This window comes from Triturus cristatus, chromosome 2_1 (genome assembly GCF_964204655.1).
Source record: "Triturus cristatus chromosome 2_1, aTriCri1.1, whole genome shotgun sequence".
Taxonomy (NCBI): domain Eukaryota; kingdom Metazoa; phylum Chordata; class Amphibia; order Caudata; family Salamandridae; genus Triturus; species Triturus cristatus.
In genome coordinates this window covers 399,453,184-399,597,362 of record NC_140581.1, presented here as the reverse complement: position 1 = coordinate 399,597,362, position 144,179 = coordinate 399,453,184, and the positions used below count along the sequence as shown (strand labels likewise).

General features: G+C 43.6%; 1 protein-coding gene across 2 annotated transcripts; it reads left to right on the top strand.

The window, feature by feature from the left end:
- Window positions 1-51,302: 51,302 nt before the first annotated feature.
- On the top strand, window positions 51,303-141,494 carry LRRC70 (leucine rich repeat containing 70). 2 transcript variants are annotated; one of them, XM_085631623.1, is made up of 6 exons: window positions 51,303-51,465; window positions 80,133-80,197; window positions 109,959-110,045; window positions 111,794-113,245; window positions 116,157-116,235; window positions 141,370-141,494. In XM_085631623.1, the coding sequence occupies exons 4-6, from the start codon at window positions 111,811-111,813 to the stop codon at window positions 141,416-141,418; spliced, it is 1,563 nt and encodes a 520-aa protein (XP_085487749.1). In that variant the 5' UTR covers window positions 51,303-51,465; window positions 80,133-80,197; window positions 109,959-110,045; window positions 111,794-111,810; the 3' UTR covers window positions 141,419-141,494. The 2 variants fall into 2 exon arrangements, with proteins under 2 accessions (XP_085487749.1, XP_085487738.1); XM_085631612.1 differs by lacking the exon at window positions 141,370-141,494 and having other exon boundaries at window positions 111,794-116,414.
- Window positions 141,495-144,179: the final 2,685 nt, after the last annotated feature.

The following is a 144,179-nucleotide window of genomic DNA, read 5'->3' as shown; positions in this document are numbered from 1 at the left end:
CGGTGGTGCAATGCCCTTGTAAATATGCCCCTAAGTGTATCCCTCTTGGAATGGGGCATCCCATATCTATGCATGCATTTACATTAGCACACACAGTACACCTTCCTTGGCATTTATCTCTGATGTACCTAGACAAGTACAAAATGATCACAGAGCTGCACCAGCTCTGGACTTAAGAATTACATTATTGGGGAACTTTTCCACAGTGTCCTCCATCATCCTAAGGAACATCAAGCGAGAGGCTTCAGTTCTGGTTATACGTCAGAGACTAAAAGCAGTTCAGGTTCAAGATTGTGATGGGAACTACCAAAATTAATTGCAGAAGTTTAAATCTCTGTAGGTAGAGAAACCCTGGGTCTTTGACCCATGATTTAAAACGTACAAATGATACCAATGTTTCTGTTAAAGAGAAATGTGCAATGGAAGCAAAGAAAAAAACAGAAAGATATGGATAAAACATGAACTGGATCACCCACTTCGTGGGAATCTGGCGGGTGGGTTATAACTTAATAGACCGCAAGGAAGTTAAAAAGCCTGAAAGGTATCAGTATTCTGATGAGGGATGCAGCCCTGGGGAGGAAGTTATGAGGGTAGCCTTCTCTCCCATAGTACTTAAAGATATCAGGGTAATTTAAGCAAGTGAATAGGCAGTGAGACAAGCTCCGACTTGATGTAGAAACCAAGCGGGTTGGGACGAACACTCTAGTCCACATGTTATTCCCTTAAACATTGAACTACAATCTCAATGCCATTTAAAAGCAGAAGCAAAGCATTGTATTAAAGCAATATTAGTCCAATTGCAGTACTAGGGCATAATAGTGCCTTGTCTTTCACTAGTGAATATGTCCCTTTTTCCCGTCTCCAAACCAGACGGCTCGTAAACAATAGTCTTAGAATATAGAAATTTAAACTGCTACATGTGAACATATGCAGTTGCCACAGCCACCTTCTCTGAGGACTGGGAGCATGAAGAGGTCAATACCCTACTTAAGAAACCATCGGCATACCCTAGCAAATTCAACAACTACCGACCAATCTCGTCGCTCCCATTCCTGGCCTAAGTATTGGAAAAAAACATCAACCAACAACTCTCCTCACTTCTCGAACAGAATCTTCTACTGTGCTCCTCACAATCCAGACTCTGTTGCAACCACAGCACAGAGACAACCCTCGTTGTTGCCACCAATGATCCAAGCCCTACTCGACCGAGGAGAGACTGTGGCTCTGATTATTTTAGACCTGTCATCAGCCTTCAACATGTTCTCCCACCACACACTCATCACAAGGCTGCACAACATAGGCATCCAAACAGCCACCCTGAGATTGATCACTTATTTCCTCACCGGAAGAATGCAAAAGGTCTTCCTTCCCCCCTTCACCTACAAACTCAAGGAAATCCTATGTGGAGCACACCATGGATCCTAGCTTAGTCCAACCCTCTTCAGTACTTATATTACACCTCTGGCCTACATCGGCAAAACCCACAGACTCAACCTCATATCCTATGCCGACGACAGATAACTCATGCTCTCCTTCCCTGAAGACATCACAAAGACCAACTTTCACAACTGCATGACAAATATCGCCAACAGGATGAAGGACAACTGCCTGAAGCTCAACACGGACAAGACAGAGGTAATGATTTTCAGAAACAAAAGCTCCCCATGAGACACATCCTGGTGGCCCTTAGAACTTGGATCTACTGCTACCCCCACTGACCATGCTGGGAACCTAGGCATCTTTCTGGACAACAAGCTAACCATGACAACTTAGGTCACCTCCATCTCCTCCTTCTGCTTCTTAACCCTCCACATGATGCATATGATACTCAAATGGCTACTCCAAAGCTCAGGACGCACCATCACCAAGGCCCTCATCTCTAGCCAACTGCACTACGGCAATGCTCTCTATGCAGGGATCACAGCTCACCTCCTCCAGTGACTACAGACCATTCAGTACACCACAGCCAGACTCTTACTGGATCTCCCTAGATGAACCCACATCTCCTCCTACCTCAGGGAACTCCACTGGCTCCCGGTACAGAAAAGATGCCACTTCAAGCGCCTGACCCATGCATACAAGGCCCTACACAAATGATGACCCGCCTACTCGAACCATCGTCTTAACTTCCATGAGCCCACCAGACACCTCTACTTCATGTCCCTTTCTCTAAACCTCACACTCCCCAACAGATGCACCAGATGCAGAGGTCACTCCTTCTCTGGCCTAGTAGTGAAGACATGGAATTAACTACCATTTCATCCATGGACCTCCATCTCTTCCAGAGTTCCAAGAGTTCCTTAAGATCTGGCTATTCGGGTAATCAACTGGACCCTGCCAGCATCTAGATGCCCTCACGGGTGACAAGAAGTGCTCTACAAATCTACTGATTGATTGATTGATTCATGCAGTACCTGGTGCAGAAAAATATATAAAATGACCCTGGATATTTCCAATAGGTTCTTTAGCCAAAGCATAGCTCCTGAAAGAAATTAACCGCCGCCAGTTTCGGCAGAGTGCAATTTTCAATCCGACGTTTCCCCAGATTCCTGGCCTATTTTCAGCACGAATCATGGAAATCTTTCAACCAGATCCCGAGGTACTGTAATACATTGATGATATCTATCTTACTGGTGATGATTTGAGTCGACATCTGAGCAGGGAAGACAGAGTAGTGACCATATTAACATCGCATGATTACAAAATTTATTTCAGAAAATCGAACATTGCCTACCTGATGATGACCTTCTTGGGATATGAGTTATCCAGTGAGGTCAAGGGTTTAGCTCCAGACTTACACCAGAAGTGTGCAACCCTGTAGCCTCCCGACGCATTGAAAAAGCTCCGAACCATAATGGGATTGATTAACTTCGGACATATTTATTTGCCTCACTACACTGAGAGAGTGAAGCCCTTTTATGACCTGATTTCTCCCATATTTTCATCTAAATAGTGGCTAGCCACAAGGTCAAGCATACCTAATGCTCGTGCCCTACAGTGAGCCTCTTCTTTAGGTGTAGTGGATGAAATGTTTCAGTATGATCCCTCTCTTCGTACACAAGATTTCTCCAATACGAACAGGATGTTGCTCAAACTCTAGCTTCATTACAAAGTGATTTTTAACAGGACATCTTTTATACATATGACTGCCCAACCTGCAGGAGGAACAAAATATACTCTGCAGCCTGCATGGCAGTACAAGGTTTAGTGAAGGATGGTGAATTTATCCACAGCTCACCCACAGTAAAATCTTAGGTGATAGTACTGCACAACAAGCAGAATTACATGCCCTGCTACTTGCATTACAAAAGCCTGACAAGTCAAATACTGCACTCAATGTGTCTGACTCAGCCTTCTGTGTGCAGGGTTACAATATAAATTTGCAGCACTGGCGTTTGAATGGATTCAACCATTCAACGATTCAAATGTAAAGCCTATAAAGAATAAACAGCACTGTGGAAAGGTAGCTGTCTTACAAGACAAGCTTCCATTGGTCCATTTGAAGGTCACTTTGGACCATCAGTATGATAGTATTCATGCTAAGGGGAACTATGCAGCTGATCTATCTGCTAAAGTTGCAATGCAGAGTAACAGTATTAGCAAGATCTGAAACGAAGATCAACACAGATGTTTTAACAACCTTAAATGCAACCAAGCAAGCTAGGAAACATCCTGCAGGTTCTCCTCCCAAATATTTCTTGAACCTTTATTCAGATAACATTCCTGTAGTCATGATACCAGGAGTAGGAGACAGAATAATACCAAATAGTCTGTCTAGAGTAGATTTCATCAAGGAAGCCCATGAGGAGCTGGTATCCTCTCAAGCAGGGATTAATGCAGCCATAGCAATGCTGCTGGTGGCCTGGTTTATATAAACAGGCTGGGGATTATGTTTGGCAGTGTGATATCTGTCAGCAGATTTTTAACTCCCCTCATGATCTCAAGGTGTTTAGACAGAATATCAGAAACAAATATTGGGATACAAAAATATCGTATCAAGAATATCATGACATCAAAAAGATTGTTGAAAGGAATATTGAAGGTAAACATATATGGGCACATGCATCAAGATAAGGAATTGCGATTCCTTAATAGCGATTTATATGGAATCGCTATTTAGGAGTTGCGGTTTCTTATGCATGTAGTTTTCGCAAAAATAATAGCGATTCCTGCACAGTTCCTAATAGCAAATCTCAAATGGCGATTCGCTATTAGGGAATGCTTTCCCATTCATTGCTATGGGCCTAGAGGCCCATAGGAATGAATGGGAAAGCATTCGCAATTTGCGATTACCAAATAGATAATCGCACATTGCAAATGCAATTGCAAGGGTGCTAGGGGTCCTAAGGCCCCCTGCTGCACCCCCAAAAAAGGTAAGTATGCACATGTTGTGCACACACATGCCCTAAGGGTATGTGTATGTGCCACATGGCACTTCGGGAAATACAATTTTGTTCATTTTTCCAAGGATTTCCAAATTAACGTCAACTTGAAGATGATGTTAATTTAAGACTTCTTAATGCAAAGTTGTATATTGAAAATGCTTCTTGGATTGCATTTAGGGAATCACAAATTGCGATTCCCTAAATGCATTTGCAAAATAGGTTATTTCAAAAATTGTGATCACCTATTTTGCAAATGCATTTTGGGTTGATGCACCGCCAGTGGCTTTTTACCGGTTGCAAACGGGATGGTTCTGCAAATCAGCCCGTTTACGACCGGTAAAAAGCTTGATGTATGTGCCAGATAGTTTTTTAAGCTGTGTTTCATTATTGTTGTAAAAAAAATACCAATGTAGAAAATGTTATATTTAATATCATTTGTGTAATTTATTGCATTGTGTTTTATTGTATCATTTTTTTTTAGATTAGTGTTTCTAGTAGGGTACACTTTTAGTTATGAAATTGTTGATATTTGTATGTATATATAAATGTACATATATATAGATGTATATATTTATATATATATATATATATATATATACATGTATATATATGTATAAAAAAGTCACACTCAGTGTTCTCCTTTTTCAACCATCTTTATTAGATAGACACCCCTGTCACGCCAACGCGTTTCGACCTCACAGGGTCTTTCTCACAGTAGGTGAGTCCTTCTTCCCTTGTTGTTTTTATACCACCTCCCATCCCCAGGTCATGATGCAGCATGATGGGAGTTGTAGTGCATCACATTATTTTACATTCAAAGTGAAAAAGCAAAAAGATTTTGCTTTTGCGATATTTACATAATAGGATTTATGTCCATTCATTTGTTTTGTATGTAATCATATACTCATAAGGGCTAGTTAGTTTGCCATTACTCAATTACGCAATAGATCTTTAAATTTATCATACCTCATAAACGGTTTAGTATTCATGTTCGTACATTTGTGTAAGCAGTCTAGGTCAACCCATATGAACCTTTCATGGATAGCCCATTGTATTGTACATTAGCGGGCGTTACAATGCATACAATATATGTATTTTTATATACTTGTATACATCACACTCTTCAAAAGGGGTGATCAATTGATATCTACATAGCATTTTCCAATTAAATGTCTAGTATAAATTATTGCATTCAAAGTTACTGGTTTAGTAACATACTCTTTCAGTTTCTCAGGACAAACCAATATATAAATTGTATGTATAGTGATTAAGATGTACAAAATGCTCCTCGTCATTGTTCAGTCCCAAAGGTTTCGTTGTTTTTAGTCATATGATGTATCAAGACTCTAGTTGTTGTAATTTTTTTGTTCTATTTCCTTCCCGCTCATTTGGTGAGATCATATCCAATCCAAAGAATTTAATTGCCTTCCAGTTGGCATTCTGGCAATGTATCATGTGGTTGGCTATCACATAGATGGTATCCTTATGTTTCACGGCTCGTATATGTTCTAAAATTAGCTTTTTCAACATCCATGTTGTGTTTCCAATATATTGCAGCCCACAGTCACATTCAATTACATTTACGACATATGTTGTTCGGCAATTGATGTGATGTCTGATATGGATCATTTTACCTTACCTGTCGATTATGTGTTTTTTGTTCATACCTATATTGCAAGCTTCACAATTATTACACTTGGAAAAACCAGTCTATGCTTTCACTAACCAATTCTTTGTTTCACTTTCTTGTAAATGGCTATGTACATGTAGATCCTTCAGCGATTTCGTTTTTCCATATGTTACAGATGGTTTAGTTCCCATTAGTTTTCCAATATCTGGGTCTTTTGAAATTTTATGCCAAAGTTTATTTATTGCTTTGACTATTTTCTTACTCTCTTTGCTGTAGGTTATTATCAGTCTTGGGGCTTCTATTTGTAAGGTTTCCTGTGATTGATCTTGTTTTTTCTTTTTGGTCATTAAAGTATCTGATCTTGATTTTATTTTCGCTTTTTTCAAACACTTAGTTATATCTGATTGTTTTTATCCTCGCTTCATTAACCGCAGTATTGTTTCTTCAACTTTTTCCTTTGCATCCTCATCTTTTGAGCAGTTACGTTTAATTCTTATCATCTCTCCATATGGAATGCTTCTTATTAGTGATGGAGGATAAAAGCTCTCTCCGTGTATATGTAATTGAATGTGACTGTGGCCTGCAATATATTGGAAGCACAACATGCATGTTGAAAAAGCAAATTTTAGAACATATACAAGCCGTGAAACATAAGGGATACCAACTACGCGAAGGCCAAACACATGATAAAGTGCCAGAATACCAGCTGGAAGGCAATGAAATTCTTTGGATTGAACATGATCCCACCAAATGAGTGGGAAGGAAATAAGGACTAAAACTAAAGAATTATGACAAATAGAGTCTTGATACATCAAAAGACTAAAAACAAAGATACCTTTGGGACTGAACAATGATGAGGAGCTTTTTGTACATCTTTAATCATTATACATACAATTTATATTATGGTTTGTCTTGAAAAACTGAAAGAGTATGGTACTAAACCAGTAATTTATACTAGACATTTAATTGGAAATGCTATGTAGATATCAATTGATCACCCCTTTTGGAGAGTGTGATATATAAAAGTATACAAAATTACATATATTGTATGCATTGTATCGCCCGCTAATGTACAATACAACGGGCTATCCATGAAAGGTTTGTGTGGGTTGACCAAGACTGCTTGCACAAATTTATGAACATGGGTACTAAACCTTTTATGACGTATGATAAATTTGAAGATCTATTGTATAATTGAGTAAGGGCAAACTAATTAGCCGGTATGAATATATGATTAGATACAAAACAAATGAATGGACATAAATCCTATCATGTAAATATCTCAAAAGGAAAATCTTTTTACTTTTTCACTTTGAATGTAAAATAATGTGATACACTACAACTCCCATCAAGCTGCATAATGAGGTGGGGATTGGAGATGGTAGAAAAACCACAAGGGTAGAAGGGCTCACCTACTGTGAGAAAGACCCTGTGAGGTCAAAACGCCTTGGTGTGACAGGGGTTTTTACCTAATAAAGGTGGTTGAAAAAGGAGAACACTGAGTGCAATGTTCTTTGTACATAAAACGGTTGATGGCTCTACAGCTTCAGCCCATCATCTGCACCCGCAGGAGAGCACGCTGGGGTAGAACCTATCCTGTTAGAAATATATATATATATATATATATATAGATGAACGCCGAAACGCGTCTGCTGTTTATAAATAAAGCCATAAATGATCCTGCGAGTGCTCCAATGCGTGTTCAAGTTGCTGTGCAGCGTTGAGTTCTTTCCGGCCGACGAAAAAGTCGCAAGTTATTCAAACTTGGGGTAGCCAGTTATCTATCTGACACCTACTGAGAAAACATCTGGTAAAATCTGGCGGCTGTGGCGAAGGACATGGGGCCATTGGAGTGGCGATACAATAAATTGGACATGAGTCTAACGGTACATCAGAGCCACCCCATTGGCCCGGTATCAACCAATGGCAGAAGTGGACACAGTATAACTGTTCAATCACGCACTGTGTACCATGGACAAGCTTCGCAGCATTGAGAAGGCGATGAACGCCGAAATGCATCTGCTGTTTAGAAATAAAGCCAGAAATGATCCTGCGAGTGCTCCAATGCGTGTTCAAGTTGCTGTGCAGCAAACGTGAGGTCCCACCCTCACCATAAGGAGTAAGCACCCGCCCTGTGTTCGGAGTTTGAGGTGGGAGTGGTGTTGGTGAGTTATTAGTCGAACTCCCAAACCGCCGCCGATGAGTTCTTTCCGGCCGACGAAAAAGTCGCAAGTTATTCAAACTTGGGGTAGCCAGTTATCTATCTGACACCTGCTGGGAAAACATCATGTAAAATCCGGCGGCTGTGGCGAAGGACATGGGGCCATTGGAGTGGCGATACAATGAATTGGACATGAGTCTAACGGAACATCAGAGCCACCCCATTGGCCCGGTATCAACCAATGGCAGAAGTGGACACAGTATAACTGTTCAATCACGCACTGTGTACCATGGACAAGCTTCACAGCATTGAGAAGGCGATGCACGCCGAAACGCGTCTGCTGTTTATAAATAAAGCCAGGAATGTTCCTGCGATTGCTCCAATGCGTGTTCAAGTTGCTGTGCAGCAAACGTGAGGTCCCACCCTCACCATAAGGAGTAAGCACCCGCCCTGTGTTCAGAGTTTGAGGTGGGAGTGGTGTTGGTGAGTTATTAGTCGAACTCCCGAACCGCCGCAGATGAGTTCTTTTTGGCCGACGAAAAAGTCGCTAGTTATTCAAACTTGGGGTAGCCAGTTAGCTATCTGACACCTACTGGGAAAACATCATGTAAAATCCGGAGGCTATGGCAAAGGACAAGGGGCCATTGGAGTGGCAATACAATGAATTGGACATGAGTCTAATGGAACATCAGAGCCACCCCATTGGCCCGGTATCAACCAATGGCAGAAGTGGACACAGTATAACTGTTCAATCACGCACTGTGTACCATGGACAAGCTTCACAGCATTGAGAAGGCAATGAACGCCGAACCGCGTCTGCTGTTAATAAATAAAGCCAGAAATGATCCTGCGAGTGCTCCAATGCGTGTTCAAGTTGCTGTGCAGCAATCGTGAGGTCCCACCCTCACCATAAGGAGTAAGCACCCGCCCTGTGTTCGGAGTTTGAGGTGGGAGTGGTGTTGGTGAGTTATTAGTCGAACTCCCGAACCGCCGCCGATGAGTTCTTTTCGGCCGACAAAAAAGTCGCAAGTTATTCAAACTTGGGGTAGCCAGTTATCTATGTGACACCTACTGGAAAAACATCATGTAAAATCCGGCGGCTGTGGCAAAGGACAAGGGGCCATTGGAGTGGCGATACAATGAATTGGACATGAGTCTAATGGAACATCAGAGCCACCCCATTGGCCCGGTATCAACCAATGGCAGAAGTGGACACAGTATAACTGTTCAATCACGCACTGTGTACCATGGACAAGCTTCACAGCATTGAGAAGGCGATGAACGCCGAAACGCGTCTGCTGTTAATAAATAAAGCCAGAAATGATCCTGCGAGTGCTCCAATGCGTGTTCAAGTTGCTGTGCAGCAAACGTGAGGTCCCACCCTCACAATAAGGAGTAAGCACCCGCCCTGTGTTCGGAGTTTGAGGTGGGAGTGGTGTTGGTGAGTTATTAGTTGAACTCCCGAACCGCCGCCGATAGTTCTTTCCGGCCGACGAAAAAGTCGCAAGTTATTCAAACTTGGGGTAGCCAGTTATCTATGTGACACCTACTGGGAAAACATCATGTAAAATCCGGCGGCTGTGGCGAAGGACATGGGGCCATTGGAGTGGCGATACAATGAATTGGACATGAGTCTAACGGAACATCAGAGCCACCCCATTGGCCCGCTATCAACCAATGGCAGAAGTGGACACAGTATAACTGTTCAATCACGCACTGTGTACCATGGACAAGCTTCACAGCATTGAGAAGGCGATGCACGCCGAAACGCGTCTGCTGTTTATAAATAAAGCCAGGAATGTTCCTGCGATTGCTCCAATGCGTGTTCAAGTTGCTGTGCAGCAAACGTGAGGTCCCACCCTCACCATAAGGAGTAAGCACCCGCCCTGTGTTCAGAGTTTGAGGTGGGAGTGGTGTTGGTGAGTTATTAGTCGAACTCCCGAACCGCCGCAGATGAGTTCTTTTTGGCCGACGAAAAAGTCGCTAGTTATTCAAACTTGGGGTAGCCAGTTAGCTATCTGACACCTACTGGGAAAACATCATGTAAAATCCGGAGGCTATGGCAAAGGACAAGGGGCCATTGGAGTGGCAATACAATGAATTGGACATGAGTCTAATGGAACATCAGAGCCACCCCATTGGCCCGGTATCAACCAATGGCAGAAGTGGACACAGTATAACTGTTCAATCACGCACTGTGTACCATGGACAAGCTTCACAGCATTGAGAAGGCAATGAACGCCGAACCGCGTCTGCTGTTAATAAATAAAGCCAGAAATGATCCTGCGAGTGGTCCAATGCGTGTTCAAGTTGCTGTGCAGCAATCGTGAGGTCCCACCCTCACCATAAGGAGTAAGCACCCGCCCTGTGTTCGGAGTTTGAGGTGGGAGTGGTGTTGGTGAGTTATTAGTCGAACTCCCGAACCGCCGCCGATGAGTTCTTTTCGGCCGACAAAAAAGTCGCAAGTTATTCAAACTTGGGGTAGCCAGTTATCTATCTGACACCTACTGGAAAAACATCATGTAAAATCCGGCGGCTGTGGCAAAGGACAAGGGGCCATTGGAGTGGCGATACAATGAATTGGACATGAGTCTAATGGAACATCAGAGCCACCCCATTGGCCCGGTATCAACCAATGGCAGAAGTGGACACAGTATAACTGTTCAATCACGCACTGTGTACCATGGACAAGCTTCACAGCATTGAGAAGGCGATGAACGCCGAAACGCGTCTGCTGTTAATAAATAAAGCCAGAAATGATCCTGCGAGTGCTCCAATGCGTGTTCAAGTTGCTGTGCAGCAAACGTGAGGTCCCACCCTCACAATAAGGAGTAAGCACCCGCCCTGTGTTCGGAGTTTGAGGTGGGAGTGGTGTTGGTGAGTTATTAGTTGAACTCCCGAACCGCCGCCGATAGTTCTTTCCGGCCGACGAAAAAGTCGCAAGTTATTCAAACTTGGGGTAGCCAGTTATCTATCTGACACCTACTGGGAAAACATCATGTAAAATCCGGCGGCTGTGGCGAAGGACATGGGGCCATTGGAGTGGCGATACAATGAATTGGACATGAGTCTAACGGAACATCAGAGCCACCCCATTGGCCCGCTATCAACCAATGGCAGAAGTGGACACAGTATAACTGTTCAATCACGCACTGTGTACCATGGACAAGCTTCACAGCATTGAGAAGGCGATAAACACCGAAACGCGTCTGCTGTTTATAAATAAAGCCAGAAATGATCCTGCGAGTACTCCAATGCGTGTTCAAGTTGCTGTGCAGCAATCGTGAGGTCCCACCCTCACCATAAGGAGTAAGCACCCGCCCTGTGTTCGGAGTTTGAGGTGGGAGTGGTGTTGGTGAGTTATTAGTAGAACTCCCGAACCGCCGCCGATGAGTTCTTTCCGGCTGACGAAAAAGTCGCAAGTTATTCAAAATTGGGGTAACCAGTTATCTATCTGACACCTACTGGGAAAACATCATGTAAAATCCGGCGGCTGTGGCGAAGGACATGGGGCCATTGGAGTGGAGTTTGAGGTGGGAGTGGTGTTGGTGTGATATATATATATATATATATGGAGAGGCACCATCGTCATCTGGCAGCGAAATGGAAACCAGACGCGAGGCTGCAGGTCGGCACTGTTTGAACCTGCTTAGCACGACGCTCCATATGCAAATCTAACTCGCTGGAATGAAAAACGACCTACTAAGGCAACAATATGCAGAAAAAATATGCAAATGGACATTTGAAATTATCACTGACTCTCGCATCAAGGACTAAATGTCCCATCATGCATTACAACAACAGGCACTGTGCACACGCCCACTGGGGGCGGTGTGAGAAGCTAATAAAATCAGATGTGAAACACATGATGCGAGTCCCAGAGGTATAATTTGCAGCCCCAGAGGAAGACGTGTTTTACCTTGAAACGCGTTGGGCAAACTAAAAATTGTGAATCAGGAAGGCAAGTTGCATGGTATACGAGCGCCGTCGAGTGATCTCCCGAAGCTCAAGGGCCATTGTTTGAAATATTGTTACACGGCAGCCTGGCCGTGGGGAGAGGCACCATCGTCATCTGGCAGCGAAATGGAAACCAGACGCGAGGCTGCAGGTCGGCACTGTTTGAACCTGCTTAGCACGACGCTCCATATGCAAATCTAACTCGCTGGAATGAAAAACGACCTACTAAGGCAACAATATACAGAAAAAATATGCAAATGGACATTTGAAATTATCACTGACTCTCGCATCAAGGACTAAATGTCCCATCATGCATTACAACAACAGGCACTGTGCACACGCCCACTGGGGGCGGTGTGAGAAGCTAATAAAATCAGATGTGAAACACATGATGCGAGTCCCAGAGGTATAATTTGCAGCCCCAGAGGAAGAGGTGTTTTACCTTGAAACGCGTTGGGCAAACTAAAAATTGTGAATCAGGAAGGCAAGTTGCATGGTATACGAGCACCGTCGAGTGATCTCCCGAAGCTCAAGGGCCATTGTTTGAAATATTGTTACACGGCAGCCTGGCCGTGGGGAGAGGCACCATCGTCATCTGGCAGCGAAATGGAAACCAGACGCGAGGCTGCAGGTCGGCACTGTTTGAACCTGCTTAGCACGACGCTCCATATGCAAATCTAACTCGCTGGAATGAAAAACGACCTACTAAGGCAACAATATACAGAAAAAATATGCAAATGGACATTTGAAATTATCACTGACTCTCGCATCAAGGACTAAATGTCCCATCATGCATTACAACAACAGGCACTGTGCACACGCCCACTGGGGGCGGTGTGAGAAGCTAATAAAATCAGATGTGAAACACATGATGCGAGTCCCAGAGGTATAATTTGCAGCCCCAGAGGAAGACGTGTTTTACCTTGAAACGCGTTGGGCAAACTAAAAATTGTGAATCAGGAAGGCAAGTTGCATGGTATACGAGCGCCGTCGAGTGATCTCCCGAAGCTCAAGGGCCATTGTTTGAAATATTGTTACACGGCAGCCTGGCCATGGGGAGAGGCACCATCGTCATCTGGCAGCGAAATGGAAACCAGACGCGAGGCTGCAGGTCGGCACTGTTTGAACCTGCTTAGCACGACGCTCCATATGCAAATCTAACTCGCTGGAATGAAAAACGACCTACTAAGGCAACAATATACAGAAAAAATATGCAAATGGACATTTGAAATTATCACTGACTCTCGCATCAAGGACTAAATGTCCCATCATGCATTACAACAACAGGCACTGTGCACACGCCCACTGGGGGCGGTGTGAGAAGCTAATAAAATCAGATGTGAAACACATGATGCGAGTCCCAGAGGTATAATTTGCAGCCCCAGAGGAAGAGGTGTTTTACCTTGAAACGCGTTGGGCAAACTAAAAATTGTGAATCAGGAAGGCAAGTTGCATGGTATACGAGCGCCGTCGAGTGATCTCCCGAAGCTCAAGGGCCATTGTTTGAAATATTGTTACACGGCAGCCTGGCCGTGGGGAGAGGCACCATCGTCATCTGGCAGCGAAATGGAAACCAGACGCGAGGCTGCAGGTCGGCACTGTTTGAACCTGCTTAGCACGACGCTCCATATGCAAATCTAACTCGCTGGAATGAAAAACGACCTACTAAGGCAACAATATACAGAAAAAATATGCAAATGGACATTTGAAATTATCACTGACTCTCGCATCAAGGACTAAATGTCCCATCATGCATTACAACAACAGGCACTGTGCACACGCCCAATGGGGGCGGTGTGAGAAGCTAATAAAATCAGATGTGAAACACATGATGCGAGTCCCAGAGGTATAATTTGCAGCCCCAGAGGAAGAGGTGTTTTACCTTGAAACGCGTTGGGCAAACTAAAAATTGTGAATCAGGAAGGCAAGTTGCATGGTATACGAGCGCCGTCGAGTGATCTCCCGAAGCTCAAGGGCCATTGTTTGAAATATTGTTACACGGCAGCCTGGCCGTGGGGAGAGGCACCATCGTCATCTGGCAGCGAAATGGAAACCAGACGCGAGGCTGCAGGTCGGCACTGTTTGAACCTGCTTAGCACGACGCTCCATATGCAAATCTAACTCGCTGGAATGAAAAACGACCTACTAAGGCAACAATATACAGAAAAAATATGCAAATGGACATTTGAAATTATCACTGACTCTCGCATCAAGGACTAAATGTCCCATCATGCATTACAACAACAGGCACTGTGCACACGCCCACTGGGGGCGGTGTGAGAAGCTAATAAAATCAGATGTGAAACACATGATGCGAGTCCCAGAGGTATAATTTGCAGCCCCAGAGGAAGAGGTGTTTTACCTTGAAACGCGTTGGGCAAACTAAAAATTGTGAATCAGGAAGGCAAGTTGCATGGTATACGAGCGCCGTCGAGTGATCTCCCGAAGCTCAAGGGCCATTGTTTGAAATATTGTTACACGGCAGCCTGGCCGTGGGGAGAGGCACCATCGTCATCTGGCAGCGAAATGGAAACCAGACGCGAGGCTGCAGGTCGGCACTGTTTGAACCTGCTTAGCACGACGCTCCATATGCAAATCTAACTCGCTGGAATGAAAAACGACCTACTAAGGCAACAATATACAGAAAAAATATGCAAATGGACATTTGAAATTATCACTGACTCTCGCATCAAGGACTAAATGTCCCATCATGCATTACAACAACAGGCACTGTGCACACGCCCACTGGGGGGGGTGTGAGAAGCTAATAAAATCAGATGTGAAACACATGATGCGAGTCCCAGAGGTATAATTTGCAGCCCCAGAGGAAGAGGTGTTTTACCTTGAAACGCGTTGGGCAAACTAAAAATTGTGAATCAGGAAGGCAAGTTGCATGGTATACGAGCGCCGTCGAGTGATCTCCCGAAGCTCAAGGGCCATTGTTTGAAATATTGTTACACTGCAGCCTGGCCGTGGGGAGAGGCACCATCGTCATCTGGCAGCGAAATGGAAACCAGACGCGAGGCTGCAGGTCGGCACTGTTTGAACCTGCTTAGCACGACGCTCCATATGCAAATCTAACTCGCTGGAATGAAAAACGACCTACTAAGGCAACAATATACAGAAAAAATATGCAAATGGACATTTGAAATTATCACTGACTCTCGCATCAAGGACTAAATGTCCCATCATGCATTACAACAACAGGCACTGTGCACACGCCCACTGGGGGCGGTGTGAGAAGCTAATAAAATCAGATGTGAAACACATGATGCGAGTCCCAGAGGTATAATTTGCAGCCCCAGAGGAAGAGGTGTTTTACCTTGAAACGCGTTGGGCAAACTAAAAATTGTGAATCAGGAAGGCAAGTTGCATGGTATACGAGCGCCGTCGAGTGATCTCCCGAAGCTCAAGGGCCATTGTTTGAAATATTGTTACACGGCAGCCTGGCCGTGGGGAGAGGCACCATCGTCATCTGGCAGCGAAATGGAAACCAGACGCGAGGCTGCAGGTCGGCACTGTTTGAACCTGCTTAGCACGACGCTCCATATGCAAATCTAACTCGCTGGAATGAAAAACGACCTACTAAGGCAACAATATACAGAAAAAATATGCAAATGGACATTTGAAATTATCACTGACTCTCGCATCAAGGACTAAATGTCCCATCATGCATTACAACAACAGGCACTGTGCACACGCCCACTGGGGGCGGTGTGAGAAGCTAATAAAATCAGATGTGAAACACATGATGCGAGTCCCAGAGGTATAATTTGCAGCCCCAGAGGAAGAGGTGTTTTACCTTGAAACGCGTTGGGCAAACTAAAAATTGTGAATCAGGAAGGCAAGTTGCATGGTATACGAGCGCCGTCGAGTGATCTCCCGAAGCTCAAGGGCCATTGTTTGAAATATATATATATATATATATATATATTCACAGAAAAAACCATAGGTTTCAGGCACGTTATAGTTAGGAATTAGCATTTAAAAAACCTCAGAAATTCACTGAAAAAACCATAGGTTTCAGGGGTGTTATAGTTAGCTGGACTTTTCACTTGTACAAAACCATTGAAATTCCCCCGTTATAGTTAGTTCAGCTAACTATAACTCGCGCGCCCGCAATGCACTGCTGATGACGTCACATATTACATCACTCATGACATGGTCAGTGACATCACTCATGCCATCACTGATGACATCTCAAATGACATCACTGATGACATCACTGATGACATCATCCAGTGAATGTGTGTTTTTCTGAAAATTAAATATGTTTTATATATGTATATCTCAAGGTCGATGGAAGAATAAATGGGTATATAAGTGTCTAAATGGATGATTTGTTTTTGAAAAATTGATTGTGTAACTGACTGATTAAGTGTATCATAGTGAATACATGGCTTAGTGAGTAATGTTTAAATATGTAAATATCTGTATCAGTCTCTCACTTTGTGTATAAGTGGCTGCATGGGTTGGTGAGTAGCTACATGGGTGTCTATATAGGTTATTAGTTGGTTTTTTGAGTATCAGTCTGAGTGTCTGCATGGTTCGGTGGGGGGTATTACGTAGTGCATAGGTGCATAGGTGCATGAATGAGTGACTCACTGTTTGTATGTGTTGAACACAGCATGTGTGCAGGACTGTATGGGTGGATGAGTGTGTGTATGGGTGTGTTAGTGAGTGAATGACTGTCTCAATAGTGTCTTTATGAGTAACTACATATGTTTTAAACTAGTATATGTGACTATTGGTGTATATATGTGAGTATATGTGAGAGTGAGAGATTGAAAGAGTTCCTGTATGAATAAGTATGTGTTTCTATAAGTGATTGTTTAAAAGACTAAGTATGTGTAAGTTTCCGTAGAAGTAAGTATGGTGGTGTGTGTATAACTGTATATGCAAGTAAATGTATGTTTGATTCTTTATTAGCATGAGTGACTATGTGTGTGAGTAACTCTATGGATGAGTGGCATTGTGTAACAGGATGTATAGGTGTATGAGTACATATGATGAGTGAGTACATGTATGAGTGACTGTATAGGACTGTTGGTGAATGAGTGGATGTGTATGTGGATCTTAGAATTACTGAAGAGGTTGTTGTAACTGGTATTGGTATGTCCATTGTTTTGAAAAATTTAGTCTCTATTTTTGAATGTGTGTATCAAAGGTTATATTAGGGTGAGAGGAGGTCTGCCACTCTATCACAAGGATGATGTCATCAGTGATGTCATCAGTGATGTCATTTGAGATGTCATCAGTGATGTCATGAGTGATGTCACTGACCATGTCATGAGTGATGTAATATGTGACGTCATCAGCAGTGCATTGCGGGCGCGCGAGTTATAGTTAGCTGAACTAACTATAACGGGGGAATTTCAATGGTTTTGTACAAGTGAAAAGTCCAGCTAACTATAACACCCCTGAAACCTATGGTTTTTTCAGTGAATTTCTGAGGTTTTTTAAATGCTAATTCCTAACTATAACGTGCCTGAAACCTATGGTTTTTTCTGTGAATTTCAAAGGTTTTTTAAATGCTAATTTCTAACTATGCCTACAGAGATAGGACATGTGAAGAAAGAAGAAAAAATGCACAGAAAGAAACAAAAGAAGTGCAGAAAGAAGCAACAGAAGTCCTCAAATACGAAGATAAGTGCAGGAAGAAGGATAACGTGCAGAAAGAACAAAAAGAAGAGCAGAAAGAAGCCTTGTTGCAAAATTATCCTGTACCCTCAACTTTTTCAGACGGATACTGGTGGTAACTGAGTCTGACTAACCAGTCCTAGAGCCAGTGCTATGTTAAAAGACACTTAGAATACAGTGAAAACACCTACATACACTAGGGAACATTATGCGTTGGGGTCCCCCTGTGATTAGCATGACCTCCTCTGTAAGCCCCTAGTGTATAATAGGGCATGGGGATTAAAACTACCTCTTAAAACAGGCCACAGGGCGTTTTTGCACACGTTAACTCAGGCCCCGTCCCCTCCCTTCACCACTGTGTAAACACGCCCTGTGTCCATTTTTAGTTGGGAGATTAAGTTCATTTGAATCCTGAGGGTCCCTAGGGTCCAACTAGCCCACTAGGTACCTCCAGTAAGTGCCACAGAGCTGCGTTGCAGAGAGGTGTAAAAAGTGGCACGGCCTGGACCACCTCTCTGCAATGCAGCTCAGTGACGCTTACTGGAAGCACTTGGTGGGCTAGTTAGCCCCCAGGGGCCCTCAGTATTGAAGGGAAATTATATCCCCAATTTAAAACGTGCCATAGTGCGTGTTTGCACACGTCACCTCAGGCCCCGTCCCCTCCCTTCACCACTGTGTAAACGCGCCCTGTGGCTGTTCTAAGTTGAGAGATTAAGTCCCCCTGAATCCTAAGGGTCCCTAGGGTCAAACTAGACCACTAGGTACCTCCAGTAAGCGCCACAGAGCTGCGTTGCAGAGAGGTGTAAAAAGGGGCTTGGCCTCAGAACACCTGGCTGCAGCGCAGCTCCCTGGCGCATACTGGAGATGCCTGTTGGGGGCGCGTTTGCAGAGTGCTGCACGGAGGGGGCATGGCCTCCGGCACGATGCCAGTCTTTTATTTATTTTAGTTTTTTAAGAAGGGGGGCTGTTTGGTTCCCCTTCTTATTCTAATTTATTGGCCCTGATGACCCCATCCCCCAGGGCCAGTCTCCTAATTATATTTTTTTGACCCCAATCCCCAGGGCCGGCCACTGTTTTTTATTATTTTAAAAAAATATATATTTATAGACACACCTAGGACATGCTGGACAAACCGTACGTACCTATCACCATGACGATTTGCGTGATATTCATTAAAAGGCGACTATGCATGCAATGAATCCACGTGGAATGTATTTACACCACTAGTGAAGCTCTGACATGTCTGATGCCCTACCGTGCCTAATCCTGGTAGACACCCTTGTCGTTTATTTATACAAACATGGGTAGCTATTGACGGGCACATTTAATACACATGCACACCAAGCCATTCAAAGGGGATTCGACAAAAATTCGACCAAAACTATGCAAGAAACCCCCCTCACGGTTAATAAAACACACATCCACTGCCGGATGTGTAATACTTTTTATTTTACTCTCTGGAAAGGGGACGAACATCACTTGAGAGTCACAGCGTGCTCCTGACAGAGCCCAATGCTGTGTTACACCCACCATTGCCTGCCGAGTGCCACACACCTCTGTGTTGTATTCCACTAGCTAGTGCATATGCTATGACACTCTCTAGCCCATGTGCACTGTAACACCACCCCGTGAATATGTCATGCCACACTTGTCTTCGCACGGGTTATATTGCCCCATCTAACGTGCCTTTCTCGATGCCTATGTTATAACGCACAGTGCTATGCCATACATATTACAATCTGGGATCCATATCTTTGTCACAGTGCATATGCAACGTTACACTCCCCGGCACATATTTTATATTACAACTTTAGAGACTAGTTAGGTTACACAACACTGCCCTGTGCATATTACACTCCAAGGCGCATATCGCATAGCACGCGCTAGTGCCTGTGCTATCTCACGCTCTCCAATGAATCTGTCATTGCGCACAATGTATTGCATATTATATTTCACGCCCGGTTCATCTTATATCACACTTTTTGGTGCATAGTTTATACCATACACTATATCTAGTTTTCATTTTCAATCGTGCTCTCAGGACTATGTTCTATATAACACTGTGTTCACCCACCCTTTTCACGGGCATTACATTTTGCGATAGGGGGTGGAGGGTCAGGGGGTGTTTCTGCCAAGTGAGCCCGGAGTCACAGTCACAAACGTCCTCTTCTTCCTGAATAAAAGTGAGATTATGCTGCATACTTGTTCATATTTTAAGTAGTTCGCACAGACACAATGTTTTAAAAACAATAAAGTTCCTAATACCCGCCTTCTCTGAACAGTTAGCTTGCTGCCCCATCCCCTTCCTCCCTATCCTCTGTTGTGTGAATCCATGGACTAGCCTCCTCCCTCCTGCCATGCATGGTCTGATGTGCTGCCACTGCCCTCAATTTAGTATGATGTACCAGTCCACTCCTCCTGCCCTCCATTGCCCAATTCTATGCCCCATCATTGACCTCCTGCTTAAACTCTGTGCTTAGCTTGCTGCCCCTATTCTCCTTCCCCCTGCCCTCCGATGTCTTTGTGCATGCCCCTGCTCCATCCTTTTTGCCCACCATGTCCCATGGACCTGCCACTCCTATCTACTCTGAGTGTTCTGTTGATCTGCCACTCCCCTCCCACCTGCCTAGCATTGTCAGATGACTGTAACCTGTCCCTGCCACCTCCACCCTGCCTGTCCACATGCCATGCCCCTATCCTCTTCCTCCTGTCCTACATGGTCCATTGTACTGCCACACCCTTCTGCCCTCCCTGGTCTGTTGTGCTGCAACTGCTCCTCCTGCCTGCCCCGTGTGGTCTGTTGTGAGGTCCCTTCCCCTGAACTTTCTTGTCTGTGCACAGGTCCTGACCCTCCCTTCTATCCTCCATCGTCCTTTGTGCATGCCCCTCCACCCTCCTTCTTGCCCATCATAGCCATTGTGCTGCCACTAACCCTCCCACTTGCCATGCATGGTCTTCTGTGCTGCCATGGCCCCTCCCACCTTCCCTGTGTGGTCAGTTAGCTGCCCCTGACCCCCTCCCACCTTCCCTCCATGGTCTGTGTGTATGCCATCACAGTCTCACTGTTGCTCTTCATGGTGTGTCTTGCTTCTAGTGCCCATCCTGCCTGACCTCCATGGCTATCTTGCTGCTCCTGCCCTGCCCCCTTGCCCCCAGCCCTACTCCCTCCCTCCTGGCTTGTCTGTTCCATTGTAATGCCCCTGATCCGTCCCTCCTGCCCTTTATGGTCTGTTATGCTGCAGCTTTCTCTCCTGTCTGTCTATTATGGTCAGCTAGCTACCATTGCCTCTTGCCTCTCTGTTCTCTGTTGTCCATGTGCATGGTACTGTCCCCTCCCTCTTGCTTTCTATGGATTGTTGTGCTGCACTCCCGTCCTGCATGCCCTGTGTGGTGTATTGTGCTGCTGCAAACCCTGATGCCTGCCCTGCAGGGTCAGTTTGGTGCACCTCTCCATGTCCCTCCTGTCCTCTGTTATCCAAGTCCATGTCCCTATCCCATTTCCTTCCATGATCCAATGTACCATACTTGCGAACATTTTGAACTTGGTAAGAGGGAGATTTTGAAAAAAACTGGGGTATTGATTTTCCCCTTTGAGTTACATTGAAAAAGAGGATATTGTAGACAGGAGACAGATCAAATAAAGCCCATTTGAGCTGAAAAACATTGGACGTTTCCTGGCTGAATCGGGTCTGTTGGCATGTATGGTTGTACTACCATTGCCTCTTCCTTCTGCCCACAATGGTCTATTACATTGCCACAGCCTTGAAGGAGGGTAGATTTTGTATCACAGGGGGCCCCTGACCCGTTCTGTCCACACCTGAAGTATGAGACCCTTGTCCTTGCCCTGCCAGCTGCATTTGTAGGCCGTATTAAATTGACCAGCGGGTCCTGTGTTGCTATATAATTATCCTGAGACATCCTTACCACTCAGCCAGCATAAAACCCCTGTGTAGGCCCTTCTGTTCAATATGTAGGCCTCTTTGTTAAATTGACCATAGCTCTGCAATTTTAGTGTATAGCAGTCTGAAGGCAGGTCTGCGAGGCCTTCTGATCCAAACTAGTAGCCTCCACCCTACCCGAGTGCTCCGTGCTCGGTATCAAAGTTCAACATCCCCCTGAAGCTGTCGACATACAGTAGGCTGCATCCTGGACTGGTACTTGCTTCCTGGGCAGGTTTCCCGCTTTTAAGGAAGTGGCAACCGCAGAGCGTCAAGTTAGGAGAACTGAGGAGATTTTATACATGAATATATTGAATTCCCGTACAATACCCATTATTTTCTGCTTGCTCTATGGAACTTACGATAAGCAATTGGCCTGAGAGACTGACCTTTTCACCCAGTCCATTGTCAGCATTAAGTGGGTAAATGACGAAATGTCTGGTAAAATCTGCAGACGAAGCTTTTGGGTAGCATACGTAGGTAGATGTAGCGTGCAAAGGAGCCCACAAAATGATATAAAAAGGGAGCACCCACAGATATCGACGGACTACCTCGCCGTCTGTATGTAGGTTAACAGGCAGTGCAGGTTTTCCCCAAGAGCTGGGAGCTCTTGTCTTCCTTTGCTTAAAATGTCTTGCTCTGCTTTGCTTGAAGTATCTTATTCTATTTTACCTATATGAAATGTCATGTTATGTTTAACCATTGTTCTCTTTACTTTTGCATTTAAAAGATTTTGTATTGTAATTGCAGGAATGCTTGCTCTAAGAGTAAACGTGAGTGTTCCTAGGTAACATTTTCCTTGGTGTAACTTGTTTCTCATGATGCATTTAAAGATGTGTTTTCTCTCTCTCTCTGTCAGTACATTAATTGAGATACAGAGAATATTATGACAGCTGTATGATTATCTGGATTCTGTATTTTGTACTTTATGTCTCTATTCTGCGGTTTCTTTGAAGTTGCATCTTCTCATTAAACTGCCATTGTATTCTGCCTCCAATTCCATGTCTCATATGTCTGTTTTCTTCATTTTTGGAGCAAGCGTTCCTAGGCACCCCGGCTCAAATTAAGGTGCCCCTTTTGTCCCTGACTCACTCTCCTGCTCAGTTCTGTGGTGGCTCCCGGGGATCTGGGGACCGCCCCTAGCTTCCTTGACCCGTAATAGATCTTCCCTCCAACAGCCTCTCTTGCAAGTCCTGTATTGTTGGTTTGTTGCCCCTGCCCCCCTTTCCACTGCCCTCCATAGTCTGTTGTGCTTCCACGGCCCTTCCTGCCTGCTCAGTGTGGTTAAATTGTTGCCTTTGCACCCTCCTACCTGCCTTCAATTTTCAGAGTCCGTGCCCCTGGCCTCTGCCTCTCAACAGTATCCTAATGAACAACTAGATTGCTAACATTCTATATTTATTACAAAAGTGTGGAACGCCTGACATCATCTTGATGTAATCAAAACTGTAATACCTAGAGCATTTCCTTTAGAAATTACATATATGAGAGGGTCTTATTGGCATCAAAATTATGGTTAGTGCTCTAAAAGACTAAAATAAGGACATATTTTCTGAGTTTTCAAATAGCGACAAAGCACTTTTAAATTATTTGTTATCTTTATGTTTTTTTATCCAGTTGACCACTTGATTAAATGTTGCACTTAGGGGAGAGGATGTGGTGTTACTTCCAGAACTGCAGACTTTGCAACTGGGGAACCAGGTTGAAGTTTCTGCTTCAGCTCGACATTCTGTGATTCTGGTCAAATCACTTAGTCTCCCCATGTCTACAACCAAAATGAATTTGTTCTTGTGTGATGTAACCAATGCTCATGTAAAGCACTCCAATACCTGACAAGTCTGCACTATATAACACTGCAAAAACACAAAATAATAAGTGTTTTGCACACTTCTGTCATTGGGCTATATTTGGGCTACATCTGGGTGATTTTGGGCTACATTTGGGCTCTTTTGTCTCCGGTGGCCATCTTGGGAGATTTATTTGTTATGAAGTTTCCTAATTTCCTCATGTACTGCAGTCTCCTCAGTAGGAAATGCTTTCAGTTTTTTACTTTGATTCCATCATGAAGGTATTCAGATATGTCACACATTTGCCATAAATTCTGAATGTTAGCACTCTAGTTGCTCATTAGATCACTGTAGTAAAACTACTGCACCATGGAAGTCTGCTCCTGGTATTAAAAGTGCATGTTTCAGTCTGCATGTCAGAATTTTTTAATGAAATAGAAGAGGATTTGAGAAGTCACTCAAAATGTGCCCTCATTTTCTTTCTTCAGCATTAATCATAATTTCTATGGCAAAATGAACCTCCTCATTGTGTTCCTTTTTAAATTAAATGTTTTAAGTGTTACCAGTTTATTCCAATCAAGATGGCTTCAGGTGTGCCATACTTTTGTCATAATGAAGACAGTAAGCGCTCTAGTTGTTTTTAAGAACATTCTGGGACATTCTGTCATTGGGCTATACTTGGGCTACATCTGGGTGATATTTGGGCTACATTTGGGCTCTTTTGTCTCTGGTGGCCATCTTGGGAGACTTATTTGTTATGAAGTTTCCTAATTTCCTCATTTACTGCAGTCTCCTCAGTAGGAAATACTTTCAGTTTTTTACTTTGATTCCATCAAGAAGGCATTCAGATGTCACACATTTGCCATAAATTCAGAATGTTAGCACTCTTTTTGCTCATTAGATCACTGTTGTAATGCTACTGCTCACCAGGGAAAACTGCTGCTGGTATTGAAAGTGCATGTTTCAGTCTGCATGTCAGAATTTTTTAATGAAATAGAAGAGGATTTGAGAAGTCACTCAAAATGTGCCCTAATTTTTCTTTCTGCAGCACTAATCATACTTTTTATGGAAAAATGAACTCCCTCATTTTGTTCCTTTTTAAATTAAATGTTTTAAGAGTTACCACTTTAATCCAAGCAAGATGGCTTCAGGTGTGCCATACGTTTATCATAAGTAGGACTGTTAGCGCTCTAGTAGTTCTTTGGAACACTCTGGGAAGCTGCAGTAGAACACAAAGGAATCAACTGACAGTCTCTGCCCTTGTTGGATGTACATGTTTTACTGAGAATGTCATACTTCATTCTCACATGACTGAGAAAGATAATGTGAATTTACAGAAAATAAGCTCTCAGTTTAGCCTATAGATCACCTTCCAAACCTCTGTGGTAAAAGCATGAGAAAATATTTTTCTCTCAATCATGATATCCCGGCAGAAGGCTTTTTCACATGGTGAAATCACCTTAGAACATACCACAATTCCTAAAATGAGTATGGTACCATCAACAAATGATTTATAATGTAACTAAAGTCTTAAAACCTTCTATTAACTGCAATGCTTTTTAATGAGGTGCTATCATGTATATTGGTCCCAAGATGGCTGCCAACACTTCTTGGATGAAGTGCTGACAGCCAATCAGATCTCAGGATGAGATGTGTGGTTAGGCTCCGCCCACATATATATATGCTTTTAAATGCTATTTTCTCAGGAAATACTGAACAGATTTACACCAGACCTGCAAAAGGCACTTCCTTGACCTTATGGCTACCTCTCTGCCAAATTTCAAGTAATTCTGTTCAGCCGTTCGGGCTGTAGCTGTGTCTAAAGGTCCTATGGAAAAATGCATGGGGAAAACGCGTTTTGGGACCCCCCTTTTTTCTCGGCCCCTGCTTGACGAATCCCCCCGAGACTTTCAGGGTAGGAGCGGAGCGTAGCGCCCCACCTATTTTGAAAATTCCGCGAGGATTCGTCGACCGGCGCCAAAGTTATTCCAAATAGAATGTTGCGGATTTCCTATGGAAACAGGGTCCTAACTATAACTACCTACTGGCGACCGCCAGTAGGTAATATGTATATATATATATATATATATAAATAAATGTTACACTTTTTTTAGCAGCAGTATAGCAGGAGATTGGGTTTTTAGGGGATAAGTGGGGGAGATTTTTAAAATACACATATTTTAAAATAAAAATATTGTTAACAATTTTGAAGAAATGCAAATTCATAAATTAGATTTTGAATATTCTTTATATTTAGCAAAAATGTATTTTTATGAAAATATATAGTGGTAGTATAAGAAATGTTTTTAAAAGAGAGCAAAATATTGCAAAATTTTGCAAAACAAATTGATTTTTAAATATGTTTATTTACAAATCTGTAATTGTATTATTTTTGTAAAATTTTTTCACAATTGCAGTAATTTGTTATTTTTTTTTGATTTTTTAAATTTTCTTTCAAAAACATATTTCAAATATGTAAAAATATAAAATGTTTCTGAATAATTTTTGATTTGATGATTGTTAAGTTTGAAATCATAGTTTATTTGTTATTTCATAGTTTATAGTTTTGGAAACGTTGAAAAATAATTTCCAAAATATTTTACTTATTAATATTAATTAAAAAAAATCAAGGTTAATATTTAAGTTTGTATATTTTGGTTTGCAGTGCAGGTTATTTTGTTTTTCAATTTAATTAAATTTAGGGCCCAATTAATATGAGGGTCGGAAAACCTCCAACTGTAGGTCGGAGGCTTTCCGAGCCTCATTGCGGTTTCAGTTTTGACCGCCACATTACAGTGCAGTTGGTCAAAACTGAACCCGGCCGGTCATTACGGCTGTATTCCGATGGGCTCAAGGAGCACGTCGGGCAATAGGAGACCAGAACGTAATCACTATGGATGGCGTTTCCGCTGTAGGGATCACGATGTAGGTTTCCGACAAGCTTTCCATGTCGGGCTTTCTGACATGGAAAGCTTGTCAGAAAGCGACATTGGGGGCCCTTGGCTGGGCCCCCTTTATCCTGCAGCCTCCGATTGGGGGCCAAGGGGACACCTATGGTGCCACCCTGGTAATCCCTGCACCGCGTGGCAGGCACCCTGGGGTGCATCCTATGCAATGTAGGGATGAACAGATTCTCCCATTTCTCTATGGGAGCTTGTACTACAGCCATGTTACGGCTGCAGCACAATCTCCCATAGGGACATGGGAGTAGGCGACCGCACCATGTGTGGCTGCATCGTAACAAGGTATGGGGTACTGCCGACCTATGGTCGGGCGGTTACCACACCAATACCGTGTCAGGCAGATGCAAGTCCATCAATCATCGTAATAAGGCCCTTTATATTAAAGTAAACAAATGTGTATGAGTATGGAGCATTGATTTTTATATTAAAGTGAATGATGTAAAGTTCAAATTTGCAGCATCCAACACCTTTTTCAAATATCCTTAGTTGAAGTTGGATTATTAAATGTTCCCTTTCAGTGTTCATCAACTTCCTTTATGGTTATATTGGAGTAGGAATAGTAAATGACACCCTTTTAGTTTCTAGTGCATTCAACTTATATGGTTGGATTGAAGTTGAAATAGTACATTTCACCCCTTTAGTGTCCAACACCTTCAAATGACATATATTGGAGTCGTAAATGTACATTTCACCCTTTCAGTGCCCAAAACCTTCTCAAAATGTGATAGATTAGAGTGGGAATGGTACATGTCACCCCTTTAGTGTCCAACACCTTCCCTCAGTATGGTTGAGCTGGAGTGGGAATAGTAAATTTCACCCCTTTAGAGTCAAATGCCTTCCCTAAATTGGTTTAGATTAGAGTGGGGATAGTAAATGTGTCCAACACTTTTCTACATTATGGTTGGATTGGAGTGGTAATAGTTAATGCCAATGTGTCCAGTAAATGTCACCCTTTTATTTTCTAGCACATTCACCCAATATGGTTGGATTGGAATGGGAATAGTAAATACCACCCCTTTAGTGTCCAACGTCTTCCTAAAATTGGTTTAAATTGGAGTGGGAATAGCAAATGTCACACCTTTAATGTCCAACATCTTCTTCAAAATGGCATAGATTGAAGTGGCCAACACCTTCCCCCAATGTGGTTGTGGTTGGATTGGCATGGGAATACTAAATGTTACCCCTTTAGTGTCCAAAGCCTTCCTCAAATTAGTGTAGATTGGAGTGGGAATAGCAAATGTCACCCATTTGGTGTCCAACACCTTCTCCCAGTATGGTTGGATTAGAGTGGGAGTAGTAAATGTCACCCCTTTAATTTCCAAATGCCTTCGCCAAATTGGTTTAGAATGAAGTGGGAATACTGAATGTCACCCCTTTACTGTCCAACACCTTCCCCAAATTGGTTTACATTGTAGTGTTAATTGTATATGACACCCCTTTAGTGTTTAACAAGATTTTTTTTTCATAAATGATTTATGTTAAAGTGTCACAAGCATTTATTTTATTTTTATTGGTATATAATAGGAATACTTTGTGTTATTTTATTAGTACTGTTGTTCATCAGTAATATAAAAGAAAATAGTTGTATGTTTGTAAATATTATTAATATTACATTGTTTTGTATAATGAAGAAATGTCTCACAGTTTTCTCGTTTTACTTCTGTTTTCAAAGTGTATATATTGTCTATTTTTGTATTAATTATATATATTTATCCCGAAAAACAAACATTTTTATAAAGGAAAGAAAATAAAACATTTCTTTTTATTTTTTATACATAAATAACATGTAAATTATACTTGAATAGTACTGAGTGTTGCCTATTTTCAAATGTTTATTTTCCATTTTGTTTTGTTTTTGAACATTTGTAATGTGATTTATACACATATTTTGTACATCATTTTAACATATGTTCTTATGTCTGTATTAAATAATTGTATATATTTTATACTAATATTTAATTTATACCTAATAAATTTTTTACATTTAATCACATTGTTTTTACATGTTTAATATATGTTTTTAAAAAAATCCATACAGATTTTTACATTAAACTGTAGTATCATACATCCCTTTGATTTGTTTGCAAAGTTTAGGACCAATTTGGCTAACAGATTGCTCCATTCTTAGTTGTTAATAGATTTGCTCTTTTGTAATGTTTCTATACATTTGTACAGTGTAGGTTGGGTTCTGCATAATGTGGATTGGAGGGCATTGTGCCATCTATCCACTGTGTTATTTGTTTTGGCTTCCTGTGCTTGACCCTCCCACTCTTATCACTAATCACTTTATAGTCTACACCCTACAAAGTGCTCCCACGTCTCCGTTGGTCATAGCACACCCCGTCCCGCAGCAGGGTGGGAAGAACCTGATGATGAAGCATGCCACCAAGGGACATTTTGGTGGGTGAAGGTTATTTTAAGAAAACATATTGTTTTTCTTGAATACTATAAAGTTCCCTGGAAAGATAGCTAATTTTTCTTTGAGTAACTGTGGACTCTTTTTGCTTATTTTTATAAGAAAGGAGATTGAGTCCACAGAAAAGCCTCACCTCTCTCTTCCCCTTTCGGTTTGATTATTGTTTTAGAGGGTAGCCAATAAGTCAAAGACAAGCTGTCTAACACAAACCACTTTGCAGCCGTCACTTATGAAGTGAAGGTTATCACTACTGCCGTTGGGTGAGTTCCCAAAGTTGAGGACCTAGTTCTGAAAAAAATCCATAACAACCAAGCTTTTGAACCTTCCTAAAGGCCACCTGTCACTGTTCTTGGGTATGAGACAACAAAACTGGTACTCTGCCTGGATCAAGAAGAAACACTCAACTGTCTATCGATCACGTTAAAAAGCACTATGTATCCAGTCCTCTGCAGCCGGCCACCACAGACATGAAGAAAGATTCAGAGTAGTGCCTCCCAGACTCCCCCTACTCCGAATACTCTACCCCAGCTGGAGATTTTTGAGCTAAACACTCTACACAGAACATTAAGTGCAACAAACACAGCTGATGCTGCCAATATGACACTGCCTTCTATCTATCACAATTCGATGGATTACTATGAGATTCAGCCACATGATATGTCATTTGAACTGTTACCCTTTTGAGAGCCTTGAGAGACCAATTATTGTGATAAAATCTGAGGGTAGTGGAACATGGAATGCAGAACATTGTGGATTGGGTTCTAAGTGGGCGGCTAGTTGAAGGCAGAGGTGAGTTGGCTAATGTGACTGCTATAAGTAATTACTTTACTTATTAAAGAGGGTTCCCTCTTATCATGTGATGACCCCTTCTTTTCCACAATGGCGATGAGGATGGGATGGACTGGCACCGACAATTAAGAGAGGTCTGCGGAATCTGTGAAGGCGACTATTGTAGAGGAATTTGTGGCTGCTGTGTAACTGTTGAGCTGCTGTGGTAGTTGCCAATGTCAGAGGAGGATTTTAAGCCTGCTGTCATTCAGTGTTATCCTGCCTTGAACTGGTGCATTCCAGAGGTGAAGTTGGGCAGAGTCGACCACTGATTTGGAGGTGTCCACCATCCGAGGTGTAGTAGAGTGTGATGTCACTGTGCGTCTTGCATGCGGTGGCCATATTGATTGGATGATCTTCATGTAATGTTTTTGTACTAGCTGTGGAGTGACGACATAACGTAAAGCACGCATTTTGGCAGCCATCTTATTGGTGCGGTTGCGGTCATTGATGCAGGAGTTCCCACGCTAGTGTATGGTAGATGATGTCACAGCATTGATACTTGCACATTGGTAGCCATTTTGAGGAGTGTCAGCGGCATTGCGGTACAGCACTCTGTGGGAATCGGGTTAGTGCCTTGCAGCTATTGGTTCTGGGGCCGGCACACCTTGTGCTTGTTTTTCTTCACAGTGACAGGCACATCTTGTGGGATGCATTCAGCATCTTTACCTGGTTCAGTGTTGTGCAAGGAGAGGTTCTGGTGACAGGCACTTGTGCTTGTTTTTCCTCACAGTGACAGGCACACCTTGTGAGGTGCATTCAGCATCTTTACCAGGTACTGTGAGAAGTGCCATGGTTTAGCGCATTCAGTGCTAAATGTCTGCCCTAAGGTGTAATGCCTATTGCCGCTCGGTGATTGGCACACCACTTATTTACTCTTATTGTTGTGTAATGGTCACTTAAATTGACAGGACTTCCCTGAATTGTTAAGCCAGTTACTGTTCAGTGATTTTTGTTTATTATATCGTATGGACACCTATCAGTTAACTTATTCATCTGGTATTGTGTTTGTTGAGGAATAGTGGTTATTTAGTTTATATTGTGTGTCCATCTGGATTATAGTGTGTGTCCATCCTAGTGAATAGTCTAGAAAGTGTATGGTAGTATGGCGAGCATTCAGCCTCCACCATTTTTCATAGCAGAACCGGGAGAACCACCAATACCTTGAGATTTATGGGTTGATCGATTTGAAGCTTATGTGGAGGTACTAGAGGAAGGTGAATGCTGGGAGGAAAGACATTTGTTTTTGTTGAAGCATAGATTAGGTGCTGGAGGGTTGAGAGATTTAAAAATATACTTTTATTAGAAAATGAGGGGAGTATGGGAGTGTATCTGTATGCAATCAAACAGATACAAGAAAGATTTGGCAGGAAAATGTATCTAGTTATTGAGCGGTTTAAGTTTTATTCAAGGGCACAAAAAGAAGATGAAACCATTGACCAGTTTGTGTCTGCACTAAGGAGATAAGCAGTGACATGTGATTTTGATCACATGATATATGACCAAGTACTAAAGGACCAAATTCTCATGAACACCAAATCAAAAAAATTCAAGACAAAGTATGGTCTTGTGGAGAGATATCCTTGAAAGCAGGCAGTGAGGCAGCTAGATGTATTGAGGTATCAGACAAATGCATTCAAACGGTGAGGATTTAAAGCAGTGGTGGTAGGCAAGTGGTGCATTAATGTTGGAAGGGATGCTAAATTCAAGAGTAAAAGTGTGGAGGTGAAGCTAAGTGATAGGGGTGAAGAATAAAACAGGTGATGTAAATGAAGAGTTTGTTATGTTTTAGATGTAGCTCTAGTAGTCATTTAGCTATTTTCAAGTTGTGTCTGGCATGGAAAAAGATGTGTAGTACGTGCAAGAAGAATGGTCATTTCAGCAGGGCATGTAAGAACATGGGATAAAAGGAAATCAGATTCTGGAGGATGTGTTGGAAGAGGAGGGTAGTGTACGAGGTGTAGTGTTGAGTGTGCAAGATGATCACGCGGACAGAGACAGTAGGATTACAAGTTTACGCATTGGTGGGGTTCAAATTAAAAACATGGTGGACTCATGTGCATGGTACAGCAAAATGGCCAAAATTATTTTCGGAAAAATATGGCCTGGAAGGGTATTGTGTGATTAAGATGTTAATCAAGGTAGTTAGTCTGGACATACGATTCAAATGGAAGGATCTTTGTGGTCTGACATAGAGTTGGTGATAGAAAATGTTATGGTAAGGTGTATGTTGAAAAGAAGGGAGCCGCCATTCTTGGTTGGCCACACATTAAGGAACTAGGCATGAAGATTGCTGTGAGTGTTAATCCTCCCGCTTATGTGGTACATAGGGAGAATGAGGAGGGAGGAAAGAAAAATGGCACAGAGTGCAGTTATAGGAACTTCAAGGGGATTTATCCTGATTTTTTTGGGAACAATTGGGCAAAATGTGAGGATTCAAACATCAAATCATTCTTCGTGAGGATCCTATGCCCTTTAGGAAGAAACATAGGAATGTGCCAGTGAACTACCGGGATAAATTGAAAGGTATGTTGCAGGACCAATGTGTGAAGGGAATAATGGAACTGGTAGAAAGCACGGATTCGGTTTCTCCAGTTGTGATTTCTCTTAAGGCCAGTGGAGAGCTACGATTATGTGTAGACTTAAGATGATTAAATAAGGCAATATCGGATGACAATTTTCCTTTGCCAAATTTACAAAAATTGACTTTGTCAGTAGGGAATGTGGCTTGGTTTTCGAAAATAGAAGTTCAAAGTGCATACTATCAAATTGAATTGGATGAGGAATCAAAACATTGTACAACATTCATAACTCTTCAGGGTATGTTCCGATGCTGTAGAATGCCATTTGGACTAGCTAGTGCATAGGTGGTGTTCCAGAAAGAAATTACAAGTATTCTTAAAAGAATACAAGGATCCAAGGATTTCCAAGACAACATTTTAAACTTTGGTCAAGATAAAGATACACATGATAAATCTCTAAATGCCGTTTTGTTGGCCCTCAGGGGAAATGGGTTTACAGTCAAACATGAGAAGTGTGTGTTCTGGAACCAGGAAGTGGAGTATCTTGTCATGTGATATCCAAAGAAGGAATTTGACCAAAAATCAGCCATGTGGGAGTTAGCCTGGCGGCAACGGAGCCCAGAAATAAGGAACAATTATCGTCATTTTTGATTGGTCTGAGGAGCAGGTTACATGTTTCAATGCAGTGAAAGAGGACATTTCTGTGACTCCCTGTTTGAAATTATTTGTGTGGGAGGCAGATTGTGTGCTATCCATGGATGCAATTGGATATGGCATTGGGGCTGTTGTTTCACAAAAGAGTAAGAATGTTGCGTGGATTGTGGCATATGCCTCTCGCACTCTTACGCAGACTGAGCGGAATTACTTAGTCATAAAAAAAGAGTTACTGGCAGCAATAAGGGTAGCTGAGTGGTTCTGCATGTATGTGTGGGGAAGGAAATTTAAAATTTGCATGTATCACATTAATATTCATATTAATATTTTGTATTCCAAGGGGGGAAGCAATCTGACACCAAGATTGGAAAGACTGGTGTCAAAATTGCAAATGCTCTATCATGAAATTGAGTCTATTCCAGGTAAAAGTAATACCATTTGCGGATGGGTTTTCTAGATTACTAAGAAGTCGGATAGCTAAGCCCAGGACAGAAGAAGATGAATGCAAAGTGGCATTTACATATGAGGATGCCATGTCTGGTGAAATTCAAATGAGTGAGGGTGAGCAACAATTAACAGAACGTTTGTGGCTACAGGAAATGGTTAAAGATGTTATGTGAAAGCCATTGAGAGGTATGTACTGGGCGGATGGTCGAAGGGAAGGGCAGCTACAAGGAGAGTGTGGTGCATTTTGGAAAATAAAGGATGAGTTATTTTTATCCAATGGGATAGTTTTGAGAGGGACAGGATTGAGCCATCGGATGGAGTACAAGGACATATTGTAGGTATTGGACATAAGGGACATGGTTGTATGTCAAGTACTAAGAGGAGAATCAAGGAAAGCCTTTGGTGGCTAGGGATAGATGCCATGGTGGACCATTGGGTCAGGAATGGTAAAGCTTGCAGTACTAGTGATAAGGTGACTAAACCCTTGAATATAAGTTTGACAATGGTAATATTACCATAAGGTCCATAGTAGAAAACAGTTATTGCTTTCATGCGTCCCTTCTCCACACTATCAGCTATGGAAAGTTATGCTATTGTGTTAATTGATCATTACTCTAAGTGGCCAGATTTGAGAATGGTGAGTAGTGTGACAATGGATGCAGTAATTAAATTCTTAAGGGATGTATTTTCAAGGGAAGGTGTTCCAGAAGTACTAGTTTCTGATATCGGCGCAAAATTGACGTCTGAAAGATGTAAAGATTCTTTATATAAATTACCATTAAGCATGTGAATATATCATTGTATCACGCAGAAGGAAATAGTCACTTGGAGCAGTTTAATAGGGTCGTCAAGCAGGCCATCCAAAAAGGCACTAAAGGGAAGATCGTTAGTGTGCAGATGACACCGCATTTGGTGACGGGTGAGATATCATTTGAATCATTAAGGCGAAGAAAACCTTCCACCTATTTGGTACACTGGTGGTCGAGGAGAAGGAATGAAGAGATGAGGTTTGTAAAGCAAGATAATATTATGAGGGTGAGGCTACAGGAGTTCCAGGAACGTACCGTACGTGAACCTAGTCATAACAATGGTTGGCCTGTGGTTAAGGTGGGTCAATTAGTAAGAGTAAAGAACCCCAGAAGTATGGTGAAGGGGGCAGCTAGTTGGCCTGATCAATGAAGATGAGGAAAGTGTTAGGAAGTGCAGTGGAGTTGAAGGATGGTAAGAGATGGAATTTCTGCCATTTGCATGTTTATGCAATGCAGAGGATGATATTATCACATCAAGCGGAAATTGATAAGGTGTATCAGATGAATGTAGTGGTTATGTTCTGGGAAAGGAAGTTGTTGTGGATATTAGAAGTAGAGGAGGTAATGTTGCGGTAGTAGCCATGGTGAGAGTAATGGTGTTGTACGACGAGGATAAAAAATTAGGAAACCACCTGCTCGTTTTGATGATTATCAGTTAAAGTGATAGTGAGTGGACTTGCTGTTATGTTCAAGACAAAACTTTATTTTGGTAATTTGTATTTTGCAGCGTTTCATCATATAGATTTTACTTATTTATATTTATGTATTAAGTATTTTTGTGGTGTGGTTTTGTGGGGGGAAGATGTGTGGTATTGTGATAGAATATGGGGATTGTGGAATATGGAATGTAGAACATGATGGATTGGATTCTAGGGTAGGTGGTTGGTTGAAGGCAGAGGCGAGTTGTTTAATGTAATTGCCGCATGCTGGCGCCAGTCTGTGTGAGTTATTACTTTACTAATTAAAATAGGCTTCCCTCTTACCGTGTGATGACCACTTTTTTCCATATTACCCTTTTGAGAGCCTCAAGACACCAATTACATTGTAAATGATTTTGGATATTTCACTGGAGATTTTTCAACTCCTTCTACAGTCACTCAGCTTTAGAGGCTGTTGCGTCCTTGCCAGTGGTTTCATGACAACTATTTGATTCCACTGTGGTCTTATGCCTTTATCACATTGGGAACTTTTCTTCTCATTATGTAGTTGTCTACAATATTCGTCATTCTACTACTACAGTATGGACATTTCAACCCTGCCAGAACAATTGCATCACCTGTGGTTTGTGAACTACAGCCACAGTCTTCATCCCACAGAGCCCCAAGAGGTCTCTATGCTGCAAACATTACAGCTTCTCTTGTGACTGAGGGCATAACTTGAGAAAAGCTGCCATATCAGTTTATGGGACCAACTGAGATTACAATTGCCTTATATGATAAAAGTTTCAATGAATGGCGTTATACTACCTGGTTCTATTTAAGATGATTGTGACATTAAGACTGTTAAAAAATTTATGGCTGATTTATAGGCATATGCTACTTTCAATAATAACGATCCTTATTTGAACTCATCACATTACCAAGAAATGTATTGTTATCATCACTATGTATATTATTTCATACAAAAGACTAGTTATCATATAATGATTCATAATTGCACACAGTGGGAACACTGTGAGGCTCAACCTCCTGATAGTCATTCTAATTTCTTGAAGAAATTCCCTTACTTTCAAAGTCCTGATAGATCACATCCTCCAGCCTTCTATTTCACACAGAAGCCACAGCAGCTTCTGAAAAGTCTATTAACAAACTGATCTACTCTATAGAGCTTAGTCAAAACTTGGCTATTCAAGGATATAAGTATCAGAAAGCAAATGTTTATGAAAAAATCATTTGGTGAACCAAATTCTGGCAGATCCGAGGCAAATAAGCCTTATTTAGACCCTGTATAATATCAAAGGAAATGATCCTTCTAAACAAAACTATCATGCAAACTACTTGTTTGAGGTTTGAAACTATGAGGACTTAACCCCTTCCATGCGGCGAATTCGCGGGAACTGTCCGATGCATAAGTTCTCATATGCGTCAGATGGCTCGCACGAGTCCGACGTCATTGCAGAAGAAATCCCTCTGGTGCAGTCACCAGAGGGATTTCTTTTACTCCCCTAAAGCCTCGGGAGCTGGGGAAGAGCTTCCCCAGCCCCCGAGGCCCTCCCCCGTGTTTCTATGAAATGACGATCAGCGTGCACTTTGCGCTGACGTCATTTCACACAAAACCGAAACTGAAATGAGCCTTTAGGCTCATTTCAGTTTCACTTTCTACCTGCTCAGTGGGCTATCTCAGCCCCCTGAGCACGGAGAAAGACGGGAGTGGTATCATTAGAAAGGGGAGAATCTCCTGTTTCCAATGGTACCTCTCCCCAGTGGATCCCTGCTTGGGTATTGCCCTAGGAGGCCGATCCCCAAGCATGGCTCTACCCACTAGACACCAGGCAGGGGGAGAGGCCCCTTGGGCAAGGGCCTTTGCTCCCCCCAACAAATGTGGCCACATCCAATCTTTCTTCCCCCCCTGGGGGGCAGAAAGCCCACTAAATGCCAGGGATTTTTTTCAGGCACCTGTTTATAGGGTGGGGGCTGCCCAAAAGGGGCATTCCAATGCCCCCACCCCACCACAATGACAGCCTTTCTGCCCCCCCGGGGGCAGATAGGGGAAGTAGCCCCCAATCTGCTCCCCCGGGGGGGCAGAACGCCCACTAGATGCCAGGGATTTTTTATGGGAAATTTTAATTAGGGAGGGGGCTGCCCAAAATGGGCATGCCAATGCCCCCCACCCCGCCACAATTACAGCTTTTCTGCCCCCCCTGGGGGCAGATGAGGGCAGCAGCCCCCAATCTGCCCCCGGGGGGGCAGAAAGCCAACTAAACACCAGGGATTTTTTTAGGCACTTGTTATTAGGGTGGGGGATGCCCAAAACGGGCATTCCAATGCCCCACCCCCTCTGCCACAATAACAGCCCACTAGCTGCTAGGGATTTTTTATGGTAAATTTTAATTAAGGTGGTGGCTGCCCAAAATGGGCATGCCAATGCCCCCACCCCACCACAATTACAGCCTTCTGCCCCCCCATGGGGGGAAGATGGGGCAGTAGCCACAATCAGCCCCCGGGGGCAGATAGCCCACAAGATGGCAGGTATTGTCTTTTGGGCAATTTAATTAGGGTGGGGACCGCCCAAAACAGGCATGCCAATGCCCCAACCCCCACCACAATTACAGCCTATATGCCCCCCGGGAGGCAGAAAGCCCACTAGAACCCAGGGATTTTTGGGGGGCAATTTTAATTAGGGTGGGGTTGCCCAAAATGGGCATGCCAATGCCCCCACTCCCAAAACTATTACAGTCTTTCTGCCCCCCTGGGGAGCAGATGGGGGCAGTAGTCCCCAATCTGCCCCAGGGGGTCAGAAAGCACACTATAAACCAGGGAGTTGTTTGGGGCAATTTTAATTAGGGTGGAGGCTGCCCAAAACAGGCATGCCAATGCCCCCACCACACGCAACAATTACAGTCTGTCTGCCCCCCGTGGGGAGCAGATGGAGGCAGCAACCCCTAAAGCCCACTAGAGGCCAGGGATGTTTTTGACCTATTTGAATCATGGGTGGTGGCTGCCCAAAATGAGCAGGCTAATGCCCCCACACCCCATCCACACAAATTCCAGTCCTTCTGCCCACCTGGGGGGCATATGGGGGAAGTAGCCCCCTATCTGCCACCCCCGCTAGAAAACAGGGATTTTTTTTTATTCGTGAAGTGGTGGGGGCTGCCCAAAATAGGCATGACAATACCCCCACCCCCCAGAGAAAGATGGGGGTAGTGGCCCCTGATCTTCCCCCCAGGGGGCAGAGAGGCCACAAGGCACCAGCATTTATGCTTTTTTTTGCGTGGGGGTGATGCTGCCCAGAATGGGCATACCAATGCCCCCACCCCCCCCAAAAAATAGCCACATTCTTTCTGCCCCCCTTTGGGGCATAGCGGGGCAACCCCCCCGATTCCCCCCAGGGAGGCAGAGAGCCCACTAGGCACCAACTTTTTTTTAGCATTGTGCCTACCTGTAAAATTTGGGCCCTAGCGTATCTGGCACATAAGGAAACCTAGCAAACCTGTACATTTCTGAAAACTAGACACCAAGGGGAATCCAGGATGGGGTGCCAGTCAAGTCATCCCATCCGGGATTCCCCTGGGTGTCTATTTTTCAAAAATGTACAGGTTTGCTAGGTTTCCCGATGTGCTGGCAGAGTAAGGGTTCAAAATCTAAAGCTAGGCACTTTGCAAAAAAGGGTAGGTTTTCACTGTGGAAATGTGGTGTGTCTACATTGCGTTTTGGGCCGTTTCCTGTCGCGGGCCCTAAGCCTACCCACACAAGTGAGGTACCATTTTTCTTGTAAGACTTTGGGGAACGCGGGGTGGATCTACGCAGATTCCAGAACTTTCCACCACAGACATGTGAGGAAAATGTGTTTTTTTGGACAAATTTTGAGGCTTGCAAGGGATTCTGGGTAACAGAACCTGGTGAAAGCCATTCAAGTCTCCCCAGCCTGGATTCCCCTGGGAGTCCAGTTTTCAAAAATGTGTAGGTTTGCTTGGTTTCCTAGATGCTGGCAGAGTTAGGGTTCAAAATCTAGAGCTAGGCACTTTGCAAAAAAAAGGGCCCGTTTTCACAGGGAAAATGTGGTGTGTCCACGTTGCGTTTTGGGCCGTTTCCTGTCGCGGGCACTAGGCCTACCCACACAAGTGAGGTACCATTTTTCTTGGAAGACTTTTGGGACAGCGGGGTGGGGGAATTTGTGGATCCGCACAGATTCCAGAACTTTCCACCACAGAAATGTGAGGAAAATGTCGTTTTTTAACACATTTTTAGGTTTGCAAGGTATTCTGGGTAATAGAACCTGGTGAAAGCCAGTCAAGTCGACCCATCCTGGATTCCCCTGGGTGTCTAGCTTTTAAAAATGTATAGGTTGGCTAGGTTTCCCTAGGTGCCGGCAGAGCTAGGGTTCAAAATCTACAGCTAGGCACTTTACAAAAAAAGGGTCAGGTTTCACTGTGAAAATAAAGTGTTTCCACGTTGCATTTTGAGATGTTTCCTGTCATGGACACTAGGCCTACCCAAACAATTGAGGGACCATTTTTATCGGGACACTTAGGGTAACACAGAATTGTAGAGCAACTGTTATTACCTATTGACTTTCGATGCATTTCTGCCTTCCAAATGAAAGACAATGTGTAAAAAAGAAGTCATTTTGAAAAATGATTCTCATGCTAGTATGGGTACTCACAATTTCGGAAATCTGCAAATGTCTACTGTTTCTAAACTCTATATTTTGTTCCAGTTTCAGAAATACATAGGTGTCTTTCATACTGATTTTTCCATGTATATATTTGCCCAAATTAATTTCTATATACCCGGTATCTAATAAAAAACTATTGCAAGATGCTGCTCAGTTATTGGCTCTGGGTTTGTTGGGCTCTTGGTGAACCTACAAGTCCTATATATCTACACAACCAGAAAGGTCCAGCAGATGTAACGGTATATTGCTTTTAAATAGCTGTCATAATTAGAAGAAGTTACAGGTAAAAATGTTGACACAAATGGCTATTTTCTTCAACTAATTTTCAATTTTTCCTATATTCAATGGTTAGTTTCTCTAAAGAAACTTTGAAGGATCTACAGAAATGACCCCATGATGAATTTAAAATGTTGTCTACTTTTCTAAAATGTATAGCTTTCCAGGATCCATTATTGCTTTCATACCCATTTCTACCATTAACTGGAAAGAGGTTGAAAGCACCAAAAATAGCAAAAATATGCTATGTCCCAGAAAAATGCCAAAACTGTGTAAAAGATTTTGGTTTTCTGACAAAAGTCTGCTTGTCCCTGAAAGCTAGGACGATGGCTGTTTCAGCACTACAACCCCCTTTTTGATACCATTTGCAGGAACAAAACAGACGCTTTCATCTGTAGTCCTTTTTTACAATTTTTCCCAAAAAAACAAGATTTTGCTGTATTTTGGCTAATTTCTGGGTCCCCTCCAGAGGAATCCACAAACCCTGGGTACCTTTAGAATCCCCATGATGTTGGAAAAAAAAGGACGAAAATTTGGTGTGGATCCCTTATGTGGTCAAAAAGTTACAGGGGCCTAAGCGCAAACTACCCCAAATAGCCAAAAAAAAAGGCTTAGCACAGGGGGGGAAAAGGCCTAGCAGTGAAGGGGTTAAAGAATCCTTCTACTCCAAAAGTCAATTTGCATATGTTCAATAATTGTCAATTCCAAATGACTATGTCTGAATCAGACATAAATAACATGATACAGAATGGAACTTAAAATTCAACTCAATTTTCTATTGAACGTTTTAGCCTAATGGCCTTATAATTCTATTACATGCATGCATTGTTTCCTTTCCAACACTCCTGGGCCGAAAATCAATCATCCTGATAAACGTTAGAATAGACAAACACCTGTAGTTGTTACCACATAATGCAGGTAAGCAGTGCCAAAGATAGTTGGAGCACCCCATTCTTTCAGCTGTGAAAGAACACTTTTCCTCAAATAACAAGAACATGGATTCTTCCAACTTTCTTCTCGAACCACGTCCTAAAAGAAAAAATATTCCTTGCCACAGGAATATCTGCCATCAATAACGAATTAAACAAATATTCAGATAAAGAAGCTGTAGAAAGACAAAACAGAATGCTCAAGCTTTCTAAAAGTGTACTATTTAAATCATATTTTGTCCTCAGCCTTAGACCTCCTGAAAGGAAATCTAAATTTATTACAACGCGGGCAGGCTCAGTTAGGAGCAATTATACAACTACATTAGGCATTACACACAATTAGCTCAGCTTTCATGCCTTGGCAACTTCTCAATGAGACAACCCCATTCTAACCATATAATTTGACACTCAGTCAAAAAACAATGGCCTCGAAAGAATCTACATACACACTATTAAGTATGGAACAAGTTGAAGATACACCATTTACAGTCAGCAACACTCCACCTATTACCTGGTTAATAGATGGCATTATTTTGTTGCCCATTAGACCGTTTCATTTTGACATCTGCCAAAAGTATAAATCTATTGGCTGGTATGAAACTATGCACAATTCACAATTGTTCCATTCATGGAAATTTCCTTTTTCCCACATTTGTGTAAATGAGAATGAGCTTGATGGCCCTGTGTATATCAGTACATTAAATTGCAGAAATCCTCTTGGACACTTCCATCTATGTGACACCATATCATTGCATAGAATGTGTAACACTTTGATGCCAGGGTTAACTTATCTGTTTCTCCCATTGCATCCATTCCAACTTCTGAATAACAGCTCCCATTTATGTCTCATAAATGTTACTTGGTATGGGTTGGAACCTGGCCAGTCATACCTGATAATGGTTTCTGAAACAATAGTGTTGTGGAAAGAACTTGTATCCTCAGCCTCGGAATATCATTAGGGAAATCCCTTGGCCTAGTATAAGCATGAAATCTATGCTTTGTAGCGAATTGAACAAATTATTGTCTGTTATTCTGCAAAAAAGAAGTCCCTTTGACTTCAGCATTTAAATTTTAAAATGTGCAGGTAGCTAGAACCGCTTCTGAAATTCAGAGGCTATTAGATACACAATACCCGACACATTATGCAGATATTGTACAAATTATATTAAATTCATCTGTAACAAGTTGCATTAGATGCATCCTCCTCAACGTGCGCCATCCTACACAAACACGCCATGGAAATCTGGAACCTACTTGACTCTCTCTCACCCGACATCGCCTTCTTCATGGAGACCTGGACCAACGCCTCCTTCGCCCCCGACATCAAAACCGCCATCCTGAACGGATACAAGATCCAGAGTAAGGACCGCCCCAACTACCCGGGAGATGGCCTCGCCATCGCCCACAAGAGCATCCTCCGCCTCACCACCTCCAGTGAAACCTTCCCCTCTGCCGAACACCTGCACTTCCAGATCCAGACCAGCCCCAACGCCACACTCCGAGGAACCCTCTTCTATAGACCCCCGGCCCCGGGACACACTTCGCCATCACCATCACCGACTTCATCGCACCCCACGCCATTGCCTCAATGAACACCATACTCATTGGAGACCTGAACTTCCACCTCAACAACCCCACCTACCCCAACTCCACCATCCTTTGTGACAACCTCACCAACATCAAACTTAAACAACTCATCACCACACCAACCCACAGAGCAGGACACACTCTCGACCCCATCTTCACTGCTGGATACAGCATCCACTTCAGTCACACAATGCATATCACCATGGCCTGACCACCACTGCGTACACTTTGACGTCGACAAACCCAAGGCACCCAAACTACCCCCACTCCCACCTCGAAGGAACTGCAGCATGGTTACCAACGAGCAACTCAACTCCACCCTCACCCGAGACAACCACACCTGGACATCCGACGCCAACGTCGCAGCCAGAGAGCTCCACACCTGGATCTCCAACAGCGCAGATGAGCTTGCCCCACTACGCAACCCGACAAACAGCACCCCTGGAAAGCCGCTAGCTTCACCACCGATCTCCAAAAAGCTAGATGCACCTGCACACGCCTAGAAAAGAACTGGAGAAACACCAAAACAACTGAAAACTACACCACCTACAAGGACGCCATGGCGGACTACCACAACCAAGTCAGACCCACCAAGAGGAACTTCATCCACAACAAAATTCTCCCCAAATCCACTAACTCCAAGGAACTCTTCAGTTTCATTCAGGAATTCACCAACCCATGCAGTGAAGCCACAGACATCACCCCAACCCAAGACCTCTGCGACAAGCTTGGAACCTATTTCCACCTCAAGATCTAAAACCTCAATGACAACTTCATCGACCACCCACCAGACACCACAGCCAACCCTCCTGCTCCCCAGACACACCAGCCAGCCCAACATCCTGGCCTGGACACCAGTCACGGCCGAAGACGCCACCTCAACAATGAAAGGCATCCACTCAGGGGCCTCCACCGATCCCAGCCCTACTCACATCTACCACAGAGCCGCGGCCGCCATCGCATCCGAAATACAACGCACCATCAACACCACCTTCAAAACAGGTACCTTCTCAGATGACTGAAAGCTCACAGAAGTCAGGCTCCTGCTCAAGCCAACAGCTGACCCCACCGACCTCAAGAACTACCAGCCCATCTCGCTCCTTCCCTTCGCGGCTAAAGTGGCAGAGAAAAAAGTCAACAGGGAACTGACACGATTCAAGGAAGACAACGCCATCCTCGACCCGTCCCAATCCTGATTCTGGAGCAACCAGAGCACCAAGACTGCCCTACTCGCTGCCACAGACGACATCCGCACCCTCCTGGACCAAGGCCACTCTACAGCCCTCATCCCACTCGAACTGTCAGCGGCCTTTGACACCATCTCCCACCGCACACTAGTCGCCAGACTACACGACGCCGGCATACAAGGATCGGCCCAGGAAAGGATCCTATCATTCCCCACCAGAAGAAGCTGTTGCAGGGATTCTGCTCATGCACAGAACTATGCGCAGGAAACCAGGACCTCAGTGAATTGCGGTGTACCAAAAACTCACCTCAGTACCCAGAACCCCAATCCGACTAGCATCAGTTTCCCATTTGTTATCCGTATTCACTCGGAGCTCCCAATGTATAGACAACCCAGAACAAGCGACTTAGAGTACTCTCAGGAATGGTGGGAATCAGAAATACCTTTTCGTTATTATTCTCATATCAGTCCACAACAAGAGTAGTCAGAGACACGGTAAAGTTTAAAAGGTTTATTTTATAAACTACGTGTCCTAAGATGCAGTACTTTGGCTAACATAAGCAGACAAATGATTAAAATTAAAACCATCAGCATTGTTACAATACCATAGAAGATGAAGGGAGAAATCATATTACAAATGACAGTGGAATACAACCACCCTCCCTTCGCTAGTGAGCTAGTATTATTATACTAATAGAAGGTCTCTAGGTTTGAATGGGGAACCCCATACCGTAAAGATCAGCTTAGGTGAACCACATCACAGGATCAGCATTGCTCTGCACCTGGAAAAGTTCTTCTCCAGAATGTGTGTCTAACGCATGCAAACTGCTAAATTAAAGGCTCTCGACTTTCAGATATTTGCAGCTGTGTGCGTGTTATGGCTAGAGAGTGGGCCGATCAACCTGAACTCTTAAACATACATTGCTTGGTGGCTCAGACCGTCTCTGCACACAATGTTCAGACCAGGGTCGCAGTGCACGTCTAGGTATGTGAACAACAGACAGTTCCCATGTGAAGAAAAGGCAAGCAAGCAGTTTTCAAATAATAACATGTATCTGCAGTGTCGCGTGCAAAAGCAGCAAGAAGTGGCAAGATGGCTTTTCTAGCATCTAACGCGCTTATGCTAACATAGCAATGTATGTATCTAAAACGCTGCCTCCACTACACCCCCCCCTTGGTCGGACCACAAACTATTAGGAATATAATCAAGGAACGCAGAGTTCAAGTTCGACAGAGCAGAACCAAGTGCATGTATTGGAAATCCAAATAAAGGGGAGTGAACATTCAAATAACAACCGTAAAAAAAAAGAAAAATGAAGGGAAAAAAAGGAAAATGAAAAGTCGGAACATTTTGCAAAGGCTCAGCGAGCCCAAAAATGTCGAAGCAAAAAAAAAAAAATGTGAGTGGGTCTTACAAGGGAAGTCGCCCACATCCAAGTTAATCCATTAACGTGTAAGCACAGTAAGTAGCGACAGCTTCCAAGTGAAAGTCATTGGAACGATCTCCATCCAGTCTAACAAGGTGAACGTACATACATGTACCTCGGCCACTGGAGCCTCTAGCACAGGACAACTGGCGTGTTCTTCAAGATAACTTCTTGCCAAGAAGTCATACGCTGCCGTACCGATGTCCCAATTCCCTAGGACTCCATGTGCCTCTCCTCAGGCCATAATCCTGACACCAGAACAGTCCAACTCATGTGCCACTAAGGGACTCATCAGTCGATCATAATCCGGGGCAGGAGACACTGAGTTTGACAAGCACAAATCCAGAGCCCATTCGAAAGGACAATCTAGGCAATGAAAAACAGGTTGTACGCAAGTAAAATAGGAAAACCGGAAGGAGAAGCCATAGGCTATGCTCAGGGTTACCAGTGGTAATGTTCCATAATATTCAAGCATCCGGTTACGAAGATGAAGCAGCCGGGACAGGCTGTCATGTGACACAAATTGTGCAGCCATTGCACAGTAAGCAGATCAACAACAGCACACCAGCCGTGAGGGCGAGAATCAACGGGAGCCCGCCAAAGACGCTGGATAAGATAGAATGAAAAAATGCCGGTATCACACCAAAAATAGTTTGGAAGGAGGTCACGAGGCCTGAGCCCACAACTTTGAAAAAATGTACCAAGCCAGTTGTTGACGAGGCATTAAATATAGTCTGAATGAGGGCACCAAAATGTAGTGGGAGATCAGTATTTGAAAGCGCATGCACCTCGGTGCGGGTGTTTGCTACGTGAAGGACAAATGTTTCACGGGACGAAGTCAGAGCGACTTCTTTTTGAGACAATAGAGCCCTTATTCTGCTCATCTTGTTGAACTCTGCTTTCAAGGTTGAAATTGAAGGCCAGATGGATACATCCAGCCGCCCATGCGGGGTGGGAAAAGGACATTTTTACAGCAGACTACTCTCTGTGATACAGTCACAATGTAGGGAATTCCCACTAGCATCCCGCAGCAAGCCTCGTTATTTAAAAGCAAATAACTACCGTTAGCTAACAACGTGAAAGAGGGTGTAATAGCTGGCACTGGAATCCCTTTCAGGATGCATGCTAAATTAGGCGCTTGGACATTGCACGCGCCATGGAATTGGATGTGCCTACAGACTACAGAGTGATCAGGTGTGGAAGTGCATTCCTCACCCTTCAAATAAACTTCTATACCTTCTTTCATGCACCTGAATGTAAATGGGAGTGACCAAACTTCATGCAGGAAAGCAGTATCCAATAGTTCATAGCTGCCTAGGGCATAATGTTTCATGCACAAACTGAATTTAAACAAAGGAAATGGCAATGTGATTAACCCATGGATAAGCTACACAGCTGAGTTCAATTCAGCCACAGAGAAAGGCAAAGGTTCTAACTTTTCAATACGCAGTAATGAATATGTTGCATCTTTCATGGACATGAATTGTTGTTTCGCAGTTAGATTAAAGGGAAGGAACTAAGATAAAGTATTCATGTAGTCCCAGGGGACTTTCCCAGCCTTTAACGTTTGCAAAGTCCATGCAAACTGCATGATAGAACGTAATTGATTTTGACCATGATACACAACAGGCACGTCATCCTGCACAATATCAACAACAGATGAAACAAAATTATCTAATGTGTAAATCCTGGAAGAAAGGGTGTTCATGCTATTATCGATAACAGCCAGAACTTTTTCCAAATTGGCCTGGTCAATGGCTCTCAATCTGGAAGCCGCTTCAATTTGAGATAATTTCCAAACTTCGTTATAAACAGCATACACCCACCGTTTGGACCTGCCACCTACAGGACCCATAACAAAATCATTCAAATCTATATTGTCATTTAATTTAGATAAATGAAGTTTAACAGATGCCAAGGTGGAATGTTGCAGCCAAGATTGGCATAACTTCCCTACAGAGTAGGTAGTAACAGAAGGAGAAGATTCAAAGCGGGGGTCTACGCGAACCTGCGTATACCCAGGTTGTAGACCCAGAAAACAATGTTGACAGAAATCTGAGCTTGTCTGCCAAGTTAACCATCCTTCAGAATGTAACTTGGAAATATTGAAGGATGTATAAGTAATGTATGACTGCAACGCATCAAGGGACAGACCTGTATGATTATCCCAATTTGGATAAGCAACCAGATCTGGAATAGAGGGGGAATTCAGTTTTTTAGAAGTAGCCAATCCAAAGCAGGTGGTCTGAAAAATAGTCGAATTCAAAAATAATATATGGTTTGGGATAAGGCAGGCACGATGCACAGCTTCAGTTCCTTGTACCTGTCATGGTTTAGAACCTCAAACAGATTTAAGATCAATAGTAGCTTTCCACAGATCATAACCCTTGACAGCCAAATCATCCATAAACGATATAGAATACAATAATTTAGTGTGTGTCAGCCTAACCTTTGATGAAACTTCTGCTGCCACTTTAAAATAAAAGGCGGCAGGGTTTGAAATACTGAAATCAGTAAAATAGGCAAATTTGTTCACTAATGTGCTGGAGCTGCCTAGCATTGGCGTCGGACAATGTTCCCCTTTGCGTACAATTTACACAATTTCGAAACGTATTGGCCTTATGTTGGAAATGCTTGCCATAATGTTGATAGCAAAACAGTTCCCCATAATTAGCAGTGTCTAAATACAAATCTTCAGCATCAAAAGCGGCATAATATTTCAAATCAGAAGATAATGCTTCTATGGCCTGAACGTCCCAATCATCAGAGCGGATGTTTTGTTTCACTACATCACCCATAGAAACACGAAGAACATTCGGAACATTAATAACCTCAGTGGGTCCACGAATTTGAAATTTATCAGTATCCCACACAATCCCATCTACCACAGGCCAGGCAGTAATATTCACAAAAGTCTGGCCCCTCTTCATGATGTGTGATGAGGAGTGGGGGAGCCAAGGTTCCATTAATTAGTCTAATTGTAGATCTTTCCTTCAGGTAGTGTCCATTCACAAGACGAAAAAATACCACTACAAATCCAATGGACATAAACAAAAAAATACATATGAGCAACAGCCAAATGTAAGTCCAAGGGGGAATTAAAAAATGTCTTTTAAACCAAATAGCAAAAATAGAAACTTTTGATGGAGCTCTGGAAGTCATAGAGTTAGTGTCAAAGGAGAAACGTGACTGGTTAACTGCGGTAGATTGTAAAACAGGCAATGACACTTCTGTGGGATAAGCATACTCAGTATCTTCAGGCTGACCACCAGCCGATGGTGGCAACAAAGGATCAGCAACTGTATGCATCTTGATGGCAATATCAAGCATGGTGGTAGAAGCCGGAGCCAAAACAGAATTTCTCAGCATCGCAGGGCAAGAAACTGCTGGAGTCATACTAAGAAGAATCGTCCATTCGCTGTAGTTTGACATTGACAATGGAGATGTACCTGTTATCCTTGCGACCAGGAAGTGGAGGTAAAATGACTGTTCTTGTACCCTGCACGCCAAGCACTGGAACCGGTGCACAATAAGAGGGGCCAAACTCCTTCTTGTTCTCCACCTTCTCACGGACCAGGTCTCCAACTTGAGGTAGCCAGCCGACTACCGGAATCTGAAGCGCAGCATCCGATGTGGAGGGCAAGTGTTCTTTTGCGAGACTGTCTCTTGTAGATTCTGTAATACAGCACAGTGATCATCTACGTCAAACGGTGCGGATGACGCCGCCATGTCTAGACCATCAAGGTCAAACATTTTTATGCCAAAGAGCATCATGTATGGGGTCCGCCGACCCAGAGACCTCCTAGGGAGATTATTAAGTGCACATTGAACGTTATACAGATGGGTTAACCAGTTCCGGCCAGTGCCTAAAACCCTGGCTGTCAAGGATTGCTTTAAGTCACGGTTCATTCGCTCCACTACACTATTACCCTCAGGTCGGTATGGAGACGAAAATTTGACTTGGACCCCCAAGGATTTAATGGCTTCTTTGTACGCCTTAGAGGCAAATGCGGGGCCTTGATCAGAATGAACTAACCATGACGGGACTAATAACAACCCCGGCCTGGCCAGCTGGCTGACCGGCAACAGCAGGTGCCCCCACCTGCATGTTGCGCGAGACGTATTGCACTAAAGCCCTATACACAGTAATCAGGGCTGTAGGGAAGACACGCAACTCATCCACCGCAACATTCAAATACCGAGGATGAGGCGTAAATCCGGCCAACACTTGCCAAGAGGCCCCTGGAATTGACAAAGAGCCCATTCTAACCGGTGTAACCGCATGGGGAAGGGCGCCATTAAACCAAATGCGATGCTGCCAAGCTGAAATAGGAATTTCTTGCGTCCTATATGGCGTATAGATTGCTGGGAGCTACAGCTACCTGTGATCAGTTCATGCCATGGATAGCTTCACTTCCCTCATTATTCTACAACAAGCTTAGGGGCGCAAGTCAAGATTAGAGCACATATCATGTCTTTCTTCTACTACACCAAAGTGTTTCCCAAATAGGAAACTCAGCACTTTTCAAACCAAGTACTATCTAATCGTTTAGCATGCTATGAATCCACTAATCCACTAATGTGTACAGGTGCCTCGATTTAGCATGGTGCGATCAGTGCAGTGGCATGGATGCCAAGGTTGAAGGGGCACCAGGATGTTAGAGCAGCCTTCGGAGATCTTAGTGTGCACTGCATTTTTCAGGGGATCATAACAACAGCGCACCAACTCTGGTGATTAATGCACTTGATGGAGAGATCTGTGATTTGTCTGGTGATACGTTTGACTCAGGTCAAAGTAGCATAGAGGGTTATTGTTCCTGCTGCATAACATGTAGCTTGCACAACAGAGATTTTTATTTTTTGAACATAACTTGGTGGGTTACTGCTTTTGTTATATTATTTGTTACTTGCACTTCAGAAATTACCATCCTTATAATATAGCAAAGTGAGCAATTACTTGGCATCAAAGTGCGGCTATACTGCAAGCTATAGGTTAAGAAACGTTTTGCTTTTTTCTCACTCTTTGGTCATTCTAAGTTTGCTAAGAAAGGATTCTCTTGTGTAGCAATGCATTTTTATTAGTGTAAACAACTCCGACCACTGTCTTATGTTTTATATCCTGAATTTGTGGGGCAGATTTACTAATACTTTGCATTGGATTTGCAACACATCTGGTGGGGTTTGGGGATTTACTTCCAATATAAATCCTGGGTATGTGTTGGAAGGTAGCCTTCAGGAAAGTGAAGTAGTACTAGTCTCCACTCCAGGGAACACAATGTACGGATGTTCCCATGTACCCACCCATGGATTGTGATGCTAATCCCTTCGTACTATCATTGGTAGAAAGGCATTTGCGTAAACAATTAGACCTCCTCAAAGCATAACTGTTCAGCATATATACAAAGGGGTAAAGTGTTAAACCTTGTCAAAGACTAGAATGTTGTACTGGAAGTTTACCCTTTCAGTACAAAACTGAAGGGTACGCGTTCAGTACAACACCTATGCTTGACATCCCGTATGGTGCCAAGGTGTATGCTCTGGCACAAGGTAGTCTAAGGCAAGGCAGCACTAGTGGAAAAGAGCGACAGCGCCAAGTCTTAGTAGAGAAGGCGATGTCGTGCTCCCTCCGTTTCACACAACGCAGAATTGCAAGTGTGATTACTATGCTGTGTTGCGTGAAAGCCTAGTAATTCTGTCCCTTCATTTCTCCAGATGAAGCTATTCTTACCACATAATGTCTACCATTGTGGGTGACATGTGACTCCTAGAACTTATGGTCCTCATTGTCTTATGTAACATTTCCTATACATTGATTTACGCATCCATTCATTGTCTCTGTATAATATGTGTGTGTGATGTAAAGCGCTCTACCACCCTACATTGGTTTATGAGTAGACAATAAAATACATTTTAAAATAATGAGGGAGAGATGGGCCAAAAAGAGATGATGGGCCCCATTGAGCGAGGCAGTGAAGAAATCTGTAGAGAAGAATGTCACCCGGGCCTGGGGGCTGTCAACAAATATTATTGCACCAGGCGCCACCAGCGTTAAAGGTGGCCCGGTGGTGTCTCAAGGTATGAGGCACACAATATAAATTCAAGTACACTGTAAAACATTGACATTCTACCCCATTGCTCTAGGAATGTAACAGTGTGCACATATTTCATCGCACCAGAATCCCGAGCTGAAGCAATTAAATCCACATGAAGGACGTTAAGATTGCAGAATGCTCCTGCTCCTCCTCTGGAGATGAAGTTATCTTTAGAACAATGGTGTAGCAGCAGGGATGAAGTGGCTTCCTGTTCAGCAGCTTCCTGTATCCATAGTAACCTCTTCCCCCTGCAAGTTTGCTGAATCCAAAAGGAAACTGCATTTCCTGGATTTAGCTGTCATTCTTGTGCTCAGATTTAAGGACTCGTGAAGTTTTGAACTTCTTCAGTTGAAGTTTCATGGTCAACGTTCATAAGGAACAGAAAGGAGAATGAACAATAAAAAGGCTGGGCTATGTGCCTGTTTTTGGAGGTTGAGATCCAGTGAACATAATGAATGCTGTGTCTGTGCCTGAAGGACGGGCGTTTCTGCATTAAGGTCAGTGTGGATGTTCGAGCAAATATTATGGAAAGTAGATGCATATTAAAAATATGCAAACATGTTTTGAACTGGTAATTGATGGATATTTATGTACTGAAACGCCGGTTGCTTTTCGGTTGAAAATATGGCATTTCAACCACAAAGCTTTGCTTTTCTTATAGCTTGCTGTGTTTAATGACGTATATATTTACATTCTGTTAATAGTGGCGCTTGGCTTTTTAGTTTAATTCAAAGTATCTATTGTTCAAAGCTAAAAATGGAAAGAGCAGCAATTTATTTCACGCAGATTTACATCATCGGACCCCATTTGTATCGAAAATGTATTTGACTTCATGAATATCGAAAGTTTATCTCCTAAAGAAGCCTAGCATCTCTCTGAAAGTCTGAATGTATGCAGATCGAAAAATCTGTTATTATTTACAGGAGAGTTAAGAAATGGGGCATTATGTAAAGAAATCTAGCAGAAACAGCACTAACAAGGTTACCCTTTAAAAAGCACAGCTCCTCTGCTTCAGCAGGACTCAGAAAAAAATGAACCTCGCTCAGCAATATAGGCTCTAGTTTATAATGTATCTACTGTTTAGTTCAGCTACTTCTGTATTTATTAACATTTTGCATCATTATAGATTTGGGGTATTCATTTCTTTTTTTAAACCTAAATATTCTCGCCACAATGTTTTAGGATTGTGACTTTTACAAGGAAGGGTTCTTAATGGTCGCTTTCTGCTTTTATCTGCAGGCGAGGGATTAACCTAGTAACGTGGGTTCCATGCAAAATCCAACATTTTGGCGCTTGAGCACATATCGCATGCTCTTTGCAGTGGCTGAAAATAGAACAAACCCATTTGCGCAAATTCTGATGCCTCGGTGATAGGGAATCGTGCAAAAATGTTTTGCTCCAGTTCACGTCACAGTTTTCCACCAATGGATTTTCAAACCATTGCCCACACGTACCGTTTACAAATTCTTTAAATTAAGAAATAGAAGCTTTAACTAGAGGAATCCTATACTTTGATTAACCCCTTACAGCAAATGTATTTTGAATTATTTTCCTACCAACGTAGAAATGTATTTTCTAATTCTTGTTATGTGAACACAGCAAACACTCACTGTGAATGCCATCATATTTTGGCCAGCAGGTTTCAATCTCTGGTCTAGTACATTGTCAATCACATTTGTTTCCACTCACCGGTCTTTCAGTGACAAAGCTGGTTCTAAGTTTGCCTTTTTACTACTCTATACTATTTTGTATATTAGCATTAAATATTGGCTGTTTAGTTTAACTGTAGGTCGGGTTCCAAGTGATATGGCTAATTGTTTGCTGTCTCCTTTTAAAAGATGTTGCTGTGAATTGTTTATCGTGATATCGTAACATTGTATCTGCCTATGATTGACTGCTATGTTGGGTGCTATTTATTCTCATCTCCTTCACAAGTAAAACACATTAACCATTGTAGCTGTACAGCAAGGTCGGACCTATAGGCTTTGGCAATGCTTGTTTTATATACGAATGCAAACTTTGTGTAACGTGGGCCTTTTCTATCATAAGCCTTCTGATTCCAGGCTGTGCTGTGATCCTTGCTGCTTTCAGTATGTGCAGCAGTATTCTAAGGGAACACCTTCGTGTTGTGCGTTTTTTTCCGTGGTCGGAACGACAGGCAGAAAACGGTGAATGATTACCTCTCTTCGGCAATACAGATGTTCCCGTTGCCTAATGATGCTAGGCCAGGGGCTGCCTGGCTAATCGTAAATTGCTGCTCTCTGATGCCTACAAGAAGGTGTGGATGAGGGGGAGGGTCTGCACGCGCACTGCTCTGGCGAGTCGGGTGACCTCTCGGACCCCATTGTGGCCATAAATGTTAGGAAAGCGACGTCAAGGGCGCAGAAGTGAAACTAGCAACTACGCAGCTGCCATCTTCCTGCTAGTTATGAGGGATGGCCTGCAGGGAATCACGAGCGCTGTAGTCTCAAAACGATTTCATCAAGTTTGTGGCAATGCAGGGCCGGAAAATGGGAAAGTGCGTACTTGCAAAACCTCTGCTATTCACTGCCCTCTTAAGGGCCACATAATCAACCATTTTAAAATCTGGGCCTCATTATTTTTTGCCCTGAACAAAGTCATCCAATACACAATGTAAAAACAGTCGACGAAACATGAGATAAATAAACGGGGGGTGGGGAGCGTGCTATAATGCTTTTCAAATTTGATGAAAATAGTCTATTTTTTATTTGATTTTACATGCGACATTGTTGTGCTCAAGGCTTTAAGTGGGATGAAAAGTTGGAGTCTGAAAAGGGAGCAGCCAGAGAAGCAAATCTACGAATCCTTTCCAAAGGTTGTGGACTAGGGGGCAGGTTTACAATTCCTGGCGCATCCCTGCAAATCAGCAGGGATGGGCCAGAAAAGATGCAACACGCAATTCACTCCCTGCGCCACTACAAATGCACCGCATTTACAATGCAGCGCACCGTGGCGCAAGGATAGGGCGATGCGTGTCGCATCCTGTGGCGTAAGGGCGGCGCATTGCTGGAGTCGTGTCGCAAGCGCGACGCGCCTCCAGCAATGCTCAGGGGCGCCCTATGCCTAACATGCTGCGTCACTCCTTACGCCTGCTTCAAGCAGGCCCAGGGTTTTGATGCAGCATGGACGTAAAAGTGACTCAGTGAAATCTTGTAGTTTTGACTGCGTCACTTTTACTAGGCATTCCTGCGACGGAACGCACACCTTGCGCCGAAACGCCCACATGAAACCTAATGCAGATTTCATGTGGCGCAGGGCTTTACAACGTGACGCATCTCCCTAGATGCGCCACGTTGTATATAAGGCACAAAGTGGCGCATGGTTTATGCCGCCGCTGCGTCACAGCGGCGGCGTAAATGTGGCGCATGGGGCTAGTAAATCTGCCCCACCGTACTTAAGGGATTGCCCACAACTTGAAAACTAAAATCCTTTACTTCATACAGCATGCCACCCGACTAGTAAGTGAGATTTCTGTTATTTCATCCAGACACCAGACATGCACCTAAAAAAAACTAGATCTGTTTACTTTGGAATGATGGTTATCAGTATCAGATACATATGAATGATGTTGTTGTATAAAATTAGAATTTAGAATATTTCAATTTTGAAAATCTGAGACAGTGATTTAAACATTACTGAAGTCTGAGGACTGGGAAGTGATCTTCAGTGGCACAATCACTCCTGCTCTCCCCTTCCCACCACTTTCAACTGCAGGCTCTGCAAGACACTTACACTCGTTTTCCATATTTCCTTGCATCTCCTTGACTTCACCTCAAATCACAACTTTATTCCTCCACACACATCCACGGTAAGGTCTTCATCTTCCTTTACTTCGCCATGTCAGTATTTCAACAGCTTAGTACCTCCTTCACACAATTTTGCAGATACTCACAATTACAAGTAATAAATGTCACAATTGCTCTATGCGCTCTGCGGAGGGGCCAATGATTGGATGAACCTGTATTCTGAACACCATTATCACCAACTGAAAGGTACTGAGAGATTGTCACATTGCCTTCAGCCTCAACTCCAGTGCTCTCAAATATCGCCTATTATAAATACACACCTACAATCTGAGCTTGCACAGGGCACCTGCAGCTGACCCTGCTCATGGGACACATGACATTCATATGCCACATGAAACAATAGCATAAAAACATCATCCTGAAAAAAGCAACTATTCTTTGAAATGAATGATATAAAATGAAAAGAAAAAGAAACTTTTGATGCGCTCATATTTATGTATTGAAAATATTGATAGAGCGCAACACTCATCCCCTAGAGGATATCATGGCGCTGTACAGAGCTTTGTGACTTTGCTCAATGATCTGCACATCTATTGATGAAACTAAGTCTAAATAATTCAATTCAACAGTATTTGTTTAAGGTGCTCATATGATGTTACTATACCCACCCACCAGGCTATATCTGTCCTAGGGACACACACATAGAACAATATTGAACCACAATACACCAGAGCACACACAATCATTATATCTCTGATCCAACACAGAAGTCAAAGGAGAATAGAGAAAAGGAAAAAAAAAATTCCACACAAATCATTTCAGTTGAGCCAATAATCAAATGTCCTTTCAATTGAGAGCCATGCACAATCTTGAATCAAGTCTCTCCGTTAATTTTAATTTCCACTTTCCAGAATACGCAGAACAACATCAGCCGACGTACGTTTTGCCCCCTGGGCTTTATCAAGGCTGCAGAAAGACATATACATATTGTTTTTGTACACTGTGACAACCTTAAGGTCACAATTAACAACATGACATGTGAATGCCCCCTCATACATAATTTAACTCAAAATGCAAGAGAACAGTTATATTCTACACTAAATTCGTAGCATTATTTTTTGAAACAAGCACATAATAACTATGTTCTGGAGCACCCTGTGGCATCTCCAACCTATTTGATGTGCTTGTATGCTGTGTAGCAACTCTCACAGATAAAAAATTATTATAACATTTTAGAACAGTTACAAGTTAAAAAAAGAGAAAAGGAAAAGAAAATATGAATAGAAAAAAAAAGAGAGCCTCAACCCTATAACCGTGTTTAAAGATGTGCTAAAAATGAAAACAGTCCATGGACTGTATTTGTATAGAAAAGTCCACAACCATTAACCCCTTCGGTGCTCATGACGGAACGGTTCCGTCATGAGCCACGGTTGAGCTGTGCTCATGACGGAACCGTTCCGTCATGACCACGCCCGCGCAAGATTCCGTCAGCAGAGCGGCGGAATTTGCGCAGCATGGAAGGGGTTAAAACCATTCCTATAACCATGTCTATAAACGTGCTTGAAGCGAAAGCAGTTAATGGACTGTGTTTGTGTAAAAAGATCCACCACCATTAAAACCATTTCTAAAATGAGGATAAAAATCCTCCTCCGTATTAACAACCTGTTCATTAACCGGCCCTGAAATGAGCACCCGGCCTCACCTCTAATTCCAAAGTGGTCAGGTCCGATTCTTCTCGAACCTGCTTTGTATATATTGGCCTCCGTAATAAGACATTTATCTGTGAAAACACAACGTAAGTATCTCCATCAGGAGCTACAACCTGACATAATTCTTCTTGAAGTGAACGCATCAATCACGGCGCACGGTGTGCCCAAATATATCAATTGAAGCAGTAAAATTGCGATTATAAATATGAAGGCAGGGCTCCTTACCCGAGTATTTTACAGATTTGGTATCACCTCAGTCGGATAAAGAAGTAACCCACTTGCAAACTGCTTGATCCTTTTCCGTGCGTCGCCCCACAGATACAAGGACCACTTCAATCTTTTTGTCGCAGTAAAATTATTCAGACCTTGATAAGTCCACTCTAAAAATAAGTGCAGAGAAACAGAAAGGGAAAGGCAAAAAAAGGAAAAAGGGTATATTCAGTATCTTATGTAAAAAGGTGGGTTGTTGTACCATTAATTATATCCATCAACAACAGTTTTTAAAACGCTCAAAGTCCAATTTTAGTTACCTGAATCTTCTCGCATGTGTGTAGAATAGTGACCGGCAGCTAAGCGTTTGCTGAGCGCAAGCGCCATCTTTTTAACTCATTGAGATCGGATGAAGTATAGAGGTTGAGAACGGACTATGTTCAAGTTGGAAATTAATGAGATTATTTGTATTGTGAAAACCCACATAAACAATTATTAAATGAATTCTAATTGCTATGTTTTGACTGATTATCAACTTTATGTGTTGTCAGGATAAATGTCATGCTGAGTAAGTTCGTACAGTGTGGTACTGGAAAATGTAGTAATTGAATAATGAAAATGATTTTATGAGCGATACAATAGTTATTAATTTTATTGTGTCCATAATGAGTGATTTAGAACGGGATTAACGGTGTAACATACACAGAACACTATTATCCTGTTTCATTGTGAAAATAGAAATAGGACTTCCTATGCACTCTCCGAACCCGATCTGTGAAACAAATGTGGTGCCATTTGTAAAGGGAACGTGTTTCTCAAAGAATAACAGGAATAACAGGAACAGCATGTCCCTGAGACATGTTTACCCTTTGATTAATGTAGGAAGTGGTGCAAATAAATGTATCTACTCAACGTATAGATGGCAAATCGATCAGAGATAAGAGTTTATCATTTTGGAAAAAGAATTGTTTCTATCGAACGCATATGTGGCGAATTGATTGGAGATGCAAGTTTAACATTTGGAAAAATGAATATATTCCAATAAAACCACATGAAATGTGGACTAGATCAAAAAAGAATGAGACTGATTATTGTGTATGAACAATATTAATATACACATAGAGACTTCACATTAGGCATGTGTATGTCATCAAAGAGATGGTATAGCATATCCAATCGTATTAATTATGTCAATTGATTGAGTAAATGCAGATCACCCTTAAACGTGTAGTTAGTTGGAAACATGTCTTGCTACATGGAATATAAGCACATCATAACACAGTATATTTGAATATTAAACACAGATCTAGAGAAAACACATTTATACTGATTGTTATGCACATTGAAGGCTTATTATCAGATTATAAAAATTCCCACATCTCCTTATCAATGTTCAACCCACATTCCACCGCCCTCAATTTTATGATCCAAGTACTTTCCAGTTTACGAAGTCGAGACATCCTGTCACCGCCCCTCATTCCACAATCAATTGCATCAACACCATGAAAACCTAGTTTCAATGATTCACTTAAATTGTGTGCGGTATTAAAGTGAACCGCTAAAGGGTATTGTATGTTGTTCTGTCTGATAGCACGAATATGTTCCTGAATCCTCTCTTTCAGGGGTCTTATGGTGCTTCCGATGTAGATTTGACCACATATGCATTTGATACAGTATACTACAAATTTGGTGTTGAAGTTTATAAAACTCCTGATGGTGTAGGTTCTCTCCATGTTGTATTCGAATCAATTGATTTTGTGTCTTCCCAAAGCAGCAGATACTGCATGTACCGCATCTGAAGTACCCATTTGGGGCATAGGGTAACCAAGTACTAATCTTTGGTGGCGGAATAAAACTGGGAAGTAGATGTTGTCTAAGTGTGCGTCCTCGTGCATGAACCATTATGGGTTTCGATCCAATGACACCTTTTAACGTTGTGTCATGAGTTAACAGGTGCCAGTGTTTTTTAAGAATCTTGTACACAATAAAATTAATAACTATTATATCGCTCATAAAATCATTTTCAGGATTCAATTAATACATTTTCCAGCGACAAAAAGATCCTTGTATCTGAGACGCGATGCACGGAAAAGGATCAAGCAGTTTGCAAGCGGGTTACTTCTTTACCCGACTGAGGTGTTACCAAATCCGTAAAATACTCGTGTAAGGAGCCCTGCCTTCATATTTATAATCGCAATTTTACTGCTTCAATTGATATATTTTAGCACACCGTGCAGCGGTGATTGATGCGTTCACTTTAAGAAGAATTACGTCAGGTTGTAGCTCCTGATGGAGATACTTACGTTGTGTTTTCACAGATAAACGTCTTATTACGGAGGCCAATATATACAAAGCAGGTTCGAGAAGAATCAGACCTGACCACTTTGGAATTAGAGGTGAGGTCGGGTGCTCATTTCATGGCTGGATAATAAACAGGTTGTTAATACGGAGGAGGATTTTTATCCTCATTTTAGAAATGGTTTTAAGGTGGTGGATCTTTTTACACAAACACAATCCATTAACTGCTTTCGCTTCAAGCACGTTTATAGGCATGGTTATAGGAATGGTTTTAATGGTGGTGGACTTTTCTATACAAATACAGCCCATGGACTGTTTTCATTTTTAGCACATCTATAAACACGGTTATAGGGTTGAGGCTCTCTTTTTTTTCTATTAATATTTTCTTTTCCTTTTCTCTTTTTTTTAACTTGTAACTGTTCTAAAATGTTATAATAATTTTTTATCTGTGAGAGTTGCTACACAGCATACAAGCACATCAAATAGGTTGGAGATGCCACAGGGTGCTCCAGAACATAGTTATTATCTGCTTGTTTAAAAAAATAATGCTACGAATTTAGTGTAGAATATAACTGTTCACTTGCATTTTGAGTTAAATTATATATGAGGGGGCATTCACATGTCATGTTGTTAATTGTGACCTTAAGGTTGTCACAGTGTACAAAAACAATATGTATATGTCTTTCTGCAGCCTTGATAAAGCCCAGGGGGCGAAACGTATGTCGGCTGCTGTTGTTCTGCGTATTCTGAAAAGTGGAAATAAAAAGTAACGGAGAGACCTGATTCAAGATTGTGCATGGCTCTCAATTGAAAGAATATTTGATTATTGGCTCAACTGAAATGTTTTGTGTGGAATTTTTTTTTGCCTTTTCTCTATTCTCCTTTGACGTCTGTGTTGGATCAGAGATATAATGATTGGGTGTGCTCTAGTGTATTATGGTTCAATCATGGCACTGTACAGCTCCCTAAGGTTCACCCGAAGCTCAAGAAATATCATGTACAGCAAAGCACTAACTTGAAAATAACCAGGTTTTCAGTTTCTTTTCAAACTGTAAATGGTTCTCCATCAGGCGGAGCTCCAGGGGTAACAGATTCCACTCAGCTGTTGCCTGATGTGAGAAGGAGCAACCTTCTGGTTTAGCTTTCTTTATTCTAATTGCTTTTGCTAAAGCCAGATTGCGCGATCTCAGGTTGCAGAGTGGTTGATAAAGTTCTACTCTGGCCTATAAAATTTTGGGCCTGTTGTTATATAAGGCCTTGTGTGCATAGCAAAGGAATTTAAAACCATCACTTTTCTGCATTGGTAGCCAATGTAGAGGACAAACATGTCGAAGCAGATCCAAATCTGTCCATATTGGGAATTTACCTGGCAGCAGCATTTTGAATCACCTGCAATCTCGTAAACAGGTAATCTACCATGCCCAGAAAAAGGGCATTGCCGTAGTCCAGGAGGCAAGTAATCAAAGCCTGGATAATGGTTTTCCACCAAGTAATTATCAGCCACTTCAACAGCCTTCTCAGCAATTTGAGAATTCTGAAACATTTCCCTCAGGTAGCTTTGACATATTCCTGCATGGACAAGGAGTCATGAACAATGATTCCAAGATTCTTCGCTGATTTCTGTGAGGTGGGCATATCCTCCAGAGATTCTGGCCACCAAGAAGCATCTCAAATCCAAATCTAATCGCTGCAACAAAGAATCCTAGAACCCTATCAAGGAAAGCCACCCCTAAAAGGGAAGGCAGACAGACAGAAATCTTGCCAGAAACTGGGAACAATAAAGAGGAAAGATTGAGTAATCTATTTATTTCAAGAATACCAGCCTAGGACGTCAAAAACCAGGGTTTTAAATGTTTTCAAAACAAAATGAAGGACTTGGTCTCAGGGATGTAAGTTGGCAGGGTATTCCATAATGTAGCAGCTGCCACTGAGTCTAAGAATGCGTCCCATCTTGCGTTTTTGAAATTTAGGAACTAAAACTTTCCTGCCGAAGCTGATCTTAAGTGAATGGTCGACCTATACCAATGAAAGGAAGACATGATGGCATTGATCCTTTGCCATTAAGGGTTAGATACACTATACTGAGTGTCTTAAAGATCACTCACTTCCTAATTGGCAGCAAGTGCAGGTTTTGAAGGCCTTCTTTTACTGAAAGAACTTTTGGTGTCTTAAGAATAAGACATGGGGGCACATTTTGCACAGCCTAGAGTTTTTTCAAGAAGTAAATATTAATATTAAGACAAATAGCATTACAATAATCTAACCACAACATGATCAACGCGATTGCCTCTGATTTGCAAAGTTCCTCAGGAATAAAATGGTACATTTTCTTGAGGGAGTAGATAATGAGAAAGCAACAGCTTGTGGTGTGGTTTACATGTAAGTTGGAATTAAAAGAGGTATCTAGTAAGACTCCAAGATTAACTGCATTAGCGGGTTAGAGAGGGGCCCATGATGACTCCGGCAACCATTAGCTCTGACCAGACAAAATGCTGGGCTCTAAAGACCAGACCTTTGGTCTTCCCAGCATTAAGCTAAAGGAGATTATCATCCAGTGGCTCACATCAGTCATACAGAGTTTATATTTCTTTGCCATTTCAGAAAGATTATCAGTGAAATACAGAATAATTTGTGTGTCATAGGTTTATGACAAAACCTGGAAAGTAAAGGGTCTCACCAAGGCAGCCAAAGGCGAGACATACAGGTTCAAAAGTGTGGGACTAAGCATGGAGCCCTACAGCATTCCACATGAGAGACTGAAGGCCTTGACCGTCAATTGACCTCAGCTAACAATCTGATGACCAGAAAACAGTTAAGCAATTCCAGTGCCTTGTCACTCACCCCTACTTGATGTAGCTGCTGGACCATGCGTAAGGGTGAGACAGTATCAAAAGCTGCCAACAGATCCAATAGGACAAGGACGGCAGTCTTTCCCTGGTCCACCTGCATTCTCATCATAATGTCAGTGGCAGCGATGAGAGCTGACCCCAAACAGACCAACCACTTCTGAAGCCATTTAAAGAAGGGTCCAGAAGGTCATGGTCAGTGATGAATTTAGCTAATAATTTGTTCAAATGTTTCTTGAGTATTTCCATAGGGGTGGGAAGAAGAGAAATTAGGCGTTAATTCTTCAGCTCATCTGGGTCTACATTCTGCATTTTTAGGAAGTGGGATAATATGACCTTCCTTCCAACACTCAAGAAAGATGCCTGATCGCAGTATGTACTTCCAGGAACTCATCTACGTGATCAGGGACCACGTTTTGGAGGGCATTGGTCAATGGGAGAACCCAATTTAATACTCATTAGAATCTCTTTGACCTGAAGTGCTGACACTGACAGGAAAGACAGAAAGCTGTGGTGCACCTGCTGAGATATCTTGAACAAGACATTTCTCCTTATGGCTCTCAACCACATTAAATTCATAATAAATGTTGACAATCTTGTCCCTGAAAAGCGTTGCAAAGTTGTTACAAAATGCTAAAAAAGCATTTGTCTGTTGCTTAATGGGGGGGTTGGATAAGCTCTTGACCACTCTAAATAGCTCCTTAGTATAGTTCTTGGCTAGACTAATTTAACATGTATAGAAGGTGAATTTGGCCTTTAAAATAGCTTCCTTGTATGTGACAAGTAGGGATTTGTGCTTGTCCTTGAGAAGTAAATTAAGAATACTTATGAAATGCAAACAGGAGCTACATCACTAACAGGGATTACCCTAATGTTTTTTAAAGTCATTGCTGTGATATCATTGTTGAGAAATTGATCAGAGTTTGCTTTATAAAAGACATCAATATAATTCCCAATAGGGGTCTTTTTCAAAGTAAGTTTGTATTAACTGCCGGGTTTGATATCCAGAGGGAACCTGCCCACTTTATGCCCTTTTTCTCCTTCTCTGAAGGCCTAAGAAGAATATTTGCATTCACATCACGTTATGTTGACTGAAGGAAATGTTGCTCTGTTTCTATTAATGCTGAGCTTCACTGGGTGCAGAGCCAGGGCTCTGTGGGATGACATGGATAGGTTCTCTTCCAGAACGTTAGAATGTAAGAATTCCACCCTAGGATTAGGAGTTCTGGGAACATTCAAATAGCGAGAGTTGATGTGCTGTGCTTGGTGATGGATGAGGCAAATGAAAGCACATACTAGACTGACCCTACTTGGGTCAGTGTTTCCTTTTAAATGGACGGATTACAGACTCTGGTATTCACCTCAACATCAGTAAAGGATGCACTTACCACGTTGGAGATGTTGTATTGGTGAAGAGAGAACAGGCCTGGGAGTTGATGTGGAACACTGAGGGTCACAACTGAATGACCACTGTTGAGTTTGTTGATCTGGTGAGACAGTCTGGTGTGATTTGTGCCGCGTGTAAGGGCCGGCGTCTGTTGGAAGGCATCTGCATTTCAGGATTGCTGTTGGAAGTCAGTGCACCTCATCGACTATAGAAAGAGAACATGGTGTCTAAAACCATGCCCTACTCCCTAAAGAAAAGAGCCTGTTTGCATGCATAAAGATGTCCAGCAAACATCTTGTCTCTTCAAAACAACAAGCTCTATCGCCTCTTAAAAACATCCCTGATGTGTGCGTGATGATGCAAAAAGTGGAGATGCTTTACTGGGGTGACCACATCAATGTTTGTTGAGGGTGATGTTACATTCTAATGCAGTACCTCAAGTACAAGTGCAAGAAATAGATGAAACCATAGTTATATTTGAAGAGAAATTTAAGGATGTTTTCTGGGATAAGTTGTGTTGCTCTAAAGGGTACAAACATCACAGCAAGCTGAAGGGTGAAGCGAAACCTGTGGTAGCCAAAGTGAGAAGAATACCTTTGAATGAACAAGACAGGGTACAGAAAGAAAAAGAACATTTAATTGATTTGAAACGTATTGGACCAGTTGAGGAAACTGAATGGTTGGCTCCCAATGTGCTCGCTAAAAAAGCTAAAGGAGAGATTTGTTTGTGCAAAGATCTGCAAGCGGTTAATATGGAGGTTGTTGTAGATAGGTCCCCTCTTCCCAATATTAATTAAATTATTTCCACATTAGCAGTTGCTAAGTTCTTCACAACTTTGGATTTAGCATCTGCCTATCATCAAATGGAGCTAGACAACTCTTTACAAGAATTGACTGCATTTAGGAACCATTACATTTTTGAGGATGCCTTTTGCCTTGGTCCCCTGCAGCCTCTGTATTTCAAATAATCATGTCAACAATGCTTAAGGGAGTTATGGGAGTTAAATGTCCTCAAGATGACCTATTGATATTTGGACGTACAAAGGAGGAGCATCAGTCAAGTGTGTATGTTTCTAGATAATTTGATGAAAGCAGGGTTGACACTGGGAAAGGATAAATGCAATTTGTGTGTACAAAAAGTCAATATTCTGGGACATCATATTTCAGGACAGGGTGTGTTTCCAAAAAAAGAGTTGGTTGACGCCATTTTAAAGTTACAGGAACCTTGTAACAAAGAAGGATTCATTTTATTTCTAGGTATGGTGGAATACTACTGTAAATTCATTCTAGGTTAAGCAGCTAAAACAGAACATTTAAGACAGCTATAAGGCAAAATTTAAATTTTTAGTGGGATACTGACTCTCATAAGAAATGCCCTCTGTTTGCAAGCATTTGTACCAGGTGAAGAGACTTTCATAATAACAGATGCCAGTGAAAAAGGCATTGGATATGAATTAATTTAAAAAAGGAATGGGATCGAGCATTTAATTGCTTGTGCATCTCATGCATAAAATGATCTAAGTTAAATTACTCAGTAATTGAGTAAGAAGACCTGGCCAATTATTGGGCATTGATAAAATACAGGAATTTGATTTGGGACATGAAAGTTAAAGTGCTTTCAGATCACAAATCTTTGAAGGAAGTATCTCCTTACAAGCATAGATTTCACTATTGACTCTATTCCTGGGGTGGTTATTAGGTTTACAGATTGTTTATCTTGCTTGGTGAATGTTGATAAAATTGAGCAGAATGCAGAAACATTCTTGGATGACGAGGTGAACATATGTGCGGTCACTTTGGGTGCTGTAGAAGAAGGAGAGTGAGTTAGGCATGGATTAGGTATTCTCTAAAGCAATTGAAATTACGGAAAGAGGTTAACAATTGAAGAAACCCTGGTCCATGATTACAGATGAACGCTCAGTGGTGAATAGAATTCTCACTGTTGGAACAAAACTCTCACCACTGGTTGGTGCGCGAGGGAGATTACTTCATTTGGCCCATGATGGACAAATGGCTATTGTGAAAACTAAAGAAAGATTGACGTTACAATATTAGTGGCCAAGAATGGATACCAAAGTAGAAAGATTGGAGAGATTGTTTGGATTGCCGAATGAATTACAAGGTTAAGGGCTGACACGTCCCCGTCCTTTTATATGATGATGATGCTGTTTCAATGTCTCAAACACCAATCCCCCTCCCCCCTGGTTTAATTGTATACCTTTGCTGATTTTGTGAGCAGCTTGGGGTGGCGCACAAATCAGTCTAAAATGTTTGTTATGCCATGTGAGTGGAAGCGAGTGAAAAGTTGCCACTTTGTAATTCTGTGTACTTCCCTGGGCTTAGCCCATGAATTCCCCTATTTGGGTGTAAGTTTTTTACTCGCCTGGGTCCTGGGGACCTTGTTTGAAACAAAGGCGCCTAAATAATTGCAACTTTGCAGATTTTCTATTTAGCCTGGTGTCTTAGATAGACAGCAAGTCAGTAACGGTCGTAGTTGAGATCTATGCCAGGACATTTTCCGGACCCTCACCTATGGTGCTTGTCTGAAAGGGTATGAAGCCACCAAGGGAATCTAGGTTAAGGAAAACTGGATGTGCAGGGGCCTACGTGGCGTGACCCCTGGGTCATGTAGCTACACCATTTATGAAGAAATGGGCATACCGTATGTGGACAATAGCCTCAAGTTGGCTCCTCTGAAGTTATGGTGCTCTAATTGGTGAAACCAGGATAGAGACATAATTCTGGACTTCCTTGGTTGTGACAAGGACCTTTGCATCCCATGTATAAAATATGTGAGAGACATGTGTCATAAGGTGGCCAGACCAGGTCTTTTTATCTCACCTGGCCACCTCACAGTAATGGACAAAAATTGGCTCAAAGATGCTTTTAAGGAACTTCTGGCCAGGCAAAGGGAGTCCTGTGAACTGCAGAAACCTATAAACATAGAGCATGTGTGTTCAAAGAAACCTGGGCATGGAACCATATTTGGGTATGGCACCGATTGCCAGGAATAGGGCTCTTCTCACCAGGTTCAGGCTGGGTCTGATCAGGTGTCAACTTTCATTCCCTTTGGGCCAGTTTAACTCAAAGGAAACCCTGAAATGTCCCTGCAACAAACAATCTCTGAAAACCCCTGCCCATTTTACTTTTTTTGTGGTGTTTATCATTGTTACGCCAGGATATGTGTGTTCCCCCTGTTGAGAGGTACCTTAATCTCCCAACACATACCCGCTCTTCGATACATACAGTCTCTCCCAAATCTCAAGGTTTGTTTTGGAGATGCTACATTTCTTAAATATGCATTACAGCATAGGCGATCCCTGATGTTTTAATCTGACTCATGCTTTGCTTTTTGTACCACTGCCCCTTGTTTTGTCTTATCTCATAAATGGACATGTGTTTTTAGTATTCTGAACACATTTTATATTTATGATCTCTTAACCTTCATGAGATTTATTTTGTGTTATTGGGGCATTTTAGGCTCCTTTCTGCCATCAACGATGCAATGTTTTTAGCTTGATGATATTTTATTGTATATGTATGATGATTATTTGCTTTTATGGTTTATTTTAAATCAAAATGAAGCTGATAATGAATGAGGGGCAAAGTATTAAAAAATAAACAAAAGCCCATGGTATGTGGAGAGCTTCTAAAATATCCATGGGATAAAGTTGCCATTGACATAGTGGGACCATTACATGGTGAAATTCACGCTCCATTTCTTATAATAGTGATAGACTTGAATGGATTCAAGCAACTTGTGCTAGAGTTATATCGACTACTATTGTAATTAAACTCTTAGAAGAGATATTCAAGATGGAAAGTTATCCTAATTCCATTTTATCTAACAACAGTCATCAATTTTGTTCTAGTGAAATGCAGAAGTATTTAAGAGATAGTGGACTTTTACAAAAAGGAAGTTCTGTTTGTCACCCAGAAACAAATAATGCTATATAGTTAACAAAATGTTATAACAAAACATACAGTTAAGGCGAGCAAACAATTTAAATTGGAGAATAGTCCTGCAAGACAGAATTACAGCCTCTTGAAAAACCCCTCTTGAACATTTCAAAGGCTGATCTGCAAATTCCAAGATATGTCCAGGTTGGATGGCACGGGGGTAAAGGATTAAAATGCAATGGAGTTGGTGAATGGAGAAGTAAGGAACTAAGACAAGAGTGAAGGGAACACCATTTTGCTAAAACTAAACATGTAGCATACAACCAAGTTGCCAAGGGTGATGTAGTAAAGAGAAGGGCACTTGTGGGATGTCAACCATGGTCAGAGTAAAAGTGGTGAAGTTGTTTAAAAATGCCATGAAGACGGAAGATGGAAGGGTTTGGAATAAAAGTTGAGTTGTGGTAATCCAACCTCAAAGTGCCTCTGCTGAAGATCAGCACAGTCATGTGTGCAATCAAAATTTAGATCAGGGTATTTCTGAGAGCCGTGGAAAGTCACATCAGAGTTCCATGAGGGAAAGAAGTGTAAGAGCATGTAGGTGAAATTGTATGCTGTTGCCCGGGCCTATATTAGGGTACCTATATGAAACATAACACCCACTCCTCTTCCGAATAGTTAACAATAATAAAATACTAGCAAACCATAAATTTATACTAGATAGCAGCGCATAAAATTATCAGTGAGCCATTTAAAAACATTTTAAAACATTTTTTAAAACAAATAGTGACAAAGGAGAAAAAATCTTTTCTGAAAACTAGTTCATTGGAATTGTTCCTTAAGTCACAGTCCTCAATGAGTTTGTTTATATAATTAGCACAACTACAAGCTTTTTAGAAGGCCAAGCTTTTCTAGCGAAGTGTCAATTTTAGGAAATGTTCCAATTTTTTGTTGAGTTTGAAATGAAAAGGAAAATCCGAATTCTTTCCCAGCACACGATGAGCCAATTATAAATGAAGTGTCTTGGCTGGGAGACGCAACATTGTCGTTGCTTGCTGCCGCAGGGGACGGACCTTGTAACACCTCACAGAGTACCTCAATGGAGCATAGATGAAATTCAGTATTGCCAATAGCTGGTGTAGAGGCAGCCGCTGCTGTAGTTGATACCTGGGTGCTAGTGGTTCCAGCCTTGCGTTTAAGTCCACAGGCGTGTCGATCGCTAGTGTCAGACACGCATTCGTCACTGCAAAACAAGCATTGATGCACAGGTAAGATGCAGTCCATCCCGACTGGTCTAAACGATAGGAACCAAGAGGCGCTCAGATGCTGCACCATGTGTTCACGGTATTTCCTCTCCAGGAAGGAGCGCTTTTGGTAATTGGGCCATCCATTGCGTAGCAGATACATGACGATCAGGAAACCCGCTATTGACAGAGGTAGAACTCAAAAAATTCTTCCAAATATGGAGTGTATAAAGTTTGGAATAACTCAGAGGATTGTCTGAAAGGTGCTAAGAAATCCTGACCCTATGGTCTTAAATAGGTGTACAATACCACTCGTATCAGACATATTAAAGATAATACCCACTGTTGGACCTTGCCCTTTTGGCAGGCTCACTCCTAAACTTTTTGCATTTATCCTGGCCTTTTTCCCTATGTAGTGTTAGTGGTTTTAGGCCTCTAGGCACTTTAGCACTGTGTCCCAGTGTAAAGTGCGTGAGCTCTGTGTTACATTTAGTGAGACTGGCCTGCCCTCCCATAGGAATGCATGGGGGATATGTGTGTCCATGGTAGTTCCTGATGTGAGAGGAGTGCAGGGGCGAGTTTGGTATGTGCGAACTCGTGAGAATAAATGCTGCGCAATGGTGTGCACAGATTTATTGGGACTGGTGGAGAAGTGCCACTTTTAGAAGTTGGCATTTCTGTGTGCTGTGTGATGTGAATTGCAAGTCTGACTTGTGATTGACAGGAGCTGAGAGGGCTGGGGAATTCCAGGAGCCAGGGTGAGTCTGCCCGGTGGTGAATGGAGGGATCTGCATGTAGATGGGAGGGAGGAGTTGCACCTGGCACCTGAATAGGGCTGGGCCTTCCCTCCACAATGCTGGCTCCACCTCCTGTGGTGCGTCTGATGTCCCTGGCCTGTCCTGTGAATAGAGAGGGAAGCTGAGCAAACAAAGTGCTCCTGAACCAGTTGTATCTGGTTCTCCCCTTGCCTGACAGTTGCAGAACAAAGGAAAAAGCTGTATAAAAGTAGGGGCTGGGACCCCATGAAAATGTTCTTGTTGTGGACTTGAATCTACCAGGGGCGTGCTGCTGCTGGGGCCCAGGTGAAGGCTTGCCTTCCTGGGCTCTGCCCTGCCCCGTGATGCCTGGAGGACTGCTTCTTGGGACCCTTCTGCCTTGCTTGGATTCCAGGACCTCTTGTGTTCCCAGCGCCCTGTGAGTGCTTTAATTCTTGAAAGGACCTGGACTTTCCCTGAATGAGAGGGAGAGCTTGGGGGCTGCGCAGTACCACACTGCAGCCCTTGCTGGAGGAATCCCCAGCCTAGGGATTCCCCCGTTGTGCTTTTACTGCGGGTGCCCACCCCGCGTTTTTCTAACACTGCGAGTGCCCACCCCGTGTTTTTCTAATATCACCGGTGCCTCCGTAGATCCTGTAAAACAGCCAAACGATCATGGATATCAAATGGTTTCCCATCCGTCACTGTGCCTTCACAATCAAGATCAGGTACCAACATTCTCATCCCAAATAGGACCTCATATGGAGTGACACCCACTAGATAACTTCTTGGCTGATTGTTGAGTGCTTTCTGGACCCCATATAAGTGATTGACCCAACTATCACCCTTGCCTAATACCCTAGCTGTTAAAGATTGCTTTAAGTTCTGGTTTTTCCTCTCCACAACCAAATTTCCCTCAGGATGGTACAGAGAGGAGTACCTCAATGCTATGCCCATACTTTCCATGGCCTCTCTGAAAGCCTGAGAGCTAAATCCGGGCCACGGTCAGAATGTAACGTGCCAACTGCGTATGTCCCTATAAAGACTCGCAAATCTTTTAAAACAGTTCGAGCGTCAGCCGGGCGATGAGGCCAAACCCCTAGGAATCTGGAGCATGAATCCACTGCCACCAAGATATATTTCTAAGCACCATCAGATTGTAAAGGGCCGCAGTGGTCCAGATAAACACAAGCGAGAGGTTTGTCAGATTTTAATATTGGTTTTAATATTGGCTTGTTACTGTGGAGCCTTTCATTTGTTGACAGATGTCACATTTCAAGACATATTAATTAGTTTGTTTCGCTAGACTTGGCCACCAATAGCGCTGTTTCAACAAGGAAATAGTCTCCGTAATGCCTGTGTGCGCAGAACCCAAACCTCGTGTGCAGCAACAATCAAAACCTTGTCTATAATCCATATTTGGTATTACTCTATCCCCCACTCCAGGAATCTGAGCACATGGAATGTTGTGTGCATCTAACTTGTAGGAGTACTTGAGTGGGTATTGTTTAGGTACTGCTGAGCTGCCCTTGCTTAAAGCAATGACAGCCACCATAATCTCGCCGTCTATCCTCGTTTTAGAGCAAGTGATTGCAGTTACGGAAGCCGTTCGCACAGCCCCCTTTGCGGCTTCACCAGCTAATGAATTCCCTTCAATGTGAACTCTATCACGCTGATAACTCAGTGCATGTATCACGTGAACCCGCGGTATTTCGTTTTTCAACTCAAATACCTGTTCCCGTAGCATTTTATGCTTAATAGTACCACCTTTTGTATCTTTAAACCCATTTAGTTCCCAATTATGTAAGTACTCATTGTACGACTGTACACAGTAAAAGGATTCACACACAATTAGTATGGGGAATTTGTGATCCGTATTTACAAGTGCCAGTATCAGTGCTTTTAGTTCTGCCATCTAAGCTGTGCAGTCTCCTAGAGATTGAGTTTTAGTCCAACTTGGATGGAAATTTCCATCCTGCATGCCACCTTTACGATAGCACATGCTGCGCTGTATTGTTGCTTACTCCCTATGGCCGGTTGAGCAGATCCGTCAGTGTAATTAGTATATTCATACTGATCTAGAGGCAAGAGTTCATTTGGTAGAGGATTTTCTTGTTCGTATTGCAGAAATGCTTGTGTTTTTAGACTTGGATTAAATCTGTATTCAACATCCGTTGCAGTAAGAGAATTAACCCATTGTATCCATCTCGGATGTAAGACTTTTGCATTTGGAATGCTTGCCTTCTTAACAGCCTCTAAGGATGGTACAACAATTATGCATTACCCTTGAGCCAGTGCTCTTCCTCTTGCTACAGCGGTCTGAACTGCTGTCTGTATTTTTTCTGTTGAAGTAAAACGCATTTCTGCGTTCGTGTACAGGTGTGAGTTGTATGCGATTGGTACCGTTTCACCTTCATTGATGGTTAAGTAAGTGTTCCCGCATTGACCCGCTATCATACGGATCACCAAGTTGCGTATGTTTACGCGTGTCTGTAAGTGTTTGGAAGCAATCATGTCTTCTTGTAGTGAACTTAGGATGTTTGAATGTTCCTGTTTCCAAGGTCTAACTGAAAAGTCAGGTTTTATTAAGTCGTAGAAAGGTTTTACTCTTTCTACGTAATCCAAAATGTATGTTCTGCAGAAATTTAGGAATCCCAGTATTGATTGTAGGTTTTTAAATGTTTTTGGAGGTTGGAGCAGTGCACATTTTTCTAAAAAAGTTAGCTGCCAGGCTTTTCCCTTCACTTGAAAGCTCGTATCCTAAAAATAGGACACTTAGGTGGGCAATTTTCGATTTTTTAAAGTTACATTTGTAGCCCTCAGAGGCGAATCCCATAATTATGGTGCTCACCCTGGTTAAGTGCCTCATTAAGTCATCGTCCATCAGATAATATCATCCACAGAGGATAACGCTTCCTCATCAAAACTTTGTAGTAACTCAGTTACCCTTGCTGAAAATACCCCGGGGCTGTTCTTATACCCCCTAGGGGAGACGACAAAATTGTCGCTGGGACCCCAACGCTGAGAATGCGGTCAAATACCTGCTTTCAGGCACTATATTTTGGCAGAAAAATCCATTTGAGATATCAAGTGTTGTCTTGTATTTTTTCTGCACAATGTTATTCATTAATGAGGCACTGTGCGCGTTTTGGACAGCGAATGTCTTTGTGCATGCATTTAAATGTCAGTAATCTAAAACTAGGCGATATGAGTTATCCGGTTTTGATAAGGGAAACAAAGAATTGTTAATTGGTGAGGTGTAATTTTTGATCACCCCTTGGTATTCAAGTTGATCTAAGATCTCCCTGACCTGTTTTTCAGCTTCTTGCTTTAGTGGTTATTGCCTCTGAGCATTTGGTGAAACTTTTAACAGGATTACGTGGTGGGTTGAATCCTCATCCCCCCAGGATGATTTTGATACAATGCTGGTGCTAGAGCTACTGTCTACTCCTGTGCATGTGCATGTTTAAGGTGTATGAGAACGAGGTTGGAGAATGCTGGAAAAATGATATCTTCCCCCCTAGGGCACGCATAATGAATGCTGGTGGCCAATCTTGTTCTGCTAATAGGATGTTATACCCGAATGACAGATTTTCCCAAGAGAGACCCTTAACATTCCTGGGCTTGTCCCCTCCATTTGGAGTGTTATCTCGTGTGACTTATGTGAGACGCTCACCCTGGTGTCTGGTGTTTCCACCCTGATGTAATCATTAAAGTCCGCTCTCACCAGAAATTCCTTCATGTTCTAGAAAGCTATTGTTACTTCTGCCGCACTGTCTAGCATCGTCTGAGCCCATTCCCCGTTCAGAAACTGCGTCCTCAGAATTCTGGGCATGTCTGATCTTCAGACCTACAACTTTCTTTTTCTTAAATTGAGGTTTTGATTTTGGCTTGTCTTCTTTTTTAGAAGTGTAATCTTGAGCGTGCTGCTTGTCTCTGGACTTTGTACGCTCTTCTTTGTGTTCTGACCGTTCTTCTCTCTCTGAGTTCTTCATCGAGCCCTGAAAGGAACAAGAGGAACAAGTAGCAGTATCCTGATACCTGTCAGGTTTCCTAATATTATCCCTAATCCTGGGAATATACCTCTTTTCAGAGTGTTCCTGTGGAGGAGATCTACCTCAGGATTGGGATCTCTTTGCTGTAAAACTTTGTTGTTTTTATTATCCCCTTTTTAGAAGAAGCAGGTGTTTGCTTAGAAGTGTCCTTTTCAGGACTGCCCATCAGTTGTGATTTTAAAGCTTTCCTACGCAAACTGTCTCTGCCTAACTCTGCATATTCAGGGGCAGATTTACAAGCCCTTTGCGAGACATTTACGCCACCGTTGCGTCACTTCTGTGACGCAGCGGCGGCGTAAACCATGTGCCATGTTGCGCCTTATTTACAACGTGACGCATCTAGGGAGATGCGTCACGTTGTAAAGCCCTGTGCTACATTAAACCTGCGTCAAGTTTAATGTATGCAGGGTGGGCGTTCAGTCGGAAAAAGCCTCGGAAAAGTAACGCAGTGAAATCTACAAGATTTCACTGAGTCACTTTTCCGACGCTGCTGCGTCAAAACCCTGCGCCTGCTTGAAGCAGGCGTAAGGCATGACGCAGCATGTTAGGTATGGGCAGCCCCTGAGCATTGCTGGAGTTGTGTCGTGCTTGCGACACGACTCCAGCAATGCGCCGCCCTTATGCCATCAGATGCGTCACGCATCTGTTTATCCTTGCGCCACGATGCGCTGCATTGTAAATGCGGCGCATCTGTGGTGGCGCAAGGGTAAACTTGCGTGACACATCTTTCCTGGCGCATCCCTGCTGATTTGCAGGGATGCGCCAGGAAACATAAATCTGCCCCCCAGTTTTGATTTTTTTGGGCAGTTTGTGTTGTTGATCCAATGGACCGTACTCCCTTAGGCGTTGGCGGATTGTCACTGAAGCTGCTTCCCCTTTAATATTAGCTAGAATTGTGGCTGATACCTGGTCGTAGTTATTTAATAACTTCATCCCTAGGTTCAGAGCAGGCTCTGCTCTGTACTCATTTTGAATTTGTCCGAATACATCTGGTATCACCGCTAATGAAGGAATACCATGTGTTTTGGTATATATGGCAGTGAAGACTGTACTGCAGGAGGTGCAATCCTCTAATTGTGGTGTTATCCCCATGGGCAAGCAGCTTGTTAGCATTCTGTGATTTTCAAACGTGGTAGTATTTGGGAATACTGCCTCGAGCTGAGTTATTTTTTAAGCTACCCAGAATGGTATTTGTTCCCGTTTCGTGGGCAATGTTTGTGGAGCTATTTTAATTTCTGTACCCTGTGATTGAGTTCCATTTGTTGCAAGTGTTTTTCGTTGGACTGTGAAAGTCCTCATGACGAATTGCATCAGGTTTCTGTAGATTCTAATTAAATCTTTGTGTTGTATTAGTAAGTCTGGCTGTGACATTGTATCAATGTCGGGGTGCAGTGTGTAAGCCGACAATATTGGCCATGTTGCCCCGTCTCCTCTGAGTGGGCCTAATGTTACTCTGGGTCTTAAGTGGGGTAGGGCACCTTTAAACCAGTAAAAATGTTCCTGGTACGTGAGCAGAACCTCTATGTCCTCGCAGGGACCATATTCTGCTGGTGAATCTCCCTCTGTGGAAGAGTAAAATGTGTGTGTGCTAGCATCCGCTTGTGAGAATGTAACCCACAAAAAGAATACCTCTCTTTCATTTGATCTGTGTGTCTCGATTACAAAAGCTAGTAAGCCACCCCTAGGTGTTAAACCATTTTCTAATAGTTTAATGGAGATTGTATGTCTGAATTTAGGTGGAATGAGAATTCCAACCACCTCTTCATCATCTGCTGAGAGGCGCCGCTCCAATACTGTGTTATTTTCAGCCTTAGTCATTTTGAAACAAAGAAGTTTGTACTAGGGAACTGAGATAAGGTGTTATTGCACACATTTAGGAACACTATGTCCTGTCAAACTTGATTAACCAGCAGCCAATAAATAGGATATTTTGCCTACTCAGCTGTGGCGGAGTTTGTGCCCACCCACTCCAGACGTCTCTGGTGTTTTGTGAGTAGGGGTCTGTTAGACTTGGCATGTTTTCCTTCGTTTTTTTTAGTCATTACTAGGTGTCCCTCATGAGTCAAATGCAAAAGCATTGAAACCCTTTCATGAAGCTGCAGTTCCACTAGTTGTTACTAGGCATCCCCCATGAGTGAAATGCAAAAGCATTTGACTTGAGGGACACCTAGCAATGACTAGTTGAACTGCAGCTTGATGTAATAATGTCAATGCATTTGCATTTGACTCGTGAGGGACACCTAGTAACGACTAGTTGAACTGCAGGTCCTTGTAGAATTATTTTGATATTGGATACTATAATATTCACTGCCCACTGCTAATCTCGTCCCATAATGCTTTGCAGGGCCTTTGGTTGGAATTGTATTTGTGTGCAAGGGTGTCTGCATGCAGGGGAGTATTGTTTATGTGTAGGAAGGTGTCCCTTTCTGCACATAAACAATCCTAGAAATGCCATCCTGTCACTTTCATGCGTACTGCTTCATGCAGCACACATGAAAGTGAAAAAATTGCATTTAAAAAAAAAAATTGTTAATGTGCAGGAAGGGACACCTTCCTACATATAAACAAAGAATGACATTTTGCTTTTTCCCAAGGCAGCACAATTGGAAAAAGCAAAAATGAGGAGAAATAATGCATTTCTCCTCATTTCGCCATCTTAAGACCAGTTTTTACCCGGTCTTAATTTTGGCGCTGCCTCCTATGTACGCCACCCTTGCACATAGGAGGCAGCATCCAAATTATTGGGTGTTGTGGTGAAATGCCCACAGCAACACCCACTGCCCACCCCTTTCACGCTAACCATAGCGTGAAAGGAGGCCTTATGTACAAGGCAGCGTTAAGCCACATTAAGTGGCTTAATGCTGCCTTGTGCATAAGGCACAGCCCCTATCACCACCACAACATTTCTATAAGTGACTTTGTGGTGGCGATAGGGGCTTGTACATAGGCCCCAGGATCGGGTATCTAAGATAGATTGTTAGATCTTCTCTGAAGCACTGTGCTTGACACTAGAGTTTCACCATCCACTATCCATTAGCCATCTCCATTAAAGTAACTTACAAAAACTGCAGTTTCTTGTAACATTGGGGAGCACTGGAGCTGGCGATGGCCTTTCAGACTCAGCGATGGCAACAACACGTATAGCAGCTGGCTGGCTGGGAGTTAATAACATGGCAGCCGCACATATCAAGGAGCCACATGGCAGGCTCCCAGAGCTTTGAAGGGCTGTGATGGACCTTGCAAGACAGAATCATCCCCTTGCTGACTGATGTATTTTTTCGTGGGGAGGATCATCCCCAAAGTGACTTTCTGGCCTGCATGCCAATAGTGATCACCTGGATGTGAGGCCTCTGTGTATTGCTGGACGGGAAGGAGCTTCCAAAAGGCAGGACCAAGTGTAAAAAACACTGGAAGAAGGCAGCAGCAGAGTACCCCACATAGAGGCCAAAAGGACTGATGATCCATGCCGGTTTGTTCTGTAGACTTAAGAGTCTTTGCAAGTGAGAATCAGCCCCTCGCTTACCAATTAGCAGCCTTCAATCCCATGTGAGACTCATCCCCAAATGGTAGAACGAGCATGTTCCAGACTACACACTAGTCACAGCACCTATAAGTGAAGGCCTTAGTGCGTGACTGTGAGAGGTGGCCACCAGTGGACCTGGACGACCATGCTCTGCTTGAAATTTCCAGGTACAAGATTCCTCTCCTAGGAGACAATAAGAATGGCCTCCTTTAGTCCCTGACAACGTGGTTCTGCACAAGGTGCTTGGGGGTGGCCTGAGCAGAAGATAAAAAAACATGTTATGTTATGTGGATTTGCATCGCGAAGCTCATCACCCGAAATGGTATCTAGGGGCTGTTGCAGGTGTATTGAAATGGACCAGAGGGTGTAGTGAGTCACAAAAAACTGAGTATTCAGTTCCTAAGGAAGGCTGTGACTTAGGAAACGAGGGGTTATGTCCCAGGTGCCAGGAGGTTAAAAGAACAGCTATGGGGAGAGCTCCTTTAAGGAGCAAGGACCCTCACACACCCCAGAGGGTTCATGCTTCATCATTGGGCGGCTCCTCGTTGGGCTGGCACTGCGATGCCCAACAGGTCCCGTGGGGGGCTCTTTGCCCAATGTCTTCTCTATATGCCGATGGGTGAGGGAGCAAAAAAATGAATGTGAGTAGAGATGGGAAAGTGCAAGTGAGAAACAAATATAGCTATAGGCAAGCCACTAGATATCCTTTATTCACTGGGGTTCTCTGCTATACTAAAAACAAGGACAGTGAAGTCGTGACTGCAGAGGGGAACATTTATAACCTCTTGAGCTCAAAATAGGATGTGTGTAATGAGTTGAGTCAACATGTTTCAAGCCCAAGGGATTTAAACAGGACCAAGGGATCCTCTGACAGGGACAGATTGAATGTGTGTTTGTGTATGTGAAGTGACGTACCCTGGAACCTGGATGAGTGGTGTAGTCCAGTACAAAGGAAGAACAAGGTACCTTCTGGGTACACCTGGGGAGAGAGAGTAAAACTGACTAGGATAGTTCACCCAGGCAAACAGAGCTCCAATGCCGGTGTCTGTAATGTAGGATTGTTGCAGGACAAACAAAGGGAGACAGACATGTTAAACAAACAGGCAAGGGGACATTAACCAACATAGATTACTTCACACACTGCAGAACAAATAAAGCAATTTATTGTTCCTAGTGTGATTCTTAAACCATCTTTGACTGTAGTAGTCAAATAGCCAAGTACTTCAAAATATAAACAACAAATACAGTGTAGTGAGTCAGCCTTGGAGAGTTAGTTGGAGAGACAGGTCTTCAGTGTCTTGAAAATTTCAAGAAACGAGGAGGAGGCCCTGATGTATAGAGGGAGATCATTCCGGGATTTGGGTGCAATTGCAATGTGGGAGAATGCCAGACCTCCCATTCTGCTTTTGCTGATATGGGGGTCTAGCAAGTGACAGTGAGGCTGAGTGCAAGTGTCTGGTGGGTTGGTCAAGTGAAGGCAGTTGTTCAAGTATGTTGGTCCGGTGTTGTGCAGTGCCTAGTATGCATCCGTAAGGAGTTTGAATTGGCATTGTTTATGTAAAGGGAGCCAGTGGAGCTTTCTGAGATGTGGTGTGATGCAGGTGCTTTGTGGGAGCTCGAAGATGAGTCTTGCTGTGGTATCCTGGATGGTATGGAGCTGTTGGAGGTAGTGGCTGGGGATTCCAGCAAAGAGTGTGTTGGCATACTCTAATCTGCTTCTGATGAGGGCTCGTGTGATGATACAGCTGGTTTTCTTGTGTATCGATTTGAAGATCTTGCAAAGCATGCAGAGTATATGGAAGCAGAAGGATCTGACCTGTGCTGTCATGTTGAGTTTGTCATTGAGGATGATTCCCAGGTTTCTTTAATAGTTGGTTGATGTGGGTCCGAGATCTGAAGGCCACCAGGTGAAGTCCCATGGGAATTCCTGTTCCCGAAGATCAGCACTATTGTCTTGTTGGAGTTGAGTTTCAGCCAATTGGCTTTCATCCACAAGGCTATATTGATCATGCAGTGGGCGAAGTTGTGGTGGTGGACTTGTCAGACATTGATAGGATAAATTGGGTTAAATTGGCATAGGAAATGATGAAGTTGCCATGTGCTCTGATGATGTTGGTGAACGGTATCATGTATATGTTGAATAGGGTTGGGCAGAGTGATAAACCTTTGGGGACTCTGAAGATCAGGTTCTTGCATTCCAATGTGTAGGGCAGGAGTCTGACTCTCTGTGTTCCTCCTGTCAGGAAAGAGCATTTCCAGTTGAGGGCCACTCCTTGGATACCTTTGTTGTTCAGTCTTTTGATGGGGGTGAAGTGTGATACTATATTAAATACATGGCTGCAAACAGTGCTATTTCCATGCTGTGGTTTCTTTTAAAACCTGATTCAGTGTGGTCAAGTTGGTTTAGAATTTCAATTTGGTTGATGAGTTGTTTGTTGATTGCCTTCTCTATCACTTTGGCTGTGTGTGGGAACAGGGAGATGGGTCAGAAGTTTCTCAGCTGGCTGGGGTCAGCCCATGGTTGAGGAAGGTGTTGACTGCTGCATTTTTTCAGTCTTTGGAGACGGTGGTTGATTTGATGGAAGAGTTGAAGATTCAGGTGAGGAACTTGCTGATCTGTTGTCTTCCTATATTGTAGATGTGATGGAGGCAAGAGTTCATTGGGGCACCTGAGTGGACAGTTTTCAGGATAGCTATGATCTCTTTCTCGGTGAAGTGTTTTCCTGATGGTTTGGTGGGTGTCTTGGTTGCTGGTGGGCACATTGGCAATGAGATCCGTAGGGTTTGGTTGTGACAGATACTGCAATTAAAGAACAGTGATTGACTAACCTGTGATAATCGGCCAGCAGGAATCATGCCCAATGCTTGTCTTTCCACACCCTCTGATGTTCAACCAAGCGAATAATTGCAGCACTAATTCTGGAGGACCATCAAGGGGTATGGGGAAATGGGACAAAATAAAAAAATAGCCAACCACTGACTGTATGACAGATTCCTTGTATCACCCTACTGGGTCTTCTGTCATCTGCCCCTCAGTGTGTGAGTGCCTGAACAATAAGGGCAAATATTTATTTTCTTTCTGCAAAAAAACCTTTATAGCTGATGATTTGTAGTTAGAATCATTTGCATTGTCTCTCTCAATTTAGACTAAGCATACCTGTTAATTCACATGAGAAAAACATTAGCTCTTTCCCTGTTAGTTGTTTTGTCACTAGAATTAAATTAGACACTGGATTTGGCACACACTGCGTGGTTTCCTTGATGTCTTTCTCAGGTTAGTGCAGATTAACCGATTTGTCAAATAATAAGTACCTTCTAATTAAGAATCAAGTGTCTTTCATTTTTGTCCACCAAGTTCTTTTACTGGTGCGCAATAAGATTCCTTTGTCTCAAATTCCTAAGTTGAATGCGAGCATGAAGGAGGTAAACAGTAAATGTACTTAGCTTTCTCTTGTTTCTTTTATCTCTTGCAGATCGTCGAGAAGTCTCTCCAGGAAGCACAAGGTTCACAGAGGAAGAAGATTTACTGGGAGCACAGGTAAGCTTGGTCAGCAAAGGAGAAACATGGGTGATGTCTTCACTGGAACTCCGATTGCCTAGCAAAGGGGGTGGTCCAAAGGAGTGGTATTTATATCCTCCTAAAATTAAAGATGGCTGCCACCATCACATGGCTGTTCTCAGAACATTCTGGCTTGTTTGAGAAGGATTGCGATGTGTTGCCAATGTCTATTTCCTGGCCTGTTCCAGAACTTTCTGGTTTGTTCCTAAATCTTATGGCTTGTTCCAGAACCTTCCGAATTTTTCCAGATATATTGCAATGTGCTTTGAAAGTCTATTTATAAGTGATTAACAACCTTGTTTCCTTTTACCAACAGTCTTAAATTCATTTCAGTTCTATTAGATTTCAACATTTGTGACTCCCACCCACCCTCAAAGCCTTGGAAATCATCTTTTTGCATTTTCATGAACATATCCAAAATGACAAACCTTCTGCAATGTTCTCTGAAACATCTGACTCTGTAAACTGGGTGACCATGACAGTTCCCCGCCTTAATAAACTCTGCCTCAGCGGGTGACCTTGCTTGGTGGGAGTCTACCTGTAGAAGCTGCAAAGTAATTGTGGTGCATGGAGATGATTATCTGGTTCCCAAGACCTTTCCTTTGGACCCTGCCCTTTCCAGTATATTACGCAGTGGAATTGACCCAGTATTTTCTTACAATTAGGTATATGTTTGATTTAATATTCAACTTCACCACCTACTTCAATGCTGTCATGTGACTGACTTAGGCCTGGTAGAAAATAGTGCCAATTTACATGTACATGGTTCTTTCCTAAAGTTGCCTTCCCTTTGTCACATCAACTTTTGACACACATTTGCATCTGTTACTTGGGTTAGTTTCTAAGAAACACCGCCCCTACTGCCACAAAAGAACTTCATGAGAACACTATCACACTTGCATGTCATTATGTGCAAGGTCGAACAAAGCAAACACAAGGAGATGATGGACAGAGTGCTGAAACTTTTCAATCACTCACCCCCAGTCACAGATCTGGGTTGAATCCATCATCGTTCTTTAGCTCACCATGCCACCCCAGTTCAGACACAGCTATACGCAAATCAGTCTTGACCCTGTGCCTCATGGGAAAAGTCCTGCCCGAACTGCCAAGCCATGTCTACCCTGGACCGGAAACAGAGGTCTGTCTCTGTCCACTCGAGTGTGTGACTGCTGCAGGCTGAGCTTGGAGGAGGCAAGGTTCTTCTCCGGCTGCAGCCCCGTATGTGACAGCCTCACTCACATGCAGCAAAGACTAGAATGCCAACCTATATTTGAAAGGGTAAAGAAGGCAGCCAATGAGGTTTGCTGGGCAACGTGGAGAAAATGCTTCAAGAGACGACTTGGAATTTGTACATGGGTTAGACCATAGTTATTATTCTCAGGGTAAACAAGTTGTTCCTGACACCATATCTATACTGGTATGCACTCAAGAAAACTTTAAATTAAACTACTAACTGATTTCAAAGCAGTTTCATCCTGGATTCATGGGAGATAATAAAATATGCTTCAATCAGTTTGCAAGGGTGACATTTCACACCAGAGCTGTGTGTTGTCATACTGGACTGCTGAGGCTCGCAGGTCTGTCACTAAGAAGCCTTCAGTGGGGGCACCTTACCTTTCACACACTATCTGCTGACATGGATACAGAAAGCAGGCTCTGGGAGGGAAGGGCACAGTGGGGTAATCTGTAGTCGGCATATGAGCGCAGTGTGTCAGGTTGCAGGTGTTGAGTCCTGTCTGTGCTTTGCTCAGACTGTGAGTACTGTGTTTTTGTGAGAGCTGTGCTGTGTGGACTCTGCACTCTCAGCACAGTGCATATGTCAGATCGTAGCACACCATGTGTCAAGAGCCAGGTTGAATGCACTGTGTACAGGTCATGCTAAGTTATCTGAGTGTATTTTCCTTGTGTCAGAATCAAGACGTGCCTATAAAATAATAAGGTTTGCAATAGATATTCTTTAGTTTCACTCACCCCACAATGCGGCTCCAAATGCAACCACAATGCATTCTGAGGTTGCCCGCTATTGTAATTTTTCATTGCAAGGATTGGAATGAAAGTTCAAAATTATGTATTTTTTGATCTGGTTCTCTACAGGGGTGAGTGTTGCAGTGAGCGAGCCGGTAAACTCTGCTCCGCCAGCGAATGGCAGAGCATTTTTTGACAAATTGTGCAAATCTCTGTGAACTCCGCCGGCGTAGCAAAGTAGCGAAGTTCACCACCCACCAATAATGATAACCATTTGTGCAATAGAAAGGGAAATAGCCAAGGTAGCGTGTTCGAAATTATTATTAACAAACTTGGCCATCCACAAATGGCTGCTCCAATCTTCAGTAGGAGTGATTGCCAAACACCTAAGATACTCTATTAATGTTTTATTTAAGCGTTCTATTTTACAATCAGTTTCTGGATGAAACGTAGTAGATAAGCAAGCATCTATTTTCATCACTGAACATAACTGTTGTCAACTATGTGAAGTGATTTGAGTGCCTCAATCAGTTATGATCACATTAGGAATGCCATGTAATTGGATACTATTTTGTGAGAAAATGTATGATAATTCAATAGCAGTAGGTAATTTAGACAAAGCTATGAAATACCACATCTTGGTTAGGTGATCAACCACTACTAGAGTGACTGTGTTTTCTTCACTGCCAGGCATTTCTATGATAGTGGACAAACTACAGGAGTATAACCCTTAGACCAGGTTGAGATCTGGGTAATTAAATACGGGCGAAATGCGGGGCAAACAGGTTATTATTCCCTGTTTGCACCGCATTTCACCCGTATTTAGGATTCTTCTCATCCACCATGCTTGGATTGATTCCTTCGTTGGCCTGTATTCACGGTAAGCTCCCGCCCACGCATAGCCTCACCCCTATCCCAATTGTTGGCTTCAGATAATGCTAACCTCATTGCCCCGCATTTCATCCGCATTTAGGATCCTTCTCACGGACCGTGCATCTCGACTACAAACCTGGTCGTACAGCAGATCGGCATCCCGACTCTGTGCTATTTTTTCCCAGCCTCGCTTCTCCACTCAGCTTTTTGGTGAGTTTTCTACACCACAACGCCCCCTTAGCGATGAGATTTTTTCCTTTACTGCTTCATACTAATTCACCCCTTCACCACCAGGAACATCCGATTCCCTTCGAGATTGGCTCTCACGTACAGAAGCTCCCAAGCGGCTGTTTGGTGAGTTTAATTTACCACCGCGCTCCCCCTACAATGCCTGTTTTTTCACTGCTCCATAATAATTTCCCTTTTTGCCATCAAGGAATCTCCGGCTTCCCTCGAGATTGGTGTTCACGGTCTGAAGCTCCCACATGCTGCGTGCTTTCGCCTTCACCCTGCACCCATCTGCGCAAACCAATTGATTTGTCTTTTTCACCTTGGGCAAGGCTTCTGTCGTCCGCAGCTTACCTCCTTCAGGTATGCCACACTCCACCCCTCCTTGCATAGACCTCTTTGCCTCATGCACACCAACCCCCACCCTTACCTTTCCATTTCCTTCTTTGTACAACACCCCTGACCCGGCAACCCGGTCCTGAAAATGACCCTGACTAAATAGGATCGAAACGCCGTCAACCTTTCAGCGCAATCCACGGAGCAAATTCAAATATGGTTCTCACTAAAAATGTTGTACTAAACCATGAGCTAATCCTGTAAATAGTTTCTGTTAAACCATATAATTTTCTGTTAATATATTCTTTTTCACTTTGTCACCGGCGCCTTCCGCTGCTCCTTCACTTGTCACTTACGCCGTCACCTCCCTGTGTCCCGAGCACATTATTGCACCAAGTATGTTTCGGGTTGCCTCTGCATTTATGCATACAGTGCTGATACAACTGTTCTAAATTTCATTTTTTGATACTTTAAATATATGATGCCAAGAGCACTTTCTACAAATTCCACGAGTCTCCCTCTTCCTTCCTGTAATGTATTGTACATGCATATATAATTATCTTCCTTAATGATACCGGTTGAGACATTGTTGCTATTTTTCAGGCATTTCCATGATAACATCCATGAAGATAGTATGCCATGGACTAGGTGGAATAGGGCATAGCAAAGCTGCTAGTTGTTGTGCTCTGCCTTACCTTTTTTTTAATTTTTATTTTTTGGAGAGTTTTATAGAGCGCGAACTATCAGAGCACTTTACATAGCACCAGTTATGTTACATGAGGACACACATTCATTTTTTTTTTTGTTAGGCACGGGGAGATTAAGGGGCATATCAGCAACAACCGGCGATAATTATCGCTACGCGCACTTAGCGCTAGGATAATTATCGCTGGCTAACGTGGATTTTTATCGCTGAGATAGCGTGCTATTAGCAACGCTTATCTCAAAAGCGATAAAAATCCTAGCGGTAACTGCCTAATGTGAGATTATCGCTGGAAACCTAGCGATAATCTCACGAAGTTTGGCGATAATTTTATATTGCCGCCTTGTAGATATGCCCCTAAGTACTTTGAACTCCAATCTCATAAAGAGACTAGAGGGGTGTGTTTTAAACTAAATACATATATTTTAAATATATACCTGGTGTGGTTTTCCTTTCATTTCATCATTCAAGAGATTATAGACTGGTAAAATAAGCTGCTTTACATTCCTTCAGACCTACCCTGAAGGCTGCTCTCCATAGCTACCACTAGGATAGCTTTCAATAAAGGTTGTCTTTAACCTATCACCATAAGGGGTTGTTTGGACGGATACAAGGTGCCCACTAGAACTAATGGACAGCATATGTCAGGCCACCTTCTCACATTGGTGCGCTTTACATAGCACCAGTTACGTTACATGAGGACACACATTCATTTTTTTGTTTTTGTTAGGCACGGGGAGATTAAGGGGCATATCAGCAACAACCGGTGATAATTATCGCTAAGCGCACTTAGCGCTAGGATAATTATCACTGGCTAATGTGGATTTTTATCGCTGAGATAGCGTACTATTAGCAACGCTTATCTCAAATGCGATAAAAATCCTAGCGCTAACTTCCTAATGTGAGATTATCGCTGGAAACCCAGCAATAATCTCACGAAATTTGGCGTTAGCTTGTTGATAGGGCCCCACAAACTTAGCCATGATATCCACCTTCCATAGGATATCATGGCTAAGTCAGTCCTGAAGCAGGCGTAAGGAAAGTAGCGATAACAGGGGTTATCACTACTTTTCTTGCCGCTATGCATCATAGCGTGGGGCTTGATGATAGGAGAAATGTCGCTTAGTGACATTTCTCCTTTCATGTCAGGTCAGGAACGCCCACGTTGCATCTCATTAGAGATGCAAAGCTGGGTGTTAAGAATTCTTGCGCTAATGCAAGGTTTCACGAGTTAGCATGACCTCGCTAATTAGGCGATAAAATGATTGCCGCTTTTCGGCCAAAAACAGCGATAATTTACAATCGCCGCCTTGTAAATATGCCCCTAAGTGATTTGCCCAGAATCACAGGATGTTCAGCGTCATTACCGAGACTCGAACCCAGATCCCAAGGTCTAAGGTTGAATGCCCTAGCCGTTAGGCCAACTCCTCTCCACCTTCAGCCCAAACTGCACAAGTTGTGATATGTTTCTTAATATCGAAATTTAGTGTGGGCCACCAAAAATATTGTTGAGCAGTAGCTATAGATTTCTGAATTCCCCTATGATCCCTTATATCAGACTCATGTACCCAGCTTAAAACGTTACATTGCAAATCATGATTTAGGACATTGAGATTACCTTGATGATATAATAGCCTATCTCTCTTTTTTCTGACCAAGGCCGCTTTTAACCACGTCTCCTTATCAATATTCCATATTCACTCTTTTAGTTTGGTTAATAAATCATGAGTTTTATCTATGAGCTTCACCTTATTAGAAACTATTCCTGGCTCTGGGAGAATAAATGGTGGTTCATATAAATTGGATCTTCTTTGTTGTCTATTGAGTGACCTGAGACCTTGAAAGGACATCCGCTTTCCCATTCTAAGGACCTGGACTGTATTTTCAAAGTCTGAGAACAATAAAGGCCATTGAAGCTGCCGAGGAGTAAGTGCCCTAGCTGATTTAAAAAATTGTAAATTCTGGTGGTCAGAATAATTTTTTATGGTATGTCTGGCAACCATCAGAAAATGATGCCATTCTTTGAATCCCTGTTTTATTGCCATCAATTCAATTCACATGGGGTGCATTTTCGAGAACAATAGGCCACCAGAGACAACTGACCGGTATCCCGGTGACGCTGTAGGAGAACCCCACCCATTGCATAAAACAAAGCTTCTGCTTCAAGTATGAATGAGAGAATAACAACGGATGCCTCAAGATAGGGGCATGAATTGATTGTTGTTTCAGGGTTTGAAATGCATTTTCTGATTCTCCTTTCCAAATAAATGTAGCTCATTTTCTCATGAGTTGAGTGATGGGTTGAACAATGGCTGAAAGGTTTTTAATACAAACACAGGGAGATGATGGACGGAGCGGTGAAACTTCTCACACCCAGTCACAGATCTGGTTTGAATCCGTCATCGTTCTTTAGCTCACTTCGCCACCCCAGTTCAGACACAGCTATATGCAAATCAGTCTTGACCCTGTGCCTCATAGGAACAGTCCAGCCCGAACTGCCAAGCCATGTCTTCCCTGGACCAAAAACACCCTGGGGTGGCAGTGGTTGAAGAACTTGAATAGAACTGGTAGTTATCTGCGCAGGAGAGGGAAAAGTAGATTGAGATGGTGCACCTGGAAATCCACCCCTCAAAGGAGAAGTAGTTGTCTGATTAGACAATGTTCCACAACCTACCAAGGGAGGAGGCAGAGCCCAAGATTTAAAGGTATTCCAGCTCTCAGACTTTCTGTTTCAGTTTTAGTCTGGTAGGACTAACCTGCCACTTCTCTCTGGTTGTCCCCAATTCCTTTCTTAAATCCTTACTTTCAACCCTAGAGGCTTGTACTTCTTGTTGCAAACAGGTTATGGTTTCCAAAACAGTCATTAAAACTCAGTTGGTGTTCATTGCTCCATTTAGGAAGATCAGCTTGGGCTAGGTAATCTGTCAGATACCACAATTACCAAAGAGAGAGCAACAAACCTTCTGGTTTATTGCTGAATCTTCTGGCTTGTTTCAGAACATTCTGAATTGTTCTAGATAGATTGCCATGTACTTTCAAAGTCTATTCCTAATTGATTAGTTAACAACGTTGTTTCCTTTTACTTTACAGTCTTATATTTTGTTTGATATTTAAAGTTCTATTACATGTTAACAGTTGAGACTGCCCCCTGTCCTCAAAGCTTTGGGAACAAACCTTTTGCGCCTTCACAAATTTACCCAAAAAGACCAACCCCCTAAGATGTGATGTTCTGTGAAACACCTGACTCTGTAAACTGTGTGGTCATAAGTTGTTGCTCGAAGTTATTGAAGATATTTATGATTTTGCTGTGGAAGAAGTTGGATAGAATTTTCCTGTGATGGTGTGATGGAGTTGGCTGTGACCTCCTAGATGGTGAACTTCTTAATGATAGCGAAGTTCTCTTTGCAGCTGTTGGTGCTTGTCTCAATACATTTGATTAGGCTTCTTCTCTTTTGCAGTCTTGGGGGCATCAGCTTCAGGGATCTCCATTTTCATTCCACCTGTTTGGAGTGTTGTTTGGATTCCCAGAGGTCGCCTATGTACCAGTCAGACTGTTTATTGATTCTTTATTGTCTTTGAAGATTGAAGGATGCAATTGAACCTGCACAGATCTTGCCTCATTGGTTGAACTTGGTGATATCCTTGCGTAGGTTGTCAGTGGTGTTGGGTTGGCCAGTTTCAAGGGCTTTGTGCCAGTTAGCTTCTGTTATTTTGTGTCAGTTCTAGCTGGGCAGGTTGATGCTGGTGGGTGCTTTGACTTATGGTGTGGAGATTTGGAAGTGTATGATGGAGTGGTTGGTTCATGTTAGCGGTGAAGCAGAAATGTTGTTGATTATGTTCCCATTGGCAAAGATTGTGGCCTGCAATGTGTGTTGAGTCCGATGAGGTAGAAGAGTCTGATTTTCTTCAGGCTCTCTAGGAGGTCTATGGAGCAGTCATCGGTGGAACTCCCAGGTCTGTGATGAGGTTAATGTAGTTGGTTCATGGTCCCGGTTATCTGTGTGCTATGGTTGTTTCAGGGTGAAGCTGTTTTTTGTTTGTAGGATGAAGTGCATGTGTTGCATGAAGGAGGTGTGTGAGACTGTGGTTTTTTTTTCTTTTTTAAAACTTTATTTAAAGTTTTAACATAGAGCACTACAATGTAGACCATTGCAATATACAGTGAATCACAATAGTATCACAGTAATCTCTTCAGTCTGGTGTCACAAATGCAACATAGGCGATAAGCAATCTTTTTAGTTTCACCGTACTGCCAGTGGGGCATAATAGACACAGTGGAATACATCAGTACAAAGGATCAAGAGGAGTTTACCAGTTGTGAATATCCAATGACAAATAGTTATATCTGCTTGTTGACAACCCAAGGCACATATGAGGCTACCAGATTGGACCATCGCACCAACCCGACACCCTGGACGACTCAAATGGTTCCCAAGCACATCCACTATAACACAAGGAACTGCAATTGGAGCAGGATGCACATCTGCGCAATTTTGTGATAGTAAATACCCCCGAAGAGGCCCCCATATATCTCTAGGTCTAGAGGCATGCGGTACTGTCTCAGCATAGATGGTAGTCTGTTCTTGGCAATAGGCTAGATCCGTCACCATTCTTTGAAGTTCGGGGCTCTGCCCCTTCTCCATCGACACGCTACTCTTCATGTGGCTAATAACAGTGAAATAGCAAGGAATGTCCTATGAGCAACAGGCATTCGTGCCGTGTATCCTAGGAGCGCAAGCAAAGGGTCTCTTTCTATTACTCTGTCCGTCATTTTTCCAAGCGCCACCAACACCTGTTCCCAATATTCTTATACAATTTTATTTTGAAAACTTAGAGCAAAACATACAGCTGTGTTCCAAAGAGTGACATTGAGCAGGCACAGTCTTCATTATTGATACATAGCAGGCATGAAGGAGAAACAGATAGCACATGTCAGGCATCTGTGGTGAGGCCAGCATTATGGAATCAGTGCAAAACAACTGTAATGTATCCTCCCGCAGAAGGCGACTCAAGGCCCCGACACCCCAGGGGGGCACCCCAACACCACACATCACGCACCAGTAGCACACCATGTCAGCTGAATGTGAGACCCACATCCCCAGCACCCTCCGCGCTAACGCACCACCACAGCAGCCCCGGGTAGCCACTCCCGCCGGCACTCGCGGCCACTGGTCCAACATCACACGTCCAACAGCACATCGTTTGAGGCGGCCGCCCCGGCTAGGAGATAACATCGCAGTGGAGCCCAAATGTCCGCGGGCTTAGACGTCGGCGGCATGAGCTCAGAGTAAGTACAAATCTGTTCTTGACAGTATACAAGATCCCGCATCCAGTCCTTGAATTTCGGAGCCCTGCCTCTGCCCCATCGACACGCCACCCTTCTCTTAGCAAGCAGAAAAGCAAGTGCAATGAATTTGCGGTGCGCAGCCTGTATGGGCTCCACGTAGCCCAGCAGGGCAAGGAGAGGGGAGGGCACTAACACTGTGGAGATCATCTTTGAGAGCGCGTCGAACACCTGACAGCAATAGCGGTGCACCCCTGCACACGACCACGCCAGGTGAAGGAAGTCCGCACCGGGAGCCCGGCAGCGCTCGCACCTATCATCATCACGGAGCTGATAGCTATAAAGTCGGGCCGGAGTATAATAAAGTCTGTGAATGTATTTGTAATGGATAATTCTAAGGCGGCCACTGGAGGAGACGCGGTCTGTCTGCATTAAGCAGAATTGCCACTGCTTATCCGTCACCGGGGCCGGTAACTCTCGGTCCCACTTCTCCCTGGCCGCCAACTGCAGCGCCGGCGTTGAGGAATGCACCGATCGGTATATTTTGGAAACGAGCTTGGCCGGAGTGTCATCACCCAGTATGCGCTGCAGCGGAGCCATACACGGGGGCTCCAGCGGGAAGCTGGGCGTGAGTGCCCTCAGCCCCTGTCGGAGGTGGAGGTATGGAAAGACATCTAGGGGAGAAGGCTGTATGCCGCCATACAAGTGCTCCATAGAGCGGAACGCGCCATTGTGGTACAAGTCCCCCCACTTCTCTACATGAATAGCGTGAAGTAGTCTCCGGAAGCCCGCCTCCTGCAACAGGGGCATATTCGGGTGGTAAGCAAGGGGCAACAGTGGTGCGTACACCAGGTCCAATCCGAGAATGGCAGCCAACCGATTCCATGCAGTCACAGTGCTAATCAACGTCGTGGGCGTCTTGTCTCTTCCCTGCCCCGGAATGTACAGCGCGCCCTCTATAGGAATGGGGTGCGCCAGCCAGTTTTCAGCCGCAACCTGCGGAATATATCTAGGCTGCCGTATCCAGAAGTAGGCGTAGTGCGCCTGGGCCGCTAGGTAGTAGAGCTCAAAGTTAGGAATGCCAAACCCGCCTTGGTCATAGGGCTTGGTAAGTATCTCCCACTTGAGCCGGGGCGTCTTACCCCCCCACACTAGTCTGGTGAGCTCCGAGCGGAGTTGCCGAAAGAAGAAGACACCGGGAGAGAAGGGAATATTCAGAAAGAGGTACAACAGCTGCGGCAAGATTACCATTTTAATCAAAGAGGATCTGCCAGCCATGGAGAGGGGCAAAGCGATCCAACGAGTAACGCAATCCGTAATGCGGGACATCGCTGTACCATAGTTAGCCCTCATAAGCTCGTCCCTGCTTTTCTCTATACGGATGCCCAGGTACTTAAAATCCCCTTCACTCCAGGTAAGGGGGAAGTCCATCCCGAATCTCTCTGTGGAGGCTGTCAGGGGGAACAGGCACAACTTGTTCCAGTTGATCTGGATACCCGAAATCATGTCAAATGGAATAAATTCCCGAAGGATCGGGTTGAGATTCTCCCTGGGGTCGCGGACGTAAAGGGTGATATCATCAGCGTACATGGAGATCAATATCTGCCGCCGGAAACATCTCAGCGCCCTGTCACGATGGTGTTGCCTCAACTTGGCCGCCAAAGGCTCCATGGCCAAGGCAAACAGCAGGGGCAAGAGGGGGCAACCCTGTCTGGTGCCTCTAGTAATCGGGAACGCAGGAGAAAGCTGGCCGTTCACCAAGACTTTGGCCGTAGGATCCATGTATAATAACTTGATCCACAAGATAAATATGCTCGGGAATCCCATGCGCCCCAACACCTGGAACAGGTAGTCCCACTCAAGGGAGTCAAAAGCCTTCGTGGCATCAAGGAACACGGCGGCCATGGGCAGGTCCTCATGTACAGAATTGAGGATTGAGAAGAAAGTGCGCAGATTATGGGATGTAGCCCTACCTGGCACAAATCCGGACTGATCAGGCAGTATCAGGTTAGGGAGGAGCAAGTTAATGCGGGTGGCTATGATCTTGGCTAGGATTTTCACATCGCAATTCAGCAGGGAGAGAGGCCGGTAGGAGTCACAGTCACTCGCCTCCTTCCCCGGTTTAAGAAGCGACGTGATAAGGGCCATGCGCATCGAAGGGGGCAGGTGGCCCACCTCCAGTGCATCTTCATACATCTCTCTCAATATCGGTGCCATAAACTCAATGTAGGTTTTATAGAATTCGATCGGTATCCCATCCAGTCCGGCGTTCTTGCCCGACCTCATGTGCATGATTGCCTCCCGCACCTCATCTAGTTCAAATGGGGAACTCAGAAACTCTCTTTGCGCATCGCTGAGCCACCCCAGGGAAACATCTGCAAGGTAGTCGTGCAACCGTAACTCCCCAGTCCTAGTCGACGCGTACAGCACCTGATAGTGTGCCACGAAGCCATTGAGAATTTGCGCAGTATCCCTGTACAATGTGCCGTCCGCCCCCACAATCTCCATGATGGTATTAGACGGGCGCACTAGTCGCAATGTCGCTGCCAGGGCTTTCCCCGGCCGTTCGCCCTCGCCATAACTCCGGGCAACCCAGTATTTGCCTCTAAATTTTGTTTCCCTAGCAGCCTCAGCAGTATATTCAGTGACCTTGTCCCGAATACTGGCCAGCGTGACATCATCAGGATTTACAGCCAGTGACGTCTCCAGCGCCCGAAGATCAGTCTCCAAAGTGCGCAGGCGCGTCATTATACTTTTCAAAACACCCGACCCTTTTGCAATGCACAGACCTCGCAAGGTCACTTTGAACGCGTCCCAAATGGTCTCCACGTCCCTCACGGAGTCTTTGTTATGCCTAAAGAAATCCAAGCAGTCCTCCCGAAGCTACTCCTGAAAGGGGGGATCGAGGAGCATCATGGGATGCAGGCGCCAGGCCGCCAGTGGGGGGCCAAGGTCCGCAGCCCGCAAGGTAACACGGACTGGCGCGTGATTGAGAAGGTTCGCGGGAGATGTCGCGCCGCAACCAGCGCCGCGTGAAATTGCGGGGCCAGGAAGACATAGTCGAGCCGCGCCCAGGTACGCGCCTGCGCCATGAAATGAGTACCCTCCCGTACCTCCACGTGGAAGTGTCTCCATGTGTCGATTAATCTATGCTCTTCTACGATCTCGAACAACGCCTCCCGGGATCTGGTAAAGTGATGCGGGCCGGGTGGGATCTGTCTATCGTCGAATTAAGCGCGACATTGAAATCGCCCCCCCCATATGAGGTGCTGTGTGCCCACACCCATTATATCTGCGCCAAGGTCCGCAAAGAAGGTAGGGTTGTCCACATTGGGACCATAGCAGCATGCCAGGGTAACCGCCCTGTGTCCCAATCTACCCCACATCAAGCTGTAGCGGCCTTGGGTATCACCTTTTGAGCCCGACAGAGTAAAAGGGGTTCCCCGTTTGACCAATATTGCAACACCACGAGAGTATGATGAGTAGGAAGAAAAGGCAGTGTACTTCGCCCATCTACTAGCAAAGGTCGGAACAGACTGTGCCCGAAAGTGGGTCTCTTGAAGGAACGCGATGTGTATCGCATGACGATCTAAATAGGACAGGATTTGTCTCCGCTTTCTAGGGTCACCCAGGCCTCTGACGTTCCACGTAAGTATGTTCAGGTCAGTGTCCCCCATACACAGGTCATTACAAAACAGGTACATAAGGCATTGGCATAGGGCTCTCGCCCACACATCCCCAACCAACCATGCACTCCATCCACTCCAAGCACCTCTCGAAGAGGCAACGCCCTTCTATAGCCCTCACCCGATGTCGAACCATAGTGGGAGATATCTCCAACAATTGTGTATCCTCTACGCCCCGCCGTGGGACCTCGTCTTAACCATACAGCAGGAACCCTAGTCATCTCTGTGGACAGTAACGTCCGGAACAAAGCTGCACCCAACAATGGAACAACCTGTAAAAGAACTCCCAACCTCCCACCCCTCCCCGATAACTGTACCAGAGGTCCCAGGGAAAGCCTCACACCCCCCCTGAGTATCAACCCATCTGCCCCTAGGAAGGAAAAGGGAAAAACCGGCATGGTCTCGAAACCCTCCCACCCACCCCCCACCCACTGAAGCAGCCCCAACTTGCCAGAAAAAACTACCCACCCCCCACCCGTCAGTGCAATCAAAGAGCTCAACAGGAGCAACCCAGTCAGTGAAGTCAGTGGGGTACACCCTACGAGGGTCATCCAGGGGGCACACACATACACCCTCTATGGCCCGCTCCCCATCTGAAACACAGGAAGAGGGGGAAAGGGTGGTGCCTGGAATACATTACCGACCATCGACCAGCACACGACCAGGACAGTCTCGATCAGGTATTGACGTCGCCCATCAGGAAGGGCGCACATGATGAGTCAGCAGTGAAAGGCAAAGGAGCTGCAGACTAGATCAGGGGCCTAGCCCCAATGGGAAGCAGGTTAGCAGTTAATGGTCATTCCCCTGAGCAGCATCGTCCTCCTCAGGTCTTGCATCTCGCACTCTTCGCAAAGATTTCAGGAAGTCCTCCACTTGTTGCGGGTTCAAGAAGAAATGTTGCTTCGCTTGGTGGGTGACTCGTAGCTTCGCCGGGTACAGCAACGCGTAATCAATCTGGAGTGCCCGGAGCTTTTTCTTGACTTCAACAAATTTGCGCCGCTGTTCTTGAACCACAGGAGTGAAGTCCGGATAGATGGTAAAGCTGACACCTTCGCAAGATAGGTTTTGGTTCATACGCGCGGCCCGCAGTGCAGCGTCGCGGTCCCGGTAGTTGAGGATCCGCGCGATGATAGGCCTAGGCGGGGCGCCAGGACGGGGCCGCGGCCCCAGGGAGCGGTGGGCCCTCTCCACGATGAACTGCTTAGAGAAGGTCTCAGCACCAATAGCGGCCAGTAGTATCTTTTCCACATAGTCCTCCATGCGACCCGTATTGGTGGACTCTGGCACACCCACCACGCGTATATTATTGCGCCGGCTGCGGGCCTCCAACTCCTCATTTTTAGCTGCAATGACTCGTAGAACATTGTCCATTTTGGTAAGCTGCGTAGAATGGGCTGCAGTTGCATCATCATTATCAGATATCCGTCGTTCGACCTCAGTGATACGTTCCTCGTGGGCATCTATTTTCTGGGCAAACGCGTCTACGCGTGAGGAAAGGCGGTCAACCTTGTCCACTACGGTGGCAAAGCCCTGCCTCATCTCCCGCATCATCTGTTGGAGGTCCGGCGCTGGGGAGGTCATGTCCACGTCACTCGCCGGAGGGCCCCTTGCACCTCCATCATCCGGCGCACTCCGCAGCCCCGTCTTAACAACCGGGGTTGCAAATGACAGTTTAGGTTGCTTATTGTCATGTTTTCCCATCTTGGGCTCGACGGAGGGGGGGACGTCGCCCACCCCCTAGGGATCAGGGGTCGCTCACGCCACCGGCAGGACGGAGCCAGAGGACCCCGGGAGCCGTCCAGGCCACGCCGGAGGTCACGCAGACGAAGGCCCAGTCAGACCCCGCGGTAGGAACAGAGGCAGGGAGCTCGGCGTCAATCCTCAACGCCACCAGGACTACTCCAGCCAGCGCGCCCCATCAGACAGTCGCCACTCTCACATTGGCAGGGTGCAGCCACGCGGCGAAATCCCCCCTGGCCCATAGGCCCACAGGGCCAGCGATCCCACTCTTTGGACGAGAGGGGGGGGGGCAGGAGCCGGCCGGCGGGGGTCCGCAGGGATGGTCAGGCCGCGCTCAATGCAGTCGCCGCTGAAGCACCACGACTCCAGCCGCCAGTCCCACTGGGTCAGACGGTTACAAGGCAATGGCGGGGCCCTGTCACCAACACCAGTTCTCCACGCAACACTGAAGCACACACAACAGGAGGGCCTCCTCTCAGCCGGGGCTCCAAATCGCCGAAGGTGGACGAACCAGAGCAGGCCCAGCGCGACACAAGGCAGCAGTAGGTACCCACGTGATCAGCGGCGGGAGGGGGGCCCCCATCAGCACCCCAAGAAGCTCAAGCACACCAGAGGGGGGGGGGGCGGGGGCCCACACCGCCTGTGTCCCCAACAGCCCCCACCATTCTCCAGCCCAGTCCGCTCCAGTATCTCTGGCGCCCCCACTCCTCGGTCCGTCCCACGTCAAATGCCTGCGGGGGGGGGGCACCCCAGGCCAGTAACCAGTCACGTGCCACTTCGCCCCCCTCCGACACCCGCCACCGAGCAGACTCCTCGAATCGCGCCCACGGGGGCCGTGGAATACCAGCGGACGTTTCAGGGCCCACCTGCTTCGCGACAAGCACCGGAGTCGCGTAGTTCCAGCGCCCGGCAGAGCCTTCCACCTCACAGACGTCTGGGGCACGGTCCAAACTGCGGCGCAGCTATCTCCGTCCCCGGAGGTCGAACAGCTTCAAAACTCGAGGCGGAGCCGCAGGGGGACAGCAGCTACATCCCCATCTGGTCGTGGCTCGGAAGACGGTCAGGGAACCAGGATAACTGTAGGATTATGCGTCCAGGCTGCAGGAGCCTCACGCGAGTGCGGCCATGCTGCGTGTGCGCCCTCTAGCGCCCCCCCAAGAGACTGTGGTTTTGTGCATTTAATAGTGTCTTTGTAGATAATTGAGAGTTCTCCCCCTGGTTTGTGAAAACAGGCTTGACTTATAATTTTGTAGTCTGGCGAGATGATCATGGCGATGTCAGGAGCCAATGTTGGGGGTAACCTGGTTTCTGTAAGGAAGAGGAGGTCTAGCATGCGGTTGCTGAGGAGATTCCAGATTTTAATTGCATGTTGGCTCAGCAACGAGTGTTGAGGAGAATGCACACAATTGTTTGCTGAGATCCTGGTGTGGCATGTTGTGTGGTACATAGTCTGGGTGGGGGGGTTCAGGTGTGGGAGTGTAGGTGGACCGTCAGGTATGTTATTGCAAGTAAAGCAGCAAGGAAGCAGTACAAAGGTTCAACCATGCTGTGTGGCACAGTGCAGCAGTAGCGGGTGTTTTAGCATCCCCAGTTGAGTGAATGGAGGGTAGGTTCTGTGTAGCGGGGGGGGGCTGATCACACCAGGGGTTGTGTTGCTGGATGTGGTCAAGGCTCTGATGGGTGCAGACGGGCTTGCCTTTAGCGTACTAGTGGCGTGCCCACTGCATGTAGCTGTGCATCAGCAACTGCCATTAAGTAGATCCTGGGAGGAAGGAGGACAACAAGATGGTGGTGGGTGGGGCTAGAAAGAGAAGGAAGAAGATGCTGGAAGAAGTAGGAAGGCACAAGAAGCAGGAAATGTGGGAGGCGATTGGGGTAAAACAGTGCAGCAGGGCCTGGGGAGCTAAGGGGGCCTGAAGGAACAAGCCAGGAGTGATAACAGAAGAGAAGCACAACAAAAGGAAACAGAGACTCAAGTTGAAAATGAAAAAAGGTGCACAAATGGGGAAAGGCCCAAAGAAAGGCACAAGAGTGTGGGGCAGGGGAGGGGAAAAAAAGGACGGAAGGCTGAAAAACACTTCAAAGGCGAGAAGAGAAAGGTATTAAATGAAAAAAGAGAGCAGAAAGCACAAAGAGTTGAGAAAAAGGGGGAGAGCAATTATAGTATGAAAATGTCAGAAAAAGAGAGTAAACAGTGAAAAGAAAGCATGAGGAAGAGGGCCAAGAGATCAAAAAGAGAGGAAAAAGAGAGAAAAAGGACCTGACATGAGAGGACACAAGAGATAGAGTGAGAGGATAGTGAGTGAGAGAGGAGAAGAGACTGTATGAGGAGGGAGGCAGGAGCCTCTAGGCATAAGGCTGGGTCCGAAAGGACCTAGACTGATCAGAGGATCAGTCCCAGATAAATGGTAGTGGAGGTGGTCCTAGGCACCTGTTCAATGGGTTCATGCAGCACCTGCCATTCAGTAGGTTCCTGAGAGGGGCTAGAGTGTGAAGGGGCGCTAAGCGAGACCAGAAGGGGCAGGAAGAAGACACTAGAAGTAGGAAAACACAGGAAACAGGTAAAGCTAAGGGGAAGGCAGGAGAAGGAAAAAGCATCTGACAGTGTGGGGGGCTGAAGAGGCCTGAAGGAGCAAGCGGGGTGAGAGAAGAGGAGAGATGCAGGCCAAAAAGGAGAAGAGGCTGAAACCAGAGAATTAAAGAAAGGCACGTGAGGGAGAAAAGGCCCAAAGAGAGGCACAAGAGTGAAGGGAGGGAGGAGGAGAAGAAAATAGCAGAAGGTTGAAAGGCATTTGGGAGGCGAGAAGAGAGAGGCACTAAAATGAAAAAGAGAGTTGAAAGCACAAAGAGTTGATAAAAATGGGGGAAACACTAAAGTATAAAAAAAATCAAGAAAAGGAGAGCAGAGAGCAAGAAAAAGCATGATTGCACAAAAAGAGGTAAAGAAGAGAGGCAAAAGAGAGAGAGCGGACCTAAAAAGAGAGAGCATGAAAAGTCAAGAACAGACAAGAAAGAGAGAGTGAGAGGACAGCAAGTGAGACAGAGAGAGGAGGGTGCAGGAGGAGTGAGGTAGGGGCCTCGAGGCGCAAGGCTGGGTATGAAAGGGCCAAGACAGGTCTGAGGACCAGTCCCAGATAAGTGGTTGGCAAGCTGTGTCTGGCACCTGCTCAATGGCAGTCCTGGTAGGGGGGAGGACTGCGAGAGAGCAGTGGACAGGACTAAAATAGGTGGAAAGAAAACACAGGATGAAGAAAGAAAAGGCAGGAAGATGCTAAGGAGTGGAGGAGGTGGAAATGTGTGGGAGGGTGGCCAAGCAAGAGAAAAGAAGAGAAGCCGCATAAAAGGAAATGGAGGCTGAAAGCAGAACATGAAGAAAAGGCGAACGAGGAGGAAAAGGCCCAAATAGAGGCACAAGGGTTGAGGGTGGGAGGAGGAAAAGAAAAGACAGTTTGGAGGTAAGAAGACAGAGGCACTAAAACTAAAAGAAAGCACAAAGAGTTGTGAATGAGGAAGAGGCAATGAAGTATGAACATTCTAGAAAAAGAGAACAGAGAATGGGAATTAGCCTAATGGAGAAGGTCTGTGGCACAAAAAGAAGTAAAAAAGAGAGGCAAAAGAGAGAAAGAGGTCCTGAAGATGGAGGGCAACGAAAGTAAAAAATACGCATGAGAGAGTGAGAGGACACTGATAGAGAGAATAGAGGAGGCTGAAAGAGGAGGATGAGGTGGGAGTCTTGATGCTCAAAGACCAACCAGTCTGCAATGGCCTAGACTGGTTGGAGGACCAGTACCAGGAAAGTGGTAGGGGAGCTAGGCCTAGGCACCAAAAATATCATCTCACACACCCCTTCAGGGTGACCAACATATAGAGACCGGGCACGTATGCAACCAGGCCTCTCTCCTGTTCCCAATTGTTTGAGCCTCTTTTCCTGGCGGCTGTCAAACATCAGCCAGCTCACAAAGGGCAATCGTATTTGGGAAGTAGCTAGGTAACCACTCTACCGGACCCAATATCCTGCAAAATGTTGCCACAAAGGCAAAGCTTGGTTTAAGGCCCTCGCATTTGTGAAAAAAGTGCCACTCATGCCCTTTCAGTTAGCACCGCAACTGCTCGACAATGGAACTGATCTACAATGCCCCTTAAACATTGGGCAGCCAATAGTGACCCAATATTCTCGAAAGCAGAGATATGTCTTCCACCTGTCTGCCCATTCACACCAACATGGTGGAGCACAAAAAAAGGACAGGAACTTACAGACATGCTCACTAAATCAGTGGCAAAGAAACACAACCTACACAAAGACCAGGGAAATGACCTGGGGTAGCTGTGACACTTCCCCACAAAGACTCTTGCAGGGAACCTCAGAGATGCTGCTTACTCAGTCCTTCATGAAAGGCCATTTGGTCAAACTCAGGATTGATTGACTCACCAAAAGACTTTCTACATACATACAGCCAGACTTCTCCAAAGTGGATGTCCAACTAGACAGGATGCCACACATGGGATGACCATGAGGTCCCCCAGGATAAAACTCAAGACATCCCGACTTGCATCCATCACTTCAGACCGAAAGAAGGCATTATGACAGCAGCCCGTTCCAAGGACCTGGTCTCTTTTGAGTGTACATGTGTGTGGTTGTACCAAGATTTATTGCCCATTAATAAGCAAGAACGCTAAGATGTACAACCACCGTCTTGAGCTAGAAATAAGTAAATTACTGATTAGGTTACCCCTTTCATCTAATTTTCCCAAAGAACGGTGACAATCACACTATTCGTATCACCTCTGAAACGCAGCAACTACTTGGCCTGCCTGAAATTACCAGACGGGCCTCCACTACTCTATCTCTATGGCCTGGTGGGGATGTTCTTGGCAGCCAATTAAGGAAATGGACTGTAATTCCCCTATAAAAGGCCTCTCTCATCAGGATGAAATTGAACATGAAAGGAGTGTGATTATTGACAAACTTCAGGCAGAAAATACATGCGATGGGGAAGAAGTTCTTTGCATAGTCAAGGTGGAGATCCTTGTAATGCCTGAAGGACTGTGACCAACCGCAAGCTTCCTCACAGACTGCCATTAGATGGTCAGGAGAGGCATACTAGTTCATAAATCATTGTCTCATGTCAGGAATAGAGGTCGTTGCAAATGTTGGACCAGTACATGAAAGGTACACCTAAGGATCCACTGGACCAACTCGGTTAGCCCTTACCTAGTTCTTGGTTTTCCAGTACAACCATTTGTTTTTCCTTTCGGTTTTTGTTCTAGGCACACACCAGAACAAATTCTGACATTTCAGTAGATTGCACACTTAATATTAGCTAATCCCAGCTGGAACTCAGCAGATCACTATGACACGCATAGCGGACACTTAAGCTCAGGGACACTCATTAATAAAATATTAGGTATAATGTTAGAGGCCTTAATGCCCTCACCAAGCACATCACACATCTTACTGTGCTCAAAGACTCCAACTGCGACTTATGTATCTTACAGAAAAACCCATATTTTAGGCTTGACTGCCTTAGGTCCAGATGGTTTTCAAGATAGTACCTCTCCTCTAGACCAAGTAAGCGTGGTGAAGTAGCTAAAGTTAAAGGGAAACTCCTAAACTCAATCATTGAACTGGCTGGGAGGCTCCTTGCTGTATGGATAGCCTTGAATAACCACACACTCACATTAGGGATGATCTGTGCCCACAGGGAGAACCAGGGGAATTTCATCAAAGAAGACCTTTAACTCGTCATGAGCAATGCAGATCAGGAACTTTCGGGGGTCTAAAACATTGTTTTACACGCTACACTGGACAGATTGGTGCAGCAGGTGGACCAGGCAGGAGCTCTATCTAAGGGCGGGAGGGGGTGGTTGAAGATCGGCATGGCAGACATATGACGCACCCTGAATCGCCCCACCAGTAAGACTACACCTTTTATTTTACAGCCCGCCAACCATAAGCCAGACTTGATTATTTCTTAGGAATGATGCATTCTTTGGCCAATACAAAACAAACTAAAATTTACTGTCTCACTAAGAGACCTCTCTTCACACTGCTTAGGCCACAGCTGGATGTTGAAAACATCACCAGATGTGAACCCCCACACACCACCATATGACAGATGATCCAAAACATTCTGCAGCATAATGATAATATGGAAACTCACAGTTCTATCATCTGAGACACTTTGAGGGAAGTGACACGTGGCATACTGATCACCCTACTGTAAAGCTCTCAACAAAGAGAGGAAGCATAAGAAAGCATAACTTGAAGGGAGGGTGAGAGATCTTCCAGCCATACACAAACCGTCTGGGGCATGTAAGGTCTAGTGGCATCTGTTGCTGTACAGATGACATCTCAATGCACTAGACATGAATAAAGCAGAGTGTTCACTACTTCAGTGACATGCATACTACATGGGGGGGGCAAAATTGGAAAACTACTCACCTGTAAATTGACAGCCAAAACACATTGATGAAACCATGATTAAATTACCAAAAATAATAGCAAGCAACTGCACACGGATAAAGATATAGTTCAAACTTTCAGACAGTTTTAGGCAGCCTTCTGCTCTGCTGATTCAGTATTTGAGTCGAGCATGCAGTCCTTCTTATCTTCCATCCCAACGCCGGCCGAAACTCAGTGAACAGCCTGAAAATGTATACACAGCTATAACAATGGATTAACAGATTTCAGGAATAGATAAAAACAAAAAAGCTCCTGGCCAGGAGATCTACACATCGTATTTTAATAGGAACTTCTATCCTCTCATTGTACCAATTTTGACCTGCCTGTATAACACATTTGTATCAACAGGCTCCCTCACTTACATACTGAAAGAAAAGGTCATTATTGTGATGCCCAAGCCAGATAAAGGTCCCAGACACTGCTAATGCTCCTGGCCCATATCTCCACTAAACATACATGCCAAGGTAGTTTCAGGCATACTGTCACACCGGCTTAACCCATACAGAGAGTTGCTGGTGGACCTAGATCAAACTAGTTTCATCCTAGAGATAAGGCGCAGCAACAAAATCAAACAAATAGTTTACATTCTTAATGATGTCACCTGTAGCAAGAAAACTCCCCTACTCTCAATAGATGCCAAGAAGGCATTTGATCACTTCCACTGGCCCTTCCTGAGAAGAATATTGACTAAGTTAGCCCTCAGCCCGAAATTTAAAAAGTGGGTGTTGTTCAGCTTGTTCCATTTTACAGCTATAGTTAAAGACAATGGAGTAACATCAAAATCATTTGAAGTTCAGCAGGAGCACAAGGCAGGGTTGCCCATTTTCCCTGCTCCTCTTTGCCTACTACATGGAGCCCTGGCCAAAGTCATGAGATCCAACCCCCTTATCACAGTGCTAAAAATCAGCAGCCACAAGCATACACTTGCCATGCTGATGATGTACTGGTGCAATGTCACATCGTATGAGTTTCATCCCCACCCTTCTGAGCAAACCTGAAGTGTTAGGATGGGTATGTGAATTCAAAATAAATAGCTGCAAATCACAGATGCTGCTGGAGAGGCCCAGGAGTATGTTTGCAGGGAAATGCATGTGGTCTGGGAAGTGTAAGGCAATAACACTTGTCCTTTGCAATGCTAAGCAAATGATCACTGCCCTATGGTGAACCAAGGCTCCCCCAGATGCCTAGCTAAGAGGATTATGGGAGTTCTTGTGTATAGAAAAACCTTCATCAGCTCTAGAGTCCAAAAAGGCATGCTTTGAGAAGCCATGGGCCCCTGTTTTGCCATTTCTGCCCAGTAATTGAGGAAGCTCACTTGCCCAAATGCCTGAGGGTACTATGGGGCATATTATCAAGCACAGCGTTAAAATTATCGCCGCTTTATCAGCAGAAACTGCCGCTAATGCGGCCATAATGAGCTTGATAATATGCCCTGGAGAATTCCAATAGAAGCCCATGTTCACACCAGAACATGGTCATCGATTGGAATTGTCAAGGGCATATTATCAAGCCAATTATCGCTGCTTTAGCGGCAGTTTTCTGCCACTAAAGCGGCGATAATTTTAACGCCGTTTCTTGATAATATTCCCCCATGTCTTACACAAGACCTCCCAAAAAAATGGGAGAGTTCATACACCCAACTTATACTTACACCTACTTCAGAATAAACACAATTGCCCTACAAACTGGACACATCTCAAATGTAATACATTTGAGCACACAATACAATGATGTATTATATGATATTCTAGAAAAACAGGCAGAAAGAGAGGGATTTTCACAATTCGACACAAAGGTTATGATGCCATTATGCTTTTTAGTTTGCTTATTTTGCACTGCTCTGGTCTGCAGCACATGACTGGTAGTTGTGAGTGCATGTATGTGTATAAAGTCAAATAAAAAGATTCAAAACAATAAGATTTTGGCCTTTTTTGGAACAGGCGGACATGAAGTGGCAGAATTAACAGTCTCTTTCGGATACCACCTGCTGTAGAGAACTCTCAATTCCTTACCAGCAGAGATGAATGATTGCGCTTCTGATATTTCTACAAGCACTTTCTTTATCTTTCCACACTCAAGTCCATTATGCTCCACGAGGCAGGATGCCACTAATGGAGCCCTGAGAAAAACCTGGCCAGTTCTTCAGTCTGTTACATTTTATTTTTGACTCTTTAGCTGGCTTTGTTTCTGGACTCCTTGGGCTGTTTGGGATTTCGGCAGAGGAAAGTGCAGCAGCAGTGAAGGCCAGCAGAGCTTCAACAGGGACCTTCAGGTTTGTTTCTAGGCCAGAGAAATTGGCCCATGCTGCTGCATTATGGAGTCACACACAGCAACAAATTCCATGCAGGATCATCCCTAATAGATAGATGTTCAAGAAGCTGCAGAGAAAGAAAGCTTATTAGTTGAATCCTATAGTTGGCCAAGTATCATTGTTAAATCACTCAGTGCATTCAACAAACTAACCATACTCTCACATTCTGACCTCTGATTCACAGATCTTCATGGACTAAATCACCAGGTATTAACCCTTTCAAGCCACCTACATTTTTTTCTAAATGCAACAAACCAGGCAAAAGCACTTCCTTCAATAAAGTTTGACTATTATTGCAAGTCTTCTGTAATTCTGTTCACCAAGTTGTTTTTTTGCAGTGGGAACAGAGATTCCTGGGGATGAGTGACTTTTGACACACTCCTCTTTTTGCCCTCCTCCCGAAGGATCTCCATGAGACTTGCATGCCAATTCTGAACACCAGTTACCAGCAGACATATAAGAGCCAGTGCCAACGGCCCCTCAGGCCTCTAGACCCAAAGACTCTCAGGCTATCCTGACATGTATTTAGGAGTGTAGGATCTGCTTCACATGGGTACCCCCACTTTTTGCTGGTGTTTCACTGTTTTTCGACCTTAGTCTGGCTGTGGCCCTGCTAATCAGGACCCCAGCTTAGCTGCTTTCTCTCTAAAATTGTTTCCATGTACATTAGGTACATATCCAATTGTATTCTGGAGTGCCTTATAAGCCCCTAGTATATGGTATACTATGTACCTAGGGCATAGGTACCTCAGAGGCCTACCAGGGGCTGAAGCATGTATTATGCCACCCCTGGGAAGCACTCCAAAATGGCACCACAGGTCTGCTACTGCAGCCTGGGTAAGGGTGTGCTTGCACCCCTTACAGTGGTATAGGCCACCTATATCCACATATATATACAGACACATATAAACCTATAAGTCACTCCTATGGCATGCCTTGACAATCCTGAAGGCAGAGTGCTTGGTTTTGTGTGAGAGGGTTCCCAAGCATGAGCTGAGCCCCTCTGCAGCTTTCGGAAATCCTTCCTTATGGCTGTTCTGTGATACAGCCATACCATATACTCTTAAGTGCATTATAACCTCGTGGTAAATGCTAACTTTGGAATGGCTGCATCAAAACATGTTGTGTTTGGTGTCAAACATCTTGGAATACTACCCCCCCACCAGTTCTGGCAGCGGGGGTAGCATTCCACATTCTAGAGGGAGAGATATGTTCACACTGGTCAAACCCGGTAGGACTTTCTAAAGCCCTGGCATCACAAAATGGATGTCTCTGCCACAGACACGGGTCTGGCCTCCTGCTGCTGACCGAAACTCCAGTAGGGGAGGCCTGGACAGTAGGTTTCCTGTCCCAGGGAGGTGTAACCAACTCCCCAGACAGGCAGATGTGTATTGGGGCTGGGCGGGAGCACTCTCTGGTGCTTTGAAGTCCTGCACTGGGGGCACACTTGCTGTCCCTGTGCATAGTCCAATTCAAATCGGTTGCAGGGGCTACCTGCCCCTGCTCTGGCGTGAAACTGGACAACGGAAATGGCTGTAACCACCCCTCTTTCCAAACCCTCCCATAGGTGGGTCCCTAGAGTATGTCCAACCCCCAAACTTAGTATAAGTATGGAAACCCAGTCCTTGCGACTTTAGATTACCCTGGACAATACTCTGCAACATCTATCCTGGACCTTCGACTTTCTATTTTGACTAGAAGACGGAAGAAATCTCCTTTTGGGTCAAGGCGTAACTCCCCTGCTTGGCAGGCACCAAAGAAGCTACTGACCGGTCCGCATCGCTGAAGCTCCCGCCGGACGCCGAAGTCTTTGCCTCACCAGAGGTGGATTTCCAGACTTCCCCGAGGCTACCCGGAGTCCACAGCAAAGATGAGGCCCGTGGCTATCGTGGGTGACTTGGAACCGTGACCCCTGGACACTGTGAACTTTTGCAGCAACACTATCTTCTGGGACTTCCTTGAAGTTGTGCTTTGGGCTCCGAGTAGCCCCCGCCTTGAGCACCTCCTGCACCGAAGATTGCTGGCCTCCACTCCACGAGTGACCCATAGGCCAGTTTCTAGTGCAACCGCTACCCCTTTGGCTAGTAGGTCCCCACAAACGCAACTTCTCTCCTACTTGGGCTTTTCTGGTTGCTCCAGACGTGCCCTGACTTGCCCCTTGCTGGGTGAGTCCCTCAGACCTTGCTGGTCTGCACCGCAGTCTTTCTCTGAATTCCAGTGACTTGCTGTTGCCTAGGCTTGTTGGGTCCAATTTGGCCGCTGATACCGCAGCACTCAACAGACTTCGTGGGACAGCTCGAATCCGGCTCATGGTCTTCGTCGACGCCTCCTGGACCTTGTGGCTGAAGAGTCAAGACACCCGTCAACTCACCTGAAGCACCCGACATCTGTGGGCATTGGTCCATCCTGCCCTCAGTCACTGGCTAGTGACCCAGACTCTGTCCCCTCTGCTTTCATGTTCCTTCCATCCCAGATCCAGGCTTGGATCTCTTTGGACACTTCTCCTCTTCATGGCAGCAGCAGTTCTTTGCAGGCTTCCATTGCAATCGACGATGCGACCCGACACCAAAAGACACCTATGCACCTGGCTTCCCTGGGTGAGGTAACTCAAGTACTCCAGTGCTCTCATGGGTGCTAGCCATAGAACTTCTTAAGTCCAAAAGGGTTTGGTCCTGACTCGATTCTAAGTGTCCCTAATCTTTAAATTTCCAACCGTGACATTGCCCATAGAAGATAATGGGTACCCGCGGTTGTGTTCTCACACTGCATACAGTCCCCGTGGGTCCCCTGTATCACTACCTTGGGTGGTTCCTTGGGGTCCCAGCGATTCCACAGGCTCTAGGCCTTGTGTCTAGTTCAGTCGTGGTTCTTATACCACTTTTTTGGTATATGATTTGGTACGCCCCTAGGGCTCGAACGTGTCTTTGTGCTATTACTGATGATTGCTCACTTGTAAACTAAGTACTTCGAACTCCAGTCTCATAAAGAGATTAGAGGGGTGTGTTTTAACCTAAATACATATATTTTAAATATATACCTGGTGTGGTTTTCCTTTCATTTGATCATTCAAGAGATTATAGACTGGTAAAACAAGCTGCTTTACATTCCTTCAAGACTTAGCCTGAAGGCTTCTCTCCATAGCTACCACTAGGATAGCTTTCAATAAAGGTTGTCTTTAACCTATCACCATAAGTGGTTGTTTAGACTGATACAAGGTGCCCACTAGAACTAGTGCACAGCATATATCAGGCCACCTTCTCACAATGTACACAATGCATCATGAACAATTTAGTGGTTATGTAATATTGTCCTGCTTTTATTCATTATTCATATTCTTACTCTGATAACTAACCTGTAATTTTCATTACTCTGAGCCACAGCCCCCTTTGTCATGGTACTGACTATGTGAGGTCTATACCTTCCTAGAGGCATGATGTGCCTTTTCTAACTGATAAAGAAAACAATGCAGCACTTTTTTTCAGGGAAGTACATATTTATAGCTCTCAGAAAGGGAAGGAGCCATGTATAAAACTATGGGCTAGATGTACAAAGCATTTTTGCGCACAAAAACTGCCTGATTCATAGAATCAGATTCCTTTGCGACTGCAAAAATGCTTTTTCAAATGCGCAAAATGCGATTTGGTAACTTGTTACTGAATCACAATTTGCATTTGTGATTTGTATTTGAAAGGGGCGTGTTTTGGATGACCGTTTTAAACACTGAATCAGTATAGTACGTATTGCTGTTTAGCGACCGAATGGCGATTGCAAATCAGTAATACTTTACCACTAATTTAAAACTGGTAGTAACTCATTTACAAAAGGGAAGGGGTCCCCAAGGGACCCCTTCCACTTTGAGAATGGTAAACAAATAGTTTGTTAGAGCAGGCAGTGGTCTCACGGACCACTACCTACTCCTAAAAAAATGAAATTTCAAAGTTTACTTTTTTCTTTTTAAATATATGCCATTTTCCTTTAAGGAATAAGGGTTGCATTTTAAAAAAAGTTTTCTTTATCAAAAAGTAATCATAGACATGGTGATGGGCTGACCTCAGCAGGCCACTTTCCCTGTGATCGTTGCGATTCCTAATTGGTCGCACATTTTGACCTACCTTATTTATGTTCATGAGGTTGGTCGATTTGCGACCAACTGGGAGTTGCTATTTCAAAGATATAACATTCCTTACATCAGGAGTTGAGATTTCCCAATTGTGATTCGGTAAGAATCGCTGTTAGTTAATCTCAATTCTAGATTTTTGTGCCTCTTGTACCCCAGGTGTGTTAATTTAAAAATTAACACTTCATTTTTATTTCTGAAATAGGACTGATAAACTTGGCTGCATGTTGGATGAGGCAAACCTTAAGCTGTAAAAGAATGAGGAAGTAAGACAGGGATTTGATGGTGTTAGCTTTATCTACCAGCACCCCACTCAGGGCTAAGCCTTTAGCCACCTCAAGCTAGCACAGCGAGAGCCAAAAGTCATGTACAGAATATTTTGCAAATCTTTGTTCAGGTGCAGCAAAGTGCTGATTGTAGCTGTTGTTGAAGCTCCATTTACCTTCTCTTCAACATTACTCAGCTCCATGATTGCTTCATACTAAGGGGCATATCAACAACAACCGGCGATAATTATCGCTCAGCGCTCTTAGCGTGAGGATAATTATCGCCGGCTAGCGTGAATTTTTATCGCTGAGATAGCGTGCTATTAGCAACGCTTATCTCAATAGCGATAAAAATCTACACGCTAACAGGCTAACGTGAGATTATCGCTGGAAACCCAGTGATAATCACACGTTACCTTGTTGATAGGGACAGGCAAACTTAGCCATGATATCCTCCTTCCATAGGATATCATGGCTAAGTCTGAAAATTAGCAGACGTAAAAAATCAGCGTTAACCGCGGTTAGCGCTGCTTTTTTTGTCTCTAACAGGGTTAGCGACATTCTTGATAATAGGAGAAATGTCGCTTAGCGACATTTCTCCTATTATTTTACCCTGGAACGCCCCCTTTGCATCTCATTAGAGATGCAAGGGGAAGCATAGAGTAAAAGGGTGCTAACATGCAAATTTGCGTGTTAGCACCCTGTTGTTGATAGGGCGCTAGTTTTATCTCTGCTTTTTTGGCTTTTAAAGCCAAAAAAGCAGAGATAAAGCCCTTGTTGATATGCCCCTAAGTATGTTTGGAAACATTCTTAGCTTTCATGATGTGAGCAACTCTTTTCTTTTTAGATGGCACTACCTCTATTTATTTATTAGTTTGTTGAATATTTATACCGAAGAAAAGCCTTCAAAGGACTTGCTTTTATTGTAGAATGAATGAATGCTTATTGATATCAATCAATTGACAAGAACATGGAAAACAAAACTAAATAAAGCATTTAATTGTATCAAACAAGGCTTTATTTTAAGTTGGCACATTTATAGAGGTGGTCAATGTTCCAGCAACAGAATGTATAACCATTTTATTCAAGAGGCCACTAACTACCGTTACCAGATCATTTTATGAGAAGATGCTGTTTCTGAGAACATAAAAAAACGTTAGTCATGAGGCTAATAATAACATTGATTGGGGAATTAAAACCTCCTGTTGGGGTCAGTCCATACCTGACTAGTGTGAGATTTCATAGCAGCGGCGCTAACATCTTGACCCAGATACCATACACAACCTTTGCATGATAAATACCATGTCACCACTCTCATAAACTTGGTAAACCCATTTATCAAAATGAAATGCTATATACATGTAAGAAACATGCCTCTACCGCTGATTCCAGTTCTTAAGATCTATTCAACAAAAGGCTGCAGCAAATACGTCCTCCCTGTAAACCTAAAAAACGGACAGCAGCGAGTATCATAAGCTGAACATTTGAGAACATATTCGCAAAATCTTCATTTGTTGTTATTAAGTGAGAATTTCAATGCTGTTTTTAATTCCTCCTGGTCAAAAAGACACAATCTTGAATGAGAAAATTCACTTTTTAGCCAGAGCAGCATCGTGGTTCTGGCTGACTTGAGGTATGTGAGTCAGCTCTAGGGTTGCTGTGCTTTATGCCTTCTATGATGCCAGACTCGTCGGCACCAAAAATATTTTTTTTCTGTAGTGTCACCTAATTGTTCAACTGAAACTCCCAATTACTACATATCTCGTAGATCCTGAGAAGATATAAGTGGAAGACGGAAAATTGCCCAGAATAATTTACACTGGCTTTGGTCCACACAACAGAAGATGATCTTTGGGTAAGCTTCGAAGCCATATTCTAAAGGGTTAAACAATGTTTATAGATAACATGAAATAATGGCGCTGCAACAGGTAAATTGGCATCGCTGCTTTGGTTCTCACGATTGTCTTGTGTACCCGTCGGATAAAATGTTACTCCTCAATATTTGCATCAATGTGACTATAAAATCTGCTTAGCCTGCAGCTACCACGAGACTGAGTTCTTATGGCTTTTCCTATTAAAGACAAGAATGTTAGGTTTTATGTGATTGATTGCAATCAATTCTTTGAGCAATATTCCTCTAGTGCATGCAAAGTGTGCTGTGCCTCAATATTTGTTGAATCTAGAACAGTCTCATGAGTATATTCTGTGATGTGTAAAGACGCACCTCCTAATTTTGGTGGCCAGGCTCTCAAAGGGATGGTACCATGGCCAATGTTGGCATCATAAAGGTTAAAATTCAGAGGGGGAAGGCCACTCCCTGCATTAGTTCTTTAGTCAGATTGATTTTCTTGGTGAGGGACACATTGATCCACAGTTTAACCTGAATCCAGGTATAGGAACTGAATTTGTCCCAGTAGCAGACGGTGGATATGTCAATTTGTAATCCTTCTCCGGAGACAGATACAGTCTTTGTTATTGAAGGGGGTCTTAAAGTCTATGAAACAAGGATATACATTTTTGGGTTCATCATTGTATTGGTTTATTGGCATAATTTATGCTACTGTGTTGTCAGTTGTGCAACAAGAAGGCTGGAAGCCAGTTTCAAATCACAGGTGATATTTACCATTTCCTGCCCTATATTGTAGATCATGCATTGATAGTGAGACACACCATGTATCCTCCATGTTAAGCCACGTGATGAGACTATAACTGGCAAGATCATGCCTTGAACTTTTTTTTGTGACTAAAATAGATAATTGATCTTTTACAGGAATCAGTTGAGGTGAAATAAAAACATTGCTTGAGCAATTTGCATATGAAGACCAATCTTATTTATAGTGCAGCTGGAAGCCCATTTGGTCAAGGATCAGATATTTCTTATGACCTTAGTACAATTTCTAACCTCAGCAACGTTCACCCATATTAGCTATCCTTCAACCACAGCATAGTAAGGAAATTAAATTAAATGAAATTAAGATTTATAACGCGCACTAATAGCCAAGGGTGTCTAGGCACAGAGATACTGCAGAATTGGCTAACCAGAGAGTGGATGTGGGATAGGCGAGTTTAGGCTAGTTGTTAAAGAGCCAAGTTTTTAAGAGTTTGCGGAATGCCAGAAGATTGCTTTCCTTCTTAAGTGTCAGAGGAAGAGAGTTTGACAGGCTAGCAGTGCCTGCCACAAAACTCCCCCCCGCCCAGAGGCCTCCTGTTACCGAAGTCTCAGGGATATCAAATACTTCACCTGCATCTTGCTTCCAGCACCTGGGCTCCTTTGATGTGAGTCCTGCTCTGCCAAGTGGTGCCAAATCCAGTCCTAGGCCCTTGGAAGTGAGTGTTTGGTGTTGCGACCCAAGAAACCAACACATCAACTCCAAAAGGTCGATTGTAACAAAAAAGTTGATAAAACCATGCAACATTATGATCTGGTAACAAAAGTCACAGAGGTATAAAAAAAATGCTGATGTAGTTACTAAGCACTGAATAATTACATATATTTTCAAAGACAAATGTGCTTTCTATTTAATAACAATAATGTATTTCATGTTCTTCTTTGAATATTTGGAATTTTATGTATTTGACTATTTGTATTGTATTTCCTAAAAGTCAGGTCACAAGCAAACATGGATATCAAAGAGAGAGCAATGGATGGACTTCTAGACTCTGTGTGCCGTGTCCGAAGGCTTCTTCCTTGTTTCTTGCTCTTGTTAATCCCAAAGGAATTATGTGGTTGCCCTTCAGTTTGTCAGCTCTGCACTGGAAAACAAGCCACCTGCCGCAGTGTGGGTCTGACCGCTGTTCCGAAGACTTTTCCCATAAGCACAAAACTTTTATACCTGAGTGGGAATAATATATCTGAAGTAAATCTGAACGAATTTAGAAACCTTCAGCAACTTGCAGTACTCTATATGGACAATGTTGGCCTTTGTGATGTGCATCCAAAGGCATTTTGCACTTTGAAGAGCCTATATTATTTACATCTGAATAATAACCACATTAAATATTTGAACCCAGGGAGCTTTGATGGGCTTTACAACTTGAACTACCTTTATATGCAGTATAATCACATTTCTGTCCTTCCTAGGAGACTGTTTTTCAACCTTGTTGCTGTCCGATACTTAAGTCTACAAGGAAATCATCTCACGGCTCTTGGCGCTAGAACCTTCTTTGGGATGACAAGTCTTCATACACTTAATCTAGCCAACAACAAGATTTCAAGGATATCCAACGCAGCATTTTACCGTCTTTTGAAACTCGAACAGCTACACCTTGAATGCAACAACTTGACTCTTATCCCATCAAATACCTTTAAAAGTCTAAAAATCCTGAAACGGTTCTTTGTGTCAAATAACCCTATTGAATCGATTCATCCCATGGCATTTAAAGGGTTGGATGGGCTTCAGTACCTCTTCTTGGAGAAAGCAAAGATAAAACAAATCAGCAATAATGCCTTTGTTGGGCTAAATAACCTTAACCATTTAGTTTTGAGCAATAATGAGTTGGACATAATTTCGTCAAAGATGTTTCGATTTATGCATCAGCTAAGGTACCTACAGTTGGACAGGAACAAAATAGTTAGCATTGAAGAAAGTGCATTCGAAAACGTAGGAGCCTTTCTAAAAGTCCTGAATTTAGCACATAATAATCTCACAGATCTGAAACCTAGAGCGCTCCAACCACTGGTTGCATTATCCTTGCTGCAGGCGAGTTATAATCCCTGGGTTTGTGACTGCAGTTTGTTCGGTCTGTACAGATGGCTCCGATCCTCCTCAATAACAGTTAGAATTTATTGCCAAAATCCTCCAAATCTTTGTGGGAGACCATTAAGAAACATTAAAAGGGCAGAGTTTGGGGAGTGCAGTTCAGCAACTTCTGAACCAAGTGAAGATCTTGAATCCAGCAGTGTTATTACATCGACAGTAATGGCTTGGTTTGATTTTCAGATGTCCAAATCATCCAGCCACCAGCCGACGGAAGGGAACGTGATGCCAAACATCCCTCTCACACTGCAAACCCCAACATCACTTGGAAATCATCATCTTTCCAACAACTACAAAGGTATCCATTCAATGGAGTCTAGAACTGCAACATCGGTGCACATCCCTGCACGTGTCGCTCCGGCTAACTTTACCAGCGAAGCAAAGAGTCCTTTCCCTCAAGAGGATGCTCCGGTGTCTCTGAAGTCTGGGCAAATTTGCCAAGAACTGTTTGATAAGCTAAATCAGGCGTTTGACATTTTGTTAGGGATTGTAGTTGTTGCTTGTGTTGTCATTATGGGTCTCAGCATTAAAGTTGTCCAGTATCGGCAAAAACTTAAAAAATTAGAAAATTCAGGGGATAATATATTAGAGTACTATAGTTGTTATCACTCTGCTCGATATAATGTGTCCACTCCGGTTCAGCTCTCCGCGCAGAACTTGGTAAGAAATCGAGGTTCAGACCAAATCAGGCTGATAAAACCAACCCTGCCTGAAAGTCAGGCACAGGTTATACTGTTTGAACATTCGGTCCTGTGACTGTTTCAAAAGACCACACTGGTATTTGTATTTAATACAGACACTGAATGAAACGCAGGTTGCGTTATAAGTTTAAATGCCAAAGTACTGATATATATTTCTGATTCTAAATCTAACAATATTTTGTGATATTATGAGAGCTGTTTTAGGCACAGACCGTCGAGCAGAGAAAAGTATGCCTGTAGCTATGCACTCAAGAGTTTTACCACCAACTGTTTTATAACTAACCCTAGGCGGTGAACTCTGCTCCGGTCGCAGACTTTGCGGAGATTTCTGCACTTTGCGTTATGCGGAGCTCGCAGAGTCCTGAAAATCTCCGATCTGCGCAGCGAAGCAGAGATTTTTTCCTTGCTCCTGATCTTCAACATCAAGTTCACAAGTGTGAGAGAGGGAAATCAACCTACTGGCAAGATTTCTCAATGCGGGCAGTTGTATTTCTCAATGTGAGTGGCTGCGTATGACCGCGACTTCTCGCACTGTCCCTTTGCGTTGAGAAAGCTGCCGCTCGAGTACAAAAATCTACTCGAGCAGCAGAAAGGAAGCAGCACCCACCTGCGCCCGCTTGTGCTGTGCATGGTTCCGTTCACGATAATTTCACAGCGCGTACAAACAACCGGCGCTGAAAATTACAGCAAACAGCATTTTTGTAATGCATTCCGCCACTTGTGGTGCTCTGCGTAGCACGGCAGAGGTTTTTTGGCACTTCATGGAGGAACTCCGCGAACTCCCCCCAGACTTATTTATAATACAAGTAACCTTTAATATGACTTTTAAGTATGTGACATTATGTTGAGAAATCCTAATCTGATTGTTATTGTAATGGTGGGTTAGACACTTTTCTGCTGCAAGTCTTTGACATCTATTGATAGATAAAGTATGATAAGAGGGCTAAGGGGCTCATTTAAAGCAGGGCTGTAGTAGGACACCCCTGGTGAGCGTCACAACACCATTAGGATTGGAATTGTGGGGCTTCTCTGAAGGCATCTAAGATGGATCTATCTTTTTACATCTATCTTAAGAAGTAACATTCATGGACACTAGTCTGCCATGGCAAACCTACTGACAGAGTTTTTATTCCATGAAATGACTCCCTCCTTGGGTGCAGAAGCTAACTCAGGGAAGAATCGACATCCAACCAGGACCAGGTGCTAGAGTTTAAATTGGGTGGCATGTTTGTAGCTAAGGAGGTGTATGTGTTATCTCCACTGCACCCATACATTAGCCAGCCCACGTAACTCTTACTGAGGCTCTAAATGAGTGTGTAGATGTGAGCATACAAACCCAGTAGGATGAACATTCATACTTAAGATGTACGCTGTGTTCAATGTAATCTTTATATACATTTCTCCAGTGTCCATTGTGTGTCAAGCACAGCTATTGACAGAGACTTACTTTGATACATGCCGAATTATATTTTTAGTGCTAAATATGTATGAAACATTTGTGTACATAATAATAAGGATTAATAAGACATATTAACTAATTCCTGTCGCTAATTAAGATGTGTTTTGCTAATGATCACTAGCAGTGACTTAAATATAATTCTTTAAAAAGAAGGCAGGAATTGGAAGTAAGGATAGAGTGTTTGATTTATTTATTCGGAAATAAATATAAAAACAGCATGTCTTTCTACAGACGTCACTATATTAGAAATATAATTGCATTTGCATTTGGTACCGTTTGTGAATGTCCCAAATAATTCTAAGCACTGGAACTGAAAGGTTATCGTAAGAGCATGTAGAGGTATAAATACAACTATAAATACAGGTAAATGGCCATACTCAAGGAAAGGGATGCTAGCGCTCCTCAGCCGCAAAAAGGCTCCAAGGAGCGACACAGAAAATCGAATTTTAGAGAATTCTAGAATGGCAAAAGGAGTCCCGCATATTCTCTCAGCATTGGTTACTATATTAGTGAGCTATGGACAGAACATTTCAGAAAAACTATTCTTAGAAAGAACAGACTGGAAAATGAAATCAGTTGGCACAGAGAATTGAGATACTGTTGTGTCCTTGCACTCGATTATTTCATCTTTATTTCGTATTCCTAAACTAAGGTCAGCTGTTCTCCCGCAAGCTTGAATCGAGGGCAGACTCAGTGGAGATTTAATCATGAGGACGAACAAAAGAATGCTTCTGCGAGTGCCCTGAGTACGTTTATAGACAATAGGATAGTTATGCTGTGTTGCTTTTATTAAAGAACCAGTGGTTGAATTACACACTAATTGCCTAATGAGCAGTGTCTAGAAAGGCTCCTCGCGCTGCAATGAAAGGTGTCACAATAATACTACAGCCGAGAAACTGTTTAAAGTTGTAATTAAAAATGAATATTTAACTTAGCGTGTTGCTGATAATGCAGAAGTGTCTGGAAAATGCTCTTGTATGATGTTTAGAGAATGCTGATTATTACTACATTTTCTGGATATGTTACCACCTACTACCCTGCTCCCACAGGCAGCATCCGCGGATCTGGCTGGGCACATGAAGACATTCACCTGATCACGAAAGAAGAAATGGCAGATTCACCCGTCAGGTTAAGCGGATTCAATGTTAAACATTCTGTTGGATGTTATATTTTTACACTCATCGTCGTTTTTCTTTTATTTTCCCCTTTTGGACACGTCTCATTTGATCTTTATTGGTTACTGCTAACTTTTTTATTGAATTCAAAACACAAAACTGCGATTAAAGAGGTCTTACATGTCTGGAAAATTTTTGATGAAACGCTGTATAGTATGTGTTAATTGTGAGAAATGTGTTTAAGGTTAAGTATTGAGCTTTTATCATCTATGTCAATCACTGTTAACATTATATAAAAAATAACAGCTGCTTTAACAATAGATGGCTAATTTGTTTTAACATATTCGCTGTGTGATCTAAACACAAACACATTCACTGGTATTTGAATTGACTGTTAGAGTAATACATGAAGATGCCAAATGGTGATACTTTCCACTAATTGAAAATAAACCTACAAATAAATGCAAAGCAATTATCTAAAAGGCATTCTCAGAACCACCTAATGGTGTTTCTTAAACTTCTGAGACGTCACACCATTTTAAACAAGCATTGGTATAGCCAATAGGTCTCGCTTTTGGGACTTTACAAGTATTTAGTTATGCAGCACAATATCCTTGGTGCAACAACATCAACTGTTGCATGGCTAAACACTTATAAGGTCCCAGAGGCGAGACCTATTGGCTATGCCAATGCTTGTTGTATTAAGTTCTCTTCCTTGTGTTCTGCTTCACACCCTCAATACCTCTCCCTCATTCCTCGAAGTTAGGGGCATATCAGCAACAACCGGTGATAATTATCGCTCAGCACTCTTAGCGTGAGGATAATTATCGCCGGGTAGCGTGAATTTTTTTCGCTGAGATAGCGTGCTATTAGCAACGCTTATCTCCTCAGCGATAAAAATCCTCACGCTAACTGCCTAATGTGAGATTATCGCTGGAAACCCAGCGATAATCTCACGCAATGTGGCGTTAGCTTGCTGATAGGGACTCACAAACTTAGCCATGATATCCACCTTCCATAGGATATCATGGCTAAGTCAGTCCTGAAGCAGGCGTAAGGAAAGTAGCGATAACAGGGGTTATCGCTACTTTTCCTGACGCTATGCTTCATAGCGTGGGGCTTGATGATAGGAGAAATGTCGCTTAGCGACATTTCTCCTGTCATGTCAGATCAGGAATGCCCACTTTGCATCTCATTAGAGATGCAAAGCTGGGCTTTAGGAATCCCGACGCTAATGCAAGGTTTCACGCGTTAGCATGGCCTTGCTAATTAGGCGATAAAATTATTGTCGCTTTTCGGCCAAAAAGGCCGCAAAAGCGGCGATCATTTTTTATTGCCACCTTGTAAATATGCCCTTAAGAGCGCTGAGCGATAATTATCGCCGGTTGTTGCTGATATGCCCCTTAGTTCGATGATGGAATGAAGTTTCGAATAGAGAACTCGACAAAATAAATTGGGAACCAACATATGTTGCCCAGACCAACCTTTTTTTAAACTCAGATTTCTGTTCAAAAGAAAGGACAAGCTAACTGGCTGCAGACTGGGTCTGTGTAAACAATGCGCTCTGGTGGTTTGTGACGAAACCTGAGGTAAACATTCCAGTCCGCCTGTTAATTACTGCGAGGCGAGCAGCTGAGGAGCCGAACTGGTACATGCCTGGGCACGGCCAACCCACAAGAGGAGAGGGTGCATGTGGGGCATGAGTGGCTTCTCTGCTACCAATGTGGAGAGTGTTATGCTGAGGCCTGGTGGCACAATGGACTCGCAGTGTGGCCTGGCTCCGTTGAGAGCTTGCTATCGCACTGTGGTGCCAAACAAGTCGTCGGAGGAGGGTGAAGCACTGGCTTGCCAACTAAAGCGAATCTGGGACAGGGCGCCCGCTTCTACCAAAGTGAAAGCGGGTACGGCGCGAGATAACATATGGCCCCTGCGTGGCCTGTGGATGCTGAGGGGGTAGGGGCGGGGGGGGTGCGGCTGAGAGCACACAGAGCGATTCCCTTGCCGGAGCGAGCAGGGGCACCATCCAAAGCTCGCTCCCGCAAGGAAATTGCCAGACGTGCACGTGTTGGCATTGAATGCAATGCAACATGTGCACGTTTTTCGCCAAAAAAGCAAATCGATGGCAAGAGGTCCCCTATGCAGCACTTGCGCGCTGCGTAGGCTCGACCTAAAAAGCACTTCGGCAAAGTCTAACTGATAAGCACCAAACTTTCTATCTACAAAATATGTCCATTTAAGTTTCATTTTATAAAGTTGCATTTGGCTTGTTTAATAGAGAAAGCTGTGGGACATGCCACATTTTGCAATTGAAACACAAGTGGGAAACCTTGTAAAATGAGAATGAAATGGCATTTAGGGGTATCAATGAAATACCGAACTAAGACAAAACCTTGCACACTGTTTATTGGTCTGCAGTTATAAGGCCGTGCCTGATTTGTTTCCCACTCAGTGAAAAAAACCTTTTCACATGTTTTCTGGTATTTTAACAAAAAATATTACTGACATCCACGTTTATCAAGAATTGTCATCAACAATTTAACAAAATTATAGAACTCCCACTTGCACAATACTACTGAATCATACACACTCTAGAAAAGATTTCTGCAATGAATTGCATCTTTTTCGGTAAACATCCAAATTACTAAGATATCCAACCAGCCAACTGAGTTACAACACATCAACACACAGTCTGGTGGTTTAGAAAGTCTTGTATCACCTTCACTAGGATGCAAACATAATAAATATGCAGCTGGTAGAGTAAAAGACTGTACTCTTTGTATGATATTATTTCATGTGGGGTGTCCTTATAATTATGGCCAGTCCGCATAATCTGTAGAATAGTTGTAAATAATACTGTACTAAATCTTCCCAATGTATACTTTATCATCTCCATAAATAATGAGACATTAATAGCCTTTCTTGGATCAATTCACAATTTTCTTTCTTGGAAGATATCCACCAGATACATCGTTTCATTCATTACTGTTCCAAATATTGGATGAAGGACTTTGTGATATATTATAATAGAGGATGGGGCAGTGTAAAGTATATAGATAAAAATATATTGGGGCATATGTACAAGCCCCTATCGCCACCACAATGTCACTTTTACGGACGTTGTGGTGGCGATAGGAGCTGCGCCTTGTGTACAAGGCAGCGTTAAGCCACGTAATGTGGCTCAACGCTGCCTTGTACATTAGGCACTCTTTCACGCTATGGTTAGCGGGAAAGGGGCGTGCAGTGGGTGTTGTGGTGGGCATTCAACTGCAACACCCATTGTATTTGACGCTGCCCCCTGTGTACAAGGGTGGCCCACACCAAAATTAAGACCAGGTAAACCCTTGTTTTAAGCATGCAAAATGAGGAGAAATGCATTATTTCTCCTCATTTTTGCATTTGCCATATGTGCTACCTCATGCAGCACACATGGAGAAAGCAAAATGCCATTGTTTGTTTGTTTACAAGAAAGTGTCCCTTCCTGTACATAAACAAACCTTTAAAAACAATGCAATTTTGTCACTTTCATGTGTGCTGCATGAAGCAGCATGCATGAAAGTGACAGAATTGCATTTTAGGATTGTTTATGTGGAAGAAGGGACACACAATCCTCCCCTGCACGCAGACACCCTTGCACTCTAGTGCAAGGGTGCCTGCGTTGGCGCTAAGTTGCTAAACTTTGCACAATCGCAGGGGGAAACGCCAGGCTGCACCACATTCTTGTAAATATGGTGCAGCCTTGCGTTTCAGAAGTGGCGGAGAGTGTCGTTAGGCCAAGGAGACTAACGACACGCTCCACCACTTCCTTGTACATATCCGCAATTGTGTATAAGCAGCATCATGGAGTAGCTCAAGAAGACAGCCTGCTCAGAGCATCTCATGTCACTATTAGCTGGGGTACTGGGCACTCAGATTGACCAAACACCAAGGTCCCCAGGTCATGCTGAACGTGCAATCTGGAATGTGGATACTGTGCCCATTAGGTAGCAAGCACATTGGACACTGTATACCATTCCAAAACCATAGAAATTCACTGAAAAAGATAGTGAAGGAATTTCATGATTGACTGCCGCAACTGAAGCCTTTAAAAAAAGCATATTCCTCATTTATGTTTAGCAACATAACATAATATAACCCCATTCACTGCTCATGACTCTACCTGACAAAATAAATGCTATAACAAAGCATATAATCAATTATATCTTAAATGAGACTGTCAGTAGCAGGATGGATGGCATCACTGAAGGGACATATAATTGTGCTTTCCACATCTTCATACCTATTACAGTGAAGGAGACTGCACCAGAACGATTCTTTGATAAGTTTATTCATCTAACTATCTTCACAGGATAAGTAACAATACTAGTGCAGCTGGGACAATGAAGAGCTTCTACCTTCCAGTTTCTTCAAATGTTCCTTTTCAAAGCACTTCGGCCCAAGTTCTAATTTGTTACATCCTTAATTTCTTTTTTTTTTTTTAAGTTTGATTTTATTGAGAAAAAACAAGAAAAATAACAGCGATAAAATAAAAATAACAATTCCTATAAGGCATGAAAATGAAAGACTAGAGAAAAAATACAGAAGGATATGAACAATGAAGCTGTACGGAAGAGAAACATATATCATATATAACACAAAAAGGAAAAAGGGGACAAGTGGGACAAATCAGGAAATAATTAATAAGTAATGCACATCAGTCAAAAATTACAGGCAGGTACTTGGGACTATTTACAATGTACGCATAACAAGAGTGAAGCCAAAATATGATAATAAACATTCATTAGTAAAGAACCAACTAATTATTCGAAAGAGAGAAGGCGAGGGTAGAAAATTAAGGTGGCTTACGTACATCATCTGATACATTTTTAGAGGCAACAGTTAAAGGGGCAGTGGAGGATAAATAAGTGGTTAAGGGAAGCCATAGAAGATCTCTTTTGATTGCTAGAGACATTGGTGAGACATAATTTGCATCTAGTTGATGGTGAAAACAAATAGCATTCCACCAAGCTCTAAAAGTAACTGAGTTGGCTTGCTTCCAGTTTGAAGTTATTAAATGGAAGGCGATAGCCAATAGAAAATCTAAAAGTTTAAAACTAATTGGTGTTTGAGGCTATTGGGGAGAAAGTGTACTTAGGAAAATATTTGTGAGTGAAAAATGGACCTAACTTTAAAAATAATCGGAATTTGGGACCAAACTGATTGCCAAAATTAAAAAATGGGAGGACATTCAAACAACATGTGTTTTAAGTCATCTGTAGGACAGGGACAGGACCAGCAGGTAGGGGACATTTCTGATGAAAAAGAGGTCAATGATACTGGGGAATACAAAACACGATGAAAAATGAAAAAAAGGGTTTGTGTGGTATTAGCAGCCTAAGAGGTTTTATGAAGTTTGGACCAAAATTTAGCCCACATAGTAATTGACCATTCCTGTGACAAATCCTTTCCCCATGCCAGTTCAGTTTTTGATTTTAGTCTATCTGGAGGAAATTGTAAGGTTTTGTAAATACTGGATGCTGACGGGGAATTTCCTAATATTGAGGATACGTCTCTATAGGTTGTAGGGAAATCAGTATTGTTTGGTACATTATGAAGGAATTGGGAGAGAGAAGGGTAGAGAAGATTTTATTGCGCTCTAGAGGATGAAGGTAGCGAGATTCGAGATTGGAGATCAGAAAAAGTAAGGGGTTAAGTGTCTGATATAAGCTGAGAGATCCATTTTAAACCTCTAGAGTGCCAGGTTTTCCAGTTTATGGAACGATTGCGGATCCGTAATGATTTATTATGCCAAATAGGTTGTTGGTGAAGAGAGCTATTAGAGGGATACAATGAGGATAATAAAGGAGTCAAAAGTTTACGTGAGTGGGAAATAATAAGAGAACGTTCTGAAGTAATGTTAGTAGTAAATGATAAAAATTATTGAAAAGTCAAAGGTGCAATAAGAAATCTTTAACCAGAGAGGAGGGCATATAGGAAGGTCCGTAGTTATCCACCGAGCAGTCTGTTTTAGTGAAAAAGCAGAGTGGTAAGCCTTAAAATCGGGAAAACAAAGTCCCCTGTTAGGTCTATCCTTCTTTAAAGTGGACAAGGCTACACAAGATAATTTGTCTTTCCATAGGAATTTTGTCAGAGTGGAATCAATCCTCTTAGAATAATAATCAGTGATGTGAATAGAAATCATAGAAATAGTATAAAGAATGAGTGGGGAGAGCATCATCTTAATTGAATTTAAACGACCCTATAAGGACAGAAAAAGGGGATGCCAACGAATAATAGAATCATTTAGTTTTTTAGTAATATAGTCAAAATTTCACTTTAATGTTTCAGGAAGTAAAGGCGCAAACCACAAGCCCAGATACTTAATTTTAATAGGTTGCCATGAGTACCCGGTATGTTTGAATGAATGTTTCTGACATAAGATAGATAGGTAATATTTTGCATTTATCTGCATTTAGGCGATAGCCTGAAAGTTGAGAGAAAGAGTCCACCTGCTGAAGAAAGGAAGAAAGAGAAGTTTCTGGGTTGGAGCAGTATAGAAGATATCATCAGCATAAACTGACATTTTAACCTAATGAGGGCCAAAATGAAACCCAGAAATACTATCATCCTGCCTAACTTTAGCTAAAAAAGGTTCCAAAGCTATTACAAATAATAAGGGGGATAAGCCTTACACCTCTTTACCGTTCACAAATATTGAAGCATGAGGACCAGAATACAGTAAAGAAACTAAAGCCATTAATTTATGAGAAAAACCCGCCCATTTTTAAAGCATGAAGCATAAAATCCCAGCTAATCCTGTCAAATGCTTTTTCCGCATCTAAGCCGATGGCGTCGATAGGATGATCCAAGGAAGAAGCTTTGCCTAGAACATTAAAAAATACCAGAGAGTTATCAGAAGCAAGCCTCCCTTTAATGAAACCTTACTGTTCAGGACCAATAAGATCGGGTAGGATTAGATCGATATAAAATGCTAAAAATTTTGCAAAAATCTTATAGTCCATGTTGACTAACGAAATAGGTCAGTAGCTCTTACAGAGGGAATGATCTTTGTCATCCTTAGGGATTAAGCAAATCAATTTTTCCTGAAACGTGCCTTCAGAAGAACCATTATCAGAAAAAGATTAGAATAAAAGTAAGAGATTAGGTAAAAGAATTTTCTCGAAATGATTATAAAATTCAATAATAATTTTATCTAGACCAGGTGCTTTTCCACGTATCAACACTGAAATATCATGGGATATATCAGCCAAATAAATATCAGTATCCAGAGACTCAAAATCAATGTGGCTAGTTGGAGGAGAGGGAATGGAACTAAAATAAGAAAGAAGATCACAGTAAAAGAACGTACAGAAGCCTATAGGGAAGAAAGAATTATCGTTCTTTTACTGGGCCATTGAAGAGGCCATAGATGGTGATTTCAGATTAGCCAAACAGTTGTGGGGAGAATCTATCCCGGAGATAGACGGGGCAGACCTGTGGCAAACTTCTTTTAACACCTTGTTTACAGTTGTAAAGCCAGCCCAGTTCAGAAGAAATCACTATTTCACCACACATAGGGCCTACCTATCTCCGGCGACACTTTCTAAAATGACCAAGGGCCCCCCTGTTAGTTGTAAAAAGTGTGATATGGAAAATGCCCCAGACACACATATGTTTTGGGCCTGCGCAGCCATCTCTGAATTTTGGGAGATAGTCGGGAACAGTCTAACGAACATGCTGGGATGCCCAGTACAAATATCCCTTAGACTCATCATTTTTGGCATATTAAGTGAAATCACCGGGCTCGAGCAGAGGCTTTTTATTGTATGGCATTCTGCTGGCTAGACGGGAAGTATGTAAGAGATGAGTTGAGGCCTTACCCCCACACACTCAGATTGGTTATCCTCCTTGTATAAAACTTCTAAGACTGATTTGGCTAGATTGAAAAATAGTAGTAAGAGAGTCACCTGGGATTGCCTGAAGAATTGGACTCCAGTCTTAATAGCTATAAACTGTTCTGTTTTAACAAGATCAGCCACATAATTCTTGATCCTTTGATTAAGCCTCATGGGAAGCTCTCAGACTGTGCAGGGTCTCGCTGTGTCTTCTTGGTCCCCAGTTTCGATCTTGGGTGGGCCTTTAGTAACAGTCACCGGTTTTAAGTAATCAGAAGAGCAAGGCCATCCTCTCCTCGACAACGAGAGGTCAGCAACAGGAAGGAGGTTGGTCTGCTACTGGTAGGCGGGTGACAGAGATGCAGGGTTTTTACCTCGAAGTGGCGACCTCCTAATTTTCCTAGTTGTCGGGGGTTGAAGGCCAATGAGGAAAGAAAAAAAAAAAGAAAGAAGATCACAGTGGGTTGGTATAGATTCAAGAGTGTAAAGAGATTTATAAAAAGAAAGAAATTCATTCAAATATCATTATCCTTAATAATAGATACGTCAGCAGAACTTTGTAGAGATTCTATTCTCGTTTGTTCCCTCTTTATTTTTAAATAATTGGCCAATAATTTCCCCATTTTATTCTGACCTCCATAGTAGCAGGAACTACTTTTCAAGAGATAATTGGAAGCAGGATCCATAGATAATTTATTAAAAGTAAGTTTAGCATCAATAAGGTTTTTCAAAGAAGACTCATTATTAGAATTGTAATACGTATAATCTAATTGTTTAATTTTATTAAGTAACTAAGAGGATTGGGCTTCTAAAGATTTTTTCTTTTGAGAGACATAATTTATAATGAAACCTTGGGCTGCTGCTTTAAAGGAGTCCCACACATAACAAAGGGGGATTCTGGGGAAGTATTTATAGTGAAAAACTCAGAGGCAAAGGAATTGAATTTTTGACAGAAATTTGGGTCGAGGAGTAGGGCATTGTTAAAACCCCATCTACCTGTATGAGGAGAAAAAGGGATGAGATCAACATCGACAAGGACAGGAGCATGGTCAGAGATTAGGATTGAACCAATTTCAGACTGAATGGAAAGTTGGGCCAGAGATTTGCTGAGGAAAAGGTAATCAATACGGGATTGAGAGTGATGTGTGGCTGAATAAAAATGATATTCTCTAAGGTCAGGGTGACAAAGTCGCCAAATGTCGACTTGTGCTTTGCGTCGCACAGTGGAAGTAAATTTGGAGGGGAAAATCTTAAATCTAGAGTGCCTATCTAGAATGGGATCAAGAATTTGATTGCAATCCCCACCAAATATAATGTAATCATCATTAACCCCTTCAGCGCGGCGCGGATTTCCGCGCCACGCTGAAGGTTCCGTGCGCGGGCGGGGCCATGACGGAACGGTTCCGTCATAAGCACAGCCCAACCGACGTGCATGACAGAACCGTTCCGTCATGCGCGTCGAACGGGTTAAATGTAAGTAATTTATCAGAAACAGTAGTTCAAATAACCTTATCGACCGAAGTTGGGCCGTACACATTAAAGATAGCTAAAGGAATCCTAACAATAAGCAGTTTAACAATAATTCAACAGCCCTCATTATCAGCTTCCTGGTGGACAACTGAAACGTGCAGTTTTTTATGACATAAAATCAAAACTCCGTTTTATTTACCTAAAGCAGGAGAATGGAACACGTGTCCCACCCAGCATCTTTTCAACTTGGAAGCTTCATCAGTAGAAATATGAGATTCAACCCTTTGATGTTCCAGGAGGTAACCCGGAATGTGATTGAATAAGAAAAGTATGAACAACCAGTATGCTTACACAAGAGAGGAGTACATTTGAAACAGAGAAATATAAAAAAATATGTTGAGAAGAATAAAGCGATTGTGTTAAAAATAAAGACTGAAGAGAAGAGGAAAAGAAACAGGAAAAATAAAGGTGAGAAAGGAAGAATAAAGAAGGAATCACACAAGAGAAAACGAGTAGAAAAGGGAGTAGATAAAGAACAAAGAGACAGTACAAGTCAAACAAATGATGACTGAAAAACATACCTACAGATACAAGACGAAAATGGGAGTGACTACACCAGAAGATGACGACGACAGCACGAAGCATCACCAGACTCCCGAGGGACCATAGAAAATACTTCAACAAATATGGAGACGAAATGAGTGACGGATTTGTAGGAACATAACACCTATACAGGGAGGAGAGAAGGAGAAAAACAGTTATACGAATAAACCATTATGCTAGGGAAGTGACAAAGTAAACAACATAAAGACTGCAAGAAAGAACATTATACATGAAATACTAGCAGAACAACACTCATTGCAAGACCGAATGATAGAAACAACTACATAGGGCAAGAGACAAATAGTAATCATTTAGAATGAGAAGAGTCCATGCCATCCTCTCCATGTTGACATAGGAATTGTAGAGCCGTGGGATCCTCAAAAGTTGTAGTCCTGTCTTTGTAGGTGACCTTAAAGATGCATGGATGAAGAAGTCCGAATCTAGCGTTAATAGCGCAAAGTTGTGGACGCAGACCAAGGAATTCTTTCCGCCGCTCGGCCGTAGTTTTAGCTACATCCTGAGAAAAAAACAGGCGGTGACCTTCACAAAAAATGTGCTTTTTGGATTTGACGGCAGCTAGAACTTGTAAAAGGTCTGTGTATTGTAAAAATAGCATTATGACCCTATGGGGTTTCCTAGAGATTTTAGGACCTAGCCTATGAGCTTTTTGAATGTTAAGAGGAGGAGAGGCAGTTAAGTCCAAAAGCTTAAGAAAAAATGATTGGAAAAACATTGTTGGGTTGGAACCTTCAATATTTTCAGGAAGACCATACATTCTGAGGTTGTTTTTTGGTGTTCAAGGTCTTCAGCTTGCTTTTTAAATGTTGACACCTCAGACTCTAGAGAAGAAATGGGAGAGCAAGAAACCTGAAGAGATTCTGTTCTTTGTTCTACGATGAGTACTCGAGAATCCAGTGTTGGCCATTTGTAGTGCAAAAATTGTAGAGTTTTGTTAGTCTCCTTCATGAAGGGCTTCAAAGCACGAATTTCTTTCAGGATTAAGTCTATGGAGGATGAAGAGGAACTCACTAGAGAAAGAGGGTCTTTTTTTGGCCGTTTAGTAGAAATCGCAGGTAATTTGCTCGGCAACTGCGATTTTGGAATGGCACCTGGCGGATTGTCAGACTTCTGAGGAGAAGAGTCTGCCGTTTTGTTAAAATTGGAGTCTGAATCCGAACACACAGCGATTCTAGAGGCGGTAGTAAGCTTAAGGTTCCTCAGTCTTCCCATATAGGGATGAGGGACTTAGTAAGGAAGTAAAATTGTGGACTTAATAGCAGCCTCTTGAAAAAGAAGGTTTTTGGCACGAGTAAATAAATAGGAGAGATGTTTAAAAAACGAAGGAAGCATACACTCGTGCAAAGCACTGCAGCACAGAGCCAGGGCTGTCAGAATGAAAAAGAGACCTAATCTCAAACAAGAACTTGGGAAACTAGGACAAAAGGCTAGGTTAAGCAACTTCAATAAAAGACCACAGTTGATGAGAAGAAATTCACTTCATTTCAATGGACCTGCCAAGTAAAAACACAAAATGGCGGCTGACTCTGTGAAGAAGCATAGTTTTGCTCATTTGACATGAAGCATAGCAGAAAGGAACATCTTCAAACAAAAGGGAGGAATAGAATGCCCATCATATCCAGTCAAATGCAAAATGTGGTTAAAGAGCAGGAAACGCAAGCACTGCAATGAAGTAAGCTGATCTGTGGATGCGGTGAAAAAACATTCAAAATGGCGGCCGCTTATGCTTGAATAGAAGTCGCGGCAGTAAAAGAGATGCGCAGCAGAGAAAAACTGCATTTCAACTGTCCAAATTCTCACCGCAATGGTATGGCACAGGAATCCTAGGGTATTTGGCTGTAACGCAAGTGCTTCTCTCCCGGAATTCGGTCTCGTCGGGATCGGAGGATCAGAGCTCCGCTTGAGCTACGCCGTCATCTTGTGTGGCGTCTTAGCCACGCCCCCATCCTTAATTTTCTATCATGACATCCCCTACATTACACATACTTGCATGCATTCCACATTCTGCATCAGAACGTAGCACACCAGAATACCATTGGTTAAAATGCAGTATATATGCAGTTTCTGTGTGGACGTCAGTTAACTGTTATTGACACTGCTTTCTTTTCTTGATAGATAATGTCTCTGACATATCGTAGCTGCTGTCAGCAGCATTTAACAATTTAATGTTCAGAGTATTTCTGTGAGCACAGTTGTTCAATGTAATCGCCACCTTTTTCTCAATACATTCTCTATGGAGACATCTACGTGCTGCAAGTGGTACTACATCAATATTGCGCTTTCGACCTCTTTGAGGATGTCTGTTGGATGCAATTATAACCTTTTTTATCTATACGTTCTCTTGATGAACATCCTGTTGCTGCATCATTAAGTCTCTTTACAAACTTTGTGACTGATGGGGTAATTTCCTCTTCATTTGGCAATTACACACACAGCAGCAAATAGATGTCCTACAAAGCACACTGTAATTGTAATGTTTCAATTGAAATAACAGCTAAATGAGGCTTTATTTCAGAAACTGTCCAGGGGTGCAGCAGGCATTTTCACACACTTTGTTGTGCCTTCTGAGCACCTTGGTATTACAGAAAGTGCCACAGACGCTCATGCCACCCTTCAGTAAATAAAGATCATGTCAAGGCTTAGTGTGCACCAGTGCATCCCAACGGGTCATTTCCTCATTTGCATTGGGGCGTGGCGCCATGGAACTGAGGGACCCTTTGGCTTGAACTTCTTAATAGATGTGGGCTTAAGGGCAAAGAGGCTGTCAAGAGGTGCACTGACTTTGTGCCACAAAGAGCATTCAGTCAGATTGCCACTGACAGTGCCACTTGCAAGAGGGTACAAGGAACCTAGGGACCTTCACATATTCACTCATTGCACCCACCTGCCGGAGGATCTCTGATTCTCTGTTTAATTCCTGCTAGCTGCCACCTGCATCGTGGTCGGTGATCTAGCAGCTTCAAAGGGTTGATCTACCTTTCCCTAATGTGCTGATCCCACTGTAGACAGTGGTTCAACCCTGCACCGCGAACAGCAAATTTTCTGATTTGGAGCACTGTCATGGTTTACACCTGGTGCGCAATGATGTGTGCCCTGGTGTGCAGAGTGGACAGTGCACCTTCTCTATAATACAGCTCAGTGGCCAAACAGAGATTCCATACATATGAAAAGCTGTTGCACTGACAGCAAAAAATACCCTCATAACAATTATTTGAAATCAAAAGGATGTGTTTCGACTAACAACAACACAGATATTACATGGATAAAAATTATAGAAGTTCAAATACCAGCAGATATATTTTTGCCACTCATATCACATTCATATAAACACCTTCTGCATGCCTGGGAAATGTTGTCACATCCCACGAAAAAAACTGTTTTAAAATAATTATTCTGAAGTCTGCGGATATAGTGCTTAAAAGTGATATTTCCTAAAAAATCCAGGTATCTATTTAGATTGTGCTGTGGTATGTGAAATAAATAAAATTTTATTCTGTAGCAGTGATGTCACTGATAATATAATTGGTGATGTCACATTTAATATCTCAATATATGTTAAGCTCTTGTTATGCCCTGACCAGTAGTGGCTACTGGATAAGGAGTGCCATGGGGCGGTGGGGCGGGGCTGGGGAGGGGCAGGGTAGGGGGTAGTAAACTCCGGCTCACGGCCAACCGGAGTAATGTAGCTAAATAAATAAATAAAACGTATTTCATTGCACGCACGCAAAGCGCATTTGGCTGTTGCTCTACTGCCTGCTACTTGCTGAGTGGCCTAAAGGACTCACTGGATTGCTTTTTTGCTTTTGCCCTGCTGCCAGCTGCTCCCTGACTCTTTTCTGCCAAGGCACTTTGGTGCTGCAAGGAGAGATCACCATTAGAACTTTTGGTTTTGTTGTCCTGGTCTGCCTGCATACTGCTGCCTGCTCTGTGTTCCTCCCAAGTGTTCGGGGCCTGGGCTGCCCCAGAATTAGCTGTGGGATTCCGAGTCAAGCCCTTGCTGTCCTTACAACCAGTGCATTGTGGGCAGTTTCAATATTCACTCCATTTACAGAGCTAGCGTGTGGTGAGTGCTTCCTTTTACCCTACAGACTAGCACGTGGTCAGTGCTACTCCAAGCTCTACAAAAAGTGTGTGTTGTACGTATTATATCTGGTAAAGTGAGAACATATGGAGAGCCTCACTCATTGTGCTATGAGTGCTTTGGCACAGCTGAGGCGTTGTTTGCAGTACGGCTCCCCCTTCAGTGAGGGCACTCCGACGTACGAGGCCTGAGAGGAAAAGTGACTTCCAGTGGTACCCTCTCTACATAGGAGGGTACTGCCAGCTGTTTGAAACCCCCCCCCAGTCAGGCCTCGTCATCAGGGAAGCCACCATGCTGGGTGAGAACCTCTGCTGCTTTGACCAAGATAGAGTGGGTCTGCAGGGATGGGAGGACCATGCTCATCACACCGGGATTACTAAGGGGGAGTCGGGCCACGGGGGAGTTGGGCAGCCATCCCACTCTTCCTTCGTGCATGGCCCAGCCGGTCAGGACTAAGAAAGACTGCACTGTCTTCAGTGGGCATTTATACTTGTAATTCTGCACACAGGGGACCAGGAAGAGGTCTCCCTGCTGGAGTTTCACATAGGTGGGGGGTTTTCTGCCCCTCTCCCACTCAATTGGGCCATACTTTGGAGTATTGTTCTTTGGTTGTGTTCGGCATTGCAGGGAAACACCTCAATGGCGGCTCCAACAGTAGATATAGTGTCATCGTGAGGAATGCAGTTGAAAGCTCAGGAATCATCATATTAGATGCACAGGTACACTGTTCCCTGGGTTTGTTTGTGGTGGTTTGTGGACCATACACCTATGATGATATTTTGTGTTTCTCTAACAGCACTGCATGTGGGTTCTTAAAGATTCATGAATAACATACCTAGTATGTATGCCCCATACCAAATGTACTAAGCAAATATGATTCAGGTGCTGCAATTCATGCCCTGATGTTCAACAGTATGTCGTTTTTGATTCCTGACCTGTCAGAATAACGTGTATCATCACAATGATTTTTTTTAATATGCACAGTATTCATGATTCATGTTGTTTTGGTCTATGTTTTATGCACAATATCATCTATATATTATTATATAATTGTGTGCGGAGTCTCTTTTGTGGTGTATTTATTGTGTTACAGTACAAGTGTGTTGCTCAAAGGTTTTACACATTGCCTCTGATGATAAGCCTGCCTGCTCTACGCCAAGCTACCAGAGGGTGAGCACAGGTTATCTTTGGTGTGTAACTGACTTGCTCTGACTAAAGTGGTGGGTTCTGCGTGAGTTAGGTGCATACCCTAGCCAACCAGAAAGCCCATTTCTAATATGACCCATATTGAGGGCTCTGAAATCAAATGATTACCCTTAATTGTACTTTTTCTCAGCTTTCAGGCTCATGATTGCTTTTTAAGTGTCCTGAGTAGACAACTCAAAGAGGCTTACACGGTTGATATGTTTTATGCTTACCAGCTGATTTCTCAATCAGATGTATCTATGGCCAGTATGTCACAGGGGTAAGAGTAAAGGTCTGTAAAATGCTTCTGCCAAACTTGTGGCTCTAAGAAAAACCACTGACTGCTTGTAGGTCACTGTGAGCAACTATGTGCCATTAAGAGCGATTACATTTTATTTTTGCCACTTCCAGCAAGTCCTGCCAATTTGATTCATCCAAATTCCTCTGGTCTTGGACCAGCAACCCTTTGAACGTCCTTCTAGCTTCTGATTCTGCCTCATTGTTATGGGTTTTTCACTGTTGTTATTAAATTGGATTTTGACCGTCTGCAATCTTTGGAATACCATGGTGTCTGTTGCTTTTTATGGGTCACTGTTTCTTTTTATGGGCCACAGATCTAAATTCCCTAAGAAAATATTTCAAACAGAGGGGGATGCATCACATATATTGAGATCTCTTTTGCATTTGAATTTTTGAATGGTTCAAAGGCAACAGAGTGTCATAGTTGTTCACTCCTGTCTTGGAGCTTTTTGCTACTGTTAGCCACTTAACACAACTATAGTTGTTTGTTATTATTCGCAATGGAAGTCCTATATTAGTATTAACATCTAAAGTTCTCATCAGAACCCTAAACAGGATCAAAGAGACTGTATGGTGATCAGTATTGCACCTTCAGTGACTTATATGTCATTTGAAGTAGGCCTAATGCCAAATCCATTATACCATAATCTATTTTGTTCTCACAATTTCCCATTCTAATCATGAGCACGCCTACCTGTCTAAAGGACTGCGGGCATTACACGCTCTCAGTCCTTTAGATAAGCTCAAGACTATAACTTGGGTGGCAACAGCTGTCCATCTTTTTATACGTACAGCATCCAGGGCAGGGATTTCCCACGCCTCGTCTTCTTGCTCTGTGAGGGTACAGAAACAATCCAAGAGTTCTTTCGTCACATTGAAGTGCCCCTCTAACAAGAGGGGCAATTAATTGTATCTCGATTCAAGTAGCCATCGTGGAGATATAAAGTGAGAACGCGAACAAGCAAAAAATTTCACGAAGCCGTGGAACGCAGAATTTTGGGCAATTCTGCGGTCTCCGCGGAACGCGAAATTAGCCAAATTCCACAAATTCTGCAAGCGGAAAGGAATTTACAGCCCAGGCCTAATGATGAGGCTTCTATGAGATAGTTTGAATATCCATGTCTGAATGTAGAGTCAGTAGCCCAGATTTCCTGGAAAACGCACATTTGATAACCATCAACAAAGTATCCTCAGGAGGAATTATCTAACTTTGATTTCAACCCCGGTGCATTCCAAAATAAAAACTTAAAAGAGGGGTGTCCTTATGTGTTACTACATTACGCTTCAAGGGGGTCAACTTTTTTCTATCCAAACTAAGATCATCACTAGATTCCCCTATGCAAGGATCACTGGAAGTGATGCACCCTCCCCTTATGATGTCCAGTAGTACTCCGGCAGCATCATATGGGTTACTGATTGATTCATAAGTTAATTTTTCATCTCGCCACCCTGACTACAATGACTTGGCAGTAAGTCATTCTATCTCTTGTGGATTAGAATCAGGGTTCCAGATATTTTGATATTTTTATGTTTTACCAGTAAAATGGTCCTTCGTGTCCCATGAATTAACATGGTGAATTAAGTTTAAATTGAAATTCCGAACCAATACTCTGAAGTCCAGTGATCTAAAGCCACTAGACCTTGTGCAATATTCCCATTTGCAAAAAAAAACTTGATGTAATCAAAGGGGTCTGATGGCAGGATAGTCACTGTGCTTTTACTCTTCTGCATCAGAATCTTCTGTGAAAACATCAACTTCTGACCCTGGTCCTTAGGGGATCAAGGGCTCGTGTACCTGCCAATGATGTTTTTGTCATCTTATTTTGTTCCCCCTTTTTTTTATTTAATTAAGTAAGTCAAGAGTTAGAGGAGTATGCAGTACCTGGTGGATTGGAAATGGGAACTAAAATGTTGAGAGATAGAACGGGGTGTCATTGCCACCCAAAAGAATTTTCTCATCACATATACCGTGAAGTTTCTAACTCAAAACTTGGCCCATATATTTTTATTTTGGGACCTTCTTTCTCAAGGCCACTATTATCTGTACAAAGGCCCCCACGTTTGTGGGTGCCCCGTATGGAGCAGACTGGCTTTCTCTGGTGGTCTTTCTACCAGGTAGGATCTCCTGCTGTTCGTCCATTTAATTGGTTATAGTTGTAAATCGATTTTGACAGATTATTGTTGGAACTAGACGTTTATAGACTTTCTTCAGGTTCCTCCCTGGATTTGACGTTATGCAGGGGATTGGATGCTACGTTATTACTGTGGTCTGTTTCAACTAAGCAAAGTTCTTGTCTCAGATGAACTTTTGCTTTCTTGAAAAATTGCATTGGGGATAATTTTATCTCTGTATGAATGTACGAGAGACTCAGATGCCGATTATAATCCTGGAAAAACCGGGTACGAACCGTCGGTCGGAGCGTTTTCTCCGTCCGACTCGTACCCGGTTGTAAAACTTTACAAACATGGAAGTACGATTCGGACAGAAACACCATTTCCGTACGAATCGTAAAAAACACCGTCCGACGAAAATATACATACAAATGTGATCCGGGAATGCTCCGACGTGACGTCGGGACGCTTTCAGGCAGCGTTTCACGACCCAGGAAGTACGATTCGACCCGACAGCAGTCCGGACGGCAATATTTTCACGGCACCCAAAAAGTGCCGGAAAAGCGAAGTACGCCGCGAAACGACCAGAATAGGGGGCCCGGTACGCACCGTACCCCCCCCAGCCCCCGTGAGTACGTGCCCAACCACCCCCCCAGCCCCTGTACTTACGCGCCGAACCACCCCCCCAGCCCCCGTGAGTACGCGCCGAACCCTCCGTGTATGTACACCCGTGTACGTGTCGAACCCCCCGTGTATGTACACCCGTGTACGTTCGAGTTGTACCCCCCCGTGTATGTACACCCGTGTACGTGTCGAACCCCCGTGTATGTACACCCATGTACGTTCGAGTCGTACCCCCGTGTATGTACACCCGTGTACCTTCGAGTCGTACCCCCACCCGTACATACACGGGCGGGGGTACGACTCGTACATACACGGGGGGTACGACTCGAACGTACACGGGTGTACATACACGGGGGGTTCGACACGTACACGGGTGTACATACACGGGGGGGTACGACTCGAACGTACACGGGTGTACATACACGGGGGGTTCGACACGTACACGGGTGTACATACACGGGTACACGGGGGGTGTGACTTGAACGTACACGGGTGTACATACACGGGGGTTCGACACGTACACGGGTGTACATACATGGGGGGTACGACTCGAACGTACACGGGTGTACATACACGGGGGGTTCGACATGTACACGGGTGTACATACACGGGGGGTTCGACACGTACACGGGTGTACATACAAGGGTGGGGGTATGACTCGAACGTGCACGGGTGTACATACACGGGGGGGGTACGACTCGAACGTACACGGGTGTACATACACGGGGGGTTCGACACTTACACGGGTGTACATACACGGGGGGTTCAACACGTACACGGGTGTACACACACGGGTGGGGGTACGACTCGAACGTACACGGTGTACATACACGGGGGGTTCAGCGCGTACTCACGTGGGCTGGGGGGGTGGTTCGGCGCGTACGTACGGGGGCTGGGGGGGTGGTTAGGCGCATACGTACGGGGGCTGGGGGGCGGTTAGGCACGTATGCGGGCACATGTCTCCATGGTTGCAATGGGAGTTCGGTGCGGACGGTGTTTTTTCCATACGGTTGTGACATCGGACGCACGGGATGGATCGTACTTGCGCGGTCGGACTTCACTTTTCACGTTTGTACGGTAAATCGTCCGGGGAAGTGTCGGACACATTTTCCGACCCGAGGACGTGTGGGGAATTATTCCCAATGCGAACCCCCGTGTATGTACACCCGTGTATGTTCGAGTTGTACCCCCCCGTGTATGTACACCCGTGTACGTGTCGAACCCCCCATGTATGTACACCCGTGTACGTTCGAGTCGTACCCCCGTGTATGTACACCCGTGTACCTTCGAGTCGTACCCCCACCCGTACATACACGGGCGGGGGTACGACTCGTACATACACGGGGGGGGGTACGACTCGAACGTACACGGGTGTACATACACGGGGGGTTCGACACGTACACGGGTGTACATACACGGGGGTATGACTCGAACGTACACGGGTGTACATACACGGGGGGTTCGACACGTACACGGGTGTACATACACGGGTACACGGGGGGTGCGACTTGAACGTACACGGGTGTACATACACGGGGGTTCGACACGTACACGGGTGTACATACATGGGGGGGTACGACTCGAACGTACACGGGTGTACATACACGGGGGGTTCGACACGTACACGGGTGTACATACACGGGGGGTTCGACACGTACACGGGTGTACATACAAGGGTGGGGGTATGACTCGAACGTGCACGGGTGTACATACACGGGGGGGGTACGACTCGAACGTACACGGGTGTACATACACGGGGGGTTCGACACTTACACGGGTGTACATACACGGGGGGTTCGACACGTACACGGGTGTACATACACGGGTGGGGGTAAGACTCGAACGTACACGGTGTACATACACGGGGGGTTCAGCGCGTACTCACGTGGGCTGGGGGGTGGTTCGGCGTGTACGTACGGGGGCTGGGGGGGTGGTTAGGCGCATACGTACGGGGGCTGGGGGGGCGGTTAGGCACGTATGCGGGCACATGTCTCCATGGTTGCAATGGGAGTTCGGTGCGGACGGTGTTTTTTCCATACGGTTGTGACATCGGACGCACGGGATGGATCGTACTTGCGCGGTCGGACTTCACTTTTCACGTTTGTACGGTAAATCGTCCGGGGAAGTGTCGGACACATTTTCCGACCCGAGGACGTGTGGGGAATTATTCCCAATGCGACTCGTATGGAGTTTTTCCCATGCGAATCGTACTTGGCAGTTTGTACGGCACTTGTACGATTCGTACGGTAAAAAGACCGGATACGAGTCGTACGGGGAAAATTTTTCCAGGATCGTAATCGGCACCATAGTCTCTTCTATTAGACCATCAATCTCTCTTAACGTGCACGCTGCAGCTGCATGTCTTGCTACTTTGTTCGTTTTGACCACCCCTTGTAAGCTTTCAACTGGCTTTCTCTTACCCATTATTTCACCTTCTAAATATTATTAGGGTAAATAGATATGGGAAAAATCCAAGGGTTTTACCTGCCCCACAGTAATCAAACGGCAACTAGACATAATATCAAAAAAATAAATATAGAATCGACATATTATCGTAGTAAAAATATAGAATGGACAAAATATCGAATGGACATAATATAGTGGTTACAAATATCGAATTGAAGGTAAGTAATATCGATTGTCAAAATATCGAAGTATAAAATATAGGCATTAAAATATATCGAATTTTGAATAATATCGAATTTTTTAAGTGTTTTGTATGTTAGTATATGTGTTAAATGTGTATATTATTTTTGTAATGTATATTCAAATTGTTTTAAGTAATGAATGTTATGTTATTTAATATTTGTGTAATTTAATTCTGTAGCTGGTTGTGGGTTTATAGGGGAATAGGGTGGGAAGTAATTTAATTGTAATAATGTAAAAGAAATGTATTTATTGGTAATGATTTCTAATTTATTGTTAATTACTTTTTAATTGGTAATTATTTTTTATTAATTGGTAATTATTTTTTATTAATTGATTAATTGATAATTATGTTAAGTTTATTAATTTATTTTCCGTAGCGGGTTTAGTGTTTATAGGGGATTAGGGTGGGAAGTAATTTAATTGTAATTAATTACATATTAACATTATTTTTGTGTATTGATAATTAATTTACTCTTAATTAATTATTAATTGGTATATATTTTTATTATTAATTAATTGTTGTTATTGAAAATTAATTAGTTGTTAATTAATTATGAATAGGTAATTATTTTTTTATAATTAATATTTAGTTGTATTTATACTTGATTAATAATATGTAATTGGGAATTAATTTTAATTCATATTTTATTGGTATTGATATTTAATTTATTTGTATTAATATATTAAAACATTACTTTCCCTACTGTTGCACTCACTGGAGTGGGAATAGTAATTGTTACCCTTACACCAGCCAACGCTTTCCCTACTGTTGCACTCACTGGAGTGGGAATAGTAATTTTTACCCCTGGGCTATCCAACGCTTTCCCTACTGTTGCACTCTCTGGAGTGGGAATAGTAATTGTTACCCCTACGCTATCCAACGCTTTCCCTACTGTTGCCCTCTCTGGAGTTGTAATAGTACATTTTACTCTCCCGCTATCCTACGGTAAAAATATTGAATATTTTTTTTAATGTTACGTTAATATATATATATGTATTAAAAAATAAAAATGTATGTTTACTTTTTTTAACTTACATTAATTATTTATTAATTTTAAGGTTATTTAAGTATTTTCAAGTATGTTTTAGTTAATTTTATTTATGAATGTATTAATTTTAAATTACTTTTAAGACATTTTTAAAAAATCGATATTTTGACTAACTATATTTTTTACAATAATATTTTTGATTCAATATTTTTGCTCTTACCTGTTTGAAGATAGGAATTCGATATTTTTGTATTCGATATTTTGACCTCGAGGTTTTGTCAGGTCGATATTTTCAGCATTTCTGTCAGTGATCCTAATCAAACAAATATAATGAATGCTGCAGTCACCAGGGTATAATGTAAAACTTTAACAGTTAAAATGGAAACCAGTTGCAACTTTGTCTTTTGTTTTAACAGAAATTGTAGAAACATTAAACAGTAAAAATAGTCATTTTTTATAAAATAGTTCAGCTGAACATATTTTAAAAAAGCAGAACCAAGAGTGGTGGCCCTGACCTGCCTCTTCCTGTCGATGTGGGTGAAGAAATACCTGACCTTGGGGTTAACTGAATGCACGTTGTAGTTCATGGCTGGTGGTGTGAGATGACTCATCCTCCTTGGATGAGGTCTGGGACAGCTAGTCCCTCTGGAACCCGGCAGACCATCCTTCACAACAGTGTCCTGCATAGCGGGCTAAAAAATGCCCTTGGTAGTGCACAACTGGTGGTAGGAGAAACAGCTTGCCCATCTGAATCCCAGCTTACAGTCCTTATTACTCATAACTTGTAAGTCTTCCTCAACTTTCTTGTCTGATATTTTTGGCTTAATAAATATAATACAATAACTCCAATGATATATTATGGGAGAGGTAGGCCTTGCAGTAGTGAAAAATGTAAAGCACATGTCTTACATTTTACATACATTAACCCCTTCCTCTGGACTTCCCAAGGCCTACTTTAGGGGTGACTTTAATGTATTAAAAAGGGAGGGTTGGGCCCGGCAAAAGGTTTATTATGCAAGGTCAAAATGGCTGTTTAAAACTGCACACACAGGCTGCAATGGCAGGCTTGAGACTTGTTTAAAGTGCTACTTAAGCGAGTGCCACAATCAGTGCTGCAGGCCCACTATTAGCATTTAATTTACATGGACACACGTGGTGCCACCGTACTAGGGACTATCAGGTGAGTAAAATATGACAGTTGGTTAGTAGCCAGTGTTACCATGTGTTAAGCACAGAGCACAAGCGTTTTAGCACTGTTAAGCATTCGTAAAGTGCTCAGAGTCTTAAATACAGCGAAAAACGAAGTCACCAAATAAGAGTCCCGAAGGCAAAATGTTCGGGTGAAAACCACACCAAGGATGCTGGGTCTATCAAAAACTGTTATTGTATTTTCACTCAGCGATGTGATTGAGTCCCAACTTCCTAATTCATAATGCGCTCTTCTCGCTGTGTGCCACTTTGTCCCCGATAACTGGGCATAAGTAATTGTAACACACTTTGGGGGATATTCTCAAGAACGTGCGTTAATTATCGCAAAATTAGCTTAACGCAACTTTGCATATCACAGTCTATCGTGGGAAAATAAGACCGTGTTAATGTTGTATTCTCAACACGGCAGTACCATGCGATAGTCTCACAATAACTCATCAAATGAGCGCATTAAAATTAACGCAAGGCCGAAAAAATGTGAAACACGAACGTGAACAAAGTTGCAATGTGGCCAATCGTGATACAAAAATCAGCGATAACCAGTGACAGGCCTGCAATCTCCACGCGTCATGCGGGAAAATGCACTATATAAGCAGCGTAAAACGCAAACAAATTTCAACTGCGTAGCATCATGGAGGAAGGCAGAGCAAGTACATAGGATAACCAGAACCCCACAAGCCCCCAGGAGGACCATCCTGGGACCTCGAGGTCACAGAAGTTCAAGGAGAAGACAAGGAAGACGAGGATCAGTCTGCAGGAAAACAGGATCATCATCATAGAGGTGATAGAACACCACCAACAACTGTTCGTCATCTGCAACGTGTCATTGGCAAATAAAAATGCAATATGGCAGGACATCCTGGACAAGGTGAATGCAGTCGCAGTGAGAGGTCAAAAGGTGCTGGAATGACACGAAGCGCAAAATCAAGAAGAAACTCGCTCAGAACCATCAGGCAGCAATGCAGACTGGAGGTGGCAGTCCAGCAGCACACTAGGAGCTGGATGAGATGGAGGAAATGGTGTCCACAGTCCTCATTGGGGAGACAATGGCAGGAGTTGGGGGTCTGGACACTGCTCGACATGACCTGACACAACAGCACCAGGGTGAGTACCGAACAGGCACGGGGGCATGGGAGCAATGGGCACAATGGCACACATGCACAATTACTTAGAGCACAATGCACACCCAAAATGACTCTGGATCATGTCCCTCATCACCTTGGCACACAGCAGCACACATACAAACAGCAAGTAGGCCCACGTCCACTATGGGCACAAAGGGGTCCCTCCCCACACAGCACCAATCTCACAACCAACCCATGAACACGTGTAAAAAACAGCAAAGCTGTGTGTCTGTGAGCCACACTGACAATGCAAGTGACACTGCATGACGAATAGCAGGGCTGCAGTCCAATCATCATGACATGGTGCACGCCACGACACTGAGGTGGCTGACTGTGGAACACATCTGGAAAGGAGCAGGTCACACTCTGACACATCCACGTGCATGAACAACCCCTGACGTCAACAACACATCTGCGGATAAACCATGCCCAAGAGCCCAAGATACGAGCAAGAGTGAAAATTACCCAAGTCTGCCACATCTCAGCACTGTAGTAGCACAGAAGTCAAAGGCACACTGCATGAAAGGGATAAGGGGAAGCAAACTCACAGCTGCAGGGGCGACTCTCCCACAATGCAGCACACACACATAGCAATTACAGCACATCAACATTGATGACAATCTGGTACAAAGTGCAACACTCCCACCACAGAACAGAGTACACAACAGGTGCCGCTTGTGCGTAGAAACTGGCCAATCACATCTGGCATAGCAGGAAACTGTGAGATTACAATGTACGTGTACAACCTCACATCCGTGATGTAGTTCAAATGTCCACTGTCCCGCATCAAATAGTCAGCTCCTCTCAAACAGTCACAATGTACATTGTCATGCAGTCTGTATGTAAACTTAAAAAATGCGTCAATATACATGTCAACACAATGTTAAAATGCATCTCCTCTTCACATTGCAGAGGGACAATCAACACCTCCTGCAGAGCAGACCAGACAACTCATCGGTGATGATGAAGAGGACCTCCACACCTTCGACACTGACACCCTACAACAGCTCATGGACAGCTACGGCAATCCACCTTCAGGAGCAGGGCAGCCCAGCTGCATTGAGGAGACCCCACCTCCTGCACAGACCACACAGCAGGAAACACCCACCACCACGGCTGGCTACCAGCACCTCATCAGAGAACACATCGCATTCCAAGGCCAGGTGTTAAACCGCCAGAAGGAGGTGGCTGAACAGGTGCGGGTGGGGTTCAACCACATGCCAGCCAAACTAGATGACACACGTGGGTGTCTAAGGCACATCAGGGACCACTTACACTCCCTAACGGACACCCATAATTTGCTCCATGATGTCCAACAATCCATGCCCGGCACGCCAGAGTCATGCCTCTGAGAGGAGCACAACTGTCTAGTCAGAGTGTCCTCAGCGATGTCAGCCAAGAGTTGGCACTGATGCTGAGGACAATGGAGAACATGGAGCAGAGGCATGCAGAAAGAATGGCTGCCACGGATGCACACCAGCGAAAAGTTGTTGGTATCTTCTGTGCCCTGCAGATCCTCATCATCACATTGCTGCCACTAATGCAGTCGCTGATGAATGCTTCTGGTACTTCCACACACACCTCTGTGGCCCCTGATGTGTCAGTGGCACACAGTGCTGCAGACCAAACATCAGCACCCACATGTCCAACAGATGACAGAGAGGACGAAGATGCAGGTGATTCCACCTGGGTAGTGAGAAGTAGGCCGTAGCAATCCTCTCCGCCATATGCCCTGTTTCAGCTTGGTTCTGTCCTCTGCATCATGCCCTGTAACAATACCTCCCACTGTCCCCCGAAACACTCTGCGAAACTCACCTTGGACCTCGACATGGACTGCCATATTTTGTCAGCTTACCAATGACACAGCAATCAGACTGCGAACTGTACTCTTCCTCTTCTGATGTATATGTCAATCCCTAAATGACTCTGGATGGCTCTTCACTGGGCTACAATGTAATGTGGGACTTGCATGGCCATGTACTACTCCAGCTCCGAAACCCCACCGAATGTGAATAAATCATTCAAAATCACACAGATGTGTCATGTTCATAACCGATCAAGTATGACAGTATGAATGAATGTAAGGACATTGCATGCAAAAAACGGTACACCCAGGGAAATTAAAGCAGTGCGCATGTGTGACCATGACACACAGAGGCAGTGTGATGACTGGGAATGTGTGCACTAGCAGTGGCCTCATTGCTCTGATACAACAATCGCGTGATTTCACAACTTTGGCACATGCAATGTTAGAAATAGGGCTGTGTGTGAAATGTCAAAGTAGTTGGCAGGCCTAAAGTAGTGTCCCCCAGCACATTTGACAACAGAACATCTCTTTGCATACCTACTCACACTCAAGTGGGTGGACAAAGCCTGTAGAGATGGATCACATTGATCCACATGGCAAGAAGTTGGACACCATCCTCACATTGCTGAAGACATGTAAGAGCACAGGTCTATCAGCAACTATCCCAACCACAATGTCTGGCTCACAGAGGTGGAGCTGGCAATATGGACTCACCCCCAAGTGACATGCGTCAGTCAGTCCCTCACTGTGTACAGACGATTCTCATTGAGGCACACGATTGGCCGGACCCGCAGCAGAACTAAGCGGAGTGTAACGTGTAGAAAGGATTGTTTAAACTTTGTACCTACCCTAAATTGCTATTTTGCACATTTCCTACAGCTGAATGAATTTTTTTTAAAAACGATTTGCATTTGCCTGAATTTGCTCGAGGATGCATTTTTAATTAGAAGGAACATTGCCACTTACTTTTGCCATTATATTGCCTTGGTGGGAGCACCATTTTAGGGGAAGAAGGTTGGCGCTTTAGTCGCTTGCCACTTCCTGGGGGAAAAAGCTTAAAAGCCAATGCAGGGCCGGACGTGCGCAGCGGACGCGTGCAGCGGGCCCGCCACTGGCGTGCCTAAGGCAAGCCCGTCTGCGCCCGAACGGGACCAGGGGCCATAAATGCTGCTCAATTTTTGACCAACAAAAATAAAACCCTCATTTATACATCGGAGGCACTCGTAGCTAAAGGAGACACATTTAGTTCAGATAAGGTATGTATAAAAGCATCTCCTGTAAAATATGAAGGCCCTTTTTCCTGTCAACATTGTAAATGGGGTAGCTGTGATTTTCAACCCTCTCACCCAGAGAAAACACCTAATCCTAATCATGATATGCAGGATCTAAACTGTATTTATTTCAACTCTAGATCACTTCCTAAACAAAGTATTGAGATCTGGGAGACATTGGACGATCTCAGTCCAGACTTGGCTTTTGTTACTGAAACCTGGCTTGATGATAATAATATCACAGACATTGTCACTGCCTTACCCTTAGGATATAAAATTCTACAACAAAATAGGAAGGGCGGTAAGAGAGGACGGGGGATAGCAATTTTATATAAAGATCACCTTACCTGTATTCCCATTACGGTCACTAAAGCAGGCACACATGAGATTCTAGCGTTCTCAGTGTCTGTGGATGACTATAAATTATTTGGAGGGGTGGTCATTTAAAACCCGCGAGGACTTCAGCCCGGATTAAGCACTAGTCTATTAACACAACTTCTCCCTCTCTGTTTAAAGCAAAATCAGTTTTTCAAGCTATAGGAGATTTTAATCTCCACTATGAAAAGCCCAAAAACCCAGGAGTTAAACATCTCGATGATGATATGGCTGTAATGCAACTACTCCAAAGGATCACTAAACCAACC

Bases quoted from the DNA above. Each gene is read 5' to 3' on its own strand.
- LRRC70 (XM_085631612.1), top strand. From the start codon at position 111,811: ATGGATATCAAAGAGAGAGCAATGGATGGACTTCTAGACTCTGTGTGC.